The sequence below is a fragment of the Cricetulus griseus genome, chromosome X (assembly GCF_003668045.3).
Source record: "Cricetulus griseus strain 17A/GY chromosome X, alternate assembly CriGri-PICRH-1.0, whole genome shotgun sequence".
Lineage (NCBI taxonomy): Eukaryota > Metazoa > Chordata > Mammalia > Rodentia > Cricetidae > Cricetulus > Cricetulus griseus.
Window position 1 is genome coordinate 45,583,399 of NC_048604.1, and position 144,179 is coordinate 45,727,577.

The following is a 144,179-nucleotide window of genomic DNA, read 5'->3' on the forward strand; positions in this document are numbered from 1 at the left end:
CAGTTGTACTAAGTTCTCCGGGCATACTAAAATTTAGGGCCCTGTTACATTCCTCACTAGTAATTTTTTGGGGGGGCTGGGTTCTAGACAGGGTTTCCCTGTGTACCAGTCCTGGCTGTCCTGGAATTCTCTTTGTAGACCAGCCTGGCCTTGAACTCATAGAGATACAACTGCCTCTGCCTTCCCAGTGCTGGGATTAAAGGTGTGCACTACCACCTGGCATTCCCCACTAGTCTTAGTGAATAAGTCAAATCATGGACTCATCCTGCTCTAAAGAGGTGTAGTTGGTCCTACGGACCATTAATTTACTGGACTGAAACATAATTGGCCATGGAATTTAAGATGCAGGGCCCCACAATTAATCCAATCAGAATGAGAATTAAAGGCCCAGTTGGTGCTGATAGCAGAGTAGTTAGTCCGGGGGGACCAAGTCAACAGAGACTGCTACCAATTATTTGATTTATGTCTTTCTTTCTTTCTCTTTTTGAGGTTTTCCACAATTATACCAAGACTTTTTTCTTATTATTCCTGATGAAGTAACATTTATACAACAGGTTTTTCTGAAAGCCATACATAGTCCCCTTATTCTACGAGAAGTAAGTCTAAGCCTCTTAGATTTTGTAGGACCATTTCTGTTGTTTTCCCTACTCTTTACTCGTTGGGGGCCTGCCACCCAGCTCCCAAATAAGCACACAGAGACTTACTCTTTCTTATGAATGCCCAGCCTTAGCCTGGCTTATTTCTAGCCAGCTTTTCTTAAATTATCTCATACATGTTTGCCTTTGGGTTTTTACCCCTCTCTATTTCTGTGAATCTTTTCTTTCCTTCTTATTCCATATCTGGCTGTGTGGCTGGCCCTTAGCATCTTCCTCTCCTTTTCTCACTCCTTTCCCTTCTCTTTTTTTCTCCTTGTATTTATTCTTTCTGTCTGTCAGCCCCCGTATCCTTTCTCCGGCCTAGCTCTTGGCCATCCAGCTCTTTATTAGACCAGTCAGGTGTTTCAGACAGGCACAGTAACACAGAGTCAAATGCAACATAAAAGAATGCAACACATCTTTGCATCATTAAACAAATGTTTCACAGCATAAACAAATATAACATGTCTTCAGCTAATATTCCACAACAGAATCTAGCTGTTGTTTTAACTTAGAAATGGAAACTCAATACCTCTAGTCCTGATGAACCTGCGTACTTAGTTTCTTAAAATTTTATTTCTCATGTTAAAGGATGTGTTGAGCTGGCTATGCCTGTTCCAATCAGGAGTGTGATGAGGACAGCTGTAGCTCTCTCTTTTTTTCTTTGTAGTCCAGGGTCCATATTTAATTTTATTTTCTCTTCTTTCCCATTATATAGGTTTGGTAGTTTGAATGAAAATGGCCCTCATAGGCGCACAGGGAGTGGTATTATTTGAAAGGATTAGGTCGTGTGGACTTGTTGGAGTAGGTGTGGTCTTGTAGAAGTGTGTCACGGGGGGGGGGGGTTCAAATGCTCAAGCCAGGCCCAGTATTTCTGTCTCTTCCTGCTGCCTGCTGATCTGAATGTAGAACTCTCAGCTCCTTTTTGAACACATGTCTGCCTGCATGCTGCCATGCTCCCCACTATGATGATAATGGACTAAACATTTGAACCTGTAAGCCAGCCCCAATAATATGTTTTCCTTTATAAGAGTTGCCATGGTCATTGTGTCTTCACAGCAATAAAACCCTCACTAAGATAATAGGTATACTAGGGACAAGTGTGCACAAAGATGTATAAAAGGGGTTTCTCAGTTTGGAAGCTATCAGAAGAAGCATATTTAGTAAAACCCTTAGTATATGTCCACCAAGTAATAACAGGGGCTCAGTAATATTGATGTTATCCAGATCAGCTAACCCACAAAGTAGAATAGTAGATGTCAGAATCGGGGGAAGTGCCAAGGTTAACGGTTTTGGATATTAGATAAATTTCAGCCCTACATGAGTCCTCTAATGTTATTTTCAGCTTCCGCTAGTCACATTAAATTTTGTCAGTCAATGGGCTGACAGTCTTGTTAGTTCCAATCCCTATGTAGTATGGGGACCAGGTGTCTAACCATAACCATCAATCCTGGTCAATTTTTGTCTGGAAATGATGAACCCAACTAAGGGGCCCAGCCATAGGGCATGTATGAACGCTGTATTTTTTTTTAACTCAAAGGATAAGTTCCCATGTCTTTTCTTTTTTTCAATATAACCAGACGTTTAAAGTGGGTATCAGTGAACAAAAATGCCAAGATGAGTATGGGTTGCTGGTCTGTAGTCCCACTAGCTAATACTTTCCCTGTATCTGTCTTCCCCAGTTTCCAGATCCAAACCTGAGGATGGTGGGCATTGGACCCTGTATTTATACCAAATATAAGACTCAAGGGGAGTAGAAGGGAAGTCAATGGAAGGGCTCATGGCCTAATGAAACCTTAATTTTAATGGGTTCATAGTCTGTCCTGGAAATAGTCTGTTCAGCATTGTTCTCTGTGGTTTCTGCTTTCTTCCACTTGGGTGTGGTGAGTCCATGGTGAATCCAGCTACCTTTGTGGCCATAGGAATAGAAAGAATCACCATGTAAGGTCATTTCTAAGTTGGTTACAGCACCTTTAGCTACCTGCTTCTCAAACCGTTCCACCAACTTGAGACTAAGTATTCAAATTATAAGAGCCTGTGGGGGGCATTCGAATCAAACCACCATACAAGCTATTAGAGATCAGAAATGAAAGTCAGACTTCTCTAAGTGTACTTTCTAGAGTTCAGATGATGAAGCCATAAAAATGTTTTGCATAATTATAACAAAAATCAAGCCAAGATTAACCATGATTTAAAGTAAAATGAATGTGCTAGCAGTTGTTGGGAAACTAACACAACAAATTTTTCTATTTTATCTTAAAGCACAAGAGTTTGACTAACCTGGTGAGATAGAGCTTCAAAGTCAAAGAGAATCATAAACCTCAAATTACATTTAACATTAATTATTAGTAATAATGCTAAAATTGTCACTTGAAACTGTTAAATATGTGCTTAGGATGAAATACATAAGTGAATATAAATAGCAACTAAGATTTTCTGCATAGGAAGAGAAGCCACAGGCCTACCTACTGCCATTAGGACCAGAGGATGAAGGATACTCACATACCTGCCCACAGTTGCTTGCCCTGGGCAGAGAAGAGAAACTACAGGCCAGCTCGGCACCTTGCGGCACAGAACAGTCAGGCACCATTATGGTGAACCAATATATGGTGGGGCATGGGAGAGAGAGAGAGAGAGAGAGAGAGAGAGAGAGAGAGAGAGAGAGAGAGAGAGAGAGAGAGAGAATGTCTTGTGTCCTGTGGTGAGAGGCACATCCGAAGAGGCGAAGGTGGTGAGGAATAGGCTGATTTGGGTGGTCCACTTGCCACCCAGGGCCATGGTGATGTTTGGGCTTGGGCTGCTGCCAAGGGCCGTGTCTGGGTCTATGGCTCTGCTGAAGTCAAGGTCTGTGTTGATGTCTGTGGCTCCTGTTATCACTGAAGACTTTGAGGATGCCTGGGGTCTGGGCTGCCACATGTGCCACATGGGTGTCCAAGTGCCATGCTACTGCAGAGGCCAGCCCAATCTGAGTGCACTGCCACCCAGGGCCATGAAGGCATCCATGCCCAAACTGTAGCTGAGAGTCATGTCTGGGTCTGTGGCCTTACTGCAGCCAGGGTCTGTGTTAATGTCTATGATAAGCTGTTGCCATTGAGGGCTATACAGATGATGCCTGTGGTCTGAACCACCACTGAGGCAAGTTGGTGTCCAAGGGCCTCCTTGCAGCAGGGGTGATGCCCATCTGAGTAGCCCCAGGGCCATGGAGGCATCTGAGCCTGAGCTACCGCCAAAGGCCATGTCTCAGCCGGTGGCCCTACTGCAGCTGGGGTCTGTGGCTCCTGTTACTACCAAAGGCCATGCAGATGCCAGGGGTCTGGGCCAACACTGGGGGCCATGTTGGTATCCAAGGGTCATGTTGTTGCTGGGGCCATACAGATCTGAGTGCTTTGCGTAGCTACCTGGAGTGATGGCATCACCTGGGCCCAAGCTGCAGTCTAGGACCATGTCTGGGTCCATGGCCCTACTGCAGCCAGGGTCTGTGTTGATGTCCATGGTTCCTGTTACTATTGAAAGCCATGTGACTGCCTAGAGTTTGGGCTGCCACCTGGGGCCATGTTGGAGTCTGGGAACCATACTATTGATGGGCCCACTCTGATCTGAGAGGCCTGCGCTGCCACTGGGGCCATGGTGACAACTGAGCCTAAGCAGCTGCTGCTGCTGGTGGTGGTCATATCTGAGTCCCTGGTCCTGATGCATCTAGGTTCTGTTCTGGTGCCCGTTGCCCATGTTACCACAGGGGCCCATGGGGACCATGTGTTAAACCATGTGTTGAAGTACAAGAGCTGTGCTGAGTTGTTTCTGTCCCACACTGACACAGGGAGAGATGCCCCCACATACACTGAAGAGTTGGCACTCCCAGATGTCCCTGCCCCTCATAGGAGAGCTGTCCCCACCCCTCACCACGGGCTTGAGAGAGCTGGCTCCACCCCTCAGCTGACAGGGGTAGTCCCAGCATCCCAGATGGACCAGCTCAGCTACCACCCAGGTACACATCCAGGTCTTAGAGTTGGCACTTCCAAACTCGCCGCCATCTGTGACCTGCCAGAGAGCACGAAGGGACTGGTCCTGTGGAACCATAGCTGCAGGATCTCCGTGAGTAGCGATATCTTAGAGGAGATTCAGTGAGGGTCCAGTATTGATGGGGTACCAGAGGCCGGAGGCCTTTAACCTGACCAACAACACACTACACAATGAACATTTGCAAGTAAAGCTGTTTGGACAACAGGGTATACTGCATGACACACAATATATTCCAATGCCATTAAGATGAATAAAGAGGGATGGAGAGGGGGGAAAGATGGAGAATCGAAGTTTTTCTTTTCTTTGCTTGTTTGTTTGTTTTTGTATGTTTTAATTAATATTCATATTGGTATTTTTAATTTAATTTAATTTTTATTATTGCTTTTTAAGTTTTCTTTTGGGGAGATTCTACAAGGGTGAAGGGTAAATACGGAGGAACTGGGAAATGAGTGGGATTGGGGTATAGGGTATAAAATTCTGAAAGAATCAATAAATATTAAAATAAAAAAGATTTTTCTTCACAAAAGAAGAGGTACAAATATAATATTAAATAAGTTGGACAGGTTTAACCCCAGCACACAAAAAGTTGAATAAAAATGTATAATTTTAAAACCAAGGATTTTTAGCTTTTTTGTTTTGTTTTGAGACAAGTTTTCTGTGTAGCCTTGGCTGTCCTAGGACTCACTCTGTAGACCAGGCTGGCCTCAAACTCAGAGATTCTCCTATCTCTGTCTCCTGAATGATGGTTGATTGCAGTTTATAATCTGAGAACTTGAGAACTTTCAGGATAAAACCAGGAGGACCTTGAGGCTAGTATGGACTACATAGTATGACCTTGTAAAAATTAAATTTTGTCAGTTTACTTTGCACTACAAATATCATTAGGAACTGGCTTATACCCTCCCATGTCTCTTTTCTATATCCATTTGGTTTTTGAGACAGTCTTGCTATGCAGGCCAGTCTGGCCTTGAACCCACTTTGATTCTCCTGCCTCTTTTTTCTTTTCTTTTTTTAGAGATTTTATTTATTTATTATGTATACAGTGTTCTGCCTGCATTTATGCCTACAGGCCAGAAGAGGGCACCAGTGCTACATTTACAGATGTGCACTACCACACCGGCCTCTTTATTGTCTCTTTCTTTTAATATTTTTATTATTGTGTGTATTTATGTGTGTGCACACTAGTTCAGATGCATGCAGAGCCTAGAGGCTTTGGAGCTCCTGGAACTGGATTTCCAGGTGGTTCTGAGCCACCTGGTGGTGGATACTAGGAAGTGAATTTTGGTCCTTTTACTCTCTGAGCATTTTCTTATTTGCTACTTCTGTAAGTCTAATATTTCTGGGTTTGCAAGTGTCAATAGTTCTTACACAGAAGACTGTTGTTGTATGTCTTGAACCCAAGCTATTTTCTTTTTTTAGAGATTTTATTTATTTATTATGTATACAGTCTTCTGCCTGCATTTATGCCTACAGGCCAGAAGAGGGCACCAGATCTCATTACAGATGGTTGTGAGCCACCATGTGGTTGCTGGGAATTGAACTCAGGACCTCTGGAAGAACAGTCAGTGCTCTTAACCACTGAGCCATCTCTCCAGCCCCCCCAAGCTATTTTCATTAACTACATATGGGCTTCTATGTATACAGATAGACATACACTATCAAAAATGAAACGGGGATTGAGATGGCTTAGTAGTTAAGATCATTTGTTTTTGTAGAGGACCTGGGTTTGGGGCCCAGTATCCAAAATGTGGCTTACATCCTCCAATTCCAGAGGATCTCGAGTTCTTGTTTGGGCACCAAGCATGCATACAATGCGTTTAGATATGTGCAGGAAAACCACTCATGCACATAAAATCAAAATAATTAAATCTTAAATAACACAGAAAGTGATCAAATTGTACAGAATACTCATATTTTAAAAAGAAATAGGCTGGAACTCGATGGTTCCAGTGTCCTGCATTGGCTGAGCAAGGATCCTGAGTGACTATGGCCAGTTGCAGGTTTGGCACCCAGTTTCGCAGAGCATGTGAGGTCCTGCAGCCGAGGCTCGCCACTCCACACAGGCCATGTCCAACCTACCTACTATACTGGTCAAACCAGGACAAGTTACAGTCTTTAGAGTTCTGCATGTCTTTGAATCCAGAACTCCAGATGAATTGTACTTTGAGGAAGGATTTACTATCTAGGGAAGGAGATATTATCTACATCACTGACAGGAATGATACCAGATGATGAACAGGGACCTGCAAAGGCAAGACAGGATGGATCCAGAGCAACTATGTGGCTGAGCAGGATGGATTCATTGACAATCCATTGCATGCAGCTGGAAAAAGAGGTAACTTGAGCTGGTTGAGTGCTTTGGAGAATCACGTGGGTGTGGACAGCTTGGACAAAGCCACTGGAAACACTGGCCTGTACTGAGTCTGACATGGGAACCACAGAGCTATAGTGGAGATGCTGTTTACTCAGCCAGATGTTGGGCTGAACCAGCGAAACAAACAAGCCGGGACACAACTCTGCATGCAGATGCCTGAAAGGGTTATGCAGACATTGTCCACTTGCTCCTGGCAAGAATTTCCAGGACAGACGTAAACACTGATAAGAATCTGGCTTCTACATGGCCACCAATGCTGCCTGCAGATCACTTATTAAAAAGAATCAGGGTGCAGATGGGGTCCGAACGTTAAGCAACACTGAGTGCCCCCCAACATAATATTTTTATTAATTATTTGGGGATTTCACACAAGGCATTTGTTTTCCATTCTTCCCAGGTTCACCCTACCACCCTTGCAAGCCCCCGCCCCTGCCAAAACAAAGAAACAGAAGCCAACTCCACCAAGTGCACTTTGTGTTGCCTATATACTCACTGGAGCATGGTCTAACTCCCAGTGGTCAGCCCCTTAACGATAACTGAGGGCCCCCCTCCCCCACAAGGCCATCACCTGTGAAGAGCTATGAAGAGGGCTCAGACTGATTCCATCTGGATCTGCTTTGATCACTAAAGTTCTTTTGCTTCCCCCCTTCCAAAACCTTGCTTGTGTCGCCAAAAGATTCTTGGTAACTTCTTTTGAAAATTTGTACAAACGTGGCTCTATTGCACTGTGATCCGTCATGAGTCTGTGTGTACCTGAGCTTTTCTCACCTGTGTCTTGCCAATAACTGAACAAATAATTTTATGTTTGCCAGAGTAGAACACCAACAACAAAAATGATTATTTCTATTTGTCAAGCTAAAGGAATTGTAAGATTTTTTTTTCTTGTCGGGCAGTGGTGGCACATGACTTTGATGCCAGCACTTGGGAGGCAGACACAGGTGGATCTCTGTGAGTTCGAGACCAGCCTGGTCTACAAGAGCTAGTTCCAGGACAACCTCCAAAGCCACAGAGGAATCCTGTCTCGAGAAACAAAAACAAAAAAAGTTTTTTTCTTTTAAAAATATCATGACTTTTTTTTTTAAAGTTCTTTAACTCAGGGTTGGGATATTCTGAGTGGGGTTTTCAAGGGGGGGATGCTTAGTATAACAATACATCAAAATTTGTAACAGAAAATTGTCAGCTATTCTGACGAAAATAAAAACAAAACAATAATGAAAAGGAACATTTAAAGACACAGAGAAAATAGGCTTCCTGCAGCATCCTGCTGAGAGGGGGGCAGTGGCTCCTGAGCTGCTTCAGGGATTGGCACAGCCAGTGGAGATGACCGGTTCCACACTGCCCTGGAGACTGCCTAGTTCAGAGGAGCACAGTCACCTGAAGCTGTCGTGTAATGGGGTGGTGTCCCTGTCCTTGTGGTCCTTTTCAGACTCACAGCCGAGCTCCTTGATACCCCCAGCCCCATGGCCTTCTCTTACCTTGCCGGCCAGATGGCCACTATGATAAAGACTGAGAAGTCCTGCCAGCAGAACCTGACAGAGTGGAACATTTCATCTACAGCCCCAACAGCAGAATTCCCAACAGCAGAGTTCTGGGGACACATGGCCAAAAGGAGGGGCTGATCTTGCTCTTACACAGAGGTTTGTTACTTTTCTTTTCTTTTCTTTTTTTTCTTAAATAGGTGATTGGCTGCACTCTTCTTGCTCACAATGTGGGCCCATGATACAGACTCTGAATAATGAAATTTCAAAATATCAATGACATATTGATAACAGATTCCTAGTCCAAGACTTTGGATTTTTCTAAAACCACTGACCACCTTGGAATATACATACAGCATTTCTGAAGCACTTACGTCTTTGAAGACATTCAGGAGTTCCTAAAGCCACATCCTTTAGAAGAACAGATGCATCTCACAGCCTGCCCTGAAGAAGTATTTTTTGTAAAGAAGAGTCTAGTTTATGTTGCGTGTCAACTTCCTGTTTCTGTCAAGAATGTAGTGGTGTGTGTGATACTGTTTTGGGCTTCCCCAAAGGACAATCTTGTGAAAATGAACAGAATAATCGGATTAAAACCAGGAGATTCACAGATAGGATTTACAGTACAGGTGAAGTAATGACAGCCCTTAGTTGCCTTCCAGGTCATCTTTGGATCTAAAGTTACCAAGAAAGAAGTAACAGTTGCATGCAAAATTGATGGGTCTTGCTACCTAAAACCAAGGGCGAGTGTGACAAGTTTTGAAGATGAGTTGTGTTCAAAGTCACAGTTCATATTTAGCAGGAGGGCAACACAATAAATGTTGTGCTATCTGTCTCCATTTTGTATCAATTGGACCTGCCATTCCAGGATTTTGAGGCCACCTTGAGAGAGTTGGTGTGGGCACCATAATGTGCTTCTAGATCTTAGCATTCAGTGTCCTCTAAAGTAATTTCCTGCAGCCTCTGCTGCCTTTTGAAACAGCATACAGCCACCAGATAGGGACCAGTGAGCTCCCAATTCCAAACATGTGCATGTGCGTGTGTGTATGTGTGTGTGTTGTCTTCTTTTTTTAATTTTTGCAGATTTTTTATTTGAATTAGAAACAAGATTGTTTTACATGACAATCCCAGTTCCCTTGTCCCTCCTGTCCTCCCCTACACCCCAACTAAAACCCTACCTATCACATATCCTTTCTATTCCCCCTGGATGGTGAGACTTTCGTGTATTGTCTTCTTACATAGTGTAATTGCCAAATGTGTAAAGCTTAATGTGCTGTTCTGTGTAAATATTTCATGCATTTAACACTGTTAACTGTTACATTTCAATACCAACAAAGTTTTAGAGATAAGATGGTTTCTTGTCAACATCAAGTGACTTTATAGCTTGAAGAAATGTGTGTGGGAAAGTTCTGTATGTGATGAGGAAAAAGAAAATAAAAGTGTATCTCAAAGAAAAGAAATAGATAATTAAATCTCATTTCTCACTCTTTATGCAGATTTTATTATCTGCCTTCTCAAGAACATCAATGCCCTACAGAATTTTCTGTTGTAACAGAATGTTCTATTGCTCTGCTGTGTCCTAAAGTGGCCACTAGACACATAACACTATCTCAGATGCCTATCTTAGTAAGGATTTCTATTCATGTGATAAAGCACCATGACCAATATGAGCCCTGGGAGGAAAGGGTTTATTTCATCTTGCAGCTTATAGCCCATCATCTAGAGAAGTAAAGGCTGGAACTCAAGGTAGGAACCTTGAGGCAGAAACTGATGCAGAGGCCATGGAAGAGTGCTGTTTATTGGCTTGTATTAGCCTGTTTTCATATACCATCCAGGACCTCCAGCCAAAGGGTGGCATGGCCCCCAGTGAACTGGCCTACAGAGTGAATTCTGGAACAGCCAGAGCTATACAATGAGATGTAGTCTTTTTTTTTTTTTTGGTTTTTCGAGACAGGCCTTCTCTGTGTAGCTTTGGAGCCTATCCTGGCACTCACTCTGGAGACCAGGCTGGCCTCGAACTCACAGAGATCCACCTGCCTCTGCCTCCCAAGTGCTGGGATTAAAGGCATGCACCACCAATGCCCGGCGAGATGTAGTCTTAACAACAACAACAACAACGTATCTCTAAGGCACTGAAGACAAGGTATGGAAGGTCAGTGACCTAATCCAGTCCTTGAATTTGACTGTTTGTCTCTTAGGCATTTTTCATGGCTTGGTGGTACTCTATACTAAGAGCCTTGTCTATAGTCTCCCTCCAACAGTCAGTCATCCAGGTCTCATGATTCTTACCACTTCGTTCTTGAACTGATTTCTGCACTGTCTCCACTTGAACCAAGAAGGCCCTGCCCTGAGGCCAGATTTCCACAACCTGACTAACCTGTCTAAGACACAGTTGTCTCCTCAAGGAGGTGTGCATTCAGTTCTGCAAGCTATTAGTACCACACAGGTTATGGCAAGAAGACAATCCAGCCTCTGAGGATACTCTTTATAGAACGGAATTAAGGTTACTAATCAGATGAATTTGAAATGAGATGCTGGGTTATCAGAGTAGGCCCCATCTTCAAAAAATTTCTTAACTGGAAAAAGGCAGCAGAAGAGTTGGTGTGGAAGACACTTGACAGACAATGAGGAACCATATGGAAAGGAAAAGGTCACAAGCCAAGGAACACAGGCAGCCTCCAGAAGCTGTGTAACACTTCCACCAGAGCATCCCAAAAGGAGCTTAGTCTTGCTGACACCTTGAACTAGCCCAAAGGGATTAGTGCAAGTCTCGGCCAAAACTTGTCAGGTAGTAAAACCACATGAAGTCACTATGCTTGGGATTTGTTACAGTAGCAAGAAGAACCAGGAACTGGGGATATGGAAACGTTCCACATTTTTCATTTCCTGAAACAGTTTGTCTTCATCATATGTCCATAGTAGACACAGATGTCATCCTACAGAGAGTGTGTTTCACAGACCAGCCTGTCATTAACAAGCAAGGGAAAGAACTCCAGTCCACGCTTCTGCCCAGGTTGACAACATGAATAAAATGTCCTGTGGTTTGTGAGGCTAAGATGAGGTTAACATAGGAGCACTTGGAATTTTCTGGACCAAGGTTAGAAGAAGACACCAGAATGACTTACAAAATATCATTTATGAATTTATCAGTGTTTTTTTTATAGAAGTAGCATCACAGTGGAAGTAACATATAAAATAACTTTCGTGGAAACAATTTTGTGAAATAAAGGCTACTTGGGTGTATTTGAACACAGAAAGAAAGAAAAGAAAAAAAATACACTACAGACATTTTATAATTCAGAGTTCCTCTTCCTTAATGACTGTAGCTTGTGTCAAGCTGACATAAAACTAGCCAGCACAATGGCAGAATATGGGTACCAAGGACTCACCTCTTCCACAAAATTGAACTAGTGGAACAGCAGCATGCAGAGGCTAGTGGCAGTTGAATTCAGCAACAGAGACATGTAGACCTAGTGAAATCCAAAGTCCTGGGACACAACACAGCAAGAGAAACAGAGTGCTCCAGGACTTGTCATCTGGTTCCCTGGTTAGGAAGGGGAAATCTTTCCCAACTGGCAAAAGTAAAAGTCTAAGAGAACAGGGTCTCAGCCAGCTTTGCTAGTGCAGTAGCTGGCATCACATAGTTATACAACTTTAATAGCTAAGAGACTTGGGACACACAGCTGGTGACCTTTAGAGAAAGAATATGGTACATTTCCCAGAGAAATTTATGAGAATTGATGCTGGGAACCACCTTGAGAAGGGTATTACCTGTACTGCTCCGAGGGTCTAAACCTCTGCATATTCCCATCTCCAGAACACTATAGTATGGCATCAGTGGTTGGCTGACTGCCCCTTGAGACAGTCTTGGCTCAGGGAAATATAACTTGTACAAACTGGCTGAGAATCCTGTGCTGTGAGCTGTGATGTACAGGGCAGTAGAGTCATTCAATCTGGGAACCTGCTGTCTGAGTCTAGGGACTTAACTAACGGTTTCCAGGTGTACCAGTGTGCAGGAAACCAGGATCAAGAGTGGCAGATCCTAAGCTTCAAATGGCCCCAGTCCCAACACAGAAGGCTACAGTTCCGTGTCCCATGAAAGCCACAAAAGTATCTGGGGGCACTCCGCAACTCTGTTTTGTACTCTGTCCTTGGTTTGTACAGCCTAATTATCTCCCAAGAGAATCTCTGCCTGGTGCAACCCAGCTGAAAAGAATCTTAACTCTCACCACCCTCCTTTCTGCTGGATACTTGGCAGGTTCTGAGACAGAATATGAATCTCCATGGCAAACCCTAAAAAGACCCACAGGGAAAGCATTGCTCAGCACACACCATGGTCATCTGCCTTCCTTTGCTTATCTAGCAACCTTGGCTGGGAAGAATAGTTTTTTCTTTTTAAAAACATTTCTCTCTTTTTTTTCTTTGGTGTTTTTTTAAAATCCCTTTCTGTCATTCTCCTGGATGTTGAAGATGTTTTGTATTTAAATCTTCTCTGTGGTCCTATGGATCAAGCCTAGGGCCTTCAGTGCATTGGGTGGGCTCTCTGCTAATGAGGTACACTACTAGTTGAGTTGAGAGTAAGTATAGCAAACTCCAGTCTCAGCCCATTCTTGTTCAAACACTGGTAGATACGTCTTAAAGAACAAGAAGACAAAAATCCCTGAGTCATGGATCCTTCCACAGGCAGGGTCAACTATACCTACAAGATATGCTGGGGTAAAGGTGGCACAGAAATTCAGGGAGTGACCATCTAATTACTGGTCCAGTTTGAGACCCATACCACGAAAAGGAGCCCACCACTGACACTGCCTGAAGGGAAAGGACCCAGAGGCTGGACCACCCAGAATCCTAGGATAGAACTAAACATGACTGGCAAAAAAGTCAATGAAATGATTCCTAATGATATTCTGTGTATGCATAGATCATTGCCTAGCCCAACTGTCACCAGAAAGGCTTCGTCCAGCTACTGTTGGAAACAGACGCAGAGACCCACAGACAAACGCTAGGCAGACCTTGGGAAATCCTGTGTAAAGGGGAGGAAAGATTATGGGAGCCAGATGAGCCAAGGACACCACAAGAAAACACATAGAATTAACTAACTTGGGCTCATAAGGGCTCACAGAGACTGAACTCCAGGGAGCTTGTATATGACTGACTTAGGCCTTCTGCACATATGTTACAGTTGTGTAGCTTGGTCTTCTTGTGAGACTCCTCCTCCTACTGGATCACCTAATCCAGCCTTAATAGGAGAGGAGGTATCTTACTGCAACTTGGTATGCCATGGCTGGCTGAAATACATGGGAGACCTGCTGTTTTCTGAAGAGAAAGAAGGAGAAGTAAATGTGGGGGGGGGAGTTGGGGGAAGACTGGGAGGAGAGGAGGGAGGGGAAACTATGGTTGGGCTAGGAATTAATAAAAGAGAAGGAAACATCACAAATGAATACTCCTCTGGACACCTAGAAGAAGTGGAAAAATTGCTGGACAAACAATAGCCATCGTTTATGTAAAAGCTGCTAGAACTCGGGCTGGAGAGATGGCTCAAGGGTTAAGAGCACTGACTGTTCTTCCAGAGGTCCTGAGTTCAATTCCAGCAACCATATGGTGGCTCACAGCCATCTGTAATGAGATCTGGTGCCCTCTGCTATCATGCAGGCAGAAGACTGTATACATAATAAATAAATAAAATCTTTAAAAAAAGAGTGGTTTTGATAAAAAATCAGCACACAAACAAAACCGAATATTTATATAAAAAAGCTGCTAGAACTCAACCAAGAGATTATATTTAAAAACAAAACCTAAATAAATCAGTAACAAGCAACAGGGTTAAATCAGTAACAAAGTTTTCCAAAAAAGAAAAATCCAGGACCATATCTTTAAAAAAAACTCCACATTTTATGCACGTGTATGTTTGTGTGTCTCTCTGAGCAAATGCACACACACACACACACACACACACACACACACACACACACGCACACACACACATGCATACACACATACACACACACACACACACACACACACACACACACACACACACACACACACACACACACACACGTCTATGTGGATACCTACAGAGACCAGAACAGTACATCAACTGTTCCTCTGGAAGAGCAGCAAGTACTCTTAATCACTAACCCATCTCTCCGGCTCCTTTTCCATGTGTTAAAGACAGAATTATGACAGGTGCTTTTCAACCTAGTTGGTAGAATTGAGAGAGAACCCTTCCAAATCCATTCTATGAAGTCAGTATACTATTAGCAGCCTATCAAAATCTGACAAGGAGCAATAATGGAAACTATGGACCAGTACATTGGTTGAATATAGATGCAAAAATTCTCAGTAAAATATTTGCAAACAGAATTCAATGGCGCATTTAAAACATCACACCATGAACTTGAGCATGGTGGTGCACACCCATAAATCTATATAGGCTGAACCATGAGGATTGCCACAAATTTAAGGGCAGTTTGGTCTACACAGTATGTTTGATACTCTGTGTCCAAAAATATGCAACATGATCAAGTGGGTTTCATTCCAGGCATGAAAGGATGATTTGACATACAGAATCAATGAACATATCACATAAAAAGAATCAAGGATAAAAATAACATGATCATCACAGGTACAGAAAAATAATTTGATAAAATGTCACATCCCTTCATGATAAAGACTCTGAACAAATTAGATTTAGAAATATTACAGCTCATAATAATAAAGTATACATCTAAAAATGCATAGCCAATATTATGCTGAATGGGGGAAAACATTTCCTTTTAATCAGGAACAAAGTAATCTTATCTACTCTTATTCAAATATAGTAGTAGAAACTGTAGACAGGTAAATTAGAAAAGTAGAATTAAATAAAAGGCATCAAAATACAAAGAAGTAAGTAAAACTACTCCTGTTTTCAGAGGATATGATTCTATAAATAAAGAACCCAGAAGACTACACTAAGAGATTTTTAGAACCGATAAATTTTACACAATGCAAAATCAGTCAGCCAGTAAGCAGTAGCTTCTCTATTCACTAGAATGAGTTCACTGAGGATGAAATCAGGAAAGCAATTCCATTCACAATAAACATGCATGCACGCCCCCACACACACACACACACACACACACACACACACACACACACACACACACACATGTTTAGGATGTAAAAGATATCTATGGTGAAAATTTATTAAAAATCTGAAAAACAAAATTGAAGAAGACATTTAAATGGTAGAAAAGCTTCTGGTGTTAACGGTTGGAAAATTTAATACTGTACCTCAAAAGCACATATTATTTCATACATGGGCTATAGAAAATAATGAATGAGTGAGGAAGTAAATGAATAAACAATGAAATAAATAAAATTTAAAACACCAAGTAGTGCTGAGATTATTGGGGAAGAAGGGAGTCAAGAAGAGTGGCTAAGAGGGTAAAAGAGTATAATGCAGGTGCTGAATATGATCAAGTTATATTTTAACTCAAAGCTTATTACTTTAAATGATCAAAGTGTATTTCTAAGAGCAAAGGAAAGGATGTAGGAAAGAAGAGAGGGGCTTCTGCCTGAATGGTAAGCCCAAATAGCAGAACACTATTGAAATATTCACATCTTCCCAGTTTCTAGAATCTGATACCAACTTCATCCTTATCTCTTTTCTTTTATTTGTTTTCATTATTCCCCTTAAGTACAGAATGTCTTTAAGAACATTGCTTCCATACAGGACATGCATTGAGTAGCAAATCTCAACTTCAGTTCTTGACAAAGCTACAGCCTATGAAATTAAATTTTTTTAATTTAGCCTAATATATATGTGTATGATCATAGTCATTATTTTGGTCTGAGTGTAGTGGCACATGTCTTTATCCCAGTTCTAGGGAGGCCAAGGCAAGCAGATCTCTGTGTGTTGGAGGCCAGGCTGTTCTACACACTGAGTTCCAGGTTAGGTGGGGAATACATAGCAAGAACTTGTCTCAACAAAACAAAAATCTTATAGCAGGGATTCAGACTAAAGGCGATAACAAAGAAGAGAATGTTCTAAGGAGAGAAATATTGGCATCAAGAAAGAGGTGATCACACCTCTTAATGAAACAGAAGGCTGCTCCAGGCGGGAAAATTAGGGAACCCTTTAAAACTCGAAGCCCAGCTGGAGGTGACAGGTTTACTAACAGTGACTTTTACTGTACTCGAGGCCAGTCTGGGGAAGAAAGCCATTACATCATCCCCAATACTTTGGAGTGCTTGATAACTTGTGCCATTTTGAGAGGGAATCATATATGAGCAACTCAGAGTACCCAAAAGCAAGGGTGGATAACAAGTCCTGGAGCCTGGGGACACCCTTCTATTGGATGTGAGATGGCCACAAGAGGGAGTCACGAGGGGGAGGAGATCCAGATGTGGCTGTGGGAGGCACAATCGGCTTATCAGTGGTAGTAAAGAGTCGAACTGCCTGCCAGTGACTGAGGAGACTGAAGGTGTAAATCTGTGCCTGGTATATTACTCTCTCTGCAGAGCTACTTCCCTGTCATAAGTGGTTTGTTGCCAGGAAGCACTGAGAATAATGAAACCAGATCAGACCCATTGCTTGATTCTGTATCCTTCTGTCTCTTGGAGGCTGGTTCAATGTTGAACCTGAAGGCATGAACACCCATGGACGGAGTTCTCAGTCATCTGGATTCTCTGCCTCGGCTGCAGGGCGTAGTGGCTGGTTTCTTCCTTGGCTCTCCTATACAACACAGCTTTGACATTTGCCACTCCGGTAGCACAAACTGGAGGATTTTTGGAGTAGGTGGGGAAAAGTTTGTGTGTGTGTGTGGAGGGGTGTGCTTGTCATCAGAAATGGCTCTAATTTCCCATAAAAGCAAAGCTTCTAAACTGAATATAGGCCTGGCACTGAGAACACATTATGAGTGCTAGAACGCTCAGCCTATAAATATTACCAACATGTGAAGTGGGAACAGGAAATACAAAGGACTCCAGCTACCAACCACTACTCAGCTAATGGATTCCACTATTAGAAGACTCAAAAAGATCATTCTTCAATGCCTTGTTGGAATTTTCTACATTATTATTATTATTTTCATTTTCTTAAAAAAAAACCTTCTCCTTTTCTTGTGCCCTTTTAAGGTTGTCGCAGTACTTTAAGAGGCTAATCCAGAAGGATAAAAGAACTCTCCATGGGCTTTAACCCATGGAGGGGACTGTACATCTCCTCCTTGGATCCTGTCTGGAGTCACAGATGAAAAAGAGAAAAAAAGAAGGAAAAAAAACTTTTGTGGCCAGGTAGTGGTTATGCATCCCTTTAATCCCAGCATTCCAGAGGCAGAGGCAGAAGGATCTCCATGAGTTCGAGGCCAGCCTGATCTGCAGAGTAAGTTCCAGGACAGTCAAGGCTTTGTAGAGAAACCCTGTCTTTAAAAACAAAACAGAAAGAGAAAGAGAGAGAGAGAGAGAGAGAGAGAGAGAGAGAGAGAGAGAGAGAGAGAAACCTTTTGCATTTCTCTTTTCTTAGCCTGCAGAGTACCTTCCCATACCAAAGACACTAGAACATTAGGTGAAGGTTCTATGTAGGCACCAGATAGACCTCCCCATGTTCAATGAGTTGTGTGGGTTTTGTCTTTAGCAATGGGGCCTGAACAAAACTTTGATCTATAATCTGTGCTGCCTGAAAAATATGCTAGGGCAATGATGGCACAAAGCCTGTGGGAGTAACCAACTAAATGTCTGACTTGACTTAAGGCCCACTCCATGAGATGGAACCCATACCTGACACTGTTTGGGTGGCCAAGAACCAGAGACTTGATAACCCAGAGATCCAGAGTAAAACCTAATGTTACTGGTCTAAAATAAAAAGTAGCCATAAAATGACTCCTAATGATATTCTGCTATACTCATTAGGGCCTAATTCAGGCATCAACAGTGAAGCTTTCTCTTGCAGTAGATGAGAACAAATACGGAGACTCACAGCTACACATTGTGCAGAGAGAGAGACCTTGGAACACACAGCTGTAAATGGGATGTCTCCATCAAATGCCTTTCCTCCCAGCTCAGGGAACCCCACAGAAGAGGAGAAGGATAGAATGTAAGATTCAGAGGACAAGGAGGACACCAGGAGAACAGGCCCTCTAAATTAACAGAGCAAAGCTCATATGGACCCAAAGACTGAAGCAGCAAACACAAGGCCTCTACAGGTCTGCACCAGGTCCCCTGTGTCTGTATTACAGCTTTCCTGAGTATGTGAATGAGTGAGTCTCTGATTCCTGTGCCTTTTCTTGGGCTCTTTTCCTTCTGTTGGTTTGCCTTTTCCAGCTTTGATGTGGTGGTTTTTGTTTTATCTTATTGTATTTTATTTTGTTATGTTTGGTTATCTCTTAGAATCCTGTTCTTTTCTATGAAGAGACAGAAAAGGAGTGATCCAGTTAGGAGGAGAGGTGTGGGAAGGGTCAGGAGGGGAAACTTTGATCAGGATATAGTGCATGAGAAAAGAATCTATTTTTGATTAAAGGGGAACATTTTTGTTTTTATTTTTTCTTACTACCTTTATCTAATTTTCCTTATGTATTTATTTTGTAAGCAGATTTTAAAATCCTTCTTTTTCTTACTTTCCTCTTTTTCTTTTTACTTTAAGCTTGCCTTCATCTTTCTGTGTTTTTCTATGTATCCCGCCATCAGCTCACTCTTTAATTATCAATACTTCATGTTTGTTGATTTTCACTTCCTAGTTTATTCCACAGAATTACTGTTCCTTACTTTTTTTTGATGGCTAATAGTGAGGTAGTAGTAATTCTTAACAGATTTTTATTGTGTTTCTGCATGTTTTTTTTTTGTGTTTGTGGTGGTGTTATAGAAGTATCTTTTTATACTTGGAACAGTACTGGGGATTGAATAGTAAAAAGAAGGCTGACCATGAAGGAGATCCACATACAAAACCAAGGAAATAGTCATTCCAACAGATACACAAACTGCGACACAAAATAAGACATATGAAAGAGCCAGACACCATGATTCATCCCAGATTTCAAAACTCTTTGAGAGATGGATCCAAAGATAGTGAAGTAGTTGAAACTAAGATAAGATCTGAAAAGCCAGGTTTAAAAATGACCAGTGTCAGACTGGAGATCTGGCTCAGTGGCTGGTTAAAGGCAATTGCTACTCTTACTGAAGGCCAGGGTTTAGTTACCAGCACTCAACATGGAGGCTCTCAATCATCTGTACTTTCAATTTCAGGGGATCTAATGCCTCTTCTAGCCTTCATGGGTACTGCACGTGTGTGGTGCATTTATATACATTCAGGCAAAGCACTCCTACACAAAATAAATATTTTATAAAAAATAAACAGTGGCTTCAAACAGGATTCATACAAATAGAAGAATGTAGTAAAGTTATCAGTTGAAGACTTAGATGAGAAATTGGTCAAGAAATCCAGTAAGGAGAAACACTCTGGTAAAACAGAAGATATGAGAATGAAATCTTAATATATCAAATAAAAACTTAATGGAAATCACTACCAATAGGACAAACCAGAGAGGAGGATAAAATACCAGGAACTGAAAAGAAAGTTGAATTATTTTATTAATACAGCAGCATTATATGGCAGACTGTTGGGCCCTTCCCACATAGGGTCTGCTGACCAGCTTGTGAGTAGGAGCTTACCTAGCAGGTAAATCCTGTTTTCTTCCTTGAAGGCCTGAGTGCAAGTTCCTGTTATCCTGTTATTCACCCATTCAGGATTGCCTGATGGGCCTGGGAACCTGAACTTGTTATCTGGGTAGTTTTCCCCCATCCCTGCTGACTGGTATATAAGCCCCCACTCTTGTTGGAATAGAGAGCATTCTCTCCCTGCAAGAAAGACCTGCTGTCTTGTCTTTATTTAAATCCTCAAGCCCCTCGCCCTATACTGTGGAAGTGTTGTAGTGCAGGCACTACAAGTGGAGGTTCCACTGAGATAGGGAAAGAAGGGAAGACGCTGAAGGCTGGCCAGCATTTTCAATAAGGTAAGGAGTGGGTGTATTGAACATGGGTGCTGCTAGTTGTTACTCTCTTATGGGGGACCAACTGGTCCAATTGTTAAAAAAGCAGGGCACCAGTATCAAACATAAGACAGCAAAAGACTTCTTGAAAACTGTACATGAGGTCAGCCCTTGGTTTTTGGTCTCTGGTGACCTTAATATCCCTGACTGGGAGCAGGTGAAGGGAGACCTACTAAGGACATTACAAAAAGAAGGAGCAAATGCCATATCAATTGTTACTTTTTCTCTGTGGCGTCAAGTCAAGGAAGCACTTCTTAGTGATAATGTGGAGGTGAAAGAGCAGGTTGATGAAAAGAAGCTGCTTTTGCAGAGGCTCAGGACAAAGAGTCTGTTATGTCACTCCAAGCTTCTGATGTTTCTTCCTCTGAGTCCTCTCCTCTTCAGGGGATGAGACTGAGGAAGGTGAAGCACTTCAATTCGAGAAGGACATCCTCAAATTAAAGCCTAAGCTTAGGAGATGCTCCCTTGAGCTATGTCCCCCTGCTGGGACTCCCGAGCATTCTAGCTCTCTGTCTTCCTTCAGCCCCTCCTGAAGAGCAGAGGGGTGGAGTGATATTCCCAGTTATAGAGACAATTAATCCCCAAGGCCAGAGTCAGAGAGAGCATTCCCCTCTTAACTTTAAGGATATAAAACAACTAAAGGAGGCAGTTGTGGCATACGGGCCTCATGCCCCTTTTACTCTGGCTATTTTTGAATCATTTGCAGCCTTGAATTGCACCCCCAGTGATTGGCAGCAATTATGTCCAGCTACGCTGTCAGGGGGAGATTATTTGATCTGGAGGGGTGAATACCAAGAACTTTGTAATCAAACAGTGCAGTGCAACACAGCTGCTGGTTTCCCTGGAAGGAACTTAGAAATGCTTACTGGCACGGGAGCCTATGCAGGTCTAGGCCAGCAGACTCTCTATGACCCTGCTGTATATGCTCAGATATCAGTGGCTGCTGGCCGAGCATGGAAAGCCTTACCTAATAAGGCTACAGGAGACCAACTTTCTAAGGTCCATCAGGGACCATCTGAACCCTATTCTGAGTTTGTGGGTCGGCTCCTGCAACTTGCAGGGCACATGTTTGGGGATGCCGATAATGCCATGCCTATAGTAAAACAATTAGCTTTTGAAGGTGCCAATAAGTACTGCAAGGAGGCTTTAAGGCCTCATAAGACCAGAAGCATCAATGATTATATTCGAATTTGTAGAGATATAGATGGACACCACATTATGGGACAAGTTATCGCCTCTGCCATGCAGGGTAATAAGAGGATCGGTAGGGGAGCCATATTTAAGACATGTTTTGACTGTGGGCAAGGGGGTCACTTTAAGAAAAATTGTCCTGTTAAAGACTCTTTTGCACCTCCTCGCCCAGGGTCAGGTCTTTGTCCCCGATGTAAAAAGGGACATCATTGGGGCAATAAGTGTAGACCAAAGACTGATGTACAGGGTAATCCTCTGCCACTTCCGGGAAACGGGAGTCAGGGTCCACTCCGGGCCCCTTATTCTCAGGTGTACAGAACCCTAGATACACCTGTTTCCCACCCTATTCAGGTCATACCCCGGAGGAACCCCTTTGTATCTAGGACCTTGTCAGAGGTACCCCAGGAAGCACAGGACTGGACCTCTGCTCCTCCTCCAGAGCAGTATTGACCCCTCAGATGGGACCCCAAGCTTTGGGCATGGGAGTTAAAGGCCCTTTACCACTGGGCTCAATTGGGTTGATTTTAGGAAGGAGTAGTGCTCTACTTCAGAGAGTTAGGGTCATTCCAGGAGTGATTGATGAAGATACTGAAGGAGAGATCAAAATAATGTTGGAAGCTGACAAGGAAGTCACTGTTATACCCCAAGGAGCTAGAATTTCTCAGTTAGTTCTGTCCCCTAAATTTACCACTAATAACCCCTTCCTTAAGCCTGTAAGAGGAGAAGGGGGTTTTGGATCTACGGGACCTATGGCATGTTGGGTGTCCACTCTGGAGTCCAGACCCTTGATGACCCTGACTATTGAAGGACGGGCCTTTCAGGGGCTTTTGGACACGGGTGCAGACACGTCTGTCATTTCCCTCAACCATTGGCCCAAAACATGGCCCCTGTAAGAATCAGATAGTAGCTTACAGGGTATAGGCCTAGTGAAGTCACCTAGTAAAAGTTCCCGTCTACTAACTTGGAAAGACAATGAGGGACATTCTGGAATATTTCAGCCCTTCATTTTGCCTCACATCCGGATCAATCTGTGGGGCAGAGATATCCTAGAAGCCATGGGGGCCGTACTGACCACACCTCCTGTGCAGCACATGCTTAGAGAGCAAGGCTATTGCCCAGGAAGAGGTATTGGAAAGAATTTACAGGGCGATCCCCTGCCTGAATCTGATAAACCCCCAGTGCAGAGATTGCCTGGAGACCGGAGAGGATTGGGGCATTTTTCATACCTCCAATTCCTATCACCTGGAAAAATGATGAACCTGTTTGGGTAGAACAATGGCCTCTATCTAAAGTAAAGTTGGAGGCTGCTCATGCCCTGGTCCAGGAGCAACTCAATGTCGGTCATATTGTCCCTTCTACCTCCCCCTGGAATACTCTCATATTTGTTACTAAGAAAAAATCAGATAAATGGAGGCTGTTACAAGACCTGAGACAGGTGAATAAGACAATGATGCTCATGGGTACCAATCAGCCAGGGTTGCTAGCCCCAGTAGCCATCCCAAAAAATTGGCACTTGCTTGTGATAGATTTAAAGGATTGTTTTTTCACTATTTCTCTACACCCTGCTGATTGTTAGCGCTTTGCTTTCAGTGTTCCATCTTTAAATTTAAGAGAGCCTTATAAGAGATATCAGTGGTTAGTTTTGCCTCAAGGCATGGCTAATAGCCCTACCATGTGTCAAGTTTACGTTTCTCAGGCTATAGAGCCAGTCAGACAAAAATATCCTCAATTGCATATAATTCATTATATGGATGATATATTGTTGGCTGCGACAAAAGAAAAGCTATTGTTATCTGCCTTTGGGGATCTTCAGACCACCTTAGGATTGGATGACTTACAAATAGCACCAGAGAAGGTACAAAAGGAGTTTCCATATCATTATCTAGGACATCACTTGCTTCATAATGGGGTACGCCCTCAAAAGATTAATTTTCGACTGGACACCCTTCAAACCTTAAATGATTTCCAAAAGTTTCTGGGAGATATCAATTGGATCAGACCTAGTTTAAAAATTACTACAGGACAACTCAAACCTCTTTTTGATATTTTACAAGGTGATTCAGATCCCAACTCTCCTCGAGTCCTTACTACAGCAGGACGGGTGTGTATCCATTTAATTGAAAAGGCCTTAGAAGAGGCTCATTTGGATTATATAGATTATGCCCAGCCTTTAAAATTCTTAGTATTTTGCTCTGCTCATGCCCCTAGGGGAGTTTTTTGGCAAGAGAATCCTATTCTTTGGGTTCATTCTCAAGCCTCCCCATCTAAATCAGTGGTATCCTATCCCCAAGCTATAGTTACACCCCTATTTAAAGCACAAAAGGTTGCCTTACAAACTTTCGGTAGGTAGCCAGATCAAATTGTTACATCTTTGTCCCATCAACAATTAGAGTGGCTACAAAATAATAGCTGTGATTGGGCCATTTTTCTCTCTGCTATCCAGAGTGATTTTGACAACCATTACCCATCCAATAATTTGGTTTCCTTTTTTAAGATACACCCTTTTATTTTTCCAAAGATTGTAGTTTCTCAGCCTATTTCCAAGGGGCCTGTGGTTTTCACCGATGGTTTTCAAAGGGTACAGCTGTAGTTGTATCTGTTTCCATCATTAAGACAGCCCAGAATCACTGCAGCTTCTGCCCATATGGCCGAACTCTTGGCCTTGGCCATGGCTCTACAGCTCTTCCCCGTGTGGGCACTAAACGTCTATACCGAGAGTCAATACTTTGCTCATATTGTCCAACCTCTGGAGACTGCTGCCTATATTGCCCCCATCTCCAGAGTACAAGAGAGTGTTGCAGATACAGGGTCTGCTATGGCAACGGAGTGAACCTGTATTTGTGGGACATCTTAGGGCCCATACCTCTTGACCAGGACCCCTCAGCGAAGGAAATCGCATGGCTGACAGGTATACTCAAATCATTGCAGTTTCTCAAGAGCTCACTAGCGCACAATCCTTACATAAGCGCTTTCATCTCAGCGCAGGGTCCTTATGCTTTCATACTGGGATAACTAAGGAACAAGCTGTTGAAATAGTTAAGGATTGCTCTCTTTGTGTAGAATTTCTTCCTGTGCCTCACTTGGGAGTTAATCCTTGAGGACTTTTGCCCAATCACATGTGGCAGATGGATGTAACGCATGTGCCATCTTTTGGTAAATTACAATTTGTCCATGTTTCTGTAGATACTTTTTCCCCGTCTGATATTTGCCTCTGCCCATTCTGGTGAAAAGGTGAAAGATGTTAAGAGCCACTGTCTACAGGCTTTTGCTTACATGGAGGTCCCAAAACAAATTAAGACTGATAATGGCCCTGCTTATGTCAGCAGAGGTTTCAATCATTTTTGTCAAGACTTTGAGATTACTCTAAAGACTGGTATTCCTTACAACCCCCAAGGATAGGCTATTGTGGAGCACACCCATAGCACTTTGAAAACCTATTTGGCTAAAATAAAGAAGGGAGACCTTGAGGGTCACCTAGGCTCCCCTCACTCTATCACTTATCCTTTATATCTTAAATTTTTAAATTATGGATGCTTCTGGTAACTCTTCAGCAGACCGTCACTGGCGGTCCTCTGCACAGCAAAAACCTCTGGATAAACGGAGAGATCTTCCCTCGGGCCTTTGGAAAGGGCCAGATCCAGTTTTGGTTGGGACTGAGGGTCTGTTTGCATCTTCCCACACGATAGTGAGTCCCCAATTTGGGTCCCAGAGCGTTGTGTACGCCTTCTTCCTGCTGATACATTTCAGTCATCAAAAGACCCATTGTGCTTTTGTGAGGAACCAGCCTGTCCTGGTGCTGGTGGGTCTTTGGAGTCAGGTGTGGACAGTGATAGTCAGCTCCAACCTTAGCCTGGGAAAGGCAGCTGTCAGAGAATTTTCAATGTGTGTTCTTCTATCATATGACAACACTCCCGTGGGAGAAGTGCTTATTTGTTCCCTCCAGGAATGCCGTTTGAGAAGCTGTTGGAGTGGTGAGAATCCAGCCTTGGTGGTTTGAGTCCTGGTACTATGCCTACACCAGTGGAACACTTGGGAGAGAACCGCCTCGCCCTCACATCACAGCAGCCACTGTCACTATCAATTCTTCAGTACGATTGGGCACTTTAAATCTTCACACAACTGAATTGGGTACTCTAATTATTAAGACCAGGGTGCCTCCCCTTTCGGGAGACTCCCTCTTAAAGGGACTGCAGCTAACAGGCCAATTAACTAAGGAATGGATTAGGCTGCTGGCCCTCAGACTTATAGCCATGGGCAGCGCCGATTTAGCCCTACTCTGCCTTTGCCACATAGGATGGTGGCAAACCCAGCGCCATTTTTAAACCAAGCAAATCATGCTTTCCTTGGCAGCAGATAACCCCTCAGCTCAGGTCTGGCTGGGCCTGCAGGACAAGTGAGCAGTCAATGACGGGTAAGACTTAGGAGATGTCTGCTAACCTAAGACAGAGGGTCTGGGGGGCCTGGGCAGGCTTTTCAATGACGGGTAAAGCAGATGTTGATGTCCTGGGCGACCTAAGACACACACACACACACACACACACACACACACACACACACACACACACACACACACACACACATGTATATTTTGTTGGGCCCTTCTCCCATAGGGTCTGCTGACCAGCTTGTGACTAGGAGCTTACTTAGCAGGTACATCCTGTTTTCTTCCTTCCTTGAAGGCCTGAGTGCAAGTTCCTGTTATCCTGTTGTTCACCCATTCAGGATTGCCTGATGAGCCTGGGAACCTGAACTTGTGATCTGGGTAGTTTTCCACCATCCCTGCTGACTGGTATATAAGCCCCCACTCTTGCTGGAATAGAGAGCATTCTCTCCTTGCAAGAAAGACCTGCTGTCTTGTCTTTATTCAAATCCTCAAGCCCCTCGCCCTATGCTGTGGAAGTGTTGTAGTGCAGGTGCTAAAACAGACTTTTCTGGAGAAGACACAACACATGTGCACAACACACACACAGACACACAGACACACAGACACACAGACACACAGACACACAGACACAGACACACACACACACACACACACACACACACACACACACACACACACACACCTACTCAGCTCAGAAAGGGAGTCCTACCATAGACAAAAGTAATGATTGTAACAATGTCCAGTTTGGTGAGCCAATTTTTTTTAAGTGGGGTTACTAACAGGAGTATGGGTAAGGGCTTAATTACAGGGAACAGAGATAACTCAAAAGCAGCTGCATCACTGGAAAGCCCATCCCGACATGGGTGACATCTTGGGGGAATACTGCAAACCTCCAGCTCTCTCCACAGCCTGCACACCATCTCCACAGTCTAATTGTCTTATTTTTCTTTCTGCAATTTGGCTTCTCAGAGTCTCCATCCCTAGTAACTGTCTACTCTTTTTCTATTGTTGGTAGGGGTCCTGAAGAACCTTCCAAGTTATTGTTCACTTACACTTGTGACCTTTGGTTTACTTCTTGTTTTCCCATGGAGATTTTGGAGGGAATGTTTCAATCCCTTGCAGAATGCTATACGAAAGCAGAAAAACAACCAACTAAAGAAGAGTTAATTCACTATCTCAACATTCAATGCCTCTCAGGGCATACGACTCTATGGTGCGCAAGAGTGTGCCAAGGTACAGACTAAGGGCATAGAAAATTGATTCAATAAAATTATAGAAGAAAATTTCCCAGATCTAGGACAGGAAAGTATAGCAGGCAGTTAGAACTCCAAATGGCACGACAGAAGAGAAGATCTCTGCATCATATGATAGTGAAAACTGTTAAGAATCTCCTACGAAAAAGAATACTGAATGGTACAAGAGAAAAGTGGTAATTTCCTTACAAAGGAACTACAACAGACTTCAAGGCCAAAAGTTTTAAAGGCAGTAAATCATCAAATGATGTATCTCAATCTCTGACAGAAAATAAATGACAATCAATATTCCTATAACCAGGAAAGTGATCCTTTAAAGTGGATGGAGAAGTAAGGACTTTCTATAATAAGCACAAAGTAAAGCAGTGCATGACTAGTAGCCTAGCACTACAGGGTTATCTTGAAGGAACACCTCACAGAGAATGGGAGGAAATGAACACAGGCACACAAGCACCCGAGAATGAAGACATCTTACTAGAAGAGCAAACAAATGAGAGTATAAGAATCAAGCTTTATTTTTTAAAACTGATATATAGCCAATTTACTGATGTTTCTTAGAATGGTTTCCTCCCAGATGATGACTGAGAAGCTAATTAAAAAAAATGGTGCCAAGTACTACAAGAGTAACAGAACTGTGCTGTTTTCTGGGATTTTGTTTTTTACTTTGTTGTTGTTGTTTGTTTGTTTGTTTGTTTTTGTTCTTTTTTTTAATGGAGTGTGCTGGATGTCTCTACAATTTTGTTCAAATGACTGCAGAACCTGGAAAAGCTGTTGCTGCTATTGATGCATAACATATTGCCATTATTGCTCTCTCTCTCTCTCTCTCTCTCTATATATATATATATATATATATATATATATATGCTAATTGAAACTCAAATATGTGATGAATCCGAGGTGTTTCAGTGAGTGCTCACCTGTGCATGCAAATTTGATTTCATCTTTAGTAAGTAGTAAAGTTACATGCTTGCCAAAATAAGTGACACACTGGAAGACAAATGTCACACAATTTCAATTTTATGTGTAACCTAGAAATGATGAACTTATGGGAACAGAGAGCAGAATTGTGGCCATTAAGCTTCAACGTGGGTCTTTTAACAATGGGGAAACGATTGGTTTAAGGATATAAAACTGCAGTTGGACAAGAGGCATGGACTCTGTGAAGTCTTGAGGTCTACTGAGAGCATGATAAATATGGTTGATAACAATATGCTACATTTTAAAAGTTGTGAGATAGTATACTTTAAATGTTCTCAAAATAAAAATGATGAATATGTGTGATATACCATGTTAATTGGTTTAATTTAGCCATGCATTGTGAACATACTGTATTATGTATCATAATTGTGCATGACTTTGTTTATGAGCTAAATAAATGAATGGAAAAAAAGAATAAAGTTTTATTAACCTAGCAAACCAACAAATCACTAATATTGAATGGAGATTAGTTCATAATGTTTAATTAAATAAATTGCAAGAAGTCTTAACTCTCGAATTAAAATTAAAAGCTTCAGACTTGAGTCTGGAGATATGGCTCAGTAGTTAAGAGCACGGACTATTCTTCTAGAGCACCCAGGTTCAAATCCCAGCACCCACATGGTGGCTCACAAACATCTTTAACTCTAATTTGAGGGAATCCTACACCATCTTCTGACCTCCACTGACATCAGGCATGCATGCACGCATGCACATACAAACACATGCAATGTACAGGCATACATGGAGGAAAACTACTTAAACAGATGAAATATTAAAAATAAATGAATCCTTATAATACATTGTGAGAAATTATCAAAGAGTTGGTAAAAAAATAAAAATAGTTGGCCTCCCAGCACTCGGGAGGCAGAGGCAAGCAGATCTCTGTGAGTTCGAGGCCAGCCTAGTCTTCAGATCGAGTGCCAGAATAGGCTCCAAAGCTACACAGAGAAACCCTGACTCTAAAAACCAAAAAAAAAAAAAAAATCAAAAGAACAGCAGCAACAATAACAAAAACCCAAATCAGGAAATGGCAAATGAAACAAACAGAAACTTTTTCAAATAAAGACATAGAAATGGCCAATAAACCATGAAAAAATGCATCGTCTTTAGCTGCTAGGGGAATGCACATCAAAACTATATTGAGATTCCACTTCATCCCAGTGAGAAAGCCTGTCAACAAAGAAAACACAAAGTGGCCTATTCAGGAGGCTGAGCCAGTAAGACTGCAAGTTCAAAGCTTGATTGAACTACAGGGTGAGTTCAATTCAGGCTTGGCAGCTTAGTAAGACCATGTTTCAAAGCAGAAAGTAAAAAGAGGACTGGACAAGCAGTTACATGTATGATGAGCAAAGTTCAATTCCCCTGCCCTGCAATAACAAGACAGTGCAACATAAAAGCTCAGCTCCATGCCAGAAGTGATGGTGCACACCTTTATCCAGCATTCAGGAAGCAGAGACAGGCACATCTCTGTGAGTTCAGAGTCCAGCCTGGTTTCCAGAGCGAGTGCCAGGACAGCCAAGACGATGCAGAGAAACCCTGTCTTGAAAAAAAAAAAAAACAGAAAAAGATGCCGAGCAGAAGTAGGACTGAATTCAAAGCCAGCCTGGGCTTCATAGCCTGTCTGAAGTCCATCTGAAATATATAGTTAGTGGGATCATGTCTCAAAAGTTAAAGAGAACAAAAAGCAACAAATGGTGGAAAGGATGTAGGGGAAAACGAATGGAAACCCTTATATTAATATTAATTAGTTAAGCCACCATAGAAAGAAATATGTAGATTCATTAAAATTCAGGTCACTTTAGTATAGATTTAGCTGTATGTTCATGTTTACTGCTTTTCACAATAGCTAAGTGACAGAATTAGCCCCAAACAGATGATTGCTCAAAGAATGTGTAATACAATATAGAATATTATTTGTTCTTAAAAAGAGCAAAACTATCTATTTCATATAAAAATGTGTGGAAATGAAGACATCGTGTTGCACAAGAAAACTTAGCCTAACAGGCAAGTATCTTGGGTTTAAGGGTTCATTTGCGTATGTGGAATTTAAGGGGGAAGAAAGGTAGTAGCTCAGTGTTTGGAATTTGTCTGGCATGTAAAAAGCCCTGGTTCACTCCCCAGCACTGCACACAAAAAAAGTGTTATTAGAAAATATCTAGGACAGGGCTAGCAAGAGGGCTCAGCGGGTATAAGTGCTTGCTGCCAAGCCTGCTGACTTGATTTTGATCTCAGAACCCACGTGGTGGAGCAAGAACAGGAATTCTCACCAGACGCCATCTGACTGTAAGAGCACCATGGCACACATATCCACACATGGGCACACACAGCCATTAAGTAAATGTAAAATTGAAAAAAATTAAAACAGTATCTTGGATATACAAAGAACTGAAAAAATTAAACGTCGAAAATGAAATCAAGCAATGAATAGGCAGTTCTCAAAAAAAAAAATAACCCAAATACGAATAGTCAATAAATATTTGAAAAAGTGTTCAACATCTTTAGCCATCAGGAAAACACAAATTAAGACTGCTTTGAGATCCCATCTCACTTCAGTCAGAATGACTGCCATCCAGAAAACAAATGTTTCAGAGAAACCTTTTTATTCACTGCTGGTAGGAATATAAACTAGTACAGTTTCTGTGGAAACCAGTAAGGATGTTTCTCAAAACACCAAATATAGAAATGCCATATCATTCAAATATACCTCTCTTGGATATATACCTGAAAGACTAAATCAACATGATACTTACATATGCATATTTATTGTTGCAATATTGAAAAGAGCCAGGAAATGAAATCAGTCTAGATTTCCATCAATAAATGAGTGGATAAAAATGGGGTATATATACATAATGGAATTTTATTCACTCCTTATAAAATGAAATGCATTTTTAATAAAAATGAAATCATGACATTTACAGGCAAATGAATGCAAGTGGAGATCATAATGTTAAATAAAATCATCCAGACTCAAACAAATATCAAATATCACATGTTTCCTCTTATATGCAGAACCCAGATTTAAATTTGCGTATGGGGCTGGGAAGATGGCTCACTCAACAGTTAAAAGCACTTGCAGAGGACCTGGGTTCAGTTTCCAGAACTCACATGGTGACTTACAACTGTCTGTAACTTCAGTTCCAGGGAAGCTGGTGAGCATCAGGCATGCATATGGTGTGCATACATGCAAGCAAAACACTCATACACATAAAATAAGTAAATCTAAAAAATTAAAATTGTATACATGTATTGTGTGTTTACATATATTTTGGGAGTCATTAAAGTGGAAAGGCGATCATGAGAGGGAAGAAGAGGTCTTAAGGGAGGGGAGCAAAGTAGTAATGAGCTTAAGAAAGGAGGGACTATGTGGGAAAATGAAGGAAACCAATGGGTCGGGGGGTTATAGAGGGCATAGGGGAAGTCAGAGGAAGAAGTGAACAAATGATTCAATGTACAATAACACGAAGGCATAAAAATTTCACTATGCTAATGACATTTATTTAAAGAAACAGTTAATAAGAATTATATTCTGCTGTAAAACAAAGTAAAAGGGGCAAAGTAAGAATGGTGGGTCAGCTAAGTAAACCAATAATGTTGTAGACAAATTCACTTTTAACATCTATGATGTTATTACTAATTTTAATGATGTTTATTTAAAATTATATGTATAGGATTTTAAATACTTGAAAATAAATTATGCTTTCACAAAAAAAGAAGGGTGAGATGGATGATAAAGGATGAAAATGATCAATGCATGTAAATGCATGTTCAAAAGTTGTAATGCAACCCACTACAATATATACAATTACTATGTTATTAAAATAAATAATCACTTAATGGTTTCAAGACTATTAAATTTATTTATTTATTTATTTAAAGGGTTACTTCAGTGTTTTTATTTTATTTATTTTTTCCTTTTTTATTAAAAAGAAAATTATTTTACATGTCAATCCCAGGTTCCTCTCCCTCCCCTCCTCCCCTGCCCCCCCCAAGTAAAACCCTACCTATCCCATACCATTTCTGCTCCCCAGGGAGAGTGAGGCCTTCCATGGGGGGGGGGGTCTTCAGAGTCTGTCATATCCTTTGGGGTAGGACCTACTCCCAATGCCTTGTGTCTAGGCTCAGGGAGTATCCCTTTATTTTATTTTATTTTATTTTATTTAAATAACATTTTCACTTATTTTACATAGCAACCACAGTTTCCCCTGCCTCCTCTCCTCCCTGTCCTCCTCACTCAGAAAAAAGAAAAAAAGGGACTATTAAATTTATTGACGCCAAAATATCACCATGAGTCAGAGGCCAAGTTACCCAGCAAGATTCTATCACTGAAAAATGTCAAAGAAGTAAAAGCCAAAGAAAAATGGGAACTTGTTACAGACTGAAGTGAACACCACACAAAAATTATATATATATATATATATATATATATATATATGTCTAGAGAGATGGCTCAGCCATTAAAGGCTAAGCTCACAAGCAAAAATATAAATTTATAAGGAAATTGTTACTACAGTCCTCTTTTTCAATATCAACAATAATTCATCAGACCTTTTTGCTGTAGCACTATTTATCTAACATTTATAGCTTATTCCTTTTTCTAAAAAGTTTTGAGCAGTTTTCACTGTTATTTACCGTATATGAAAATAGTCAAGGAAAGTAAAGAGGATGGTCGACACATCCCAATAAGGTTCAGTATTTTTAGACTTCCTTTTTTAGCTGTGCATTTCTTATTGAGTGTGTGTGCACATGAATGCACATACCCTGGAGGTCAGAGGCATCAGATCCACCCATGGTGCTGGAGTTGTAGATAGTTTCTCAAAATGTGCTGTGGGTGCTGGTATGGTCCTCTGCAAGAGCAAAATTTGCTCTTAAGTGGCGAGCCATCTCTCCTGCCCCAGGTTCAGTATTTTAGAGGTAGCCTTGCAAATTTTGTTTCGAGCATTGTAGCAGCCGTCATAAAGTATACTGGTGGTTACCAAAACGCACCAAAACTTTTTTTTTGAAAGTTTCAAGGTCTGATAATGTAGCTTTATTGAACATAAAAACTATGTGCCTGGAAAAAAAAATGATTGTATAAGTCTTTCCAAAAAGCACCCCTTAAAATAAAGCTTTTGTTTGGTGTTACGCAGTGGAGAGCTTATAAAAATCTTTGACAAACAACGTCTTATTAGTGTTACTGTCTCTTTAAGGGGCATACAGTTTCATGAACATTCTGGAAACTGCCACACCACGTGACAAAATCTAGCGCCATTTTAGGCGCCCCCCCCGCCCCCCCCGCCCCCGACTGCCCGCAGTCAGTGTGGGTCATGGAGCGAGAGGAGGCAGCACGCGCTGAGGGCCCTCCCGCTGAGGGCCCTCCCGCTGAGGGCCCTCCCACTGAGGTGGGGCATCCCGACGTTGCCAAAGCACCTCCTGTAGCTGTTTCAACATCGCCAGAGATGGCCTCCCAACAGCCCCACGCTGCTGGAAGCCTTGCTACCGAAGGCGCTGGGGACACGTCTGACGGCGGCCATGGCGGAGGTCCTCAAGGCCCAGAGGTTGGCGGCCCAAAGGCCCGAGGCGCAAAGTCCCGACGCGCAAGGGCTCGAGGCTCAAGGGCCCGTCGCGCAAGGGCCCGAGGTGCAAAGGCTAGAAGCGTAGAAGCCCGAGGGGGAGAGGCCCCAGGGATACAGGCCCCAGGAGGCGGAGAGGCCCCAGGGATAGAGGTCCCAGGCGATGTAGAGGCCCCGGTCGTAGAAGCCCCAGGCGTAGAGGCCCCAGGCGTAGAGGCCCCAGGCGTAGAGGTCCCAGGGGTAGTAGAGGCCCCAGGTGGCGTAGAGGCCCCAGGTGGCGTAGAGGCACCAGGGGTAGGAGAGGCCCCAGGCGGCGGAGCAGCCCCAGGCGTTGGAGATGCCCCAGGGGTAGTAGAGGCCCCAGGCGTTGGAGAGGCCCCAGGGGTAGTAGAGGCCCCAGGCGTTGGAGAGGCCCCAGGCATAGTAGAGGTCCGAGGGGTAGTAGAGGCCCCAAGTGGCGGAGAGGCCCCAGGCAGCCTGCAGGCCCCAGGCGGCATACAGGCCCCGGGGATACAGGCCCCGGGGATACAGACCCCAGGGATACAGGCCCCAGGCGCCATAAAGGCCCCAGGGATAGAGGCCTCAGGCGGCGTACAGGCCCCAGGGATACAGGCCCCAGGGATAGAAGCCCCAGGAATACAGGCCCCAGGGATACAGGCCCCAGGGATACAGGCTCCAGGGATACAGGCTCCAGGGATACAGGCCCCAGGGATACAGGCTCCAGGCGCCATGAAGGCCCCAGGGATACAGGCCCCAGGAGCCATGAAGGCCCCAGGGATACAGGCCCCAGGAGCCATGAAGGCCCCAGGGATACAGGCCCCAGGCGCCATGAAGGCCCCAGGGATACAGGCCCCAGGCGCCATGAAGGCTCCAGGGATACAGGCCCCAGGCCGCATACAGGCCCCAGGCGCCATAAAGGCCCCAGGGATACAGGCCCCAGGCCGCATACAGGCCCCAGGCCGCATACAGGCACCAGGGATACAGGCCCCAGGCGGGATACAGGCCCCAGGCAGCGTACGGGCCCCAGGAGGCGTAAGGGTCCCAGGGATACAGGCCCCAGGTGGCATACGGGCCCCAGGCGCCGTAAAGGCCCCAGGGATACAGGCCCCAGGCGGCGTACGGGCCCCAGGCGCCGTAAGGGCCCAGGCGGCGTAAAGGCCCAGGGGCGCAAAGGGCCCAGGGGGTGCAAAGGGCTCAGGGGGGCGAAGGGGGGCGCGAAGGGCCAGGGGCGCGAAGGGCCCAGGAGGCGCGAAGGGCCCAGGGGGCGCGAAGGCCCCAGGCGGCGTAAAGGCCCCAGGCGCGGAAGCCCGAGGTGCACAGGCCCGAGGCGCACAGGCTCCTGGCGTCAAACAGGCCAGGGCTCGCGGAAGCCGCCGCAAGACGAAGCCCGCTGCCGGTAGAAGTATTGAAAAGTCTATGAAAGGTGAGTGGCTTTTGAATGTAGTTTTTAAAAAACCGGGGCGGGGGGTGGGTGTGGAGGACGGGGGCGGGAGACTTGGGAGCCTCAAAGGTTCTCTGAGGTGAGACAGCTTTCTCAGGAAGATACTGGAAGCTGACAGACGGGCGTCTCTGACAGAAACTAGCGGCCAGCCGGCCTCTCTGAGGAGTGCCCAGATGTGGTTGGGCATTTTGGGGACTGGTGGGACTCCCACAGCTTTCCTGGTGCCGTTTGGGGGCCTTGGCAGGGTGGCATCTTTGTTATCCACAAACGGGGGACTGATGAGCCTCGAAAGGTCATCCTAGGTGTGGCAGCAGAGACCTGTCACAGAAAGTTATGGCACGCCACGTCTGGACAGTTAGTGTTGGGCCCGAGGGGTTGCATGTGTGGAGGAGACGGAGGCCCCGAGGGGTTACTTGTGGAGGAGACTTAGGGCCTCAAAGGGTTGCGTGTGTGGAGGAGACAGGGGCCTCGAGGGGTTGCCTGTGTGGAGGAGACAGAGGGCCGAGGGTTTGCGTGTGTGGGGGAGACGGAGGGCCGAGGGATTGCGTGTGTGTGGGGAGACGGAGGCCCCAAGGGGTTGCATATGTGGAGGAGACGGGCCCCAAGAGGTTGCGTGTGTGGTGGAGACGGAGCCCCCAAGGTTGCATGTGTGGAGGAGATGGGGGCCGAGGGGTTGTGTGGGGGGAGACGGGGACCCCGAGGGGTTGCGTGTGTGGAGGAGATGGGGGCCGAGGGGTTGTGTGGGGGGAGACGGGGACCCCGAGGGGTTGCGTGTGTGGAGGAGATGGGGGCCGAGGGGTTGCGTGTGGGGGGAGACGGGGACCCCGAGGGGTTGCGTGTGTGGAGGAGATGGGGGCCGAGGGGTTGCGTGTGTGGTGGAGACGGAGCCCCCAAGGTTGTATGTGTGGAGGAGATGGGGGCCGAGGGGTTGTGTGCGTGCAGGAGGCGGAGGCCCTGAGGGGTTGCGTGTGTGGAGGAGACGGAGGGCCCAAGGGGTTGCATGTGTGGAGGAGACGGGGCCCCAAGGGGTTGCATGTGTGGTGGAGACGGAGCCCCCAAGGTTGTATGTGTGGAGGAGATGGGGGGCCGAGGGGTTTCGTGTGTGTGGGAGACGGAGGGCCTAGTGGTTGCATGTGTGGGGGAGACGGAGGGCCGAGGGGTTGTGTGTGTGGGGGAGACAGAGGCCCTGAGGGGTTGTGTGTGGGGGGGAGATGGAGGGCTGAGGGGTTGTGTGTGGGGGGGAGACCGAGGCCCAGAGGGGTTGCGTGTGTGGAGGAGATGGGGGCCGAGGGGTTTCGTGTGTGTGGAGGAGACGGAGGGCCGAGGGGTTGTGTGTGTGTGGGAGACCGAGGCCCAGAGGGGTTGCGTGTGTGGAGGAGACAGGGGCCCCGAGGGGTTGTGTGAGGGGAGACGGGGACCCTGAGGGGTTGCATGTGTGGAGGAGACGGGGCCCCAAGGGGTTGCATGTGTGGTGGAGACGGAGCCCCCAAGGTTGTATGTGTGGAGGAGATGGGGGCCGAGGGGTTTCGTGTGTGTGGGAGACGGAGGGCCTAGTGGTTGCATGTGTGGGGGAGACGGAGGGCCGAGGGGTTGTGTGTGTGTGGGAGACAGAGGCCCTGAGGGGTTGCGTGTGTGGGGGAGAAGGAGGGTCTAGGGGTTGCGTGTGTGGTGGAGATGGGGGCCGAGGGGTTGCGTGTGTGCAAGAGACGGAGGCCCCGAGGGGTTTCGCGTGTGGGGGAGACGGAGGCCCCAAGGTTTCGTGTGTGGAGGAGATGGGGGCCCAAGGGGTTGTGTGGGGGGAGACGGGGACCCCGAGGGGTTGCGTGTGTGGAGGAGATGGGGGCCGAGGGGTTGCGTGCGTGCAGGAGGCGGAGGCCCTGAGGGGTTGCGTGTGTGGTGGAGACGGAGGCCCCGAGGGGTTGCATGTGTGGAGGAGACGGAGGGCCGAGGGGTTTCGTGTGTGGTGGAGACGGAGGCCCCAAGGTTGTGTGTGTGGAGGAGATGGCGGCCGAGGGGTTTCGTGTGTGCAGGAGACGGAGGGCCGAGGGGTTTCGTGTGTGTGGGAGACAGAGGGCCGAGGGGTTGCGTGTGTGGAGGAGACGGAGGGCCGAGGGTTTGCTTGTGTTGGGGAGACAGAGGCCCCGAGGGGTTGCATGTTTGGGGGAGACGGGGGCCCTGAGGGGTTGCGTGTGTGGAGGAGATGGGGGGCCGAGGGGTTGCGTGTGGTGGAGACAGAGGCCCGGAGGGGTTGCATGTGGGGGGGGGAGACGGGGGCTCCGAGGGGTTGAGTGTGTGTGGGGAGATGGATGACCCCGAGGGGTTGCCTGTGGAGGAGACGGAGGGCCTAGGGGTTGTGTGTGTGGAGGAGACGGGGCCCCGAGGGGTTGCGTGTGTGGAGGAGACATAGGCCCCGAGGGGTTGCCTGTAGCGGGGGGGGGACGGAGGGGCCTGAGGCGTTGTGGGTGGGAGCGGGGACCGCAGCACCACTGGTGGCAGTTTGGAGCCTCAACAGGGTGGCATGTTTGTTACCTCACAGAGGAGGAACATATGAGCCTCGAAAGCTCTTCTGAGGTGTAGCACCTGTCGGGGGAGGTTACTGGAGGCTCTGGGGCCTGACAGAAAGTAATGGTGGACCACGCTGGGGAGGTTCTGGACATGGCCAATCAGTTTTCGGCCGGGCGTGGCAGGGGGCACAGCTCTGCTGGTGGCCGTTTGGGGCCTTGGCAGGGTGGTGTATTTGTTCCCCACTAACGGGGGACTAATGAGCCTGGAAAGGTCCTCCTGTAGGGGAAGGTACATCACAGTCTGGGCTCTCTCACACAACCATAATGGCCGACCTCATCGAGGATGGTCTGAACAGGGCCACTCAATTTTGGGTACGCGTGTAGCGTGGGGGCGGCTGGAGGCGTGGTGCGCCACAGAGGAGGAACGTATGAACCTCGAAAGGTCTTCTGAAGTGCGACACCTGTCCGGGAAGGTGCAGGCAGGAGGCAGTCAGACCTCTGACAGAAAGTAATGGCCAGCCACTCTGAGGAGGGACCAGACATGGCCAGTCGGTTTTGGGCTTAAGCAGGGTGATATATTTGATACCCAGAGGTACCCTGGCCAAGTGACAGGTTCTCAGGTTGGAGGATTATTAAGCACGTGTGCGCTACTATTTCTCGTGTGTGTGTGTGTGTGTGTGTGTGTGTGTGTGTGTGTGTGTGTTGGCACCCCCAACTCCCGGCCCCTCAGGTGCCTTCATTTTGTGCCCCCTGCCAGTGTGTGCATCAGCGGTTGAGATTAGAGGTGGTCCCTGGCAGGTTCAGCAGAGGAGTGCTCCCACTGACTGCACAGGCATAGTGGCAAGCACGCCCATGGCCTGGGGCTTCGAGGCCTGGAGCCCTCTGCTGGCGGCCTGAGGGGCTCGGCCTGGGTTGACCTCTGCTCTACCTGTGAGCCAGGGCTCTCTATGCGCGATGCGCATCACCCTCAGTTTCAGAAGCTACTATGAGGGCTGTGGATCCCAGGCAGCAGGGGAGCGTGTCTGAATGTCCTGGCCAGCAGGTGAGTCGGAGGACCACCGGCTCTGGGAAGGTGGGAACGTGTCTCTGTAACATCACGCCTCAGCCCCGGCCGGGTGTGAGGTGTGAAGGCTTATGTGGCTTTGCAGGGTATTTTTCAGCACAAATGAGCAGAAGCCCCAGGAGCAGAACTTTTTTGTTGGGTTTCCCCAGGAAAAAGATGGAATCGGGGCAGTTACCGTCTCCAAAAGGCAGCTCATGGTTGTAAGCCTTTCTAAAAAAAAAAAAAAAAAAAAAAAGTCGGACCAAGTTTGTACTGGAGTGTGCTGCCTGGAGCATGGGCTTTCGCTCTGGCTGCTTCATTCCTTCCAATTGTTCTGTTGAAGAGAGATAAGCCAGATGTGAATAGGTAGACAGTGATCATGTTCCTTTAATTAGACTCCAGTAGCGCCTCGTGGAATTAAAAAAGACAAATTAAGAAAAATTACTATTTCTCGGGGGAAAAATGGATTCATTTTCATCAATACACAGTTCTTTCAGATTTTTTTAAGCTATTAAAATTCTTTTTTTTCCTTCGGAGACAGGGTTTCTCTTTGGCTTTGGAGCCTATCCTGGAACTCGCTCTTGCAGACCAGGCTGGCCTCGAACTCACAGAGATCTGCCTGCCTCTGCCTCCCGAGTGCTGGGACTAAAGCCGTGTGCCACCAACGCCCGGCTTAAAACTCTTTTCAGTTAGGTTTTTCACTTTTTCTCCCCTCAGACCTTTTTACTGGGGCTATTAACAAGGGAATATTTTGAAATAGTTCGAGTTCCTAAAGGTTTTATTCTATAAAAGAGGAGTTACCAAAACTGCCTTAAAATGAACAAAATGGCCCAATCTTAGTTCTACTGAGAGATTTAAAATATACCACTGATCTCATAAAAACTCTTGCTTAGCAATTTTCCTTAAATTCCGTTTGTACTCCCAGTCAAGTATTTTTTGTCTTCTCTCATGGTATGCCTAGCCTCAAGATTATTTCATTTACTTTTTATTTTAAAATTTTGCATTTGTGGGTATTAATTGTGCAAAGGGGTTTCATTGACATTTTACATGTATATGATTATTTTGATCGTATACTTCTATACTAATTTTTCATTAGTTATATACATGTATATATATAAATACGTAAGGATTGCATGAAATGATAGATCTAAAGCACCTAAGAGAGTCCGTCTGAGGGGCAGAAGGCATAACAATAAGTGATAATAATTAATAAATGGAATCAGATTTTAGGTTCCATTCATACCACCCTTACAAGGAATTTATTCCATGAAGCTAGTGTATATGGTCTAGATATATAAACATGGGACTCTTTTCTCCCAAGGAAATGCTGAGCCATTGCAGTAGATCCATAAAAAGCTTCTTGCTATCCCATGGTCTGCCTACTAGTGGTCTATTTAGGTAAATGAAATACTGAAAATTAAGTATTTGTTCACTTCAAATTAGTTTGTCTGTATATGGGTTCTGGGTTAACTTCATTCTTTGGTTTGCATTCAACCCCACAGAGGCCATTTAGTTGAAGTTTACTCTTTTATTTGACAGTCCAAGAATATTAATAAAAATATTAAATCATGTTTTCACAACAACTTAACTAATTTGTTCATCACATTACATCATGTAATTTGGACTGACTTTGGAAGTGATGACGTTTAGAAATCAAGACGTTAAATAAAGTATTTCGAAAATATATGCACCCCTTTTCAATGAGAATTATGAGTAAGATATAATATAACCAGTATAAAATAATATAACCATATAATGTGATATAATATAGCCAAAAATGGTCAGCAGAGTGAGCAAGAGTTTACAGTGACTTTGTTTTCTTTTTTATGAACTCAAAAACAAGCCATGAGTTTAAAGCATGATGAATCCCAAGAAATCGAGGAACAGTTTATATTGCGTCTGCCTCCGGTAAGTAACTTTTATTATCTCAGAATAAAAGTGTAGTTCCGCTAAGGTGACATTTACATTTCAGGTTATAAAAACTCAGAACATTTGCTTCCCAGAAATCATGTTCTATTAAGAAGTCCTATAGTAGTACGTATTCCTCTCACAATATTTCTTTGTTCCTGTATATACCATCAATCATGTGGCTTAATTCCCTGTCAAAACAGCTATGACAATGACAATTACGGATCATCCAGTCATTTATCACAAACATTAACAGACAATTTTCTGGACAGCCAAGGTAAGACTGTTCTAAAATTTTTTCTGTCATCTCAGAAGAGGTGGTTGGAGGGACTACCGCTATATCATCTGCAAATTCATCACCAAGCAAGGTTGTCAAACTCATTTTAACATTAGGCTTGACTCTTTTGCTCCATCGATAACCATGTTCGAGATTATTTCATTTAGGAGGCTATGATAGAGGTGGTTGGAAAGCTATTATCTATTATAGTCAACTAATATATGTAGTGAACTGTAGCTAAAGTTTTTCCTTAGCTCCTGCAACGGTAGGATAAACAGTAAGAAGTAGAACTAAAAAGCTGGGAGGAGGCACCAAATGTAGTTCCTGAAAGATAATGATGAAATTTGAGTTGAGTTCATTTAACTTGATTTATACAATTCATGGGCTCTAATAGTACAAAGCATAGTTAACATTTGGGAAATGTAAGTTTTATTTAAGGAGGACTCTTAATTAGACAATCTTACTGATTTTTAATTTACTTCCTTTTTAGGAACATGCTTATGCTGTTAGGAAGATTATACATTCTAGAGGTGTTTCCATGAAGGATAAACTAAAAATTGACTTTTCTTGTAAGTAGTTAATATCAATTCACAATATATTATACAATAATTTGCTATGTGTACCAGTCATTATAGTATGCATTAAAGGTGTGAAAAAGAATAGAGTGTGTTATCATTCCAACCTTTATAAAACATACATATACAATGCTACAATCAAATGCTTTCTTTTTTTAAGGAATGTGTTTAAATGAATGAAATTTGCTTTTAGTGATAACAGGAAAACAGTTGCTGCCTTTGTCACCTTTGCTACCATTAGAAAGAAACTTAGTTTTGAACTAATAACATACAATATGTGAAAACAATTTTACATATATATATTTATTTATTTCTGGAAGTTACTGATTGAGTATTGATTTCTAGCTTTTCAAAAATAGTAAGCTTTATCGAAGAACTTGTCTATTGAACATAAGTCTTCATTATTCAAATTCCTGGAGACTGAACATTCCATTGGAATGTCAATATTAATTTTCTCTGCTTTTCTTTAGCTGATGGACATCATGCAGTTGTTCAGATAGAAGATGTCTCACTGCCTGCTAAACTGGTTAATTTGCCTTGTGTTATCGGAAGCCTGAAAACTGTTGATAGAAAAACATTTTATAAAACAGCAGATATTTCTCAGGTATGAAATTTTTTGAGACATGGTCTCCTCATATATCCTGGGATAGCCTCAAACTGAGAATGTAGCCGAGGAGGATTTTAAACTTCTAATCTTTCTTTTTTCAACTACCAAGTGCTGGGCTTTCAGACATGCCTTTCTGCACTCTTAAGTTGTGCTGACGATCAAACCTAGGGCTTTGTGCATATTAGACAAGCACTCTAGCAACTGAGTGACATCCCCAGATGTACAAAATCTTGTTTTGTTTTTTAGTGCTGAGGACCAGGTCCAAGGCCTCATTCATGCTATGCAAAGTGTTCTATCCACTACTGAGCTCTATCACCACCACTGGGTTGATTTTCTTAATCCTCTAGTTCTCATACCCTTTGTGGAATCTTCAGCCTTTCTGCCAGTATTCTGTTCTATTTGCCAAATGGCTATATAACATTTATAATCACCAGCCCAATTGCATGGGAACAGAATGTCATGCTCTGGTTTGGTATATGATACTTAAATTTTTATTTCTTTACTTTTTCAAACTCCTGCTCCTTGTTTGCCATTTTGAGTGACTTTAATTAATTAAAAAATACAAATGGCTAAGGTTTTTTTCTTCATTTTCTACTAGAGCAGTGCGTTAACTCTGAAGAAAATTACTTACTTGTCATCCCTATTGGTGCTTTCTGATTTCCTCTCTAAATCAAAATGCTAAAATGTATGTGTTTAATGGTATTGCTTCTGCAGTGGTAAACACCAGGTAAAGGTCAAATCTCTATATCATGCTTCAGGGAGAGAGAAGGGGGAGAAGGAAGTAGGAGAGGATGGGAAAGTGATATAGTCTGGAATCTGAATGTATATTACATAGTACTTAGTTTTGGGAAATGCCAAGAATCATTTGTGCTCCAGATTTCTTGTGGTCTGTTCATGTTTTATTACTAACCAGTATTTGGGGCAATAGCAAACTTCTCTTTCTTTTCTAAATATAGATGCTTGTATGCAGTGCTGATGGTGAGTCTCAGTCTTCCCCAGAACAATCAGCTGCCTCTCCTGATCCTACTGTAGCTGCAGGTGGTGAAGAGAAGACAGATAAAAAGAAATATAATTGGAAACATGGCAGTAAGTCATCAATCCCTTGCTCATTCTGGCTCACTACACTTATCTCTTGAATTGCAAATCTATGAATCAGGGACCTCTTACCTGGTTTATTAACCTTATTTTTATTTTCATTTAAAACATTTTTTATGTCATTTTACATTCCAACCACAGTTCTTCCTTCCACCGTTCCTACAAACTCCCCTCGCTTCTTCCCTGTCTTCCCCCATCTCCGCTCACCTCCCCACTAGCCCAACCCCAGTCCTCTGCTCCTCACAGGTAAGGGCTCCCATGAGGAGTCAACATAGTCTGGCACAATAGGTTGGGGCCGGGACAGACCCCTCTCCCTGGCATTAAGACTGACCATGGCAGCCCACCATGGGGAGGGGGCTCCAGAAAGCTAGCTCATGTACTGGGATATCATGGTCCTACTGCCACTCAGCATGGCATCTTACCCTAGGGAATGGACTCCAACAAGCTAGCTCATGTACCAGGTTTGTATTGTGGTCCTACTGCCAGGAGCCCCTTAGCTAGTCCAAGCTTCACAACTGTCTCCTACATACTGAGGGCCTAGTTTTGTCCCCCAGAGTCTCCACAGTTGTAGGTCTAGAGTTCATGAGCTTGGTTCAGCTGTCTCTGCAGATTTCTCCATCATGATCTTGACCTCCCTTGCTCAGGTGTTCCCTCCTCCCTCTCTTAGACTGGATTCCTGGAGTTCGGCCTGGTTCTTGGTTGTGGATCTCTGCATCTGGTTCCATCAATTACTGGATGAGGGCTAACCTCTTATTTTTAAAGAAAAAAGTCATGCCATGACATATTTCTTAGTAAAATTCATGTAGATGCAGGACAGTCATCAGTCATATGGCCTATCTCATCATGTGTTTATTTTAGTTACTCCACCACTTAAGAATGTCAGAAAAAAACGATTCCGGAAAACAACAAAGAAGGTTAGTTTCCCGCTGTTTGTGTTTCTGCTGGGTGAATTAGGAGAGGACTATGTGAGGGAAAGAAAGGTAGAAAGTCAATTGGGAAATTCATTGATTCATTTATATGTTCAATAAACAATACCTACCAGTTGTGATGGTATGTAGCAACCTGTAATCTCAGCTCTTGGGGGCTAAAACAGAAGGATCATGAGTTTAAGAAAATCCCTGACTATAAAATGAGACCTTGCTTCAAAAATGTAAAAGAATTAAAAATATGCACAATCCACAGATTTATGAGCTAGCAGTTGGGACTACATCAGCGAATAAAAATACACCCAGTTCTTTAAGTTATAGGCTCATTGTTAGGGATTTAGAAGAATCATGAATTTGACATTTTGGCTCATGCTTTTAATTTTCAACTGCTATAGATTTAAAACCAGGCATGTTGGTTACCTGTGAACTCAGCATTTGGGAAGCTGAAGCAAGAGGATTGCCTTCAGTTTGGAGACATCTTGGGTTACATTGCCAGTATTAGGCTAGCTAGGGATACATAGTGAGATTTTTTTTTCTAAAAAGGAGAGAAAGTTTTAAATTGAACTCATCCAGGACTGGATAAAGTAGTTCTGCTGAAATCCATAATCCTACTTCAGGTGAGCTACAGAAGAGTGTGATTCCTTGGACTTATTTAAAAATTTAGTAAAAATCGTTGAAACAATCAAATATTCATATGCAGTTGGAAGAAATAGACGTTTACCATGTACTCTTTTTCTACTTTTCCCCTTTGTAGCATTTTACAAAACTATAGAACAATATCACAAATGAAATTATCATTATTGCAATTCACTAATCTTAATGAAATTTCTCATCAACCTATACTTATGTATTTGTATATGTGTTTAATTCTATGCAGTTTTGCTATATGGCAAGATTCGTGATCCACCTACATTGTCAAGATGTTAAACAGTTATATCACCACAAAATATTACTCATAATTGTCCCTTTGTGATTATTTATACTTTCTTCTTGCCTTACATCCCTGGTCTTCAGGGTCTAGCAATTCAAAATCTTTTCTTCCAGGATGGCCTGGAACTTGGGTTAAGGATGGTTGTGAGCCGCCATAAATGGTTTATTGGAATTGAACCCAGGTTCTTTGTAAGAGCAACAAGTTCTTGTAACCACTGATCCATCTTTATAGCTCCCCCCAGAGGCAGGCTTAAAAATATTTTTGGGATAGGGTCTTTCTCATGTAGTCCAGGTTAGCATTGAACTTGCCATGTGGTCACAGATGATTTTTGATCTTCTTGTCACCACCTCTCAAGTGATGAGATTACAGGCACATATCACACCTTGTTTTATATGTTGCTAAGGATTAATCCCAGAGCTTCATGCATGTTAAGCAAGCCCTTTACCAACTGAGGCATGTCACTTGCTAAACATTAGCTTTTCAAGTTTATTTACATTCATTTAGTATGTGTGCAACAAATAGAGCTCACAGGAAAATTTGAGAATTAATTCTAAGCATTGAACTCAGGTCATAAGGATTGATAGCAAGCATATTAATGTTGAGCCACTTCATTAGCCACAAACATTTTTAGTCTTATAAGAAACTGCCATAATGTTTTCAGAGGAAGTATCATTATATTAATGCCAATAGTATCTGAATGCATTCTTCACCTCCTTACTTAAATTAAGTCTTGTCATTTTTATTTTATTTTAGCCATTTTTATAAGTGTGTAGTTATTTTAATGTGGCATTAATTTGTATCTTTTGGATAGATAATTGCCTTGAATTCACAGCAATGCTCCTGCCTCATTGTCTAAATTCTGAGATTGCAAATATGCACCATGACACCTAGCTTCTTTTGCCCATTTTCTAAAATGACTTGTTAAGTTCCAAGAGTTCATTTTCTATTCTGTACACTAACTAATCTTCCATCATATATGCATAGTTAATTAATAACTTCTCATAGTTAATAGTTTGAGTTTTTAGTTTTCTTCACAAGAACTTGTAGACAGTAAGATTTTTAGTTTTGATGAGGCTTAATTTATTCATGTTTTTATTTTAAGGATTTTGGTTTTTTGTTATTAAATCTAAGGAGTGTTTTGCTTAGCCCAGATACTGAAGATTTTATATTTATGCCTAGAATCCATATTTCAGTTTTTTAAAAGCACAAGCTTTAAGATTCCCTTTCTCCTTTTCCTCTTCTTCTACTGCCTCTCCTCCTCTACCTCTTCCTTGGGAATATTAGTATGGAACTGTTTATGGGTTGTCATTCTGTTACACTAATCCATGTGTTGATCTCTTCACAGATACTGTAATGTGGTAAGTCTTGATATCAGAGATTGACTGCTACCACTTCATTTTGCTTCTCCAATATTGCTTTAAAATTTTAGAATCAGTGACCTTCCTATGAATTTTAGAATAAGCTTGTATATGTGTACAGGAAACCTTGTCAGAATTTTGAAACTGTGGTAAAATTGTAAATCAGCTTTCCTAATTTATGCGTTAATTTGTCTACTAAATATAAAAGAAGTTAAATATAGTTGTAGAGCTCTTTAAGATTGCTTTAAGTAGAAAAATGAAACTATAATATTATTCTTTGTTGTGCTTTACTTCATAGCTTCCTGATGTCAAACAAATGGATGAAATCAGCTTCAGTGAGGTACAGCAGTGGTCATAATCTTCATTGTGTTCTTCAATATGCTTTATATAAACATGTATACATGCATATGCATATGCACATATACTGGACTTTATTCACTGGGAAATAATTATTTAATGTTCAATAACAACTTCTGGGGTAAAAGATGACCAGTTTTGCTAGTGTTGCCATGCATTGCAAACTGCTTTCCCCCTTTATTTTCATTTCGAAAGCCATTCCTTGGAGTTTGGGGTTCAATTTACCAAACAATTGCTTGAGCTAATGATATTTCTCATCAAAAGTCTTGATTTATAATTGTGTCATGAGTAATTAATTGCTGTGGAGTAATCGTTTGAAATTGTGTTCAAGTAAGAACATGCAGATAGGATCTGATTTTTGTAGGAACATTTTAATAATAAAGATGGGAAAATGAAGTCTGGGAATTTGAATTTTAAACCAAATTATTCATAAGTAACATGGAATTACTGTTCTTTGCCAATGAGTCAAAGCAAATAAATAATAAAACATAAATGTTGAAAATCTTTTCCATAGTAGCCAGGCATTGGTGGTGCACGCCTTTAATCCCAGCACTCGGGAGGCAGAGGCAGGTGGATCTCTGTGAGTTCCAGGCCAGCCTGGTCTCCACAGCGAGTGCCAGGATAGGCTCCAAAGCTGCATAGAGAAACCTTGTCACGAAAAACCAAAAAAAAAAATCTTTTCCATAGAGTCATAGACAGATAAGGTTAAACATTTCAAGTGATTTAATTGTGAAAAATGAGCTTGCTATACAAAAATACAGATTTTGGATAGATTCCTTCATAAATAGCACTATTTAAGTTGGATGAGCATCTAACAAGGCCCAATAATTTCAGCCTGTTAACATATAGGAAAAAGGTATTTACATAAAACTGAATGATAACTGACATTACTGGTATTTCCTTCCGTACTTTGCTTCAGTATGCTGAATCTCCAAATGTGGAAAAAGAAGTGAAGAGACTGCTGTGCTCAGATGCTGAAGCAATCAGTGTCCGTATCCTTTACATCAAAGACTTGCCCTATAGTCTGTTTCATCTCATGTGCATGTTCTGACAAATCTCACCTCTGCTTGGTGGCTTTGCTTTTGTTTGAGATGTTGAAGATCAAATTCAGAGCCTTACTGTGCTAGGTAAACCCTGCAGCACTAAGCATCATGCTTAGTCCTCACATCAGGTTTGATGTGTATAGCTTACTATTTTTGAAATGTCATTTTTCTAGCTAAAAGTGGTAAATACAGACAATAGAAGTGTATTTATGTTCCATGCTGGTTTTCCAGTGATCAGTCTGGGGGCCAAGAGCTCCCCGTTGTTCAGGTCAGCTGTTTCTGTGGGTTTCACCAGCCTGGTCTTGACCCTTTTGCTCATCACTCCTCCCTCTATGCAACTGGATTCCAGTTCAGTTCAGTGTTTAGCTGTGGGTCTGCTTCTACTTCCATCAGCTGCTGGATGAAGGCTCTAGGATGGCATATAAGTTAGTTATTAATCTCATTATCAGGGGAGGGTGTTTAAGGTAGTCTCTCCACTGTTGTTTAGATGATTAGTTGGTGTCATCCTTGTAGATCTTTGGACATTTTTCTCCATTTTTAAATTTAAATTAGAAAAAAGATTGTTTTACATGTCAATCCCAGTTTCCTCTCCCTTCCCTCTCCCTGCCCCCCCCACTAATACCCTACCTATTCCATACCATTTCTGCTCCCCAGGGAGAGTGCGGTCTTCCATGGGGGGGTCTCCAGAGCCCATGAATGTGGGTGTCAGTGAGGAGGCCTCGGAAATCTATGGGGCCTCTTGTAGTAAATCACTACTTATTCCTAGCATAGGAATGGACTTTGGGAGTCCATTTCACATAGAGGGATACTCCCTCAGCCTAGAAACATAGGGGAGGGCCTAAGTCCTATCCCAAAGGATATGACAGACTCTGAAGACCCCCCCCATGGAAGGCCTCACTCTTCCTGGGGAGCAGAAATGGTATGGGATAGGTAGCATGTTAGTGGGGGCAGGGGAGGAGGGGAGGGAGAGGGAACTCAGACTGACACGTAAAACCATCTTGTTTCTAATTTAAATACAAAAGTGAAGAAAAATAAAATTGGAGAAAAGAAAAATAGAAGTGTATTTATGTGTGTAACTTAAGGCAGTTCTCCACACTAAGAATGCAGATACAATTATCTAAATTTGACCTAAATTAAATATTAAGAGCACTTTTAGTTAAAGAGCCACTTCCCTTTCAACTGTGTATTCTCTTTACCTTCTGCTTTTTCCTTGACAACTATACTTTCAGGCTGGGAAGTCATTGCTGATGATGAAACCAAGGAAATAGAAAGTCAAGGGTTCGTCTCAGGCATTCCAGGAACCTCACAAATGAGTAGTCGTAGCTTATCAGGTACTTTATTGAAAATAGAGAAAGAGCTTCAGATAAGAGCAAGTGTTCTGTGTGATAGGTCCATAGACTCACAGACCAATCACAGAAAAAGGATACCTTTGTCCTTATTCCTCATTGGTCCTTGTTATTCTTTTGTTTAAGCTGCAGCTGCTAATATAGAAAGGAACAACGGATAAGCAATCCACGTGGAGTTTATTTATCAGAGAGGGGGGAAGGAGGGATGGGCAGTCAGCCAACCCTAGGGGAGCCGAGAGAAAGAGAGAGCGAGGGGTGTGGGGCAGGACCTTTTAAAGGGAAGGTTGCATATGCGCAGTAGTCGAAAGGCATGGTGGGTGAGTAAGTGCCTGGGTTGTTAGGGGGCGGGGTTAGGGTCATCCAGGTGTTTTGTTCTTACAATCCCGGCTGTTGTTTATTATAAAAGTTAGAGAATTGGGCGTGGCAGGTTAGGGAAGTAGGAGGCGAAGATGTCTTAAGGCTGCTTCCTGCTGGCCTGGGGCGTTGACCGTCTTTGGGGGGTTGGGGGTGCTGCCACGTCCTGGAGTTGATTGTTGTTTCATTGTAGTCCGGGCCACTCTGGTGCCTTTTGGTCCTGGCAAGATGTTTGTAGAATAGAGGACAAGGTTAAGTTTAGAAAAAAAAAATTTCTTAGGTCCTGTCATTTGAGGGGAAGATTGTAAGATGAGGGAGGGGTTCCCGAGGAGTCCCAAGATGAGGGAAGGGAAATTGGGACTGGGGAAGGGTTGAATATTATCTGGAGTGAATCTGACCTGTTTGGATCTGATTCGGCTCCCTGGAACTTACAAGAGTCCTTAAAGTTTGGGAAAACAAAGATTAGACATATTAAATCATATCTAGGTGGTATGAAATCTTTCTGGTTACCTTTAACCAGAAGGCACAAACACTTGGTGGTCCTTGTATCTTTAGATCCATGGCTTTTAGGCTGGCATTCCTGTAACAATAGCTAAGTAAATTATTGTGAGATACTTTGGAAATTAATGAGCAGAGTGTAATTAGAAGCAGGAAAGTTTAAATCAGCCTTGTAAAAAATGAGCCTTATTCTTCTGAAATAGGAGGTAAAGTGGATGATTTCAGTGTCCTCTGAAACCTAAGGGAACAGGGTCCTGTTGTAGAAACTGTGTATGAAGGGTGAGTCTTAGGTGGGGAAGTAAAGGGCTTGAGGTGGGATAAGTGAATCCAGTGGGGAAGGCCCTCAAGCTTGGCTGCTGTTGGAGTGACAAGAATTACTTTGAAAGGGCCCTTCCACTTAGGAGACAGGGGGGAGGGGATCTGGTCTGGAGGAGAAAGAAGTACTTGATCCCCTATGTTAATTGGAGAGGTACAGGGGGTGGCACATGGCCGAGGTAGAGAGTGGTCAGCAAATTCCCAAAGGAGGGAACGGAGATGATGAAGTAAAGGTGTAAGCAAGCGGTCAGGGAGAGGCGAGAGTTTAGGTGAGAGGCCAGGTGTTAGAGCCGGCCGCCCGTACATGAGTTCAAAGGGTGAGATGAAAAGTGGTTGTTTAGGGAGAGCCCTAAGCCTGAAAAGGGCCAGAGGCAGAAGCTTTACCCAGTCAAGGTGAAGTTCCTGTGACATTTTAACCAGAACAGTCTTTAAAGAACGGTTAGTTCTCTCCACCTTCCCTGAGGACTGGGGGTGGTATGGAATATGAAAATGCCAAGGAATATTGAGAGCTTTAGACAGGGTTTGAGAGATCTGAGAGGTAAACTCAGGACCATTGTCTGACTGAAGAGAGGCTGGAATCCCAAACCGGGGGATAATTTCCCTGAGAAGGATGTTAGAGACAGTCTGAGCTTTCTTGTTAGTAGTAGGAAACGCTTCTACCCACCTGAGAAAGTATCCACTAGTACCAGGAGGTATTTAACTCGCCTGACTGTGGGCATGTGGGTGAAGTCAAGTTGCCAGTCAGTCCCTGGGAGAGAGCCCCTAGCCTGGTGGGTGGGAAAAGGGGAGTTACGATACTTGGAGTTAGGGTTTGACATCTGACAGGTTTTACAGGAGGCAGTGATAGTTTTTAAGAAATTTAAGTCCTCAGAAGTAGGTTTGAGGTGAGCCTTGACAAACAGAGAAAGAGCCTTACTGTTAGGGTGGAAAAGCTGGTGTAAGTAAGACAGAATTTGTCTCATGTCAGGAGGTGGCTGTGAGGATGTGGGTTGTAGTGTATGAACTCCCTGTGGTGGGTGAGGTAGATCTGGGCCTCGGAGGGCTGCAGCCCTAGCTGTTCTATCAGCCCGATTGTTGCCCCTAGAGATAACGGAGCTGTCAGTCTGGTGTGACCGACAGTGAATAATTCCTATAGCTTTGGGGAGGTGAGAGGCCCTTAGCATAGCCATAATATAATCTGAGTTAGTTATGGATCCTCCTCTTGTAGTAAGTAGCCCACGTTCCTTCCAAATAGCTGCGTGGGACAGGAGGATATGAAAAGCATATTTAGAGTCTGTGTAAACATTTAGAGAATGTCCCTGTGCCAATTGGAAGGCACGGGTGAGGGCTATTAATTCAGCCTGTTGGTTAGTAGTGTGGGCAGGAAGTGCCCGTGCTTCTACTACCCTGGTGTCTGACACTATGCCATAGCCCGCTTTACGGGTCCCCTCATGTAAAAAGGAGCTGCCATCTGTGTACCAGGTATAGGTGGCCTGAGGTAGTGTGCCCTCCTGTATGTGTGAAGGGTGGGGCAATAGTTCCTCTAAGGTTTCAATGCAGGAATGAGTTGGAGAATAGTTAGCATTAGGTTGAGGTAGAAGATTTGAGATATTAAGGGGTGGGCAAGATTGGAAAGTAAGGGTGGCATCTTCTACTAATGCCACCTGGAGGGAAAGAACTCGGGAAGGAGGTAGAGTTTGTAAGCCTCTGTAGGTTAGGAGATGGGACAGGTTGTGATGAGAGAAGACAGTGATGGGTGACCCAAAGGTTAGTTTTTTTGACTCACGGATAAGAAGCTCAGCAGCTGCTAAAGCACGTGTGCAGGATGCCCATCCTTGGGTGGTTAGGTCTAGCTTCTTCGACAGATAAGCTACAGGTGCAAAGGAATGTCCTAGCTGGTGACCTAGAACTCCAAGGGCAAATCCTTCTTTTTCTGTTACATAGAGGGAGAAAGGACGAGTTAAATCTGGTAGATGAAGAGCAGGGGCTTTTAGGAGAGCCTGTTTAAGTCTCTGAAAGGGCTTAGTAACAGGGTTAAGGAGGGGTTCATGGGGAGGTCCGAGAGCTGCCTCATAAAGGGGGCGGGCAAGGAGGGAGTAAGAGGGGATCCAGGTACGTAAGAAGCCAGCTATTCCCAGAAATGATAAAATCTCCTCTTTAGTAGAAGGAACTGCAAGAGACCCGATTAAGTTTTTCCTGTCTACAGTAATAGCTTTGTGGGTTGGGGTAATGGTTAGTCCCAAATAGGTGACCTGAGTAGTAGACAATTGAACCTTAGAAGGTGAGACTCTGTAACCCCTGCTAGACAGGAAATTTAGGAGGGTGGAAGTGTCAGTCCGGCTAACTTCCAAGGAGGGGCTACAAAGTAAAATATCATCTACATACTGTATGAACTTGGATTTAGGGAAAGACAGAGAGAGCAGGTCAGAAGCCAGGGCCTGACCAAAAAGGTGTGGGCTGTCCCGGAAACCCTGAGGTAGGACAGTCCAGGTGAGCTGAGTGGAGACATGAGTATCTGGATCAGTCCAGGTGAAAGCAAAGATATTTTGAGACCGGGTGTGGAGGGGTATAGAGAAAAAGGCATCCTTAAGGTCTAAAACTGAGAAGTGAGATGTCCCCGGGGGGATAGTAGAGAGGAGTGTGTAAGGGTTAGGAACCACAGGATGGAGGGGCACGACCGCAGAGTTAATGAGCCGGAGGTCCTGAACCAGACGAAAAGTCCCATTAGGTTTTTTTACTGCCAGTATAGGGGTGTTAAAGGGGGAGGAGGTAGGACGAAGTAGCTTTTTCCTTAGGAGGTCAGAGATAATAGGTTTAAGTCCCTTAAGGCTTTGGAGTGGGAGTGGGTACTGAACTTGAGCAACGTACTTAGAGGGATCCTGTAACTGAATGACAATGGGGGGATGGTGTCTAGCCACAGAAGGGTTCTGGGTGTCCCAGACCTTGGGGTCTACCTGAGAGGCTGGTAAAGGAAATGACGTACTGGACCCCGAAGGTTGAGTAGCTAGAAGGAGGAGGAGGGGAGCAGCAGGCGAGTCTGTGTCCCGCGCAATCACCTCGCCAGCAAGAACGACACAGGACATTCCGATCCTTCTGCAGTAAAGCTTTAATGCGTCTTGAGAGGAGAGCATAAGCTTACCAGAGCGGAGACCCCGAGCCAAGAATCCCGTCCCCTAATAAAGGCTGGCAGCCGCCGCCTGGGACGTGTCACCCTATGATTGGCTGTAGCTCATCAGGCCATATGACGCCACGGAATAGGCAGAGATCAAGGAATGGAAAATTACCCAGCGCCTGCGCAATAATCTTGTTTACATTCAGTGCCTGCAGGCGCCATCATTGTAATGGAGAATGCAGGGACGGCTCCCTACAAGTCTGGAGTTAGGCGAATGTGGGGAGCAAAGGAAATAGCCGCTCCCACTTAGCTAGGAGGTCCCTCCCTAGTAAAGGTACTGGACAAGTCGGTATAACCAAAAACGGATGAGTAAGGGGAATCCCCCTAAAAATACAGCTAAGCGGTGGAGTCTGCTGAGGTAAGTAAGGCTGTCCTCCTACCCCGACAATAGGAAGACGAGAAGGAGAGGTAGGTCCCCAAAACTCCTTTAGGACTGAGTATGTGGCACCGGTGTCCAAAAGGAAAGAGATAGACCGCCCTGATACTTTAATGTCCACCCGGGGCTCCCTTTCAGAGATGATGGTGGTCGGGTCAAGGGAGCCAGTGTCCCGTCATTCATAGTCCTCATCTATAGCCAGAGCTAAGAGATCGACTGGAAGGCCGCCTGTGTTTGATGTCCTCTTGTCACCTGGGACACGGGGACAGTCCACTGACCAATGGCCTACTTCCTGGCATCTAGGACATGGCTTTCGTGGTGCGCAGGGGTTCGGGCAACCCCGGGCCCAGTGCCCTTTTTGACCACACTTGAAGCATGGACGCTGCGGTACTCTGGCCCCAGAGGGCAAAGGATCCCGGGCGGATGCTGAGGCCGGTCGGACGGCTTCAGCTAGCATCTGGTATCTGTTCTTAAGGGTCTGGCCATCTCTCCCATGGTACACCTTAAACGCCACTCTTAGGGCCTCATCCTGTGGAGTTAGGGGTCCTTTCTCCAAATTTTTAAGTTTAGCCCTAATGTCGGGGCAGCTCTGAGCGAAAAAGTATGTCATGAGAAGTTGTCTTCCCTCTAGCGTCTCAGGGTCTAAGTTAGTATACTGTAAAAAGGCCTGTTTAAGACGCTGTAGGAATTGGGAAGGATTCTCTGATTTGTCCTGAACTATATCTAGGAGTTTATCATAATTTATGGGCTTTAGGGCAGCCGTACGGAGACCAGACATTAAGCAGGTTACGAATTGGTCTCTAGCCAGGATACCACCCGGGGTGTTATAATCCCAGTGGGGTTCCTTCTCCGGGACAGCATCATTCCCAGTAGGGTGAGTTGGCTGAGTCTGATGTATCTCATCTGCACATGCCCTCGCATAATTCCAAACTCGCTCGCGCTCCTCATGTAGTAAGTTATTACTTAAAATCATGAAGACATCATGAAAAGTAAGGCTATAAGACTGTGCAATATACTGAAATTCCTTTATAAAGGCAGTGGGGTTAGAAGTATAAGATCCTAATCTGTGCTGAATCTGAGAGAGCTCTGATAGTGGGAAGGGAACGTGAACTCTAACCACGCCGTCCACACCAGCTACCTCACGCAAGGGGAGGATGGTGGCCGGATCAGCTTTAGTAGCCCTGGATCCGGTCCTAGAACGGGTAATAGGTGGGGTGAAGGTAGGAGCCAAGAGTGGTTGTTTAGAAGCAGCTGAGTCAGAGGAAGCCGGAGCGGGGACGGTTGAGACAGAAGAGAGAGAAGGTTCAAGGATCTTAGTAGAAGCTTTAGAAGGCGCAGCTGAAGGGTGAAGGCGAACCGGTGGAGGTTCATCAGCTGGATCCAAGTCTATAAGATTTAATTCAGGCTTAGATTCCATAGCCAGAAGAATTGGGGATGAGGAGGGAGAGAGAGAGTGTTTAGCAGATAGATAGAAAAAAGCCTGTACATAAGGTAACTCCTTCCATTTTCCGGTTTGCTGACAGAAGTTAGATAAATCCCGCAAAACCTCGGGGTCTAATGTCCCGTTTGGGGGCCAGTGAGACTGGTTCTCTAAGGAATACCTAGGCCATTTTTTAGTACTGAGATATGTGAGTCTAGATGCCTTAATTAACGGCATTAGGTTGAAGGGTTTTAAGTTCTCTAAAAGACATCCCAGCGGTGTGGATGGGCTTATTTCCTTAGTTGGCTTATTCCCCATGGGTGAATAAGTTAAAAAACCGGTAAAAGCCCCTCTCCGGATGCTTGTCAGCCCGGGGGGTGGGTACCGATGGGCCTTAGCCCGATAGACCCTGGGTCTGAACAGGGACTCAGCTGTCCCGAAGAAGAAAAAAGAAAACAGAAAATCCCACAGTCCCGCAGCGCAGCGACTAACCGCCAAGGGAGCATGTAGCTACTGATGGGACCACCCTTAGGAAGTAAGCCAAGAGGGATTGTCGGCGAAGGGGGTCGACCGTAACCGTGAAGGTCATGGCCGGGTGCTCCCCCGCCTCCAAGAACACCAGAGGGGTGCCGGACGATCAACGGTCAGTCCCTCGGGTTCAGGGAGACATTTACGCTGACTGAAAGGGGTAGCCTTACCGAATTGGGTCCGGTGTTGTATGCAGAATCCCAGCAAACCGGTGATCTGGAATGTGGATTGTTTATCCGAGTGATAAGGATGCCCTTGACCCAACATGTACCCGCCAGCGGGATGTGGAGGGGGTATCAAGGGCAGAGCCTTCCCACGTCCAGGGCGCCAAATGTTATTCTTTTGTTTAAGCTGCAGCTGCTAATATAGAAAGGAACAACGGATAAGCAATCCATGTGGAGTTTATTTATCAGAGAGGGGGGAAAGGAGGGATGGGCAGTCAGCCAACCCTAGGGGAGCCGAGAGAAAGAGCTAGGGGTGTGGGGCAGGACCTTTTAAAGGGAAGGTTGCATATGCGCAGTAGGGCAAAGGTCGAAAGGCATGGTGGGTGAGTGAGTGCCTGGGTTGTTAGGGGGCGGGGTTAGGGTCATCCAGGTGTTTTGTTCTTACAGTCCTCCCATGATTTTAGGGTTTTTAGATTGGAATTCTTTTATTTTCTTTTTAAAACCATCTTATTTTACATAGCAATCCCATTTCCCTCTCCTTCTTATCCTCCACTCCTCCACCTTCTCCCCACCCCACCCCCTCATCCACTGCCCAGAGAGGGTGCGGCTTCCCATGGGGGAATCGTCTGTCTCATCATTTTTAGATTGGAATTCTAATCTCCTATATGCCCTGGTATTCAACTTCCTATGGGCCCTCAAATTCTCCATATATCTTGATAATTGAATACACAGATGAATGTTAGTGTTTCACATTCCTTGTCATTATTTTACAAAGGGAATATTCTTCCCATAGGAAAATAATTTATAAAATTAACTGGTTGCCCAGTGAATTTCATCGTAAGGCATGTACTTCTATTTGGGGGTAAGATCACTTCCAAAACTTTAGATTGGTTCATTTTATCTTTGCTTACATCAATAGGATATGATATGCTTCGAGAGATGTTTGTTGATTCTGGCAGTAACAGTAATGAGGTGGAAGAAAAGGATGATAAAATTGAAGATGAGGATGATCAAGAAGCGAGTGATGATGAGGATGAGGATGATGAAGAGGATGAAGAGGATGAAGAAGAAAAGGAGATAGACTATTTTGAAGCTGTCTTAGAAAGGGAGCTGCAAGCCAAATTTATTCAACCTGACTTCTATGAAACACAAAAAGATTACAGTTCAATAAGTAAGTCGGGGGAAAGACAAAGGAATTGGGTGGCAGTATAAAAGGCTAACTCTGAACATTCAGTATGTGCAATTGTCGTGGTCCAGCATGTCTCAGCCTTAGACCATGAGGTTCTACCTGAGTGGGGGTGTGTGGACCTGGAAGCTTCGAGGAACCCAATGGTGATAAAGACCAAACGCAGGCATCTTGTCATCTTCAGAGAACTCTCAGTTCCATGTTGTGGAACTAGAGCCATTTCTTTATTAGCCATCTTTTCTGGTGTCCCTTAACCATCCTGCTAATACTAAGAGGCAACCATTTCTCTCTTTGTTCTCCTCTCTCCTCTTGCCACTGGCCCACTTCACTTCGCTCCTAACCTTCTGTCCTCATACTCTCTCATACTCACATACCTCTCATCTCCCTGCCCAGGTGCAGGCCTACCTATTCAGATGCTTAGGTGCATAGATATGCAAATTAGGAGGCATATTATCCCGAGGCCATGGTAAACAAAAGTATCCCTGCTGACATTGACAATACAATAGTGGGCCAGAGTTTCCTGGCGCCACCACTGTTTATGGTGGCCAGAACCTGGGACCCGAAATATTCCATAACAGGGATATTTGGTCCCCCACATGCAATGCTTAGTTTTCAGAAGTTTTTTTGTCCTTCGAGTTTTACTTGATTTGTGACTTGGTCCATTATTTAAAGCTATATTTATATACAAAAATTCTCTCTACTTCTTTTAGTCACAGGAATTAAGAGATTGATTGATTACAAAGAAAAAAAGCTCCAACATATTTATAAAAAAGCACAACGTCAGAAAGAGCTCCTTAGGAATGTGGAAAACTTGACCCTTAAGGTAAGTTCTTTTTAGCTGTTAAACAGCCTGGTCCCTTACTTTCAAAATTTCATCTGTGTTTCCACTTGTGCCATCACTATGTAGTTCATTCATAAACCTAAATAACTTCTTAGAAACTTATACTAAAAATAGCCCTGTTTTATTATGTTTGAGTAATTTTTATAATATAAGCATTTTTATGGAGAATGGGACTAGGTGACCTGAGATAATGACTGAGTATTTACTATGCAGACAGTGCATAAAAGTATTATGCATTATTATTTAATCCTCAGCTCCCTGCAACATAGATAATGTCACCATCCCCACTTTCTAACACATTACAACTAGGTGAGTATCATGGTACATGCTTTTATCCCCAGTACTGGGGAGGTAGACGTGGATCTCTGTGAATTTGAGAACACCTGGCCACACGTAACAGGTCCCAGATCAGCCAGGGCTACACAGTAAGACCTTGTAACAACAAAAAGAAAAAACTTGTAACAACAAAAAGAATTAAAACTCCAAGAGGAACCATAGTAATTGGCAATATATAGAATAAGCCTGTTGTTTATACATTCATACATACATATATTATTTGTTTCAGTAAAAAATGACCAAATTAATTTAAAATTCTTATCATGTATGCTGAAACATGATTGAATTATTTTTATGGATACATTTTTCAGAGTTTTAGTGAAAGGAAAATATATTGCTATGTCACATTTAATCCCATCTTGGTAGTAAGGTGATTCTAAAGCACTGAGCTAATCCTTTGCTAGATTTAATTCTTTTTTCTTTTTTTGTGAAGCAGTAGTTGTCAAAGGCAAGCAGTTTGGCATAGAGCTATACCCACTTCAGCTGTAGTCCTTTGGAATAGCCAAAGGTAATAGATATAGATATATCTTGAAAGATTCAGATATCTGACACTATTGTGATTTACATATATGTGGTATTGTATGTAGTGTTAGGAGTAGTAATATTCTGTTCTAGTGAGAAGAAATGGAGGACTTATATAACCCTAGGAAAAATGTAGCATGTAGACATTTCACCCATTTACTTGAGGACAAGAAAAATGCTGTAGAGAGTACATAAAATAAGATTGGATTGTCAGGTAGTAGTTTTGTGCTCCAGTTTTTCTAAAATGACCCTTCTTCCTATAATTGACAGCTTTCTTATCAAATATGTGACAAACTGTGTTCTGTGGTTCTCTCTTCCTTTAAGATACATCTTTCATCACTGATACAATTTATTTTTTTCAGAGGCATTTCCAGTATGTTTTGGGGCAGCTTAACATATTGGAAAGACAAAAGTGTGAGGAGGTAAGAAGCGTGTTTTAAAATAAATAAATTGCTATGAAGAACTCACCCACCTCTAATCTAATTTCAGGCTGTTTGTCTTATAAGAATAGTGGTAAACATATATTCTGAGTGAAAATAGCAGGGTGGATCAAGATCTTTTTGAAAATCTGTTCATTCAGCAGTTATTGAATACCTCTGGAGTGAAAAACACTAGATAGAGTGTTGAATAACCCAGATAAAATACTTGTCCTCCAGCTGACCTGAGCTAGTGGAAGCTCACTGACTCTGGGCTGACAGCGGGGGAGCCTGCATGGAACTGAACTAGGCTCTCTGAATGTGGGTGACAGTTTTGTGACTTGGGCAGTCTGTGAGGCCACTGGCAGTGAGACTAGGATTTATCCCTAGTGTTTGAACTGGCTTTTTATAGCCCATTCTCTTTGGAGGGATACTTTGCTCAGCCTAGACATGGGGGGGAGGGCCTTTGTCCTACCTCAAAGTGATGTGCCAGACTTTGTTGACTCGCATGGGAGGGTTCACCCTTTCTGAGTAATAGATGGGAGTTGGGGTGGGAGGAAATTGGGGAGAGCAGGAGGGAATGGGAACTGGGATTGGTATCAATTCTTTGATATGGTAAAAAAAAAAAAAAAACCACAGGATTTTTGTCATACTTTTGAAATTGTAATGAAGGAAGTTTTTAAAATAAAGTTTGGAATACCAGAAAAAAATTCAGATAACTTTTGTAATGTTCCTCTGCCTCTCTCTCTCTTTACAGATTTATCACCTACAGGAACAACTGAAATGTTTTCTGAAGGAGTAAGGAAACCCTCGGTGTGGCATATAAAGTGGATTCACCTTCCAGATGAAGACCGGGTGGAACCACTAGATACTCTATCTTGACCAACTGTATTTGCTTATTTGAATATTTTTCATTAGTTATAGTAAATTTAAAGATCATAATCATATAGAAGGGGGCATTATAAAATGCATCGTAGGTTTAGAGACCTCCTCAGTCAACATGAGGTTTTGTTTTTCTTTGTCAATCTAAGATTAAATAAGTATGTATGTATATCTTTGACTTTTGTTCTATGTTACCATGAGCTCATTCAGCCATTCTTGTCAAAGGCAGATGGTGTAGCCTAGAAGGATGTACAACTGCTTTACATATGTTAACTTCTCAAAGCCTCTTTTAAATATTCCCTACAATATAGAAAATAATCAACTTGTCAGGTTATAGTCCCAGCATTCAAAAGACAGAAGCAGAAGGGTCACAGTTGAAGGTCAGCCTTCGATATATACGAACCCTGTCTCAAAAAGCAAAACAAAACAAAAGATAAAATCATGAAAACACCCCTAATTTCTACCAAGGGTTGGATCCTGTTACAATTACTTAAATGCTCACCTCTCAGCAATAGATACAAGGTTGTGCCCTTCCTTTCTCAGGTTAAAGACTGCTTTCCTGCTCACTGATGATTTCGTACTACTTATCTTTGCTCTATGATTATGTATTGAGAGTGGTAGCTGGTTATTCTTCAGCTAAGAGAAGGATTAGAGCAAAGATGTTACCCTTATTCTAGTCTTCCCACTATAACTCCCATAAGAAAAGATTAGTAAAAATTAAATTCCTGTAATACCTATGTGGATTTAATAACCCTGGATTTCTTCTTTTTTTTCCTTTTTATTGATTCTTTGGATTTCACATCATGCATCCCAGTCCCACTCATCTCCCTGTCCCCTCAAAAACAAAATTTAAAAGTGAAAACAAAAAACAAAACAAAGTTAAAAAAAACTTAGCCTGAAAGCTAAGTGTGGTCCAGTGAGTTACACTGTATAACCTTTAGTCCATAATCTTGTAAATGTTCATTGCAAAGAGTCGTTGGTCTGACTGGGTCCTCACTGAGACTCCTCTTGGATATCCAGTTGTTGTCCTGTGTGTGGAGATCCTGCAACTTTGGATCTATAGGACCAGCCTCTTCACATGCTGCAGCGGTTCATAGATGAGGTAGATGTTGGGGTGGGTTACGTTGGAGTCCTGGTTCTGGGCCTGAGTGGTAGCTGGGTTGATCAGCCTGCCAGCTTTCTCATTGTCACTACCCAGGGAAGCTCTCCAGCACTGCCGGGGGGGGGGCGCCCCCACCTCACACAATGTAACAGAAAGGAGTGGGGCCAATTCTGCTCTCACACCATCAGGTCCAACTCACCCATACTCATACCACGAGGGCCAGTTCTACTGTTTTGCCTAGTCGAGATGCAGGGCCTGCTCTCCAGATTGCTGCATTTGGCAAGGGGCAAGGCCAGCTCTTCCACTGTCATTCTCATGCATCTGAGGCCAGCTCTTCCACCTGTCACAGGTGGCGGGGAGGTGGGAGGAGGAAGGCATATTTCCCTTACCCTTGTCACCACATGGCATATGAGGGAAAGGGTGGGGGCTACTCTCCTGCTCTCACACCCACAGATCTGCTCACCTGTGCCCCCACCAACAGGATCAGCTCTGTTGTGCTGCCTGGGTGAGGTGCAGGAACTGCTCTCCTGAGTGCTGCTGGCAGTGGGGGGGCAGTTCTTCCACTGTCATGACCTCAGGGCCAGCTCTACTACCCACCACAGGCGGTGAGGGGTGGGGGAGGAGAGAGGTCATCTCTCCCTTTCCCACTCCACCATATAGCAGATTAGGGGTGGGGCCAGATCTCCCATGTGAGTTCAAGGTACCAGATTACCTGTGCCCCATCAATTGGGGTCAGCTCTATTGTGCTGCCTGGGCTAGGTACAGGGCCTACTTTCTTGTGTGCTGCAGCTGGTGAAGGGTAAGATCAGCTCTCCCATTCTCTTGACCTGGGAGCTGTAGGTGACCCATCTGCAGTAGGTGGCAAAGGGCGAGGGGCAAGAGGGTTATCTTTCACTTGCCCACCACACCCCGTGACAGACCTTGAGGCTAGGTCTCCCACTCTTGTGTCTTCAGGGCCAGCTCATCAGCACACATGCTAGCAGGAACAGTCCTACCATGATGCCCTGAGGAGGTGTGGGGCCTGCTCTTCCAAGTGCTGCAGTTGGTGAGGGATAGGGTCAGTTCTCCCTAGTGCTGCAGTTGGTGAGGGGTAGGACCATTTCTCCCTAGTACTGCAGCCAGTCAGGGGCATGGCCTACTCTGTGCAGCCCTATCCTTACTGCTTTCAGTGGCAACAGGAGCCATGGACAATAATACGGACTGTGTCTGTGGCAAGGCCAAGGACCTAGACATGGCCCCTGGCATCAGCCCAGGCCTGGATGACACCTTGACCCTGGGTGACAGCATAAGCTACTCAGATCTGCATGGCTCTGGCAGAGGTTCAACCCTCAGGTTTTCTTCCTGGCTCTAGGTAGGGTAGCTGCCTGAGCCCCCGACGTTTGTGTGGCCCTAACTGGCAATAGGGCATGGATGTCAATACAGACCCCAGCTATGGGTGGGCCATGGACCCAGACATGGTTCTTAGGAACAGCCTGGGCCCATATGTCACCATAGTCCTGTTTGACAGTGTAAGTTACTTCGATGGGTGTGGGTCCAACAGCCCTGTGGTCCTTGAACCCCCTCATGGCTCCAGGTGTGGGCCCAGATCCTTGGCATCCACATTGCCTTTGATGGCAACAGGAGCCTCAGACATTAGTGATGATCCTGACTGTGGCAGGGCCCTGGACCCAGACATGGCCCTGGCTATAGCTCAGGCCTGTGCAACACCCTGGTCCTGTGTGGTAGCACATGTCACCCAGCATGTAGTGGGTTCAGCAGTAGTAGAGCCCTCAGGCACCAAGAAGGCCACAGGTAGAGGCCCAGATCATGGGTATCAGTGTGGTTTTTGGTAGCAACACGGGATCTGGACATCAGCACAGACTCAGGCTGCAGTAGGACCAAGGGCCCAGACATAGTCCTTGGTGTTGGACCCTTCACCCATAGGGGTCTGCTGACCAGCTTGTGACTAGGAGCTTACCTAGCAGGTACATCCTGTTTTCTTCCTTCCTTGAAGGCCTGAGTGCAAGTTCCTGTTATCCTGTTGTTTGCCCATTCAGGATTGCCTGATGGGCCTGGAAACCTGAACTTGTGATCTGGGTAGTTTTCCACCATCCCTGCTGATTGGTATATAAGCCCCCACTCTTGTTGGAATAAAGGGCATTCTCTCCCTGCAAGAAAGACCTGCTGTCTTGTCTTTATTTGAATCCTCAAGCCCCTTGCCCTGTACTGTGGAAGTGTTGTAGTGCAGGCGCTACACCTTGGCAGCAGCCTGGGACTGGATGTCATTGTGGCTCTAGCTGGCATTGTAGATCACCTAGATCATCATGGCCCCGATGGTGGTGTGACCCCCCAAATGTCAGCATGTCCCCAGGTGGCAGCCCAGACTCCCAGCATCTGCTCAGCCTTCAATGGTAAAAGGAGCCACAGATTCTATCTGAGGTAGTGTCATGGAACCAGACATGACACACACCTGCAATTTGTGACCAGACAACACTGTGACCCAGGGCGGCAGCATGGGCCTCCCAGGTCTCTATGACCCCAGCAGTGGCAGCTTGACTCTACTAGAGCAACATGGTCTCGGGTGTCTACCTGGTCTGCGGGCCTCTGCACAGCCCTCAGTGGCAACAGGAGTATGGATATCAACTAAGAGCCTGGCCAAAGCAGGGCCATGGACCCAGACATGACCCTGGTAACAATCTGAACTGGATGTCACCATGGTCCTGAGTTGCGGTGTAGGAATCCTGACTTGGCATAGCTCCTGTAGGGGAGCATCCCTTGGACATCAGCATGGTCACAGGTAGTGGCTCAGACTCTGGGCATCCACAAGGCCCTCAGTGGTAACAGGTAAGAGAGACATGCAACCAACAGTTGCATCAGGGTCACAGACCAAGTCATGACCCTTGGTTTCAGCCCAGGCTGACATCACCATGGCCCTGGGTAGCAAGCAGAGCAGCCCTAGAACACCTCAGCCCGTTCTTTACCACCCTTGCCTCTTTAGATCTGCCTCTCTCCCCGGCACACTAATTGTTCCACTCCTTCCCAGTCTCCCATTTCACCACCCTGCCCTCACTCTGACAGCCCAGATGGGCTTGTGGGTGAATTTTGTGTTTGTCTTCCAGACCCTGCCAGGCCTAGAAACACCGAGCAGTCTGTAGACCTGGACTTCTTAAGGCCTTTAAAAAGCTATATCATTACGGTATTCTGGTGTGTGTGCTTTAAGAAAACAATGATTATTTTAAACAAATGGCTGTCGATTTTTTTGTGTGTGCATGGTGCTTGGGATCAAACTCAAGGCCCTACGCAAGCTAGGCAAGTACTGCTCCACTAAGCTAAACCTCCTACCCTCATTACTCTACAAGAATAAGGTTCATATTAAAACACAACAGTAAACTCTGCCTTGGTCCATTTAGGCTACCATAACAAAAGTACCATAGTTTCTTGAATTTATAAGCAGTATAAATTTATTGCTCAGACTCCTAGAGGATAAGAAATATACTATTAAGGCCTCCACAGATGTGGTCTGACCCCAGATGTCATACAACCTGACTTACAGTTAGAGACTTCTTGAACCTTTTTACATGGAAGAAATAGCAAAAACAAACCAAACAAACAAACAAACAATCCTCCAGGCGTCTTTTAAAAGAGTATTACCTAGGCCACTTTGACCTAATCACCACTCAAAGCCCCATATGCTAAAAACACTGCATTGTAGGCAATCTTTTAACCTAAAAATTTGGGGTGAACACATTAATACTGTAGTATTTTCTGATGGGAAATGACACAAGATGCCATCAATACTAGAGAGTCCTTCAAAAAGAGTTCTTGATGTGACAGACTTTGATGATCCCCCATGAGAGGCCTCACCCTCCCTGAGGAGTGGATCGGGGGTGGGATGGGGAGGTTGGTGGGGGGAACGGGAGGATGGGAGGGAGAGGAAACTGGAATTGGTATATAAAATAAAATTGTTTTAATTTAAATAAAAATAATAAAAAAAGAATTCTTGGGTTACAAAACATCCTATGACCCTTTGAAAGAAGCAAGCCATCACATCATAACTATATATTATTGGAATTTGGAGAAAAGGTAAAGAGAAGGAATACAAATTAACAGTTCCAATGTTTGAATTAAATATCCATGTAGTAGAATGAATACATGGTTGCAGTTCTACCATAAGTGTTTAGGGTAGGCCACCTCTCTGAGACTTCATCTAGTTATCAAAGGTGAGAAGTTTATCACTAAGGGTCCTTGTAGGGTTTTTTACTGCCCAGCTAGACCCAGGTCTGGTTCCAATAGAAAAAGAAAGTGCAGCACTAAGAAATATACACTTAGGTTCTCTGTACCATGTTTAACTCTCTATCCCAAAAGAATATTCTCGGGAGGCAGAGGTAGGCGGATCTCTGTGAGTTCGAGGCCAGTCTGGTCTCCAGAGTGAGTGCCAGGACAGGCTCCAAAGCTACACAGAGAAACCCTGTCTCGAAAAACCAAAAAAAAAAAAAAAAGATGTGCATACACGCTGACACCTTATGAAGTTTTCCTTTGCCACAGCTCACTGATTGCTTGACATGTTATAGTCCTGGGATCTCTAATAGGGTATCTGTACCATGAAAAATAAAAGACCCAGAGACTGATATTGGGGTTCAAGCTTCAAGCTGAAGATCAGAAAAGCAAAGCAGCCCAGCCACTAACCTCTACCTCAGCTCAGACCAAAGAGGCGATCCTCAAACTGCTCCTCAGATTCACTCAGACTGCTAGGCTCTCCTCAACATGTCTAGAGAGTAATCTCAGACTGAATGTCTCTACCTTTTATACCTCTCAAATCCCAGGATTAAAGTCATGAGCTCTGATTCACTCACTCTCTGGTAGCCCAGGCTGGTCTTGTACTCAGAGATCTGTCTACCTCTTAATCCTGAGTCCTGGGGTTAAAGTGTGTGCCTGGTTTCTATGGCTAACTAGTACGGCTGCTTTGTTATTTTGATCTCCAGTGGCTTGAATAAATCACAAACAATATATCAGGTATCTGCCAGCCATGGCTAATATGTAGCTACCCATAACTGAGATGTGTGTAAGTAAACATTACATACTGGTTTTCCATAGGGGAAATGACTGGTGCTGGTATCCTGAAATCTTGCTCCATCCACATGGGCCATGAAGGTAAAGCTCATCAGCAAGCTGACTAGGGTCTTAGTGGAACACCTTATGACTTTCCCAGAACACATGAAGTGACTTCTTTACTTCCCTCCCTATCTTGATGGAGGCTCCCATAATGCAGTGTCTCATCTGCCTTCCTTATTCTTGTAGGGTGGGGGACTTTCTGCTTCTGTAGGTCAGCTATAGGCAACAGGCATGCTCACCTACAATATAGCACTGGCAACTCAACAACAGGGGTTCCACCATCTTTCATGTCATCTGAACCCTTTAATTTCATCATTTGGAGTTTATAGCACTACGTAAGTCATAAACTGGGTATTTTGTCTTATCCTGAGCTGACACCTTGACAACTCTGAAGATGTAGAAAACCAGGTAAATATTAAAATAATTGTTTGAATTAATAATATTAATCATAAATCTATAGTTAGAAGGATAGTATTTGTTGAGTGAGATAAAATATTAAAATGAATTCCCCCTATTTACCTCTACTTTTTGGATGTGTTGTAAAATTTTAAATTTTAAATGTGACCTGCATTTGTACTGTTCAGTATTGCTATGGAAAGGCTGAAAGGTTCAGGCATTATGCTGGCCTGCCCCTGTTACCTGGTGGAATCCACTCAGGCAGTACCCTGGTCAGCCCAGGGTTCCATGGGAACTAAGTCTGCATGCAGGTGTAAAGGACCCCTTTAAAAGACAGACCCCTGCCCACTTAGGGGTTCTCTTACTCTTATGGTCTCTTATCTTCCTCTCACTTCCTCTTTGCTCTCTGCTCCTCACTCTGACCCTCTCTCTGTCTCTCCCTCTCTCGCTCTCCTCCTCCCACCCTGTAATAAACTCTATGGTTAATGTACTCTCTATGGTTCGTGTTCCATTACACCCGTTCCATCTTGTGCCTTCTAATTTTTGAACTCAAACAAAAGAACAACACAGGCCAGGAAAGAAAAATTGGTGCAGATGAAGGACTAACAGCTTTCTTTTGCTATGAAATGGTATTAAATAAATGACCATCATCAGTTCATGGGGATACTTCAGCACACACACACACACACACACACACACACACACACACACACACACACACACAAATACAGCCACAATCTCAGAATAAAGGATAGAATGGAACTGAATAAATATGCTTTCATGGAAACCCACAGCAGTGGCCCTGACTTTTCTCATATTGTTTCACCTGCTAGAAAAGCTCCGACCAAGGGGAAAATTTAGGAACCATTACCTACCCTGTGAGGCAAGCTGTCTTTTGGAAGGGAACGCTTGAAGGGGCCACAAACAGGTCACTGTGGCCTGTTTGGCAGTGTACTTGTGGCTTCTTCACCTATGCTTTTCTTTTTCCATTCCCCAAATACTGGAAGAGGGTAGAGTGTCATAATTGGAGAGAATAACCAGAGGAACCGAAGTAAACAAATACAAATTTATTCTTTTTAAAGCAGAATTCAAGGCTAAAATGGGAAAAGCACCACAGCGAGTGGCAATTGAAGTTAACCCATTTGCTCCTAGCCCCAACTCTTCACCCCAGACTTTTATACAATTGCAGGCCACCCTTGACACCTCCCCCACAATCCTGCCTCTAATTTTCATCCTTTTGATCCTTTCTTGCAGCCAGTAAACAGCACAGCAGACTTCCCAAGGCCACTGGGAGAGGAGCCCTGGCCTTGAGTCTTCTCCTCTTCCACAGTCACAAGTGTTAAAACAGTGAGAGGTCTTTCTGGGTTCCAAGTACCAGGTTTCTGCAGGGAGGCCCACAGATTGGGCTACCCAGCTGAGGAGCTAAGCTTCCACAGCCTTAGGGTAATGTCTCCAGGCTTTCTCCCAGGACTGTTCATAATAAGGCAGCAATGTTGCTGGTTATCTGTCCACAGTACCAAGGGAAACTGGATGGATTTACTGACAGAAAATGGTCCCAACTCTGCCACCGAAAATATGAGTTCAAAGAATGCTCTAGCCTGAAGCTGGACATGGAACCCCCAAACCCTTTTAAAACGCATACCCCAGGAAGCAAGGATAGTCCTTAAAACTAATCTGGTAGTAAAGATCTCCCAGGAGTGGCCTCTGCCTTTCCTGAGTTTGTTGTTAATGATAGTGGTCTGCCAGACTGGTTCACAGAACACATGAAATCTCAATCAGGTTTCTCCATAGGGAAGACTGCCTCACTCTGGGTCTTGGGAGAGACATTGAGAGCCTTTATTCCAACCTTTGCATTCTGAACAGGGGTACATTTCCTCCTGGGTGGAAAATTCTCTAGGGAACTATGTACTGCAGCCTTATGTGTTCTAGCCAGTCAGCCTTCCCTAACAGCTGCCAACCAATGTGAATCTACTTTACTCTAGCTGAAAACACATCTACCTTCCCAATGGGTTATTGTTCTCCATCGAATTCTGTCCAGAATAAATTGCCTACACTATTTGATGACAAGTCCAGTAAACACATCCCTCATCACCGATACTAATCTCGTAAGTCAGAAGGTTTTTCCTTAGGCTACTAACCCAGCCACTCACACACTACCTTCCAGTCTAGGGTCATACATTACATAAGACTCCTTTAGGAGCTACAACACACAACTTACCCCAAAACATAGAACACAGTTTTGCTAAATTCAACCCCAGTGTGGATTGACACTGTCCAAGGAAACATTTTCATCACTGCATGCAAACTGCCTACGTATGCAGCAGTTACTGCTACCAGCCCTTGAACAATATACTCACCTCAGCCATTGCGGGTAAACACAAGATGGCAAAGTGCCAGTGACTCCCTTAGTGAGGCTTCAACCATGACCTGCTGCTTCGGTCTACCTCCAGCACAAATCCTACGTAACAAAATCAACATCTTTTCTACCAAGTCCAGCCCAATGTATTTGCCACAGACCCTCAGCAGCCTAAGAGCTCTTGAGTGGGGTGGAGGCCAACAAAAAATCTCTCCTCATAAAAAAAAAAAAACTGTTCTATAGCATTTGTCTTCCTAAGAAGTAGGGAGGCACATACTTCACAGTTTCTGAGATACTGCCCACAATCTAGGCCTCTACAGAGATGCCTCATTGTGACACTGACCTGGCTCCGTGTGTGATGCTTGCTTCCCAAATGCTCACCATATAATCAGAAACCATGAACCTGTGGCTTGGCTGGGGAGAATGCAATCTTGGCTTCTCGAACCAAGCGACTGCTCTTCCTCCCCAGAAGAGATCAGTCTAGGTTCCTAGCATTTCTGGATGTTGGTCACGGTTTGGTTTATAACACAGACCTCCAATCGTCTCACTCCCCCCTGACCTTGGTGACAGCCATTTTGTTCTGTAAGGCCATGATCCAGACCTTAGGACTTAGGGGACCACAGGAAGTACTCTGTATCTTAGCATGGCAAAGTACAAAATTTTGTGCCTTCTTTTCTGTGTGGAGTGGGAAGAGGTTGGATGCCCTCTATTTTGGTTCCTGAATCACTGTTTAGGGGTGGCCAGAAAAAAAAATTCCCCAAGGCCCAAGTCTCAGTGGAACAAAGCTTGGAATTAACGAAGAGAACACAATGTCTCTTCCTGTTCGATTACTCTGTGGCCACAGACTTCCATTGCTTTGGTCTTAAGGTCAGCTCACCTCAAATATCAATGAAGAGAAACATCGTAGGGGCACAGCCAGGGTTTATCTATCTTCCCAACCAGAGACTGAGGCTAGCAAAGAGCAAGGCAGGGCACTAATTCTTCAAGAAATAATAGAATTTAATGTGTGAGTGAGGCCGGGAGAGCACTGGTGTACAGTAGATATGTAGAATAGGTATGTATGTATGGATAAACCCCAAATTTAGTCAATTGCAAGACTCTGGGGCAGAAGTTCTCTCTGTAGAAAGTAGCCCAAGTGGGCTTTGTCTCTGTTCCAAGTTCCCCAGCCAACTCTTCCCACCTCCACACTCAATTTTGAACAGTTGCTGGACAAAGGAATCACGGTATATACAGCCTAGGAAGAGTTAGTTCATTTTGAGGACTGGGTTCACATTTCAGAGTTAGCAACAGTTTTATGCACAGGAAGACCTTGCTGCTATCTGGGTGAAATGTGGCCAGTTTTCTGATTCAAGTCTAGCGGCATTTAGGTAGGGACCACTATTCAGGCTGGTTAATTGTAACTTTCCAGTGAATAGCTGGAGGCAATTAGCCACCTCATGTAATCCAGCCTATACTAGCCAATGGTTACAGCCTGGAGAGTGGCAGGCTCACATTCTCCTAGGATACAGGGTTGCTTTCTCACCCAAGGGAGAGAGAGAGAGAGAGAGAGAGAGAGAGAGAGAGAGAGAGAGAGAGAGAGAGAGAGAGAGAGAGAGAGAGCATCCTTGTTGAAAAGGCTGCCACTCCTGCCCCAGATCTGTGAGGACAGACTCAGAAAACCAAGGAGTGGCTTCAGATGCGTTCCAAAGCAAGGTTTTCAGGAAACAGGAGCATCAGGAGGAAATATAAACCCACAAGTATTTCTTTAGTGTTTCCAATTACAGGGTGGAAGCATGCCCACAGTGAATTGTTCCCTCATCAGAGAAGGTCTGGTAGGTGCTGAGGCAGGAGAAACTGAAGATACTTGAGTAAGAGCCATGTAGGCAGAATACTGAAGGTGAGAACTATGCTCTGTAGCTGAAGTAATAGAACATACACTGCCCAGACTTTTCTCAGGGGCACTTTGGAGAGGTGTCTCATGGATACCCATTTGCCTCTATCAATTGGGCCAGAGAGCAGGACCAACCCCTTCCGGGGATCTATACTGCAGACATCTTGGGGGCCATTAGGCTTTCCCCTCCATGATTCTATGGAGAAGGGAAATGGGCTGGAGGGCACTTCTTAGCTCTGCAAAGTAATCCTCTGCTCCTCATCTGTATGACAAGCGTGATTGACCTTTGCCTGGGCTGCAACAGCAGGATAACACAAGGGACAGGCTCAATCTTAAGGATTAATGGGAACATTTCTAGAGGAAGCACCCTTCACTTGTCCTCCCCCACCCCCACCCCCGCCACATCTCACATACCATCAGATCCCTGCTGCTGCCCCAGGTCCACATAGCTCTGCTTGAGGAATGTGGGGCCAGTGGGTACTGGGAAGGTTGGACAAAGGGTGAGGGAAAGCATTGACAAAAATTAGGAAAGGAAATGGACTACAGGATGGGGATGTGAGTCCATCAAGAGGCCAGCAGGGTGTTCGCAGTCACATCAGAGCTTCGCACACTGGGGAAGGCATGGCGGAGCTTCTCCATGATGTCTTCTAAGCATAGGCTGACATCCTGACTCTTTGACCCCACATCATCTAAGTTGGAAGACAGAGATAGGGAAAGATTACTTGTGATCTCCTTTATAAGAAGGAAGCCAAGAGGCTGAAGTAGGCTGCTGTTAGCTGGATAGTGGGTCCAGAGTACTCTCACCTTCCCATTCGAAAGACTAATATGTAGAAGGCAGGCACTAGACATTTTTAGAAGACACATATGAGAGAAACAGTTAAGAAATCAATTATACACAACCCCAGTCCCAGCTCTAGTAAAACTTTGGGCAGGCAATGTAAGCTAGGACAAATTGCTGGAGGAAGGTGCTAGACGGGGGAACTTACCAGCTGCCTCTGTGTCTGGAGTAGTCTGGCCCTTGTCCCGGGGATGACTGCCTTCAGACTGGTGTGGAGAGGACGCTAGGGATGAGCTTGCAGAGCCATTGCAATCTGATTCAGTAGGAGGCTAGCAAGAGGTGAGACATGATTAAGTGGCTTTGCTTTCCTGACCTCATTCTTAGACTCCCGAGCCTCAAAAGGGACCTTAGAGACCTCATGTCCATCCTCATGCCCTGGGTCATTAGGAAGCTTTTCTTTCTTTCTTTCTTTCTTTCTTTCTTTCTTTCTTTCTTTCTTTCTTTCTTTCTTTCTGTCTGTCTGTCTGTCCGTCCGTCCGTCCGTCCGTCCGTCCGTCCTTCCTTCCTTCCTTCCTTCCTTCCTTCCTTCCTTCCTTCCTTCCTTCCTTCTTTCTTTCTTTCTTTCTTTCTTTCTTTTTTTTTCTTTTTCTTTCTGGTTTTTCAAGACAGGGTTTCTCTGTGGCTTTGGAGACTGTCCTGGAACTAGCTCTTGTAGACCAGGCTGGTCTCGAACTCACAGAGATCCGCCTGCCTCTGCCTCCCAAGTTCTGGGATTAAAGGCGTGCACCACCAACACCCGGCCTAGGAAGCTTTCCATAGTGCCATAAACTGTGATTTTTCCCCTTTAGGAAACCTATTAGAAAGTTCTTATCAATTAGATTCTTCCTTTAACAACAGGAGGCAAAGGCTCCTTGTTCTTATAAGAATGGAACTGCACCTAAAGGTCTCTTGTTTCCATTTCAACTTAATTAAACTATTCAGAGCCCAATTTTCTCTGAAGTTTCATTGCTGCACACGTGATTCTCAATTCATGACATAACAGCATATGTTAGAAAACTCTAGGAATTCACTAAACACTGTCTCTTGAACTAGAGAGGACAATGAAATACTTGCCATAAAAAAGCAGAATGGGGGCCTGATTGGGGGAGAGAAGGAAGGGAACTAGCCAGAGGGGGAGAGGGGGCACAGGGAGAGCAACGGGGGGAGGACAATAGATGAGAACAAAGTATGATGACACAAATGTCCAGAGGCCAGAATGAAAATATTACTTCAAATGTGAACTGAAAAATTGATCAAGAAAAAAAGAGGCTGTTCCTTGAATAATATGGAGAAGGGGTACCATTGTTTTTTGCGTATGATGACAATGACAGTTAGCATATATGATTACTGAATTATATTCCTGGTATCTTGCTGAATTCTGCAACATGCACTTTTACACTTTTTGTTTGTTTATTGAGACAGGGTTTCTCTGTATTGCTTTGGAGGCTGTCTTGGAACTCACCCTGTAAACCAAACTGGCCTTGAACTCACAGAAACCCACCTGCCTCCACCTCCCAAGTGCTGGACTTAAAACTGTGTGCCACCATGACCATCACATTATTTGCTTTTTTAGGATAATTACACAATCCTATGTTATATTGATATGACTTTAATTTTTTAAAAATTTTTTCTCTCTCTCTCTCTTCTCTCTGTGTGCGTGCGTGCGTGGCGTGCGTGCCGTGCGTGCGTGCGTGTGTGTGTGTGTGTGTGTGTGTGTGTGGTGTGTGTGTGTATAGACTCATATATGTTATGAAGCATATGTGTAAGTCACAGGACAACTTTGCAGAGGTACTTCTCTCTTAACACCTTTATTTGAGTTCCAGATATTGAACTTGGGTTGCCAGGCCTGTGTGACAAAGACTTTAACAGATGAGCCATCTTGCTGGTCCTTTTTATAAAAGATTTGTTTTTATTTGTGTGTAAGCATCAGTGAGTGTGTGCCACATGTGTGTGGGCATTTCCAGAGGTCAGAAGCAGGTGTCTGAACCCTTGGACCTGGAGTTACTCATGGTTCTGAGCTGTACTACATGGGTGCTGGGAACTGAACTCAGGTCCTCTGGAAGAGCAGCAAGCATTCTTAACTGCTGAGCTATCTCTTCAGCTCCATTATTTTGTTTCACTGAAAAAAATTTTTTTAGCTGGTATTATCATTACCTCTGTATTACATATAAGAGAACTGGGGCCAGATAAGGTTAAAGAACTTTCCCAGCACCCCGAAGTCACTAAGTGAGCACTGTATTCAAACCCAGGCTGTCTGACCCCAGAGCCACCTGACCGCCCATAGACAAAAAGGGCAAAATGCAACAAAAGAGCCCTTTATTGTAAGATATCTCTTGCCAAACATGTCCAAACCTGAAGATGCCACATTTTGGATGGTGTGCTGGTGTGTATGCATGCGTGAGTGAGCACACATTTGAGTGGACATGTATGGGCATGCATGTGGAGGCCAGAGACCAACTTTGGGTGTCAGTCCTCAGGTGTGGTTCACCTTTGTCTTCTGTTTTCTTTTCTTTGTTTTAAAAGACAGGATCTTTCACGGGCCTGGAACTCATCAAGTAGGCTAGGCTGGCCAGCAAGCACCAGCAATCCATGTCCCTAGCACAAGGATTCCAAGTGTGTGTTATCATATCTGGCTTTTTTTTTTCTTAAAACAAAAACAAAAACAAAACAAAAGAACATGGTCTCTGCAGGTCAAACCCTAGGTCCTTGTGCTTGGTGCTTTAATAACTGAGCTCCTTTGTTTCGGATGGTTTTTGAAGTTTGTTCTTTTAATCCCAAATTCCAATGGGCTGTGAATTAAAAAGTCCTTCCTCTGCCTCCAGGCCGGAAGGTGGTTTGGAGCGAATGGGAAGAGGACTGGTTAGGGATGTAGCCATACTGCACATTTTCTTCTTCATCCCAATTGCCAGTCAGCTCTTCTCAAGAAGTCACCTGATGGCCATAGCCAAGGGGCACTTTCTTTTTTCTCTGCTGCACCCCCAGCTCTCTATGCCCTTGTCCTGAGTCAGGGGCTGCCCTGCTTCAGTGTCTCCAGCCTCACCTGCAGGAGCAGCTCCCTTAGGCGTTGCAGCTGAGACTCTAATTGCTTGTTGTGGTCTTCAAGGATCTGCATTCGGGTCTCCAGGCGGCTCTTGTGCTGTCGCAGGATCCTGGCTTCAGCCAGAAGCTCTTCATTGCGGTGGTCCGGAGTGGCTTCAGCAGAGCCCTCAGCCAGGGTGGGTGCCTCAGCTGCTTCCTCGTGCTGCCACTTCAGGCGTCTTAGCTCTCCCTGGAGAATCCTGCCACGGACACAGAAGCCAAGCCCTAGGGTTTTAACAGGGGTCAGCCAGCTATCCAGATTCCACAGGTCCCCTCTTTCTCTGATGTGAGGGGTCACTGTGCTCTCCCAAGCCAACCCCTGGCAATGCTCTGCCACTTCCTCTTCAGCCTAGTTGACATTTACTCTGCCATCCGGAGGCCTTAGAGCAGTGAGCTGACATTTCACATTAGGGCTTTATGCTTTGGGGATTAATTTTGACCTTCAAAAGCAGGTAAGAACATGTTCTGCAAATAAAAGAGGCATTAGTGCCAATGGCTTACCTCTTCTCCTTATGGATTTTTACATTCTAGGGGAAGGCATAGCATAAATAAAGAGATCACCCATCCTGCTTCTTCTCTCTATAGCCCTCCAGTTTGACTTGCTTTGAAAGCTTGTCATCAAGGAGACACTCCAAAGAGCCTGCTTTCAAGCACATTATTTTTTGTTGTTTGGGCAAACAGAATCACTTTTCCTAGCAGTGCCTGCAGCCTACTGCTGTAATGCAGCAGTTCTCAAATCAACCCTAGTGAGAAGCCACGCTTTCGATCTTAATTCACTCCATAGCATAGTGATAGTTTGTCCTAATGGTCACAACTAATCCATAGTTCACACCACTGCCATCCCCTGCCTCTCACGTTCAAAAACCCTCAAACTGATCTCTAGCTTGTTCAGCGAGATGGACCACTAATTATGTGCTTGATCCTGACAATATCAAATTTACTAGAAAAGTGGCCAAATGTGCTTACTCTCTCTCTCTCTCTCTCTCTCTCTGTGTGTGTGTGTGTGTGTGTGTGTGTGTGTGTGTGTGTGTGTGTGTGTGTGTGTGTGTGTGTGTGTGTGTGTGTGTGTGTGTTTTCTGGACTGGCAACACACACTTTGCAAACTAGTTCTCACCTTCATTCCACCACTCGAGGAGCACTCTTCTAAGCTTTGTCATTCCAAGGGAGGCACGTGGACCAGTGACACTAATATTCCCTAACAGCTGGTTAGAAACAGAAACTCAGGCCCCTCACACCCTGGAGTCAGGACTTGCATTTTCCCAAGCTTTGCAGTCCACTCCTGTGCACGCTAAGGCTCAAAGCACTGCTCCAAGAGGCTCTGCTGATGTTTCTGCCCTCCCCACAAGAGCCTTCAACCTTCCTCAGGCCCATGCAGCCACTTCTTCTTTTGTGGAGATTAATGCCATCCCTGGTACTTTGTTTCTTCTGGTTTAGAAATGTGATAGGTAATGTCATAATCCCCTGGGATACTTTCGCTCAGTATCAAGTACTAGTTTTAGTACAGAAGGTTCTTTCAGAGCAAGGACAGGTTATAGTCTCTTCTGCATTCTTCTAGGGTTCTCTCTACCTGGATCTAGTGGGTACTTGGAAAAGTCAGGGTTATATTACATCTGATCTTCAAAGTAACCCTCGATTATACGGCTGAGAAAATGGAAGATCATAGGATACAAGTGACTTGATCCAGGTTGTATAACAATCAAAATATCAAGATTGAAACTCAAACCATCAGCCTCTGGCACCGGCACACATTTATGGGATGACCACACCTACCGGTTCTCATCTTCTAAATGGGCCAGGATCTTCTCTAGCTCCCCCTTGCTTTCTGTCCCCATGCTGCATGGAGCCTGCTGTCCAAAGGCTGGCTCCCTGTCTGTGATGGGGCTGGAGTGCCGCAACAGGTATTGGTCCTCATCTCTACATGGGAGTAGGGAGAGGAAAAGAGAGGAGTAGGTGCTGAACACAGACACCAGTCAGGGAGCCAGTTCTCAGATCCCAGTTCAACCCCTAGGAAATGTATGCTGGCAGATCCACTTTGAAGTCACATAAAGAAAGCCAGGCCTCAAGTTCAGGCTTTGGGAAGTTGAAAGAGGCAGTGTCTGAGAGAGGATTGGGAGTTATTTCCAGGATGCTGAGGTTTCTGAGGTCTTCTCAGGTATAATGAGAAAATCCCTTATCTTTCTGTGCTGTTTCCCCCTCTAGGTCCCTTTTCTTTCTCACCTCTCAGAAAGATCTGATTCCCAGCCAGGAACAGATTGTCCCATGTAGCCAGCTGTTCGTGGGTCTTCTTTACAGGCAAGGGACCTCCCTTAGATATGCAAGGGACCTCCCTTAGAGATGCATGGGCTCTCTCTCTATGCATAACACCAGGGCTCCCTTAGGCCACTCTTAATCAAGTCTCTTCCTTCTCCTAGGGTTGGTGTGGCATTAGATGGATTTTTGCATCTTGAGCACAAGATAACAGCTCTTTTCTGTAACTTTAAAAACGGGCTTTCCTGCCTCAAAGTTGGGCATGGATGGATGGGATCTTGTGATATAAGAGACCCAGGTAGATGGCTTCTCTTACTTAACAGTGTAGTCAGGAAAGCAGCCTTCCTTCCCTAGAGAATAAAGGACCCTAGCCACCAGCCTCCCATTCCCAAACCGTAGCAGAAGGATCCCAAGGACAGCTATTTCTGGAAAATTAGCAGCTGTGGAAACTCACATGCTGTCATCCGGGGACAGGCTGTCATTAAAAAAGGAACAATTTTGACTTTCCATCTCAGCAAGCCTAGAAAGAAAGAGCCACAGTAGGAGAGAAAGTAGAATGCGGGGCCTGCTTCCACCTCCAGCACTGTAATGGAGCAATAGGATAACTGGCTTAGGGAGCTGACCCCCACCTACCACACTAAAGGCTGGGCCCTGCTGGCCATGGCACATTCTACTCTGAATCTTCCCTAGTTCATTCTAATTCTCCTTGGACTTCCTACAGTCCCCACCTCCATCCCCACCGAAAAGAAGTGGTACCTGCTGGCAAAATGCTCAATTCGAGAGTGTGTGTCAGCGTGTGGCAACATCGGGGAAGAAGAAGGTCTGAAAGAAAACAGCAAAGACTCAGAGGACCAAAGGTAACTGAAAACCTGTCTCCTCACCACTCCCACCTTTGCACTGCCCAGATGGTAGTAAGATACAAAGAGTGGATCCTACTCTATTTCTCAGAGTCTCTAAGTCAGACTCTAGCTGAACTGCCTTGCTGCTAGGGTTTTCACTTGGGAACATTTTTCAGCTCATCAGGGGACTCAGCCCCTTCCCAGCACATAAGTGAGCTGGATGAGGTCACCACAGCCTCTGCTCAGCTGCTCATACTCACGTCTCACTGCAGTCAGCCTCCAGCACTGATTGCACAGGCAGATAACCCCGCTGAGGGTGTTTGCTGAAATACTGCTTTGAGCGGAATTTATTCTTTAAGGTTGTGGCAAAGTCTCTCATGTTTTCACTGGATGTGGTCTGCAGGAAGACAGGACAGAGGGACTCAGCCGAGTGGCTTCCAGATACTATGAGGTGTTGTGACTCTTCCACTGGAGCACAGAATAAGACTGGCATCCCAGTGTTGTTTGTGCCTACCATAACCCACCCAAAAAATGTCTCAAAGAATATACCCTAAACTTTGAACTCTGGGAAGGTAGATTGAAGAAGTGAGGTCCAGGGTGGGGAGAAAGGAAGATTTTCATCTGAGATTTTTAAACACCTCTATCTGCATAGTTTGCATCTTTTACAGTACATGTTAAGATATCATTTTTTGTCATTATGCTGGGTTTGTTCGGGTAACCATACTGTTAAAAGTTCATGGGTTGTTTGTTGTCAAACACAGAAGGTACTGTCTCATAGCAGGTGTCCTGGGCTTCTGTCTCTTACAACCTTCCCAAGTCCCTTTCTGTGACTGTCCCTAATCTTTGGTACAGGGTTTGTGTTGAAGATCAGTCAGTTGGAATTGGGCAGCTGACAGTCACTTATTATCTACATTTTGGCTAGTTGTGGATTTCTGTAATGGTATCCATAGTGACAACACCAGCAGACATGCCAACACAGATAGGAAATTCCACATGGTCCCACCCCTAGATGAAGAGCTACAAGGGGTAAATGGCTGCTGAGAGATAAAGAAGCATTCTTCTCCAGGGACAAGCTCCTACACAGATTGTCCAATACCAAGTGGTCCATCCCTGGACACATGTTCATACTAGAAAAGCTAAATGGACTCACTAGGTTCTATATACATGTGTGTACATATGTGTATATACATGTATGTATGTACACATGTATATACATGTAGCAATAATTAAAGAAGAGATCATGCATCTGGGAGGAGACACAGGAAATATTGGAGGGGTACAATATGCCGATGCACTCCTCATTCATGAAGTTCTCAAAAACTAAAATTACTATATAAAAATCCTTTTAATTGAACACATTTTTATAAAATTTGAAATTTTATTTACTTTGTGTATGTGTGTGTGTTTGTATGCATGCACACACTATGATGTGTAAGTGGAGGTCAGAGGACAACTCGCAGGAGTTGGTTCTCTTCTTCTGCCATGTATGTTCTAGGAATCAAATTCCAGTCATCAGGCTTGGCAGAGAGCGCCTTTACCTGTTGTGCCATCTTGCTGCCCTTTTCTATAAATTCTGGGAATGCAGAAGATGAACAGGAGGCAGAGGATTATCAGTTTACTTCTTCTGTTTGCCCTTTATAACACTTTATGTAAATGATAATAAAGGGAAATTAAAGGGCACGTCCTGTATTCCCACTGGCTCACACATTCCTCTGCTAAAACAATTTGAAGATAACACCTTAGAAAAGTGGATTATAAAGAAACAGGTTGAACTGCTGTGTGAACAGTGCTCTGTGAAGTGTAAGTTATTTTGTCCTATCAGTTACACTAGTTGTCGTGTGGTTATTGTCTGGGTAAGTCTTTTGATTTTGTTTTCCCTAAAAAATATATCCATGACTGTACCAATCTTCTGTATTCACAATATTATAATACTGCGGCCATTTCTATAGATCGACTATTTGCAAGTTTGTGTCTTGGAAATATCTTCTCTTTGTGTGTCCATGTGAGCTCTGAGATCAGATATGTTATGGAAGGAAGAGTCCTCGGGTGTACCTGCGCATGACTGTCCAGGCTATCCGGTAGGTCCTAGGGAATTCTGCTCTTAGACAGGCAGCTGAAAACCTGAGGTACCTGAGCTCCCCTCACCATGTATGTGCCACATCTGGCCTCCACCACTGAGTTTCTTGTGGTTGTGCTGTTAATGGTCAAGTCAAGTGCCTTCAATGCTAAAGGCTCAGAAATCTTTCTTAAACTGATTTCATGTCCTATGCAAGTGTTTTCTACAACCTGCATAACCAGTACTTTGTAAAACTTGTTTACACTTCAATTGTACATAGCATTTTTTAAGGAAATATATAGTATTTTTATTTAGATACCTCCAAACTTGAACTCGTCTGTGTGAAGCATTGTAAACGATACATTTCTCGTTTGAGTCCATCACAGTTGTACAGAGGTTTTCACTGGTTCTATTTTACTACTGTTACTGATAAGCATGTAACACTGACTTTATCCTACATATAGTTGGTATTTCAAATAAATGGCTTGTATAGAAAAAAAAAAGAAACAGGTTGAAAATGGAGAGGAGAGGTGGGCGAGAAAGCCAGTTGGGGGTATACCTGGGGTTCTGGAGAATCTAAGGGAACGGAAAAGTATAAAGACATTGAGGGCAGAACTGGAGAGATGGCTCTGCAGGTAAAACCACTGCTGTTCCAGAGGACTGGAGTTCAATTCTTAGTACCCACATGGAAGGCTACACTGTTTGCCACTCCATTTCCAAGGGACCTGACATACTCTTCTAGTCTCTTTGGTCACCAGACATGCAAGTGGTCCACAGACATACATGTAGGCAGAGCACCCAGACAATAAAATTTAAAATGAATAAATCTTAAAAGACATTGAGGGAACACGCTCAGGATGCTACAACTCTGTGGCTGAGTTCTTGGATGCTGATCAAGATGGGCACAGGCAGCTGCGAAGGGAAAGCTGCCCATGGAAACCAAGTAGAATTTGTGAGTACAAGTTAAAAACATATCCATTTCCTTTTAATGGACTGAGTAATTTGAGCACAGACTTTGGTACTGGTAAGAAGGGGTAGAAAAAAAAAAAAAGAAACAACAGCTGGGCGGTGGTGAACCAAGATTTTAATCCCAGCACTTGGGAGGCAGAGGCAGGTAGATCTCTGTTAGTTTGAGGTCAGCCTGGTCTACAAAGCAAGTTCTAGGATAGGCTCCAAAGCTACACAGAGAAATCCCGTCTCAAAAAAACAGACAAACAAACAAACAAAAGCCAACAAAACAAAGTAGCAAGAAAAGACCCAATGATTTAGCACCAGAGCCATACAAGAATCTAGCCAGGAAAACACACATGACAAGAGAAAAGGGGTACGTGGAACAACTTGGCTCTTTTTTTTCCCCTTGGGATGTTTTTGGGCAGCAAAACAGCTAATGCTTATGAAAAGCTAAGAGTGCCTTTAGTCAACCGTGGCCACAATGACAGAGAAGCTATGATGGAAAACTAGGGGAGCCCGAATCTCCTAAACCAGTGAGTCCCTACTATTTGGGGAATGTTCCACCAGGAGAGCTGACATGTGCCAATGTTATGCAAAGAGGATCAAAACCTAGTGTCTGAGAGATGGCCACCCTTCCCACCTGGCACAGAGATGCCATACCGGTGTGTAATACTCCATGATGGGATAGTGCAGCTTGTTGCCTTTGCTGGCCCTGCCTGTCAAGAAGCAGGTCTGGCAGATATCCACATTAAACTGTTTCAGACTCCGGTACCTTGGGGAGAGAGGACATGGTCACAAAGACAATGCAGTGTACCAAAGTGACCTTACCATTTCCCCAATCCAAACAGGCACACAGAAGGGAATGGGGCTCAACCTACTATACCTGGCTCTGTGAAGTCCTCAACATGCTAATAGTCTTATTCTACAGACTGAAAATTCCCATGAAACCACAAGTCCCAGATCACAGGAAGTGTGGGAAAGTACACTGCTTCAGCCAGCGTTTAAAGAGGGCCAGGTAGGAGTAAACAAACATCTCACTGTGGTAGCTTTCTGACCGAAGATGGCCCCAAAGGCCCCTCCGTACACCAGAGAAGTTAGACCACCAATATGAAGGCAGTTTATTCACTAGCTCTGATTAAGTTGGCTGAAGGTTGTTTTCAAAGTTTTTTTTTTTTCATAATAACTGTTTATATTATGACGGAATATAGAACAGCCCTTCCCATCTCCTTCTCAAGGCAAGCTAAACTTCCCTAGTCCAAGTAGTATCCAAGAGTGAAATGCTTCGCCTTCCATAATCCAATATTTACCCCTGGATTTACAACTAAATAGCCAGGTTATCTTGGGCAGCCATGTTTCACCTCTGTATCCAGATTGCTCACATTATAGAAAGCAGAGTGTTTGTAGGCACAGTGTATGTTAGTACTCTAAAAAACTAAAAGGTTGAATGGGTTGAGGTTGGCACTCAGGGCTTGCCTAGCATGGCCAAGACCCTGGGTTCTGTCTTCAGCAGCATACTGACAAACTTTAGACATTTTATGAGATCAGTTAGTTTTGTGGAGGAAGGTGTGGATCATAAGCAGGAAGGCTTCAAATGAATTTCAACAATATTTTATCCCTTAAGTTGGCTCTAGTATGCACTACAGTGTGCTGCAGTCAGTTGACATTGTAACATATTGCCATCTATGAAGTTCATAGCTGAGAGGAATGTGCAATTAACTTACAAAAAGCCTCATGAAGTCTATAAGTTTATGATTTTGTGTTGGGCTGCATTGGGTAGCAGTCCTCGGCTGTATAGATAGCTGCAGGTTGTTCTTACCTATGAGGCCATTCACATCTATGGTACTGGTTGGGTTTCTTTTGTGAGAAATGCTGGCCATGTTTGCTCAGGCTTTCCTGGCAGGGCATCTGCTAACCCAAAAATGCATGATGGGGCATTGCCTACAGACCTCAGGTTTTTAAACATTTATTTTTTATGTATTTTACGTGTATGGGTGCTTTGTCTGCATGTTTGCCTGCACACCAAAAGAGGGCATTGGATCCCATTATAGATAGTTGTGAGCCACCATGTGGGTGCTGGGAATTGAACCCAGGACCTCTGGAAGAGCAACCAGTGCTCTTAACCACTGAGCTATCACTCCAGCCCCTCAGACAGAAATGCTATGAACACTGTGCGTGTGAGTGTGTATCTCTTTCCAATTCTGCACTGGGATCTTTTTTGTGTAACCTGCTGTTCATTTGTGACAGGAGTATTTATATCACAAATGGTATTATTCAGGTTTGCTCTTTTTCCTTTCTTTCTGGGCAGCTGATAGTGAAATATTTGCTGTCTCAACGTTTGGTATATAAATTTTTAAAAATAATGTTTACTATATATTTCTAAAAATCCGTAGTACTTTGTATCACAACTAGAACAAAACTGTTTCCTTTCTAATTTTTCAGAAGCTAAACATTTTTCAATAAAAAGGTTACAGTAGTACACCAATAACACATCATAAATAAATTGTAAAACATAATTAAATAATGCCATTTTGCACCCATTGTTTTGCATCCCATGACATTTTCCCCATCCTAGCAGGTATTCAATCCCATACCTGAACCCCTTGATTGGGCACTGCCTACAGATAGAGCACTTGGTCTGATGCTTTACTTGCTCAGCAATGGTGACCCGATGCAGAACGGCCAGCCACACCATAGACTGGGGCTCCAAGTTGACCCACTCTAGGAACTGGGAAGCTTCAATGACTGGCTTGCCAGTGCTCTGCAGAAATAAGAAATCCAATGGATTTGACTTCATCCACGTATCTTGCTGCTTGAGTGCCAGCCAGCTCTTAGTGAAACAGGGGAACCATCACCCCTCCAGAGGTGTTCACCTTCTGTCTTATCTTAATGGACACCCTTCCATGCAGGACTCCAGCTCCACACTCCAGAGAACCATTAGTTCTGTTGTCTCATCGCAAGAAAGCTCCTTTACCTCATAGTACTTTGCACCAAAAGCTGAGACACTGGTTTCCTTCCCTTCCACTCATCATCCCTTCCATCTCACTTCCCTCCCCGCTTGAGTCTACAGCTCCATACTTACAAAACGGAAGCAACTACGGACACTGGGCTCCACATTGCTGCCCCCAAATGCTGCCACTTCACCCAGCTGGCGGGGCACTTGAATGGCTTCATGAAGCAGGGCACCAAGATGGCGCTGGTCACACTGGCTGCCTGAATTGGCCACTTGGCTGAAGAGGTCTGCTGGGCCATCATCAACAATAGTCAGCCCCAATTTAGGAATGGCCAGAGAATGGTGTGAGGAGGAAGAGGCAGAAAAGAATGACAGAGAAAGAGCATATCGCTGAACTAATGACTTTGGAAACAGGACAATCCAGAAATTCATCCCCAATTTCATCTCCCAAGGGTTCTAAAAAGAGCAATCCTGAGTTTGGGGTAGGGGAATTAGACAGACACAAATAAGACATCATCAATGGGAGAGGAAGGAAACAGAAGGGGAGAGAAGAGAGTGATGAAGAGATAGAACAGAGAAGAGAAAGAGATTAACAGATATTGATGCGGAGGCAGGGGAGACAGAGAAAGACAGAGGGGAGAAGAGAAAGAAAGTGGAGAGGAAAGGAGAGGTGGGGAGGTGTGTGTGTGTGTGTGTGTGTGTGTGTGTGTGTGTGTGTGAGAGAGAGAGAGAGAGAGAGAGAGAGAGAGAGAGAGAAAGAGACAGAGACAGAGAGACAGAGATAGAGATAGTGCACCAAGTAACCGTACCAGGCACAGATGTTACAGTACTGGAAAAGGAGATCCCTCCTGAATATGGGAACACACACTAGGCAGCTTTCCCTACCCTCAAGAGCAGGCAGCTCTTCTGGGACCTCCTCAAGCCCAGGCCAACAACCTTAGCAACCCCCTCTGGACATATCCATTGCTTCAAACCTCACCTAAGACCAAGCAAACACACAGGGGGGACTGGAAAACATCACCAGGTGTTGCAAGTACTCCTCTGCTGAGTCAAAAGATCTAAATTCTACTTTTGTACGGTCTCCCTCCTTCCTCCCCCTGCAACACACCTTTCCCGCCCAACATCACTGAAGATGCTGGAGTTTTACTCACACTGGAGTTTTTCTTTCACCTCGGTGCCACACAGGCATGCGATGCCAGTCTTAAAGGACAATGCTCGCATCTTTCCACTGCGACCACTAGGTTTAAAGGAAGAGACAGAGAATATGAATATATGTAAAGGGCTAATATCTTGGGCTAATATCACTGATTGGACCCAGCAGCCAACCGTGCCCTAAGCTGAACTGATCCACGTAGACCATGGGAACAAACTCTTCCTACCATGGCCAGTAGAGATGCCCCATTGGATTGAGCCGTGTGGTTTCCAGGACTGAAAGCTTTACCTATCAAAAACATTGAGGAGCCAGTTGAGGCTCATGTCTACACACAGCGGCACATTGACCAGGATGCCTCTTTCCTCCTCCAGTCGTTCATACAAGGCAGTCAGGCAGTGAATGACCTCCACCACATCCATCACATGTTCACTGGCCTGCAGATCATGCTCATTGAAGATCTCCAGAGCTGTAGTCAAAGTTACCAGATCCACTGGGAAGGAAAGAAGAAAGGGAAAATACAGCCCAGGGAACTGATGCTGGTACCCAGGGTCTGGTACCAACTCCAGACCAACCATTTGCAAATATGCCATAAATTTATCCTTTCCCCTGACCCCCATCCTATGGAAGAGAAAGGCAGTAAGAGGTCACCCAAGTTGATGTAGCACGTCTCTGTACACATAAGTTCTTTCACAGAAGTTTTGAGACAATGGTGAGATGTGAATGAACACACTTCCTACTCCCAGGGGATCATATCCCAGTTTAAGTTTCTCTGTTTGCAAAGTTTCTTTTGCTTTTAAACTAATTCCGGAGGCACAGAGGACTGAGCCCTGTTCTAGGAAGCTTAGTCCTGTTTGGAAAGGGCTGTGCGTGGCTAGGTGAATGTGACGTACACCAGAAAGATATTTTAATTACTTGCGATACAGAGTCAGCCTAGTCAGACACCTGGGACAGGAAGTTTAAATGAATAGTACCTCTGAGCAAGGCCAGAAGGGACAATACATATGCAGTATGCTGATGACCAACTATAGGCACTTGTCTTAACAATTCTGTTGCTGCATCTAATAACCCCAAGGTGGCAAACCATGAATCAGGCACTGCCTGCTGCAAAGCAGTTTCTTGGTTATCTAAGCTGGCTCAGGAAAAGTGACTAGGAATCAGATAGCTGTGGAGTTACTTTGAAAACAAAGCTTGGGGTGAGTGGAAAGATCAAGTTTTCACAGCCAATATGTCCCAGTATTTGTACAGTTCTCATCAAAACATCAATGACTCTGGCCAGGGTTGGATGAAAATGGGAAGAAGTAGACAGGCGAGGAAGAGGAGGGTAAGGATGAAAGCCATGGGAAGAATAACTGAGGACATACGGCGCAGGGCCTTCTGGACTCTGCGGAGCTTCATGGCAGTCCGGTAAGCTGAGAACTTAATGTTGTTCAAATCAGCTGCAAAGAACAGAAAGTGACTCACTTAGACCAGAGAAGTGTAAAGAAGAACAAATATCAACAAGGATATGTATGAATGAGGGCTGTTAGTGGAAACGAGCTCTGATGTGACCACCAGGAAAACAACTTGGTATTACCCTATAAAGTGGAACCTATACATCCTTCCACCAAAGCAGCTATATTCTGCAGCAGTCATATGCAAACGCTTCTTTACTAAGACTCACAGTAAGCAATGTATTTTATATCGTGACCCACTATACGCACATTTGAGAAAGCAATTATTTATTAGATTTAAGAAAAATAAAAACACGAAATTAATATCAAATCTGACCCTTGCTAAGGATCTGCTGCCTGTTGATAGTTCCTACTATATTTCAGCTTTTGAAGAAGATTGTTGTAACATGCTAAAATAATGTTATGATCTACATTCTAAAAACATGCCTTGCACAAATGTATCAGAAGCCACATACAAGAACTCCTCAGGAGCATCGCACATAGTCACTCTAAAGTAGGGACCCATGTGCCTGTCAGCAATAGAATGGGTAAAGAAAGGCTATATCCAGTAGAGTCCCATACAGCAGAATCCACATGGAAAAACTTGACACATGTGATATATTTCTCCTGGTTGGCAAAGATAAGGCATGAAAGAGTCTCCCTCATTGCAGCCTGGAGACTGCCTTTCAAATTAGATTAAAACTCATGTCTTCAAGACTAACTCCCTAATGATGCCAAAATGGTCCAGGGGGGAATAGAGACTATGCTGCTGAGGAAGATGCAAAGGAGCTGTTCTACCCTTTTAAAAATTACCTTATTGAAGTATAATGGACATACAAAAAGCTATATGTGAAGTGACAGGAAGCACTGTCACTTTAATGTATATACCTTGGTAATTTTGGTGATAAGTATACACCATGAAGCTATCACCACAATCTGTGTCATAAACCTATCCATTGCTAACAAAGTTTCCTCCCATCTTATTTAGCAATATTACTACTAGTAGTGTGTGTATGTTGCTGCTAAGAACACCCAATTTAAGATTATTCTTTCAGTAGACTGACACATGAAAATAATACTGTTAACTATATTCCCTGTGTCATATAGCAAATCACTAGGACCTATTTTTGTGGCATAATTGAAACTGGCCTATGACCATTAATTCCTTGTTTTCTCCTCCCCTAGCCTCTGACAGTCACCATTCTACTTTCTGATTCCATGAGTCTGACTATCTCCAATTACTTATATAAGTGGGATCATGCAGTGTTTGATCTTCTTTTCAAGCCTTATTTCAGTTAGCCTGATATTCTTTGGGTTTATCTATATCATCCAAAGGGTATTGTCTTAAGACTAAAGAGTATTATTCCATTTTGTGCATATGGTACATGTTCTTTATCCATTCATACACTGATGGAGTATAGGACAAAGATAACTTGTAGGGGAAATGCTGACCACGACCTCTTGGGGGCTGGCACAGGTGATGCTGACCATGCACACTTGGGCGTGGTCAGAGTGATGTAGCAAGGCTTTAAATATTAGAGACACACACATGTGGCTCTCTTTTCCCTCCCCCTCCTGGCTGAACAGGACTGGCTCCGTTGCATGAGTACTTTCCTAATAAACCATTGTTTTCAAAGTAATTCTAACTCCTTGTGTTCCACTTTAACAACTGCACACATTCCCACCACATATAGGAACCTTGCATTCTCACCTAGGGTTTGGTATAACTCAGTCATCTTGGGATGGTCCCAGCATGTGGTCTGAGCCTGGTGGCTACAAACAAAAGCATCAATAGCACCAACATCACATTCCCAACACCCTTTGCAGGCACAAGCCCATTAGTCAGTGAAAGGTGGGCTGCAAGAAGCTGCACAATGCAAAGATGAATTCTGCAGATACTAATACACTAGAGTTTATCATCACCCAGGCAGAACCTTAAGCACTTCTGACAAGTTGGAGGAAGCATTAGACTAAGCAGGGGAATCTCAATGCGCAGAAGTGACCGAGTTAGGAAGCTGAAAGGCAGGTGATGGAGGGGATAGGTAGGTGACTGACCGGCTCCTGATTCTGATGATCACTCACTTGATGTAGTAGGGAACTTTATTGGGAGAAATTGCTCTTTCCCAGGGAACCTGGACAGAAGCTGGTAAAAGAGAAGAGAAAGAAATCTGGTCACTTGTATTCTTCAAGCATCCTGGCCTTTCTCAAATTTCTTAATTTGATTAATTCATTTTATTTTATGTGACTGTTTTTGCTTGCATGTATAAAGGAGTGTGCATCACATGTGTGCTTGGTGCTTGCAGAGGTCAGAAGAGGGCATTAGGTCCCCTGGAACTAGACTTAGAGATGGCTGGGTGTTGCCATGTGGGGACTAGTAATTGAACCTCTGTCCTCAGCAAGAGCAACAAGAGCTATTAACCAATGAGCCACCTCTCCAGCCCATCTTGGCCTTTTGGAGGGTAGGTTCAAGACAGGGTTTCTCTGTGTGGCCCTGGCTGTCCTGGATCTCCTTCTGGAGACCAGGCTGGCCTCAAACTCACAGAGATCCACCTGCCTCTGCCTTCTGAGCACTGGGATTAAAGGCGTGCACCACCACCCTGGCCATTCTTACACTGTATCCTTCCTCAAAGGTAATTAGATACAAAAGGAAATAGCATTCCATTCCAACTATGAACAGCTCCCAGGGAGGAACACTTGCAATAAACACACTTTACTCCTTGATGTTAGAGCAAGAGAAGGGGGAGAGGTTGTCATTGATGCCCTGTTGAACCAGACACAGGACTGGAACATTAACAGGAATATTTCATAACTCTAATATTTGCCTTAAGCAGTCCTTTTTTTAAAACCTATTCAGTGCAAGTAACTGGCCTGCTCCTGCAGCTATGAAATACAATTCTCTCATGAGGCTCAAAGTCTTTCCCCTAGAAAGGCCAACCTCAGATCTGTGGGGGAGAGGGATGATAATGCCCATTTTTCTTTTACAAGGGCCTCTCTCAAGCCTCTGTCTATATCATTGAGATCTTAAAAGGGGAGGCTCAGCTTTCCTGGATCACCTGCTCACTCACTGCAACTTTTATGAATATAAGAATTCTCTGTAGCTACAGCTCTGTAGACCTGGCTATGTTTAGTGAGCTCCTCCTATATGCCAGATACTATGTTCATGCCTTGTATGCACATCTAACTTTCCTTTTTGTGTGTTTTTGCCATCTCCACTGCTGCCTCCTTGGTCTAGGCTGGTATCACCCTTCACATGGATTATTGTGCAGGAAATTTTGAGAGCTCACCCTGTTCCCACTCTGGTCTCTAACAACGTATTCTGAAATCATGCTGAAGTGTATAAGTCAGATCATTCAGCCCAATCCCCAAACCTTATCAAAAATCCTCTATTCCATTTGGAATAAAATCTCAAGTTCTTACTGTTACCTACAAGGCTCCAATTTCTCTGCTCTCCCCTTTGTGTTTTATCCAGAGGTCTCCTGGCTGTTCCTCACCACACCTCCCTGACCCCTCTGCTTTAAGGGCCCAGAATTTCTGTCTCATGTGTTCCCTCAGCTACGCATGTGGTTATTCTTTCACTGCCTTTAGAACTCTGTAAAATTGCCACCTTGTCAATGAGGGCTCTTCAATGTCTCTTCCCTCTAGCCACAGGGTTCATTCTTTCATAACCATTAAAGCTGTAAACTGTCACCCTCTCAGTGAGACCTCTTCAATTTCTCTTTCCTTTAAGCCTAGTCCTCCCTAGGCATGCCTTCTTAGCTTCGAGGCATATTTTCCTTAAATTTTCCATATCACTTGCCACAGATTTCTCTTCTACTTGCTCACTTATTTGATTATGCTCTGTTTCCTCCACTAGAATGCAAGCTATCCAAATCTAAGCGCCCTTTCTGTCTTTTTTTCTCCTGTCAGCATGTCCCCAGCACCCAGAAAAGTACCTGGCTCACAGTAAAACTATTGCACAAATAAACTGATTTAATATTTAAAACATTAAGAGATAGGAAATCTTCCCTTTTCAGATGGGAAAGATGAGGCTCAAAGAGATTACACCAGTTTTTCAAATTTGCAGAGCTCTTAGGTCAAGACCCAATTCTCTCAGACTGGGGAGGCTGCTCTAACCACCACACTACACAGCCTTTTCCTTATTGCTTCTTGGATGCCAAGATATACTGAGCTCCCACCAGACCCCCCACTGGACAACAGTAGATTCTCTTGTAAATTGGCTAAGGTTCTGCTACATGCAGTCTAGGTTGGCTCACGTACTGGAGAGGAAGTGCTGTGACCCAGGCCCAAAGTCCCGGTGGGCATCCTGAAGCTGCTTAAGCCTCTCACCAACTGACATCTACGGAAAGAACAGTGGGTTACTACTAGCCATTTGGTATGGAATCTGCAGTTGCCTCCAAGTATCCTTATGAGCTCCTTCACAGGCTGGCCTTTCTCCTGTTCCATTCCCATCTACAGTCACTCAATTCCCACACCCCTTTCACACTGACAAGGATGGGGAACAGCCTCCTAAGTTCTGAGCCATGGTAATTCTCCCCAGTCTAACCAGTGTGCTTAAATCTAGACAAGCTGGCACCCACACTCAGAGGGCTTGGTTTGGTCCAATGTTGTTTCCCCAGCTTTATGACTAGGGTCTCCATGCTATGAGTAGGTCAAGTCCACTGTTTCTGCTGGTCTCTCCATCCCCGTTTTGGCTCCTTTGCTCATCCTTCCTCCATCTCCTCAACTGGATTCCAGTAGTATGGTTCAGTGCTTAGCTGAGGAGGCCAAGACAGTCTATGGGACCTCTAACAGTGGAGCCAGTCTTTAATGCTAGAGCACAAATGGACTTTGGGAACCCATTCCCTATGGAGGGATAATATTGCAGCCCAGATACAGCAAGGAGGGCCTAGGCCCTTCCCCAAATGATATGACAGACTTTGAAGGTCCCTGGTGGAGGACCTCACTATCCCTGAGGAGGAGTTGGGGTTGGTTGTGGGGATTGGTAGGGAACATGGGAGTATGGGAGGGCAAGGGAATGGGGGGATGGATATATAAATATGAGTAGTAATTAAAGAATAAAAAATAAAATAAAAAATCTAGAAAAGCCCCTCGCATTCTTCCAGTTCAGGAACTTCCTGCAGCTTAGAGGTTGAGAAGTTTCTTTTCTGGCCCCTCATTCTCTCCTTTTCTTTTCCTGGGTACGTTTAATTTCAAAACTCATGATATCCTTTGGGACTGCATTCACATCCCCCCAAAGCCTGACCATACCCAGATGCCCCCCAAGCTCATTTCATGGTGCTCCTCTACCTGGAGCTGTTTCCACCGGATGTTGATCTGTTCCAGAGCCCTTGAATTCTCCATTGACAAGTGTACATCAGAAATGGCCAGTTGGTGGGCCAGATCATTCACTAACTTCACACCATCTTTCACAGGAGAGAATTCTTCTTTGAATAGCTAGAAAACCAGAACCCAAGTGCCACAGTAGACAGAGAGAAGAGAGGACACATTACTCATTCACTTTCCCTTCCCATGTAGAGGTTAGCCTCAGCAACACCACCTAGCTACTTCACCATTTGTGCAACAGACTAACATTTGAGTAGTCACGGGTCTTATCATTTTCTTGAATTCATTTCGGAAAAACAGGGAAAGAAAACAGTAGGACAGAGATGGCAACAGAAAAACTAGCCCCCAATCTAGCCCATAACTAAAAGAGGCTCGGCTGAGGCCCAGACCAACAATTAAGTCTCAGCAGAAGAGAGATTGGCAGTGTGAAAGGACATCAGGAAAGGAGGCCTACATACCTTGACGGCTTGGATATGCTCTGGGAGAGAATCAATGAAGAGATCCCCAATGGGCTCCCAAGTGGCTCGGACTCCCTCGGCTTGGGTCAGAGTACTACTCAGTTCCTCCATTGTGCCTTGGATCTCCAATAGATGTTCGAGCGTATGCTCAATGTGTCGATGCTGATCCACACAGCGGGCTGTCAGCTTTTCCCACAGCTCACTGGCCACTGTTGCTTGCTTCCACACAAAGCGACTAAGATTCTGAATTCGCTGTCTGGGGGAGGTATCTGTGAGTGCAGTCAGGAAGCCAAGTCAAGCTACGTTGGCAGAGGCAATCCAGAGAAAGACTGAGGCAAAGTGATCCCTTTATAAAATGTACATGCTTGCCTGTAAATGCAGGGTTTAGGATGCAAATGCAGGGTTTAGGATGTACCTGTTTGTATGCAAATATTCATATTTACATATGGCTGAGCTCCTTTTGCACATTCAGGGCTTCAACGTTTTATTACATTTATTTATGTATTTATGCATATGCATATTTATTTTGTGTTCATGTCCGTGTGTGTGTGTGTGAGAGAGAGAGAGACTATGTGTTTTCTACACTGCCTGTGTGGAGGTCAGAAGACAGTGTGCTGGAGTTGGCTTTCTCTTTCTACAAAGTGGGTCCCAGGGATCAAACTCAGGTTGTCAGGCTCTGGGGCAATCACTTTTATGAAACTGAGCCATCTCACTGGCCCACATTCCAAGATTGTTTTAAAAATTAAACTGCTCATCTTGAGATTATTATAGATTAGTTTTTGGTTGTAAGGAATAATATTGATTCCTCTACCCTTTACCAAAATGGTAATAAGTTGTAAACTGACAATACCATATAACACCCAGGAATTTGTCATTAATAATCTGTCAATTTTGTTTAGAGTTCCCTGGTTTTATCTGTATTCATTTTTGTGCAAGTGCACACACACACACACACACACACACACACACACACACACACACACACTTAGTTCTATGCAATTTTATCACGTGTTGCTTCATGAATCTACTACCACATGAGGCCATTTTAGTTTCCTCCCTCCTTTACATTAAGGGTTTCTTATTGTTAAATGGTAAGGTAAATAATGAATAAAGTATTTTAAGAGGTATGGTGAGGTAAATCATCTATTCATATGCCCTCAGGAAATGATTTAGTCACTAGTGTCTGTTGTTCACTAAAATCCAAGGAAAGGAAACCCCAGCCCAGGAATCCAGTACAACGTGCCAAGCTTTTCTACTTGAACTCCTTATTTATAGGTTTCCTCCTTGTCCCTCAGACTTCCTGCTGAAAGGGGATTCAATGTCTATAGTCCCAGGCCTTACTCACTCTGGAGCCTACCCTCCTAAAGGCCCATTGAGCAGCAAGTTATGTACTAACTGAAATCAACCAAGTCTAGGAACAGGATGTAAAAAGGACTCCACTATAATGAAGGCTTCTTTCTAGTCTATTCATTTGGTGTGTCAGGGCTCAGGGTTCTTTCTGGAGGGCTTTGCTAGACTGCCAGTCAGACTTAATTCCCATGGATGCTACATTAGCAGTTTGTTCGAATCTAGACAGAAAATGGCCCTCCCTATGAAGTTAGTTCCAGAACTTACCAGAGTCAGAATTGGCAAGGCACAATCAATTTTCATCTCAAAGGTCATTACCTAACTTCGTCTATTTTAAGATTGTTTTGAAGTTTGTTGGAGACCGTGAGAGTTACAGCAGATGACAACTAGTGTTCAACAGGCTGACCTGCCAGATGACTGATTCTCTGTTGGGGACCCCCACTTGGCATGGCCATGGGGTCTATGGATAACTGTTTGTCTCTGCCTGTAAATTCTCTCATGAGTCACTTCATGTCTTCTCCAAGAATAGCTTTGGGTGTGTTCCCACTACTTGTGTGTTTATCTCTTAAAAATATTCCATCTACTGGGCACATATATTTGTGGATGATCAGGAAGATGAGTTCTCTATACACTATGTTCTCCACATTATGGTGAGAAACTTAGAAGCCTGTTCTCTATAATTAACTCCCTGACAGTATGATTTAGACAGACAGAAGTCCTTGTGGAGGGATCACAGGAGGAACATTCACAGAGCAGAACTGCATGTTTCTGGCCTTGCTAGATCTAAGTCCTTCAAAGATTTATGGCAAATTAGGGAGGTATTGCAGGTGTCTGTCCTTGTTCTAGAGATCAGTAGCACCTAACTGACTAACCATGTCCAGATACTATTAATGTAAAATAATACAGGTATTCTTTGTCTTTTCCTTAGATCTCTCACTGGTTTAGTTTTTTCCCCTTGTAACCTATAGCAGGAACCTCCCTACAGCTGTACCTGCAGTTAGCTACAAACTAGATGATAAGTTTCACTACATATCTTCAAAGAATGCCTGTGCCTCTGAGAATTTTCCTTGTAGTTTTTTTTTAATTACTAACAAGTTGCTAATGAATGGAGGTATATATGCTTGGGATTTTGTGACATCAGGTAGAATAAGAATATAGACAGAAGAAATAAGATTGGAAGAATGTAGAATGTACAAGGAATAAGAATGATAAAATTGGGACAGAAAATTAGAGCTAAGAAATTATAGATAATTGGGACAAGAGAATTTGAACTAAAGAAGAAATAAAGAAAATCACCCTCAGATACTATGTATAGTTACTATAGAAATCTTTTACTCCCCTTCTTCGCTCTTGAGAAGCATTTCACCTTTGGAACCCTGGGTAGGGGCTGAAGTAGGTCTCTTAGGCCTGATACCAGCATTGTCAATGTCCCTCTATGTTGGAATAAATCAGATTTTTTTCTAATTTTTAAAATTTATGATTCATTTATTCATTAGTATCTTCTCATGCAAATGTGAAAACGAAGGTTCAGATGCACATGGGTAATAAGTTCAGCTTCTCACCTCCCTCTCCTTTCCTTCCTTCCTTCCTTCCTTCCTTCCTTCCTTCCTTCCTTCCTAATATCTCCTTATAAGGCCACACATGCTGCTCTGAAGAGCCACATACCTCTTTAAGCCACACACTGGAAAGACCTGCTTCAGACTCTTTGCTTTTTGTTTTTTTTATCACTGTGACTCTTGCCCCTTTCTGACTTTGGGCTCACTGGAGAAAACTACCTTCCTAATTAACAGCTGAGAAAAGGAGCTTGTGAAAGGCACAGAGATATTTGTTTAGTGGTCCAGATAGCTCAAGAAGTGGGGGAAGACAGGAAGTCCACCTACCTTTGCTCTCAGAATGAGTCTCCTCTAATTCCTCAAATGGGTGCTGGGACAGGAATGCCTGAGCAGATTCCAGGATGGAGTAGATGTAGGGACCCTTAGACTTGACTTCTTCCATAAAGGCCTGGGAAGGTTTGCAGTCAATAGGAAAAGAAAGTCTTTCAATCACTTCAGTTTTTTCCCCATGATCAAAAACCTTTCTTCTCAAAGTAACTTGGTCCTGTGGCACTACTAGGTATTTTAGGGTTACCCAGGGGTAAAAAGATCAGTCCTCCCTATAGGCAGAAAATAACTCTAATGCTAGGAAGTCTGTTTTGTGTGCAATGAGTCTGGCTATGCCACAGAATAGAAAAAACATAGATAGACCTTAGCTTTATGGAAGAGTCAGTGTGAGAGGCAAGCCTGGGTTTTATAATTAGCTTGAGTCCAATCTGAGCTATGTAGTAAATTGGAGGCTAGCCAAGTCTATGTAGTAAAAACTTGTCTCAAAAACAAAACAAGGGCATCAAGTGGACCCGCCCAGACAGGGAGGATCTCCCTGAGTCGGAAGCAACTCACTCCTGTTTCCCCCTCAGCCCTGACCTCTGCTGAGGTGAGTGTCCCGTCTGCTCCCGCCCAACTCCCACCATCACCCCTTCCTTCGAACTTTCTGGGCCTGCTCCTGGCATAGAGTAGATTCCCACAGACAGGGAGGACCTCCCTGAGACCGGAAACACCTCAAGCTTGGTTCCCCTTCCGCCCTGACCTCTGTTGAGCAAGGAGAATACCAGGAGAGGCAAGACCATCCAGAGCTGCAGACACTGAAGTCTTGGCACACATATACCACCGGGTGACAAGAGGAGATAGAGAGACCCACTGCATCCACTGGAAGAAGAGATGGGAAGAAGACAGAATAAGATCACACTCAACAACAGAAAGACCAATATGATACCCTAAGAATCTAGAGACTCCACATCAGCAAGATCTGAAAAGCCCAACACAGAAAAAGAGCCAGACCTTAAAAAATACTTTATGAAGATGATAGAGTCCCTTAAAGAGGAAACGAGAAAATCTCTTAAAGAAATAGAAGAAAAAACAAACACAAAATTCAAGAAATAAATAATTCTCTTAAAGAATCTAAAGAAGCCAAGGAAAAAACAACCAAACAAGAGAAGGAAACAATCGAAACAGTTAAAGGCATAAAAGCTGAAATAGAAACAATAAAGAAAACACAGAATGAGGGGATGATTGAAATAGAAAAGCTGGATAAACTATCAGGAACTTAGGATGTAAGTATAAACAATAGAATACAAAAGATGGAAGAGAGAATCTCAGTTGTTGAAGACTCGCTAGAGGATACACAGTCATCAGCCAAAGAAAATCTCAAGTCCAACAAATCCCTAACACAAAATATCCAGGAAATATGGGACACTGCGAAAAGAATAATAGGTATAAAAGAAGGTGAAGAAATACAGATCAAAGGTACAGAAACATACTCAACAAAATCATAGAAGAAAACTTCCCCAACCTACAGAAAGATATGCCTATGAAAGTACAAGAAGCTTACAGAACACCAAATAGACTTGACCACAAAAAGAAATCCCCTCGCCACAAAATAATCAAAACACCAAACTTACAGAATAAAGAGAAAATATTAAGAACAGCAAAGGAAAAAGGCCAAGAAACATATAAAGGCAGACCTATCAGAATCACACCCAACTTCTCAATGGAAACTTTGAAAGCCAGAAGGTCCTGGATAGATGTCCTACAAACACTAAGGGAACATGGATGCCATCCCAGACTACTGTACCCAGCAAAGCTTTCAATCACTATAGATGGAGAAAACAATATATTCCATGACAAAACCAGATTTAAACAATACATATCCAACAATCCAGCCCTACCTTAAGTTCTGGAAGGAAAACTCCAACCCAATGAAGATAACTACACTCACAAAAACTTAGGCAACAGATAATTCCACTTTACCAAACATGAAAAGAAAAAAGTGAGTGAAATCCACACACAATGATACTTCCAACAATAAACCCAAAACAAAAAAGAATCAACAACCAATAGACATTAATATCCCTCAATGTCAATGGTCTTAACCTGCCTATAAAAAGATACAGGCTAACAGAATGGATACAAAGACAGAATCCATCCTTCTGCTGTATACAAGAAACACACCTCAACTTCAAAGACAGGCATTACCTCAGAGTAAAGGGTTGGGAAAAGATTTTCCAATCAAATGGACCCAAGAAACAAGTTGGTGTACCAATCCTAATATCTAACAAATTAGACTTCAAGCTAAAATCAATCAAAAGAGATGAAGAAGGGCATTTGATACTCATCACAGGAAAAGTCCATTAAGATGAAGTCTCAATCCTGAACATCCATGTCCCAAATACAAAGGCACCACATTTGTAGAAGAAACATTACTAAAGCTCAAACCACACATAAAACCTCACACACTTATAGTAGGAGACTTCAACACCCCACTCTCACCACTAGACAGGACCACCAGACAGAAACTTAACAAAGAAACAAAGGATCTAACAGAAGTTATGACCCAACTGGGTTTAACAGATATCTATAGAACATTCCATCAAAACACACACAAAAAAAATATACCTTCTTCTCAGTGCCAAATGGAACCTTCTCTAAAATTGACCACATACTTGGCAACATAGCAAACCTCCACAGATACAAAAAATGGAAATACCCCCTGTATCTTATCAGATGACCAATCTTTAAAGTTAGAATTCAAGAACAACACAAATTGCAGAAAACCTACATACTCGTGGAAATTGAATAAAACACAATTGCACCATTCCTGGGTTGAGGAAGAAATAAAAAAAAGAAATCAAAGACTTCCTAGAATTTAATGAGAATGAAGACACAACATACCCAAACTTATGGGACACTTGGAAAGCAGTGCTAAGAGGAAAGTTCATAGCACAAAGTGCCCACATGAAGAAACTGGAGAGTAGTCACACTAGAGAATTGACAGAACATCTGAAAACTTTAGAACAAAAAGAAGCAAATTCACCAAGGTGGAACAGACACTAGGAAATAATCAAACTGAGGGCTGACATCAATAAAGTAGAAACTAGGAAAACATTACAAAGAATCAATGAAACAAAGAGTTGGTTCTTTGAGAAAAATCAACAAAATAGACAAACCTCTATTCAAACTAACGAAAAGGCAGAGATAGAGAGAGCATGATAATTAATAAAATCAGAAATGAAAAGGGGGATATAACAACAGACACTGAGGAAATCCAGAGAATCATCAGGTCATACTTTGAAAACCTGTCCTCCACAAAATTTGGAAATCTAAAGGAAATGGACAATTTTCTGGATAGATATCACTTACCAAAATTAAGTCAAGAACAGATAAGCAATTTAAATCGACCCATAACCCCCAATGAAATAGAAGCAGTTATCAAAAGTTTCCCAACCAAAAAAAAGACCAGGGCCAGATGGCTTCACTGCAGAATTCTACCAGAAATTCAAACAACAGCTAATACCAGTACTCCTGAAACTGTCCCGCACAATAGAAGCAGAAGGGACATTGCCAAACTCTTTTTATGAGGCTACAATTACCTTGATACCCAAGCCACACAAAGACACAACTAAAAAAGAGAACTACCAGTATCCCTCATGAACATCAATGCAAAAATACTCAACAAAATAATGGCGAATCGAATCCAAGAACACGTAGAAAAATCATCCACCATAATCAAGTAGGTTTCATCCCATGGATGCAAGGATGGTTCAACATAGGAAAATCCATCAATGTAATCCACCATAAAAACAACCTGAAAAAGGAAAACCACATGATCATCTCACTAGATGCTGAAACAGCCTTTGACAAAATCCAACATTCCTTCATGATAAAGATCTTGGAGAGAACAGGTATAACAGGAACATATCTAAACATGTTAAAAGCAGTATACACCAAACCAACAGCCAACATCAAACTTAATGGAAAGAAATTCAAAGTGATTCCTATAAAATCAGGAACAAGACAAGGCTGTCCACTCTCTCCATATCTCTTCAATATTGTCCTTGAAGTTCTAGCTAGAGCAGCAAGAAAACAAGATGAGATCAAGGGGATACAAATTGGAAAGGAAGAAGTCAAACTTTCACTATTTGCAGATGATATGATAGTCTACATGAGTGACCCGAAAAACTCTATCAGGGAACTCCTACAGCTGATAAACACCTTCAGGAAAGTATCAGGATATAAAATTAATTAAAAAAACAGTAGCCGTACAATATACAGATGATAAACGCAATGAGAAAGAAATCAGAGAAACATCACCCTTCACAATATCCACAAACAACATAAAATATCTTGGGGAAATGCTAACCAAAAAAGTGAAAGACCTGTACGGTAAGAACTTTGAGTCTTTAAAGAAAGAAATTAAAGAAGATACCAGAAAATGGAAAGATTTCCCATGCTCTTGGGTAGGTAGGATCCACATAGTAAAAATGGCAATCTTGCCAAAAGCAATCTACAGATTCAACTTGATCCTCATCAAAATCCCAATACAGTTCTTCACAGACCTTGAAAGAACAATACTCAACATTATATGGAAAAACAAAAGACCTAGGATAGCCAAAACAACCCTGTACAATAAAGGAACATCTGGAGGCATCACCATCCCTGACTTCAAGCTCTATTATAGAGCCATAGTCCTGAAAACAGCTTGGTATTGGCACAAAAGTAGACAGATAGACCAATGGAATCGAATTGAAAACCCTGGTATTAACCTACACACCTAAGAACACCTGATTTTTGACAAAGAAGCTAAATTTATACAATGGAAAAAAGAAAGCATCTTCAACAATGGTGCTGGCACAACTGGATTCGGGCAAGCAGACAATTGCAAATGGTTCCATATCTATCACCATGCACAAAACTTAAGTCTAAATGGATCAAAGACCTCAACATTAATCTAGCCACACTGAACCTCCTAGAAGAGAAAATGGGAGAAGCCCTTGAATGAATTGATACAGGAGACCACTTCCTGAACATAATACCAGTAGCACAGACATTGAGATCTACAACTAATAAATGGGACCTCCTGAAACTGAGAAGTTTCTGTAAGGCAAAGGACACAATCAGTAAGACATAAACGACAGCCCACAGAATGGGAAAAGATCTTCACCAACCCCACACCTGACAGAGGGCTGATCTCCAAAATATACAATGAACTCAAGAAGCTAGCCATCAAAACACCAAACAATGAAATTAAAAAGTGGGGCGCAGAACTAAATAGAGAATTCTCAACAGAGGAATCTGAAATGGCTGAAAGCCACTTAAGAAAGTGCTCAAAATCTTGGACATCAGAGAAATGCAACTCAAAACAACTCTGAGATACCACCTCACACCTGTCAGAATGGCTAAAATAAAAAACACCAATGACAATCTATGCTGGAGAGGATGTGGAGAAAAAGGAACACTTCTCTATTGCTGGTGGGAGAGCAAACTTGTAAGACCACTTTGGAAATCAGTATGGTGGTTTCTCAGGAAAATGGGAATCCTTCTACCTCAAGATCCAGCAATTCCTCTCTTGGGCATATACCCAGAGAATGCACATTCATACAACAAGGACATATGTTCAACTATGTTCATAGCAGCATTGTTTGTAATAGCTAGAACCTGGAAGCAACTTAGATGCCCCTCAACTGAAGAATGCATCGAGAAAATGTGGTACATTTACACAATGGAGTACTACTCAGTGGAAAAAAGTAATGGAATCTTGAAATTCACAGGTAAATGGATGCAACTAGAAGAAACCATCCTGAGTGAGGTAACCCAGTCACAAAAAGACAAACATGGTATGTACTCATTCATATATGAATTTTAGACATAAAGCAAAGGATTACCAGCCTACAATCCTCATCACTAAAGGAACTAGGAAACAAGAAAGGACTCTAAGAGAAGAATGCATGGATCCCGGAGAAGGGGAAGAGGCAGGATCTCCTGAGCTAATTGGGAGCATGAGGGTAGGGGAGAGGGAGCTGGGAGAATGAGAGGAGGAGAAGAGGATGGGAGAGGAGGAAATGGAGGAGCAGGAATGTTGAATTGGGGGAAGAATAAAGGAGAGCAGGATGAAAGATACCATGACAGAGGGAGCCATTATAGGTTTGAGGAGAGATCTGGCACTAGGGAGATTTCCAGAGATCTATAAGGATGACATGAACTGACAATCTAGGCAATGGTGGAGAGGATGCCCTAAATGCCCTTCCCCTATAATGAGACTGATGACTACTTTATATGCCATCCTAGAGCCCTCATCCAGTGGCTGATGGAAGCAGAAGCAGACACCCACAGCTAAATACTGAACTGAACTCTGGAACCCAGTTGCAGAGAGGGAGGAGTGAACAGCAAAGAGGCTGGTACCAGGCTGATGGAACCCACAGAAATAGCTGACCTGAACAAGGGGGAGCACATGGACCCCAGACTGATGTCTGGGAGGCCAGCATGGGACTGATCCAGACCCCTGAATATGGATGTCAATGAGGATGCCTCTGCAATCTATGGGGCCCCTGGTAGTGGATCAGTATTTACCCCTGGTATAAGAAGGGACTTTGGGAGTCCATCCCACATGAAGTGATGCTCTCTCAGCCTGGACACATGGGGGAGGGTCTAGGCCCTGCCCATGATGATATGACTGCCTTAGGGGAACCCCCATAGAGGACTTTACCTTCCCTGGGGAGCAGAGTGGTGATGAGGTGGGGGGGTGCTGGGAGGGTTGTGGGGAGGTGAGGGAGAGGAAGAAGGGATTGACATGTGAAGCAGGCTTGTTTCTAATTTGAACTAATAAAAATAATCTCTTGTTAAAAAAACTTCACTCCCCCCCAAAAAAACCAAAACAGACCAAAACAATAAGACATCGATCATTTTCTGATTATGGAGGTGATGTCACAGAAATATTGAAAAGTTCAGAAAACTATACATTAAAAAATTAAAACTATAAATTAAAGCTAAATAAAAATTATAGAGAATTAATACAGAGAATTGTAGTCTTAAAACCTAAGGTAAACACTGTGAACATTTTGGTGTATTTCCCCCACCCCATACTATTTCTGAATATACACACATATCTATATACATTTTTATGTAACTGAGATCTGCAGTTTTATTCTTAGCATTTTAAACATCATATTATCTTCATTTGTCCATGTCCTCCTTATAAATCATGGCAGGGTTTTAAATTGTATGACAAGACTTGGCTCACTCTGTGGAGTGCAAGCCCCAGACTAAGACCTTATACCATCACCTACTGCTTCAGGTGTCTGAGCAGAACTGGGGATCTGCGTGTCAGGGTACTGTGAAAGAGTATTTCCTGCTGAGAGGCTCCTCACCAAACCTCCAGGAGTCTAACCTACCGCATGTGTCTCCTTCTCCTGTTGTACCAGGGCCACATCCCCTTGCAGGGGCAGCTGAGCTGACAACTCCTCATCCTTTTGGCTGAGCCAGTCAATAATCTCTTGGAGTGGGAGCTGAAGTTTTCCACTGTGGTCTGAGAAGGCCTCTAGGCGAGCGCTGTGTGTAACAGTAAGACCAGTGAGTCAATCACTTTTTAAGTAACAAAAACTAGTCTTCTTTTACTATACAAATACTTTAACATACAAAATGCACTCAAAGGAACTGCTGTAACTAAAGTGGAAGGAGGCCCAGGAGCCCCCCCCCCCCTCGTATCTACTGATTAATGTTCCTAAGGTCCCACCACAGCTGTGCAGTGTTTAAAACAGTATTTGGGAGCTATCCTATACTAAAATGGTTTAAAACATTACTTCGTGGATCCTGATCACCTCAGCTGCACGTCCTGCAGCGTGCATGCCAGGAAGGGTAAGAAACCAAGCAAGGGCATTAGGGTGACAGCAATCTGGCTCCCCTCTTGCCTTGTCAGAATGCAAAGCACATCCATCTGCTCAGCTACATAGGATGCTCTGCACAGGAGAGAATGCAGTTGGTGGGAAGGGCAGGGTGGATGGTTGAATATGGGCACAAATATGAGCAAGGATGCACACAAACCCCACCAGCCCAAAGGAACTCAATAGATGACAAAAACATTGGCTATGGGTTGGAAATGCAGAAGCAAAACATTATTATAGAATCGTGTGTGTCTTTGCCCCCAACTCCCAAATGAAGTATGAGCTAAGGTCTAATGGTGGGAAGTGGGAGGCTGGTCGAAGCCCTGATGCAGCTATTAATCTCATTCCTCTTAGTTGGCACTAACTATGTTGTCCTCTGCTTCCCTATACCTGGAAAAAAAAACCTTCTTCTAAATTATGGTGTAAACTAGTTCTTCCAGCAGTCTCATAGAGTGGGCATCATTACTTCCAAAGATTAGTTTGTTCATAATTACAGACTTAAATGACTGACCCAGATCTGTGATTTGAAACCACTTTTATCTGGTGCTAAAGCCTGCTTTCTTTCAGTTTTTCTACACTGCCTCACCTCATGATAAACCCCCAGAAGGCACAAGTTCGGGCTTTGGTGGTAGGAAATGAAGATTTGAAAAGAAATAGACATACACAGGCAGAAAGAAAAAAAATATAGAAATTGCTTTTAGGCTCTTAACTGAGTTGCACCTACCCAAGCTGATAACCCATGGATGGGAGCAGAGGACATAAAAAGAAGCAAGTGGGCTGGAGATGCAGCTCAGTTGGTAGAGTACTTGCCTAGCAGGCATAAAATTTGAGTTTCATGACCAGATAAACTGGACATGGCAGTTTCTGCCTGGAATCCAAGGATACAGAAGGATCAGAAGTTCTAGGTCCTCAGCTACATAGTGACTTTTAGGATAGTCTGGGATACATGGACCCTGTGTCTAAATACATAAATAAAACAAAATACAAGAAAGGGATGGGAGTATTCAGATGAGACCCCCCAAGGCTGGATAGTCATGAGAAGAGGAGGAGGGAACAATCACTTCACTTTTATTTACATACCAATACTTTTAAGTTTAGAAATCATTTTTCCATGTTATTTGGATGCTCACGACAACACTAGGAGGTAGGGAGGACAGATATTATTTATTCCTCCACTGATTTCTTTTTCTTAAAAAAACAAAATAGCAAAGCCAGGTTTTCACCTATAAGCCTAGCCCTGGAGAGATAAAGGAAAGGTTATTGCACGGTTCAAGGCCAGGCTGCACTACACAGAGAATGCCGAGCCAGCCTGAGCTGCAATCTCAGGACAAAGCCAAACCAAGTGGAACGTGAAATTCAGAGGACCCCAGCAACTTATTCAAGATGACACAATTACTTAAAACAGGTTAAGATAGAAATCTCCTTACTTCTAACCCACGATTCTTCCTCTGGTGCCAGAGAAAGATGGAGAGACGTTGATAGTGAAGTTGATGTGTGTGGGGTGGGGTGGGGGAGGGCTGTAGCAACAAAAGGAGCCCAATACTGTCCCAGTCAATCTCTACAGTAACTGTTTCTAGTAGTTAGTCCTTACCGGAGGTTGTGAGACTTCTTTTTTATTTCATTCCAACACAGATTCATGGCTGATGGCTCCAGGGGGCCAATGGCTCCAACGGACCCGTTCAGGAACTTTGGACTTAGGCAGGGATCCCTGGCACCATCCCAAGGGGGTGCAGGGATGGTGACCGCAGCTCTAACCTGGACAGAAACACAAAAAGTCTGTGGTCCCTTAACTTCTCCATACCCATTCTATGCTAAGCTAAGTGTGGAACATAAGTGAAGAAGATGAGAGAAAGGCTGGTCCCAGGGTCCAGAAATCCTATCCCACTTTGTGTGGGTGTGTGTTCAAGGGGTGAGCTGCAGAAGGACTCTAGAGTCCCACTCACTGGAAGGTTTTCTCTTGGGACCGACATAGAAGTTCAGAGTACTGCTTCCTTCGCTATCCCCTCTCCCCCATCAGAAATTTTGCCAGGATGAGTGTGCAAATGGGCTTCTGCATCCAATTAGAAGCTGGTGGGATTTGTCGAAACATGAACAATCATAGCATTCAAACAGAGCTATAGACTCAATCTGCAGGGGCTCACACTTTACCCAACCTTCTAGAAAATACAGCTGAGGGACTGCCCCACAAAGACTCAGAGAAAAGGCAGATAAAGCAAAGGAAGCAACCCATTCCCCATATCCTACTTTCCAATGGATCTAGGTCTTTGAGATCCCTGTCCCCCAATTCTAACCCACACTTCAAAACACAGTTAAGAAGCCTGGAGATCTTTGTAAAGGGCACTGGTCATGAAGGTGAACATGGACTGAGAAGATAAAAAGGAACATTCTGAATTGTTCACTAAAAAGGGCTCTGACTAATGTCGGCAGCCATTTGTTTTTTTTGTTTTTGTTTTTTTCAAGACAGGGTTTCTCTGTGGCTTTGGAGGCTGTCCTGGAACTAGCTCCTATAGACCAGACTGGTCTCCAACTCACAGAGATCCTCCTGCCTCTGCCTCCCGAGGGCTGGGATTAAAGGTGTGCACCACCAACACCCGGCTGAGGCCCAGTCTTGAAGCTCCCCAAACAGTAGTTTTGGTTGTCGGTCCCATACTCTACTTTTGTTGCCTGGGCACTGGTAAGACCCAGTGAGAATACTGTTGGGTCTAGGTTATAGTTGGCAGAATCACCCATTATGAGCATAGTGCGGGAAATACCCAGCCAGGGGGCAGTAGAGAGTGGACGGAGGGAGGGAAGTTGCTGGAAGGAATCTGTATCTGAGCTGATCCACCCTACCCAGGGAGATTCTCATGCTTGCTGGCAGGTCTACCTGCATCTTGCCTATGCAGCTGGCCCTCCTAGAGCCTGGGACTCCTAAACTCTTCTGTCTTAAAATCATACTTCATACAAGACTCTTCAGGCAATTGAAGATACCAACCATCCCAGTAAAACCACAGCTCACAACCACAGCATGAAAGCAAAGTGATGGGGGACAAGTTCTGGGGGACAAGCTGAACCTACCTGTGCCGCCCGAGGAGTCGATGACAGGACCAGGGAGTTCCATGATTTTCCCTCAGCAAGAATCTGGACCCCGTGTCTGGTGAGTGTGGACAGGCAGAACCCTGAGGAGCTCTGAGAAAACCCACTCTGGGAGACAAGCAGAACTGAGCCAGGCCAGGAGGCGGGGTAGGGGGAGTGCTACCCTGTTTGTTTACTGACCCCCCAGGAATCTGGAGGGGGCGGCCATGTCAGAGCCTACCCAGTGAATCAGAGCTTTGTTGTGGGGAATTCCGGCTAGCTCCCAGGCTGGCAAGGATGGCGGGAGTGGGACTGGGCATTCCATGGTGCTGAGGAGGGGTGTGGAGAGGGTAGCCCCTGTTGACTAACTTTCACCTTCTTATGGAAGATACAAAGCACTTGCTGCCTCCAGGCCCAGCCCTGCTCTGAAGTGGAAAAAAAAGATAAGCCAACCTCAGCAATAGAAATTTTAAAGGCAATTTCTCCAAGGACTGATGGAGAATGATCTTGGGACATAAGTCTTGCTTTCAACTAAGTGAGCCACCTCAGAAGCAGTGAGGAATGTGTTCCGAACACCTGGGGCAGGGTCGTGGAATGTCTGCATTGGGAAGCTGAGGTAGCAGAATCCCTCTGCATCTGATTATCTTCCATGAGTGCAGAGGCCAGAAGATTCACTGGAGGCCACTGTGAAAACAAGGGAGTGGTTTGTCCTGCCTTTGAGGAGTAGAGGGAGAGCCATGGCCAGTAGACCTCTGTACCCTGAGGACAGAGTCAAGGGCTCTGAGCATCCCGTTGTGCCTTTATAATGGAGGAAGAGAGGGCAATGAAATGTAGCAGCTCCATGAAGACAGCCAGGGATGGAGACACCCCCGCCAGCCTGTGTTATGCTGGGTGGGATTGAGGAAAGCTCTTTCCATTAAGCCACTGACTGAGGGACAGAGCCTCTACTGGAAATGACCACTAGTTTCCCTCTTTAGTAGACTTGCCTGGAAAAAGGTTAACATTCCTGAGTTCAGCCCCCACCCCTGGGCACTTTCAGAAAACACTATGTTTATACCAAAAAGGGTTCTGTTCCCATCCTTATTTATCTCCCACAGTCTTCTAGGCTTTCCACAGTTCCACATTGTTCCCATGCTGAGGTCCACCTACAGGAATAGCTGCAACAGCTGCCTGACCCTTTCTAGAGGCCTGAGTGGAGCCAACTGGGATGGCTGGAGGATGGCAGGGGATGACAAGCCAAGAGTGGGGAGTGGCTACTAGTTACAGGCATTACTTGTGTTAGGATAATTGGGCTAAAGCCAGTGTCACAAAGTCCTTTGGACTGGGAATGCCCCAGAATTGGAAACAGCCCCTTGTGACCCAGCCGTGACCAAGCTGTCCTGGCTGTGCTCTGGGGAAGAACACACAATGAGCTGGGCGCCATCGGTGTTAGCCTTTCATCCCCCTCAACGCTTTCTTCTTAGTTTCCTAATCCCCATCCAGTGTTCTCTGGAGCCCTGTTCTCTTGTTTCCCCTCTGAAGAGGACTGAGGACGTTTTACAGGCAAATCATGAAGAGGAATTGTTTTCTTCCTATTTTCATATCAGTTGCTTTCCCTTCCTGGTTTTTATGGATGTTTGCTGCTTCCACCCCATCCATAGAATTCTCTCCCCATACCTTGAATCCTTGAGACAATAATAGCGCAGGCAGGAAGAAAAACTACATCAAAGCAGGAAAGAAATACTGCTATGCCATTCACAATCCCACACTGAAGCCCCCATGTGCTCTGCTCATGTAGGGCAGCTTGCTGGTTGTGGGGAGGCAATGGGCAAAGGAAGTCTTTTGGAAAGACTCAGGCTTCTCAATACCTCAACACAATGAGAGACACACTTCAAAGGAAGAGGCAGATTACTGGGCTATTCTTAATTGACCCTGCTTTTGAGAATGTATTAGAGGCAAAACTTCTACTCTGACTAAATGCAAAAAGAGAAAAATGACTAACAAAGAGCTGATCCTCATTCCCATCTGGATCTTGACTTTTCCTTATATAGCTTTCCCCAAATGATTTGCCTAACACCTGTATTCTCTCTATTAGTTTTCCCCTCTCTCCCATCTCCCTACAGACTGACCTGCTGTCTGTGCCCCTAGAAATGACTCAGCACTGCAATTTGTCCATGACTCTCCAAGATACATTGCACTTCCTCATGCCGGGAAACCGGAAGTGTACCTATGTCTCCCTCTTTTCCAGACAGCTTCCCCTGGACCTCTTTCTCATTGTCAGGAAAGGCAGGTTCTCTCTCTAGATTACTACCTCTTATCCACCTACCAATATAGACAGGCAGAGAGACAGACAGACAGACAGACAGACAGGCAGACAGACACACACACACACACACACACACACACACACACACACACACACACACACACCAACACTACCACTATCATCATCATCATACTCCTAGGGGAGGAGAGAAAATTCTAAGCAGGGCTGAGCCAGGAGCTGCAAGGAAGACTAGGGACTTGAGACCATGAGCCAATGGAGAGAGAAAAAAACAGAAGAATACAAAGTACATTACCCAGAAACCAAGGCCTGGGAAGGATCTCACTCTGCCCTGCTGTGAAGAACCATGCTCTTTTGGGACCTCCACAGACCTATTTCCCTCAGAAGGTTAACATGGCATAGGTCCCCATTAGTCACAATGGGCCGTTGGATCGCCTAACCTGGCAACTTTCTTTGCTGTATGTCCCCATTAACTACCTCACGGCTGATGAGGGATGGGCTGCAGAAGGCTCTGTGCTATCTAAGGGTTTTAATTTACATGTGAGTTTTCTTTGCACCTTAGAAGTACAGGTATTACATGTGTTCACCCAGATCCCACATCCAGGTTTTTACACAGGCCTTTCTTTTACTGATGGACACTTACCTGAGGCTGGGGACAGGTGTTTCTGAGGCTGCGGCTGTGATGAAACCTGTCAGCAGCATGCCACTCATGACATCGTGGGAGGGTGTAAGGGCATCCCTGCATGACCAAAGGTTGCATCAGAACCAAGGCTCATGGAGGGTGAGGATTGGCAGTAGACCAACTGTTGAGCATCAAGTGCCTGTAAGAGTAATGACAGAGTTAGAGGCAAGACTAGAAAAAGCCAATGAAGTCAGCACATCCTAACAGGTATATGAACCAGCTAGCTATGCAGACAAGTATCCACAGCTAACTGACCTATACAATAGTTCTTCCCAGGCTACTGTATGCCATTTAAGATTAATTGCTAGTCAAGGAAGGATTATTGCTAACTTAGTATGCTTTGTGCTAGAGACACAAAGATGAATTATTGTGAGACAGATTGGAGATGTAGCTAGGTAAGCTAGTAATTGTAATAAAATACGCATGTGTCAAATACTATACAAATACTAGACTAGGTTAGGGGAGCACAAAGCAGATCCAAGACCACCCAGATTCAGAGAAACTGAATTTAGGCTCTAGGGAGATGGCACAGTCCATTAAGTGCTTGCTACCAAAACATGAGGACTTTAATTTGATCCCCAGAACACACACTTTAAAAAGAGCTGGGCATGGTAGCATGTGCTCATAATCCCAACACTGGGGAGGGGAAATAGGCAGATCCCTGGAGCACTATGGCTAGCCAGCCTAGCATACTTAATTGAGCTCTGGGCTAATGAGAGACTCTGTCTCAAATAAAGAAGGAAAGAAAGGAAGAAAGAAAGAAAAGCTGCTCCTGAGGTTGACCTCTGATTTCCCTAGAAATGTGTGCACACATGCATATGCTCCTACACATACACATGCATCCACCTTCAAACACACACACACACACACACACACACACACACACACACACACACGTACTACAAAGAAAATGTTTGCAATAAGCACTGGAGGCAGAGTTTGCCGACACAGAAAAGGGGAGAAAGGGAGAAGGGCACTAATTGTTGACCCACCTATTTAAAGGCTGATGTCACAAAAAGGCAAAGCATACTCAGGTAATAGTGATTTCAGCATAGCCAGAGTTTAGAAGACAGGGAGGGAACAGACTTAGCGCCTGCTCCAAGGAGTTCACATACAGAGAAAACAAACGGGGAGAACAGAGACCATCAATTATGTGCATTAATGTTAGAAATAGTAATGGAGTAAAGAAACAGATGAGGACAAGGGGAATTCTTCCTGGCCATGTTAAGCAAATTTCCCTAGAGAAAATGTGCTTTAGATGAACCATGAAAAAGATGTGGGATTGCATTAAGTCAAAAACATAAAACCAAAAAGAATTTTCCAAACTGCACATAAGAATGTGTAGTGTAAGCAAAAAAACAAGATAGGTGCCTGACTGGGCCATGTCCTGAATGACAAACAAAAGATTGTTGCTTTTATCTTGTAGACAAGAAGGAAGCACTGAAGATTTTAAGCAGGAGAGTGACATGGCCAGATTGTTCTCTGCTTGCCTTGTGTGGTGATTCTCCCAGGGGAAAAACACGCTGAAAAGCTAGTATATAATAAATAGGCAGGCAGAATGCATGACCAGACAGCAAGCTTTGAGGTACCCTGGAGAGATAAAAAAAAACGTTTGGGACTTAGTGGCCAATTGGATGTGAAAGGTGAGGGAGCTGAAGGAGTCAAAATTTCTAATCTGGGAGCTAGATGGGCAACTTTGCCAACAGCAAGAGTAGGAATACAGGAAAAAGAACACATTTTGTGTGGTAAGAGGTGAGGGTAATGTATAATCAGCTATGCTGGAGACATTTAGCTTTACATATCAGGATGGATGAACTTTGAAAGGGAGACATATGAGCAAAAATTAGATGTACAAATCAAATGATGGCTTCATAAATGTATACAGCATGAGGAAAAGCAACAAGGATGATGCTTGCTAATGATAAAGGTGACCTCTTTTAATGTGTGGCCAAAACAAACCCTTCTCCAAAGGGAAGAAGCAATGATCTTTGATTCCCTGGGTGGTGATGATTACATAGTGACCATTTTAGGCTCTATTTCACCAGTTTCCAACATTTTACATGTAAGAGTCCCTTCCTAAGATGAAGAAACAAAGTCTCACTTCACCCACTCACACCCACAATAGTAGCTGTACTTTTAGAATGTACAGAATGAGAGAAACACTTAACACATTTAGACAACTGTAGACTTCATGCATCAAGTATGCTCTTCTTCAAGGGTCCATGCTCCCAAGATGGAGGGCTATTACAGATTCTGGTGCTTGTAGTGTGAAGGATACTGTTACAGCTAAAAATTTGTGGCAATTACACAGCTACACAGTTTTCTACCCACAGAAATTACCCAAAGGATGGCTGAAAATACGATTCTCCCAATCAAATACCAAAAGAAAAAGATCAGTTACTCAGATAAACCATAATGTATTGAAGTGGGTGTGGTAGTGTAGCCTTTAATCCCAGAACTCAGGAGGCAGAGACGGACAGATCTCAAAGGGACAGATCTCAAAGGAGTGCAAGGGCAGCCTGATCGACATAGTGAGTTCCAGTCCAAATGCTTTTATTTTTGTTGAATTCACAAGTAATTCTTGTTCTTAAAATTAAAAAAAAAATCCTATGGTGCTAGCAGTTGAATCTGGGGACTTGTTAATACTAGGAAATCTCTTTATTGATGAACCATATTTTTCTAGCCCTTAAACCTTTTTCATATAAAAGAAAAAACCTTTTTCACTTGAAATCTATCTATCTATCTATCTATCTATCTATCTATCTATCTATCTATCTATGTGTAGTGCTGGGGGCAGGGCCCAGGGACTTTCAAATGCTAGACAAGAGCTTTAGCACTGAGCTGTATCTTCAACTTTCATGTACACTCTTTAAAATGTGAAATCAGTCATAGGATGGAACTGAAAATAACCGCCATGCTACCAAAGATAACCATCACTAACAGATGTAAAGATGCAGTCCTTTGTCTCTGAAAAATAAAACCTGGGTAATGTGGAGGGCAGGAAACTGGTTGCATGTGAGCAGGAGAAGGAGAAGAGTCAGAATAATTAAAAATAGACTATTTCAAAGAGAGAAGGCGAGGAAGAGCTTTGGAAATTCAGGAAGGTGGCATCAGTAAAGCAGGGAAACTACAGAGTACTCTAAAGGGAACACGCTTCAGCCATGTGGTTCTCTGACAAGGGAAGGGAGCAGAAGTCCCATCCAAAAGCACTTTGTTTTCTCCTTTCTGCATTGTCCTAGGGAACTGAGCACTCCAAAGAAGGCTGTTCAATCAAAATATCACCAAGTAAAACTGAAGAGCTATGCAGACAATGGATGTGTAAATTTAATCACAGAAACCCAAAAGAGCACAGCTCCTCAGTTATTGAATTAAAAGATAAAGGAACTGGGTAAATGTTAGGCAAAGATTTCAAAAATTTGCAACTAAAGATGATCAATGAGCCCAAAGAGGCTACAAATAAGCACAAGACCCTCATCCAAGACTAGGCAAGAAAGCCAGTAACATGGAGGAAAAATTCAGTCAGGAAGTTGAGATTTTGAAAACAGGAGAACATAAAATAGAGACATTAGAAACAGGGCCAATGAGATAGTTCAGTGAGTTAAGGTGCTTGCCACCACTCACGACCTGTGGTTGATCAATGGGAAATACTCGGGAGAGGGACAAAACCAACTCTCAAAAATTGCTCCCACAGACCGGGCGTTGGTGATGCACACCTTTAATCCCAGCACTTGGGAGGCAGAGGAGGGCAGATCTCTGTGAGTTCGAGACCAACCTGGTCTACAAGAGCTAGTTCCAGGACAGCCTCCAAAGCCACAGAGAAACCCTTTCTCGAAAAAACAAAAACAAAAAATTAATAAAATGTTAGAAATGAAAAGTCAATAAATCAAAACTGTAAAAATAGTAAAAAACACCAGCAGTAGACTCAACATAGCAGAACAAAGAATATCAGGGATGGAGGACAAGGTCAACAAAAGACTATATTTACAAACAAGGGAAAATAAGAAAAAAAGGCCAGGTGTCACAGTCCACAGCACTTGGGAGGCAGAGAAGGGCAGATCCCTGTGAATTCAAGGACAGCCTGGTCTACATAACAATTTCCAGGACAGCCAGGGCTACACAGAGAAACCGTTTCAAAAAACCAAAAAAAGACAGACAGAAAAATGTCTATAACTTCCACAAATTATGGATCAAAAGACCAAACCTACGAATCCATAGGATAGGAGTTGAGATAAAAACAGAACGAACACACCAAGGAATCTAGTCAATAAAATAGCAGCACAGTAACCTCCAAATCTAGAGAAATAAATGAAAATTCCAGAGACATTTGGAACCCAAAATAGGTGTGACAAAAATCCTCTACATGGCATACTACAGTCAAGAAGTAAAAAATACAAAACAAAGAAACAATTTTAAAAGCCTTAAGAAAACTACCACTTACTTACAAATGCAAACACATCACAAAAACATCAGGTCTCTTATCAGCATCCCTAAAACTAACCAAAGAAGGAGGAAGAGGAGGAGGGGGAGGAAGAGGAGGAGATATTTCAATCTCTGAACATAAGTAACTACCAACCAAGACTGTTCTGTCAAACACAAATTTATATTTTAAAATTGATGGAGAAATAAGGACAGCCAGCTCCAGCACAAGCTAACCACTGAGAATAAGATATTTTCAATTTTTTTCTCTGTGTCTTTCACATCATGCATCTCTAGCCCATTCATTTCCCCATCCCTTCGTATCCACCCTCTGCCCTTGCAAACTCCCCACCCCACCATCAAGTGAAATAAAATTTAAGAGAAAAAAGAAAAAAACACAGAAGGAAAAAAATCAATCTTATCATGGAAGCTGTAGTGTGACCCAATGAGTCACACAGTAAACCCTTTTAACCATATAGCTTTACTTGCAAGTGTACATTTCTTTCTCCCCCACCCCCCCTTTTTTTTTCGAGACAGGGTTTCTCTGTGTAGCTTTGGAGCTTATCCTGGCACACGCTCTGTAGACCAGGCTGGCCTCGAACTCACAAAGATCTGCATGCCTCTGCCTTCTGAGTACTGGGATTAAAAGCGTGCACCCCCAAGTGCTCATTTCAAAGAGACGGTTTGAGGCCACTGGTTTCCGCTAAACTGTGGATGCTGAGTCTTCACTGGAACGCCTCCTGGATATCCTGCTGTTACCCTGCGTTGTGGAGATCCTGCAGCTTTGGGTCTGCAGGACCAGCCCCTTCACATGCTCCAGCAGTTCACAGATGGGGTGGAGGTTGGGATGAGCTAACCCATAACCCTAGTTCTGGGCCTGGGTAGTTGCAGGTTGGTCAGTCTGCCAGCTCTCCCCTGTCTTCACCACCAGGGGGAGCACTACTGCATTGTCCTGGTCAGTTCACTCCTTGCAGCAATGAGCAAGAGGCAGGGCCAGTTCTCCTGCTTTCATGTCCTAAGCATCAGATCCCCCCACACCTACACCCTCAGGGCCTGCTCTAGTGTGTTGTGCAGGCATGGCTGGCACTCTCTTGAGTGCTGAAGCTGATAAGGGGCAGGGCCAGCTCTCTCACATGCCTGTGTGTTAATGGGGGGGGGATTCTTTCCTCTGCCCATGCCACCACATGCAGATGAGTAATGGAGATGGCTCTCCCATGCTCACAGTTTCAGGGCTGGCTCACCCCCACCTCTGCCAATGGGATTGGCTCTATAGTGCTTAATTGTACTATTGTGCTCTATTGTGTGTTGGGCCTAACTAAAGATATTTAAAGGAATAGTACACACAAAGGAGAAAGAAAAACAGGAAGTCTCAATCATGAGAGCACAGGAGTGAAAAATTTCGTGAGAGAAATAGATGAACAAAGGAACATTAAAGAATCAATTGTGACCAACACAGTAAAGCAACAAACCTCATACTAATAAAAGATAAAGAAAAGAGCACATGATAATCAAGTTTACCAAAAAAATGACAGGAATTAATTTTTTAAAAATCTCTCAATAATAACCAGAACTGTAAGTGACTTCAGCTCATCAACAAAGGGATGCAGAATAGCTGGCTGGATTAAAATACTACATCTAACTCTAACTCTGAGTTATCAAGAAACAAACCGGTAAACACACACACCCTAAACCTCAAAGGATGAAGGTCAACCTATTAAGTGAGCAGAAGCTGAAAATACACTGGCATAGCTAGCCTAGCACCTGACGATGCAGATTTTAAATTAAGTTAGAAGAAACAAAGACATACATAAAAATAGAGAGGCTATCACAATCATAAATACACATGCAAGAATATTGAGGCTCCCAACTTCAAAAAAACAAACACTAATGGCTATAGAAGGTCACATGGGTCTTGATATGATAATAATAGATGACTTCAGTACTCTGCTGTCCCCAAGATATGACTTCAAGACTCCACTCTCCCCAAGATATGAGTTCTAACAAACAAACAAACAAAAATAATAAATATTTGAAAAAAATGAAAACTGCTTTGTGAATCCATCTCAACCCTTATCAGAGAAGGGACCAGAGAATGGAGGCAACGAGGGAGGGATATAAATTAGAATAAAATATAGTGACATAGAAAAATGCCATAATGAGTAGAAACAGATACCCACAGCCAAACACTGAACTGAACTGGACTCCAGTTGCAGAAAGGGAGGAGTGGTGGGCAAAGTGGACAAGACCAGGCTGGTGAAACCAACAGAAACAGCTGACCTGAACAAGGGGGAACTCTTGCTCCCCAGACTGATCACTGGGAAACCAGCATGGAACTGATCCAGACCCCATGAATGTGGGTGTCAGTGAGGAGATCTTGGAAATCTATGGGACCTCCTGTAGTAGATCAGTACTTATCCCTAGCATAGTAATGGACTTTGGGAGCCCATTCCACATAGAGGGATACTTCCTCAGCCTAGACACACGGGGTAGGGCCTAGGTCCTATCCCAAAGGATGTGACAGATTCTGAGGACCCCCCATGGAAGACCTCACTCTCCCTGGGGAGCAGAAATGGTATGGGATTGATAGGGTGTTACTGGGTGGCAGGGGAAGAGGGGAGGGAGAGGGAACTGGGATTGACATGTAAAACCATCTTGTTTCTAATTTAAATTTAAAAATAGAGAAATAAAGAAAAATGCCATAATGAAACTCATTACTTTGCATGCTAACTTTAAAATTTAATAAAAATGTTATTGTTGCTTGTTTTTGAGATAGGACTTTTATATGTAGTCCAAGCTAATTTAGACCTCATATTTCTCCTCCCTTTACCTCCAGTGTGCTGGGATTACTGGTATATGCCATCATGCCTGGCTTTCAATTAAAATGAAGTCAGCATATGCTATCTATCATTTGTATCCTGCTTTCTTCACTTACCACATCATGGCCATCGTATAATGACATTATTCCTCTGAAACATGGTTTCTATTTCTCCCCCCCAATCTCTGTGTGTAGAATGTGGAATTGAACCAGGGTCTCACACATACTATACAAACAAGAACTGTACCTCTAAGGTGTAGTCCCAACCGAAACACGATTTCTAATAACTGTTAAGAGTTCTATGGTTGAGGTTTTTAGCTCTGGCATCAGACCAGACCCAGAATTCTGTACTCTTTAAACTACCAACAGTGTGGCCTGAAATACCGTTACCTTTCAGAGCATCAGTGCTCTGGTCTGTAAAATGGGGATAAGAATTATACTGACCCTATGGAATTGTTCTAATTATTAAAGTCCATCATGGATTTACAAAACTTAGCATACTTCCTGGCAATAAGGCATGGCTGAGTTAGCTATCATCATTGTTGCACACTATTTGTCTGAATCGATTTTAACAGTTGGTCATATATTTATAGTTCTTCTGCTTTTGAAGTCAAATGACAATGAACAACCTTGTGCATAATTTCGATTCTCAGTATAATGTCCTGAAAGGGGGAACTCCTGGAATAAAGATTGTGAAGTTCCACACTTATGACACTTATATTTAAAGCATCCTAGAAAAAAGTTACACTGGTTTAATACTACCACCAACAATGTATGAGAGTGCCAATTTGGTCAACTGTGAGCAAAATGGGGTCTTACTGATTACTTTGCATTTCTTCAATTACTAGAAATGTGGACCATCCATATACAGTTTAGCAATCATTTGCATTTCTTTTTTGTGAACTATTATGAGAGTGACTTCCTATAAAACATAGTAGCACTTGTCTGTAATCCCAGCATTCAGGAGGCAGAGGCAGGAAGGTTGCCACAAGTTCAAGGCCAGCCTTTTCTACGTGGCAAGTTCCCAGACTACCAGGTCTATAGTGTTTGAAATCCTGGATCCCCAAACCAAAACAACAAAATAGAATTCTTTACAGACTAATGCTTCCCTTCTTATTGTTCTGCTAACCTGTTACCAGACAATACTAAGATAAATCAAGGAATAAAAAATCCATACCTTTCAGATCATGGTGGCACAGGCCTTTAATCTGTGCACTCAAAAGACAGAGGCAGGTGGATCTCTGTGAGTTCAAGGCCAGTTTGGTCTACAGAGCAAGTTCCAGAACAGCCAGAGAGAGACCTTAACTTTGTTCCTCCCCAAAAGAATTCATAGCTTCTAACCACAACATAGACATAAAAGTATTAATCCCTTCTGACTGGGTGGCAGTGGCACATGCTTTTAGTCCCAGCAATCAAGAGACAGAGGCAGGAGGATCTCTGTGAGTTCAAGGCCAGCCTGGTATACAGAGTGAGTTACAGGACAACACAAAGAAACCCTGTCTTGATAAAAAACAAAACAAAAAACCAATAATCTTAACCCCTTCTGGTCCCAGTATTAGGATCTTCTGTTGTCATCTTCTGTTCTATGGGGCCAATATTATTTTGATCATATTCATTCCCCCATTACCCTACCACCTCTCCCTCCAGCTCATCCTCTTCTTCCCAACAAATTCTCCTCCTTTTGTGTCTTTTGTTTTGTTGTGTTGTTTGGAGGACCTCACTGAGTTTAATTAGGGTATCTGCATAAACAGATGGGACTGGGACATTATTTACTGGAGCATGGGCAACTAACCAGCGACAACACCACTAAAAACAATGACTCCTTCTCCCCCAAGCAACCATTAACTGCCAATAAAAACTCCTCAAGGATGGATGGGGCCTCATGATCCCCTCCTCCACTTATGATTGCATATTGAAGGGCCCCATTATTTGTAGGCCTTGTGTAGGTAGGCACAGCTGCTAGGAGTTCATGAGCACAATGGTTCAGGACTTACTTTGCTAGTCTGTCAAATACAAGTAGTTAAGATTGGCAGGCATCAAAACACCATTATTCCCACTCTTTGTACAGCAAGAACTTGAAGCCTGATAAACTGTCTTTCAAGATCATCTACTCATAAGGCAGGCACTGTGGTCCATGCCTATAATCCCAGCAATTAGGAGGTGGAGAGAGAAGAATGGAGATTTTAAAGTCATTCTTGAGTACACAGCAGTTAGAGACTCTGCCTCTCAAGCAAAGAAATAAACAAAAGCAAGAAAACAAAAAGTTTTTTTAAAGAATAATCTGGAAAGGTTGTTTCAGCCAGAATTACAATTTCGTTTTGAGGTTAACACACTGAAACATAACTGAACCTATTCTGGGCCCTTGATTTCTGGGCCAGAGCTTTGCTCTAAGGTGTGTGTGTAACTGGGGATTCAGTTTCATGCATGCTAGGCTAGTGCTTCACCATTGAGCTACATCCCTAGCCATTTTCATTTTGAGACAGAGTCGTACTGTTTATCAACCTGGCCTTAAAATTGAGAACTTTCTGCCTCATCCTCCTAGGTGGCTGAAATTATAGGCATGCATGCAGCTAAAATGTATTTTCCAACGGTAAAAAAGAAGAAATAAACCAAAGCTAACCATCTTGGTTTATTTAACTTCATTTGCTCACAAAAAATGAAAATATGCCCTTATTTTTGCAATAAAATATCTTCTGGACGTATATAAGATAATTTGTTGCCATTTGGAGGAGGGAAATGAATGGCTATTATAAAGAAATTCTCCCCCACTCCTTTGGGACTTTCTTCCTTTAAAAAAGCCGTGTACTTATTTAAGAAAGTGCATTGAGCATGGATGTAAAATATGTTGAATTATTATAAGTACAGCCCTACATAATCACAGGCCAGCCTGAAAAATAAAATTATAATCCACACCATAAAATCTCATGTCATCAATAGGAAATATGGGATATATTTATTCTTGTGTATATGAATGTCCACTTGCATCTATGCATGTGTACCATGTGTATACCATGGAGGTCAGAAGAGGGTGTCAGATCCCCTAGAACTGGAGTTACAGACTGTTGTAAACTCCATATGGTCTGGGCAGTGGTGGCATGTTCCTTTAATCCCAGTACTCGGGAGGCAGAGGCAGACAGATTTCTTTGAGTTTCAGGACAGCCAGGTCTTTTTGTTTGAGTGGGTTTTTTTTTTTTTTTGAGACAGGGTTTCACTGTGGCTTTCGAGCCTATCCTGGCACTTGCTCTATAGACCAGGCTGGCCTCGAATTTACAGAGGCCTGCCTCTGCCTCCCAAGTGCTGGGATTAAAGGCGTGCGCCACCAACGAATTATCTAGATTAAGACTGGGCAGCAAACACCTTTAATCCTAGCACTCAGGAGTCAGAGGCAGATGGATGTCTGAGTTTGGGTCCAACCTGATCTACATAGTGAATTCCGGGACAAGTAGGGCTATGTAGAGAAACCCTGTCTTAAAAAGTAAAAACAGAAAACAAAATCACCATTTCAAACAAGTTTAAATTTTATTCAGCTCACAGTTTTAGAAGCTATGAATTCAAACAAACAGCACGACACTGGTTCAGGCTGTGTCACATCCAGGTGGGGCCTTTGCATCTCTATGTGTGTATGCTCTCTTCTCCCTCCTCATTCTCTCCTATCCTAATAATGCCAGTAGCATTCAGGTATTACAGCTCCACCCTGATGATCTAAACTAATCACTTCCCAAAGTGCTGGTGGGTTTTTTAATGTCTTATTAGCATACATTTATTTTGCATAATGTATGTATGTATATGCACAAATATATAAATATGACCTGCTGAGTCTGTTTTTGTTGTTAGTGTGTATATGGTTGAGGGACTGAGCACTCTGTGTTGGATAACTAAGGGGCTCATCCCCAGGAGAGGTTAATTTTCCTTCAAGCAGCCATCAGTTGCCTGTAGTACTTTGTCTAGGGGTGGTATCTACACTTATTTGTGGGCATACGGATAGTTTTAGAATGTAGTAAGGGATTATGCTGGTCTAGCAAAGTGGCAGTGGCAGATTCTTTTCCAAGGTCCATGACCTCACTAGCCCCCAAAAGCTGGCTAGCTTTCCAGTACCCAGCAGGATTTCCCTCCTGTTGAGTGGGCCTCATCTAAGAAGCCTCTCTTTACAGCAAATGGAAATGATCACAGATCACAGAAAAACACCACTGGCCACAATCCAGACAAATGAACTTTACACACACACACACACACACACACACACACACACACACACACACGCACACACACACACACACTCATGCACACACACTCACTCATGCACGCACACAAAGGCAGATGCAGTTAATCTGTCTAGGGTATCAGGCTAACAAACTCTGCAAAGCACTTAACTGCCCTTTGCAGGACATCTTAGAAATACATTTCTGGACTGACAAGCTTCTCAGTTTGAGTTCAGAGCTTCCTCAATATCTAGAACGCGATCAATACTTTAAAATGAACAAATACACTCTTTCCACCTAAAAGCTGATGGTTAGAAACTTACACTACCGACAGAGTTATAGAAGTAGACAAGGATGACTACTGCAGTGTAATGTGAGAGACTGAAAATGTGCAATCGACTCAAATGTCCATCAACAGGGGACTGGTCAGTAGACTATGCCTGAGGAAGCTCAGCATGATGGTTAAGGGTATAGGCCCAGAGCCAGAATGTTCGCCTTTGCATCTGGCTCTGCCATTTACTAGCGAAAATCTGCACAAGCTCTCTAACCTTATTGTACTTCAGCTGCTATATCTACAAAACAGGGCAACAAAAAGACCTAGAATGCATGCCTCCTCTTTTACTGCCACACTGTCTAGTAGAAACGCCACATTGTGAGAGAGGAAAGGTGGTCGGTCATGCAATGTCATCTTGGACTGAGGGAAAGAAGTCTGGAGAGAGACAGATCTGTGTCTCATTGCCTTGTTGCAAACAGTTAATGCATGTGTTCTGGTACTTAGCAAGTACTCAAACGTTTTCCATTGGAGCCATGCACACAGGACTGCTATGTAGTTGCTAAAAAGACACAGCTCTCTATGCACTCACTCATCAGGTGCTATCTTAATTGCTTTCTATTGCTGCAATAAACACCATAACCAAAGCAGCTTGCAGAGGAAAGGGTTTCTTTCACCTCACAGCTTCTCAGGATGGTATCAAGGCAGGGACCCAAGGCAGAAACCCGGACGCAGAAACTGATGCACAGGCCAGGAGGGATGGTGCTTTCTGGCTTACTCCTCATAGCTTCCTCACCCCGCTTTCTTACACAGGACTCTCTGCGCAGGGGTGTATTGCCCACAGTGGGCCGGGCCCTCCCACATCAATCATTAATCAGGAAAATGCACCAAGGGCTTGCTCACCCACCAGTTTTACGGAGGCACTTCCTCAGTGGAGGCTCCTTCCTCCAAGGTAACTCTAGCTTGTGTCAAACTGACAACACTAACCACCACAGATTCCAAACATATATTTTAGGTCAAAGAAAACAACTGTCAGAATGCTGTGCTTGATAAAAGTCCAATTTTGCAAATGCATTTATAACTCTATGTGCAAATTTGTGCAGAAAGCCTAGAGAAACATACACCAAACTGTTTATTGACGCTTCTGGGGAGCTGCATAAATGGAATTCTCTCGTTTTTTTCTTTGTCCCCCATTTTTCACAAACCATTTATTATTCTCAGAAAAAAAAAGCTTCGAGTTTTAAGGTGGACAAATGTAGGGACAAACATAATGAGAAGTCTTCCTGCAGCTACAGACTCCTCGCCTCGGTCCCAGGTGACACAGCATGACCACCTTCCCTCTCACAATGTCACTTCCATACCAGACAACATGCCAGTAACAGAGGGGGCACACATTAGGTATGTGTCCCTAAAATCATTTCCTGAAGCATAGCCAAAGCCAAGCTTCTACTTCAGATGTGGCTGACTCAATGAATAAACCTGAGAAAGTCCAACTGTCAAACAGGACGAGACCTGCGGGATCGTCTAAGCAACCCCTTAACTGACAGCTTGAAACAAGAAAAGATGTTCCTGAGATAAGACCTATCAAGCACTTTTGAGGAATAAAATTTATTTCCCGTTCAGAAGCCAAAAGATACATCCTCAAGGATGAGAATTTTATTCTAAGAGCCAATTAACTCAATAAAGCCTGGGCTTTCCTACATTGCTAAATGAGAATGTAAGTTAGTAAGCGATTTTGGAGAGGGAACTGACATTGTCCCTTAAAGATGCTGGCGTTCATATTTTGTCAGTGGATAATTCCACTCCAGATAATCTTCTGGACTGAAGCATTCACTTCAACTTAACTACCTAAGAATAAACACAGAAGCCCTGGTGGTCACAGCTCCAAGCTGGAGGGACAAATAAATTCTGCTTATGTTTATGAGTACATAATTGAAAAATGAATGTTTTGAATTAGAGCCACATATTAAAACATGGATGGATTTTACAAGTATAATATTGACTATGAAAACAAGTTGTAGGATAATATATACATTGAATACTATTAATAGAAACTTTAACAATAGAAACAGGAGCATATGTTCTTTAAACACATATGCACACATATATGAATATATACATATATATACACACAGAGAGAAAGAAAGGATTAAAGAATGAATAAAGGCAAGAGAAAAACAAACACTACATCCAGGATAGTGTTTACTGTGGAGGGAGCTTTAATTATGAAAGAATAGACTCTATTGGTAATGTCTTTCTTAACCTGGTCATCATATTATTCTTTATGCTGTTTAGAATGTACAAAACATTTTATAGCACAGTGCTTTTAAAAATGCAACAAATCTCATGCTAAATGAGGAGCTGATCATTTTTGGATATAATAAGACACTAAACGCAATGTAATAAATATAGATGTTGCATTCAAAATTAGAAGATTATTCCTTAAAGCTTCCTCATTTTCCCGGGACTAGTTCCTCAGAAGGGAACCCACTAGAGACCTAGCAGTTGGACGTAGTCAGCTGGAAATCAGGAGGTAATCTCTCAGCCACTCATTAGCTATGGGAAGGAGAGCAATTTTGTTAAACTCTGGGGTTTGCATGTTTAAAAATACAATGCTGGAGCAGATTGTCTTGCAGATTTTTGTTTTCAGATGACTGCTTCCTTCAAGTTCTTTTGTTGTTGTTGTTTGTCTGGTTGGTTAATTGGTTAGTTAGCAGCAACTGCTAAACCCATCCCTGTAAAATGCTCAAGTGTCTCCTATGCCAAAAAAAAAAAAATCAGATTTATTCATAGCAGTACTCCTCAGAGCCTTTAATATGGTTTTTGTGTATTGTCACTCTCCAAGAGGAAAATTCAGTTAAAAAGCATTTCCAAAATATTGCTGTACCCCCCCACATACACACACTTTAAAACAGAATCTATTAATATTCTCCGAAAACTGTTGCCCTAGGAAGATTTTCTTACTACTTTAGCTGCCAGTGTTTGGGATCCTTTGGAAGGACTAGTAAGATGGCTCAGTGGGTCAGGACACCTGCTGCCAAGCCTAAGGACCTGAGTTTGAACCCTGGGCCCAATGGAAGGAGCAGAAGTGACTTTTGCAAGTTGTCCTCTGACCTCCACACGAGAGTCACGTCACATGTCCTCTCTTTCACATGCACATGAAATAAATTAAAATCTACTAAAAAGATACAAAAGATTAGGTTCCCTTTGAAGGGCAGACTATGATTGTATACTGTGACATCCACTGAGTGGGCTTTCTCTTTGTGAATGCCCTTGATCAGTGTTGAGATCTAGCCTCATAGGTAAGATGGCAGATGGAACACCAGAAACTTCTGAGTATCTGCGATGGGAAAGGCTGTGTCCTAGATGTGTTCTTTCCATCTGGGTTTTGGGCCTGTCCTAAGTGTGCTGCTTCAAGCCTAGCTCCTCTCCTTTAGGTGACAGCAGAGCTGAAAGGTGTTCCTAGTGGGAGCTCAAAGCCCCCTCAGCTAGGGCCTAATCCAGAAGGTACGAGTGTGTCTCTCCCTATGTGCCTTCACTCCACACCAAGAGTTGGCAGGGATCAGCATTTCAAGGCAGAGACACCTGGTCACCCAGGGAAGGATCGGCTCCATCTTCCTTCAGGGACAGGACATTACCTTCAATGTCCAGCACTGAGATTCCTTGGACCCATCTCTCACCCAAACCTCAGAAGAAGAATCTGCTGAGATTTGTGGCTTCCACCAGACTTTCTTGGAGGTGACTTACTTGGGGGCCTTTAAGTTAGAAATGAAGGCTCCTTTGTAAAAGTATACACAGAGATTTTTAATGCCTTTGTTCTTCAGAACAATTGAAAGGAAAGCACAAAAAGTGTGTTCTCTTCCTGAAGGCAAACTCCATGTTGTCAATAGCAGCTACCAGGAGATGCTCCCAAGATCACTTTTCCCCAGCCCCAGCCACCCCACCTGCTGGGAGCCCATGAGGTCTGTCCCTATCTACCTATCAAGAGAAGGATAAATCCCATTTACCCATCCAGTCCCAGGCCCATGAACCAGGTTGGGGCACTCAGCCTGGGGCTAAGAGAGGCAGAGGGTGTAGAAGGAAATGGGGTGTTGGACTCTGGAGAAGTCAGCTCTGTTTCAAATCACTTGAACTATGCTCTGGAGAGGTAAAGGCTGCCTCACCTTTCCGGAAGGCAGAGAGGGAGTCAGAAAACACAACAGACAATGGGGGAAACTGCACCAGGGAAATGAAGGTGGTCAGGAAGTCAGTGCAGAGATGCCACGATCCCTTGACCCGGGGCTCTGAGGCCTGAGCCCAGTTTACTTCAGGGAAGAACTCCTGTGTCCTGTCTCCTGGCCAGAATACTCATTTGCTCAGAAAATTGAAGGTCTGGTATTGCCTCTCTTCTCTTTCCAGCAAAGGCTTTCCACACATACCCCTTCCCTCTCCCCAGTAAATCTGCCCTTAGACAAAAAAAGCATGTCATTGAAAAAAATCCAACATAAATAAATAAACACCCCCATTCCTATCAAGAAACAAACCATGAACATTCCTCTTAATCATCATTTAGATCACAATTGCTCAAACTGGCTTGAGTTACTAGTCTTCTGTCTCTTCTTTCCCCTTTATGAATCCAATCAGTGACTACTTCATTAGAAGCATTTATTTAATGCAAGTTTCCTCCCAAAGACACATGCAGGCAGACCAGAACAGGCGTCCAGACACCCCCTTAGTGCTATCCCTGAAGCTTCCCTTCTTTCAGTCTGCTGAATGAGGGCGAGGCTTGGAAATAATTTCTCTATGGCCTACCTTCTGATTCCGTGAGGTCTGCGAAGCAGGCGGTAGCTGGAGGCTGGGAGGCCCGGGCTAAGCTGCCTCTGTGAATCAGCGAAGAAGTCCCTGAGACAGGGATGCCGACAGCTGCTGTGTGCACACTCTCCCTCCGTCTCTCCCACCTCCCCGTCCTCCTCCTTCTCCTCCTCCTCCTCCTCCTCCTCCTCCTCCTCCTCCTCCTCCTCCTCCTCCTCCCCTCTCCGTGCTGCTCTGTGTTGCTATGCAATCATCACCAGGACTAACAGCACCATTCTGACCTCAGGCAAAGATACCCTTGACTGGACAAATGCAGAGAGAGCAAGGACAGTTTTATGAAAGTAGCAGAGCCGTGGCAGCACTCGGAGATTTCAATTCATTAGAAGCAGAAGAGCAAAGCGGAAGAGCCTGAAAAGCAGAGGGAGAGAGGGGGAGAAAGAGGAGAGGCTTCCACTGGGAGGAGGAGACAAAAGAGCCCCGGAGATCAATAGGAGCTGCTGAGCTGAGCAAAGTGTCTGGCCCCCAACTTCCACATCTCTAGCCCAGAGCCAAATCCAACTCCGGAGCCAGCAGCTGGCAGGGGCCCCTCAGTAGTCAGTCCAAGATTCAGTTTCTGTTCCGGGAGCTGAAACACTCTGCGCTAACAATTGTCATTGATACCCAAGGTACAGTCTGGGGCACAGCGCAGTCTGCCAGTGACCTCTGAGCTCTTGGAGTCACTCCCTCTTAGACCTTCAGTGTGTGAAACTCAACAAGTAAAGGCAAGAAAGGGGACTTTGAATGAGCCGAGGAACACAACTCCTTCCTGGCTCACCTCACTGACTGACTACCCCACTCCCTGTTACTGAATTCGTCTACACCAGCTCTCACTCATAATTCTTAGAGGTTTCAGTCCCAAACACCCCAACAGATCTGGATGCAGGATATGGCATTCCTTTATGGAGGGCTCAGCATACAGCAGGTCACTTCATGAGAGAATGAACAATGAACGGATGGCTGGGTAAAAGCAGTCAAAAGCCCTCACCACCATCCTCCTACCCCAAAGAGACCAAGGATTGAAGACCTTGCCTCTCCAGGCCTTGGTAGAGACTCAGTCTTTCCTCTCTCTGCTTCTGAGAACCATACCGGAGAAAGGGGCTGCTTTGGGGTGTGCCTAAGGGCTGCTTTGGGGTGTGCCTAAGCTCCAAGGAGGACAGAAATTTCATATGCTCTGATGGTACTGGAACTTAAGGCAGAACGTACTTCCCCCAGATTTGTGGCATCTGGGACTGCTGTTGACATGTCCAAAGGACTGAGATTCTTATGTTGCCTGTTATCACTTTTATTATTATTATTTCAGATTTGCACTTCCTTCATTTTGTGATTTTTTGGGGTTTCAAGGCGGGGTTTCTTTGTAGCTTTGGAGCCTGTCCTGGAACTCCCTCTGTTAGATCAGGCTGGCCTCGAACTCACAGAGATCCGTCTGTCTCTCCTTCCTGAGTGCTCGGATTAAAGTTGTGTGCCACCAGTGTCCAGCTAAATTGTGATTTTTTTTGAATGACAAAAGTGTTTTTTATTTGTTTGTTTTGAAACAGGATATTATGTATCCCAGGCTGACCTCAAACTTGCTATGCAGTTAAGGGCGACCTTGAATTTCTGATCCTTCACCTCCTGATGTTGCTATTATAGGCATGCAGTACTGTGCTAGTTTGTGTTGAGGTAGGGGACAAATTCAGGGCTCCATGTATGCTAGTCAACCATATCACCAACTGAACTCTATCCCAAGCCCTAGTAAAAATATTTTAGAATAGCCTAAATTGAAAAATAGTAATTGTGCATATTCAATGGGGTGTGATTTGATGTTTTAATCTATATTTACCTTGTACAGCCACTCCAGCTAATTAATATAGCAACATCTCACCAACTTAGCATCTTTTCTTGGTAAAAATGCTATATAGCCTTTTAGCAATTTGGGAAGAAGCTCATTATTACCAGTGGTCATATGGTACAATATTATCATTATGAATATTTTAAATAGGATCGTTACTCAAGAGCCTCTGTTAGGAAAAAGCATCTCTCTCTCTCTCTCTCTCTCTCTCTCTCTCTCTCTCTCTCTCTGTGTGTGTGTGTGTGTGTGTGTGTGTGTGTGTGTGTGTTAGTGTGTTTCAGGATGAGATTTGAAAAACTGAAGTTGCTGGCTTCAGCAAATGTCTAGAAATAAAGCCTGATCTCTTCAACACAAACAAAATGGAAACTAACCACCCTTCCCAGAAGCTTTTAAAAATATTTATTTGTTTTTTAAAATGTATATTTTGTGTCTGTGAGTGGTTTGCTTACATATATGAATGTGCAACATGTGCATGCCTAGTGCCCATGGAGGTCCGGGGCCGGTGTCAAACTCCCTGGAACTGGCGTTGCTAGGGACAGTTCTGAACCACCATGTAAGATCTGGGAACTGAATCTGGACCCTCTGCAAGAGCAGTAAGTGCCAGAGACACCAGGCCCCAGCCAGACACAAGAAAGGTCACTGTTTTCTGGGCTGGGAAAATGACTTGATTGGTAGAGTGCTTGCCTCACAAATGTGAGGACCAGAGTTTGATTCCCCCAAAATATGTACAAAGGGCACAGGGGGCAAATCCAGTGTTGACAAGATGGGCAGCACAGGCAATGGGAATCCCAGAGCTTCCTGGCCAGCTAACCTGCCCCCTTGGTAAAGTTCCAAGACAACAAAACACCCTGTCTGAAATGAAAGTAAGAATGACCCTTGAAGTTGTTCTTTAACTTCCACACCAAGACCCATCTCCTACTCCCAAACACAAACATGCATGGGTACACCCACATAAACACTGTGCTGGTTAGGTTTTCTCATTGTTTGTTTTCATAAACTTAGCACAAGCCAGAGTGATCTGGGAATGGGGAACATCAGTCAATTAAGGAATTGCTTCCATCACATTGGCCTGTAGGTGAGTCTGTGGGACATTTTCTTAACCAATGATTGATGTAGGAGGACCAAGCCCACTGTGGGCAATGCCATCTCTAGGAATGTACCTGATACACATACATACATACATACATACATACATACATACATACATCTAAAAAAGCAAGTTGAGTGAGCTATGGAGACCAAACCAAACGGGTTAGCCACATTTCATCTATAGTCTCTGCTTCAGGTTCCTGCTTTGGCTTCTCTGATGAAGGACTGTAACCCTCTAAGTCACATAAACCCTTCCCTTCCCAAGTTGCTTTTTTTCTTGATCTTTTACCACTACAATAGAAAGCAAACGAAGACAAAAACTACCACCACCACCACCACCAAAAAGAGTGGCTGGTCTCTTGTGGAGCTTTGGAGAATATGTCCAATTTCTCAACAGAACATTAACCAACTAGTCAGTCTCACCCAGGCCTGATTGTGCGCTGCGTCCTGGATTTACCACTACATCCTGACCCGGGGCCCCAGTAGTCCTTTACAATGGACTGGGAATGACTCTGAAGAGGTGATAAGTAGAAAGAAGACCAGAGGGAACGTTCTTATATTTTTGGTTGTGAGCCTAGCCTTTGATGGCTGAGCCATCTCTCCAGCCCCAGAGGGAACGTTCTAAGAATGGGTTTGAGCTGGCATGGACATAGAGTAAAAATACAGATACACAGGAAACACAGGGAGCCTGACTCACTGCTGACCCATGGCACCACCTCATTAGCACACCCCACAAACCACAACCAAGGTCTTGAAGGAGGAAGATGAGGGAGCCTGATGGGGGTATATGCTCTTCACTTTGATAGTACTTGGATTTGCCCAAGACACAAGAAGCACTTGTAATGATCCTTTACATTTCTCTTTCCTGTTTCTAGAGCAAAATTTAGGCTGCAGCTACAAAAACACAGTGCTTTTGTCAGTAAAAATAAGCCCACAGAGTTTATCTTGAGGGGTGTAACAAAATGCTTCTCAAAATTTCTTTCTCACAGACTAGGATAGCAGAAAGGATCTTTCTTCCCTGTTCTTTAGAGTAAGGCTTCTGAGGGTCACTATGAGACAGAAATCATTAAGCCTCCAACAGTTTGTGTCTTGCTTTTCTCACTGCAGTGACAGAATTCTTGACAAAAGCAACTTAAGGAAGGAAGGCAGCTGGGGACATAGCTCAGCAGGGAAAGGTGCCTGCACTCAAGTTCAACAAGCTGAATTCTATTTGGAGACCCTGTTATATAACAGCTTCTTCCAATGGAAACATTTCAGCCTTCAGGGAAACTCTTTAAAGGTAAACAACTCAAAATAGCTCCAGGAAGTCCCTGAAATTGAACAGATTGACTAGACCCCTCCCTGCCAGAGTATTCAGAACCAAGCTGCATAGAAGACTGGCAGACCAGCTGAGCTGTCAAGAAGAGGTTTAGACCAACTGAGATGATACTATTTAACTTATTGAGCTGCCTGCACGCAGTGTGCTCCCAGGTTCCCAGCTTTGTGAACCATCACCCATTCTTGGGTGGGCTTTGGTGCTGCATCTGTCTTTGAATCATTTCTGCTCCTGTAAGTGACCCCAGTAAAACACGTTGGTTCAAGTTGGACTTTGGGGGTATCTAGACTTTGGTCTGTCCTAGAGTCCCTATCTAGGGTGAGTAGATGTGCATGTTGGATCTCCTCAGGGAAAGTTTTGCCACAACAGACTCACATGGTGGAAAGGGAGAACTGACTCCCTCAAATTGTCTCCTGACTTCCACACATGTGCTGTAGCTTGTGTGTACCCACTTACACAAAATAAATAAATAAATGTAATAAAGGAAGGAAGAGTTTGTTTTGGCCCATAGTTTATGGATGTAGTCCACATGGCAGGGGATGTGATGCAATTGGTCCTAGTGTAAGCACTATCCGGATACAGAGCAATGAATGCTACTGTTCAATTCACTTTCTCCTTTATATTCAGTCCTGGATTCCAGTCCATGAAAGGGCACCGTCTACATTTAAGATTGATCTTCCCACTTCACTTAACCCCATTTAGAAACTCCCTCACAGACACAGCCTAATTTTTGTCTTCTAGGTGACTCTCAATCTTGTTGACAATATTACCATCACAGCTGGGAACACCTAAGATGTTAATTACCTAATAGTAAGTATTATTATTATAAGTATTATTAAGCCTTTACTATGAGCTTGGTATAGCTCATAGTATTGTTTTGTTCAGTTAATCTTCACAGCAAATAGCTTATATTAATACTTCAATTTTACAGTACAAGTATTATGACACAGTAACATTAAGCAATAACTCAAGCAAGCCCAAGGTCACATGACTAATAAATTATGAATGTAAGGCTTAACCTAGACCCCATTGGCCAATGCTTACATGATTAGCCATGATGCTTATATGCTTTTATTTCCTTAGCCAAGGCTTAATCCACTGTCAGGCCTAGTAAGTCATTGAGACAGTGTGGCAAGGACACATAAATTTCCAGGATAGCTTCTGTGTCTTTCTTGCTTTCCCTAAAGTAAAATATCTTTATCAAGATGTCTTTCTTTCTTTTGTAGGTTAGAGATACAAAGAATCTTAGAAATCATTCTTGGCACTGAGGAGTGCCAAGTTGAGATGACCCTCCAAACACCTGGTTTATACTGTGATTGGAGTATAAAGGGGGAAATACTTTAAGTGACTTTTATATGAGGTAGAGCTTCCCAGACGGCCATGGTCCCCACCCTGCCCTCTGCTCTCATCTGGTCCCCACCCTGCCCTCTGCTCTCATCTTCTCACTGTACTGTCTCCTAAGGCAGCAAGGCTTATTTCTTGCTGCTGTTGTTTTTGGGGGATGTTTTAAGGAGGGTTATTGGGTTTGGGTTTTTCCAGGGGAGTTGGAATGAATAGAGCTTCTAGTTATGTTTCTGGAGAGAGAGCTTACCATCACAACACATCACATCACAATTGAACAGTCAGTTTATTTTGTCACCTGAATGGCAAGAAAACTTACTTTACTCAATAACAATTTGGAGCAAGCAGAACAAGCATACAGTTTAGTCAACTGTATCTCTTGAGGCAAACAGACAAAGAAGGACATGTCTGGCCACAAGCTTTGACTTAACCCACTATCAGTAGCTACAAGAGAATGTGTGATGTCCACTCTAGTATCACCAAGCCACACTTTACAGGGTGGACTAGGACACGTAGGGCATTTCAGGTAGAGAAAAAGAATGTATGAGAACACAAATGCCAGAGAGCATGATTTGCTAAGGGACTGCAAGTGCTTGTTAAGTGTATAAGCTTAAGATATATCTGCAGGTGTGAAAGGGGAGAAGGTTCCAGCAGGGGCTGAAACTACGGAGGCACACAGATCAGGCCATAGAAGGAATGGAAGCCTATGTTAGAAAGGGAATTAAGAATTTTAAGCGAGAAGGTGATGTGATCAGATTATTGTTTTTAGCAATATCATTTCCAGTGGCTTTTATTCCCAAAACTGTTAGCGAGGTCCTCCCATACACTGAGTTCTGTGCTATACCACAGGGCTGTGCAAAAAAAAAAATTCTGGAATGACTTTCAGGCTGTTCACTGTCAAATAATTGAGGCAGATACTGAGACATAAACACAACGGAGTGGTGAACATTATGAAGCCTGCACCAAAAGAGAGAAATGCCAAAAGCCTGGGGTGCTGTTGTAGCATCCGTCTGTTGAGCACATGAGCTGAGGTTGGAAATTTGGACACTTAGCATCATCATGGAAAAATGTGTCTTATTCCCCCTAATTGATCTTATTCATACTACTTTTTCCTCTTAACATTTCTTCCTAGCCTGGTTATTTGCTAAGTGTCTGCAGGAGAAATGAACTTGGAGTATAGCCTTTTAGTTTTTTGTTTTTTCCGGGTTTTAGTTTTTTGTTTTTTCGGTTTTTTTTTTTTTTTTTTTTTTTGTCCTTTGGGTCTGGGAGAGTTGGTGTGGTTAATTCTCATTCCCTTCTGCCATCCCACGGCCTTGTTCATTGGTTCCATGACAAACTTTACCAAAAGTGCTACTTCACATCATCTCTATCCTTCCTAATAGATCAATTAGCCAATACCAGGCACTTGCATCAGCAAATAACTGCTTTACTTTACTGGATAGGTCTATGGTCCCTCTGCAAACTTCTCTTCCTCCTATTTTCCTAGTTTTCCTTTTCCTCAATCTCCAGGCAAACCAAAATTCATTTTTCCTTGAGATCAATGCCCATGATCTCACAATATTTTATTGTCAATGACATGACCTCATGCATTCTTTCTGCATTACCTCTACATATTGCTCCCCGGCTCCCCCATTCCCTCTCCTGGTTCCCTTCTCTGTCTCCCTATCTTTTTATTATCTTCAATACCTTCATGGCCTCTCACTCTCCCTTGTTGCCTGAAAAGATGAGAGGGTGAGAAGTTTGCTGACTGCTGTGATCTGGGAAGTGGAAACCATAAGCTCCCCACTAGAGATCGTCCCCTGGCACATCCCACGCACATCACACACACAGCTAGGTTAAGACTGTGTCACTGACAAGCTAGAAAATGTTTGGTGGGAAGAAACATCAGCAGAGAAGCAAACTCTCGGGTTTCAGGTAAGCCAGAAAAGTGAAAAGTAGGACTAAAACTATAGCGGACAAAAATAATTGCAAATCATAATTGATTATCTGCAAAATGTCTCTTGGCATAGTTTCTTCATACGGAAGCAATGCTTTCCAAGGAATGGAAATTCTATGCAGTAAAAATCAAATTGGCTAGCAGAGAAACAAATGGAAAACCTCTTGGGACAGTCAAGATTAATAGGGATTGAAATGGAACAAGGAGTGAGACCCGCAGGAAGGGAGCATTTTCATCAAGTGTGCGTAGCATAGATGAAGAAAGCAACAAGTTGGGAGATAGATTGTATTTTAGGAAGATAGTGTCACAAGGCTGAGAAGGCTGGCTTTTGTCACCAGAGTTGATAAAGTATAATGCAAAGCCATAATACACTAAAGAGTGAAGAAGTAATGTTCTAGTCAATCCCCCGAGCACTGTTGGGGTTTGCTGAACATCTCAAGATGCCAAACTCATTTTACGCACTTGGCTACCTCCCACCCACTTCTCCTGTTCTTTAAGCTTCTGTTAAACCAGACCCAGCAGCTGGGCTGTTACATAACCCAATAGTATGTTCTATTTATGTTCTCAAATATATTCTGTTTAGACCCAAACCACTCAATCTGCAGTTAAAGTGGTAGAAAGAACACTGAATTAGGAGTCAAAGGACAACAGTTCTAACCCCAATTTTATTATAAAATTACAGTTAATCTTTCTGAGCCTGGGGATTTTTTTTTATCATTCACTAAAAACTAGGTAATAGCTTCCCTGTTTTCAGTTCATTGGGTGGACAATCCAATAGAAGAGTAGGTGTAAATATGCTATCCGTATATTGAAATCGTAAAGTGTTCTTCAAATGTAAAATGTTATTATTTCCATTGTTTCAAGGTCCTGGTGCTTTCCCTCTCAACACAGATATCCAGAGTAGATTACAGCAGCTGAGAAAACATGCCAGGAATGTATTTAGCTCTGCTTCTATCATGGATCAGATACTATAATCCTTCAACTATACTGTTAACTATTCAGTTTCAGGCCATCCTTCATAGTATCCACCTTCCGGTCCAGACTGTTAGACATATGCACATCCCCCAACCACCTTTTCCCATGTGAGCTTCTAGGATAAGGTGTGCAGCTCCTTAAGAGCCACAGGCTCTCTGGACTAGAGAGAAGTGCTATTGATTTGTACTTCCAGAGTGCTCAGGTTGATGAGGCAAGGCAGGCACCTGCATTGAGAGAGGAAGGGGATTAATATTTTAGAGGATTACATCTTGTGCCAAACACAGCACAGAGCACTTGATATCTGTTACCTTTCATAATGCTTACAGCACTCTAGTGAGGTAAGGATTATTAGCCCCAATTTTACACAGAAGGTAACGGCAATTCCAAGAGGTTATATGAAATGCAAGCTTGGATTTCAGCCCAAATTCACCTAACTTCAAGTTCACGTTCTTTCTCACTTCTCTCCCATTCCCAGGCAGGCCTATAGTGTTAAAAAAGGACATGTCCTAAGATTTACCACACTTGATTGCATGCATTGCCATGACATCTGGCAAATACGTTGGCTACCAACTGGTAAAGTACCCTTTCCAGGATGCCTTTAAAACTTGACATTGCCTTGAAATATAAAGTAAGCCTGGGCCTAAAAGACAAGAGCTGTCTGTCTTTTACATGAAGTAGCAAACTCTAGATATGGAGACAAAGTGACAGTTTCCACCTGAAAAACTGTCAGTAATGGAAGGAGGCTCCACATAGCCCTGCCTTGCCAGTAACCAACCAAACTCAGAGCTGCCATATTGACCCCTTCTTAGATTCGACCTTAGATTCATGTTACAGGAGTGGGCTGTCAGTAGTCTGTAAATAGTTACCTCCTTAGTATAATTTGAGGAAGGCTGACTCATCAAAATCACTTCCCCCACTGGCCCTGCCACAGTGTCTGCAGTTCCCTATTAATCACTTCCTTCCAGTTAAGGCATCTGTCAAAATTAAGTGTCACCTTCAGTCGATAACACTACACATTTTACTTTCTCACTTTCCTTATAATCACCAGACTTGAGACACAGAGCAAATGATTTCAAAAGGGCACGAGCTGGTGTGATATCCACTGCACAGACACATAGCAGGTTCGCGTCAAAATATTTAGGAATCCCAAGCACCAGTGAGATAACGGTGCAAAGCCTAACCACCTATGTAGTGTTCAAATTAAAATAATACTAACCCGTAAAACAAACTGAAGGAGCTTAACAAAGCCTGATGGTTTCTGTAATTAACGCTTCAATCCTTTCTTGTCACCATACCATAGTTCAATGGCTTTCAGTATGTTTTTAAATGAAACTTTCAATCCAATGGACACACAAAGTACAAATCAATAGCACTTCTCTCTAGTCCAGAGAGCCTGTGGCTCTTAAGGAGCTGCACACCTTATCCTAGAAGCTCACATGGGAAAAGGTGGTTGGGGGATGTGCATCACTACAATCAAACTTTTTGTTAGGAATTTTTAAATGAAACTTTCAATCCAATGGACACACAAACCAAACTGTGTGGATAAAAACGCCTTTATAAATTAATAACTGTTAGTAAGTGGGAAAGAGGTCCAGGTCACAAAAAATGGAGATTCGTCTTCATCAGTCTCCCTCCTCCCTCCTTCTTCCTCCTTCTTCTCTCCCTCTTGCCTATCTTGCTCACTTTTGTGAGACAGGGTCTCACTCTATACTCCACAGCAGCCTGGAATGTGAATCAAGCTGTCTGTAAACTTGCAGCAGTCCCCCTGGATGAGCCTACAGAGTGCATCTATCTGGCTGGGCAGTCTTTCTGTAAGGGGTCATGTGACACTTAACACCGAAGAAACAGGATCAAAACTATAATGAAGTATACTTCATACAGATGAGTAATGGTACTGGGTCTGAGTATAAAATAAGATTTTCTTTAAAAATACATTTGGTACATTTTTTAAAAAGCATGTGTTAGGACAATTTTATTTTAAGTCAGTACTGTGTTTTTATATATTACACTAAACTCTGCATATCCCACTGAGAAACACCTCTTTTGCTCTAGTTTGCACAATTTTTGAATATTTCATCCAAAGCCTCTCCAAAATCTCTAAACCTATTATCAGTCATTTCTCCATTTTCTCCACACTCCTTGGAGCTCTGGGAAACCATTCATTCAATTTATGTCTCAATAGAGTATCCCATTCCATACATTTTTACATATATGGAATCATACATATTGTGACCATTTGTGTCTGGACTCTTTCACATAGCATAATGTTGCCAACATTCTTCCATGTTGTACCAGGTACTGGTATTTCATTCTTTTATGACTGAATAACGTTCCTGTGTATAGACATACCACATTTTTTCTTTATTTTAATTCTTTGACAGTTTCATACATAAATGCAATGAACTTTAATCCTTTTCACACTCAATTCCTTTGTATTATTTCCTCTCCTTATCTCACTGAAGCTTTTCTTCTTTGCAACAATTCCTCTTCCTCCTTTCATGTCTTTTTTTCTGTGTGACCCACTGTGTTTAAATGGGGTTGCCTGCTTGAGCATGAGTGGGAGGTTACTGACAGGAGCATAGGCAACTTACCAGTGGCTACAACACTAAAGAAAGCGACACCCATTTCCCACGCCACCATTAACTACCAATAATCCTAATGTGCTCTTCCTCATTCCTTGATGAATGCTGACTATCCCAACCTTGCTCATGTAGCAACAGCTGTAGTACTTTCTTGTCCATGTCTTGTCCAGAAGACACTGTTTGGTAGCAATCCTCCCCATCTTCTGGTTCTTGCATCCTTCCTGCCCCTTCTTCCTTAATATTCTCCAAACCTTGGGGTTCAGAGAATGATTTAAATACAAAGATAAGTATGTGTCTGGCAGGGGTCTGACAAGATGACTCATCAGGTAAAGGCACTTACTGCCAAGCCTGATGACCTGAGTTTGAGCCCCAGAATCCACATGCTGGAAGGAGAGAACTGCCTGCCCCAAGTTGTCCTCTGATCTCTAACACTCACGCTGTGGCATGCTGCCTGTCCTCCAACCAAGTAAGAAGAGTAAAAATTTAAAAATTTTAAAAAGATAAGTAATTAGAAGGCAATTTGACATAGTGTCTAATTAGCAGAACAATAGTAGTAAGTTCTCACCTAGGGCCTAAGATTTTCCACCATGAGTTATTGGCTAGATTTATAGTATCAAGCATAAGTTCTCTACTGTGGAGCAAGCCTTAAATACAATCAGAAAGCTGATGGTTGCCCATACATTTGTGCCACTGTTGCATCCATGGGTATATCTTGCCAAGGGATAAGACTTTTGGTTACTTTTCTCCCCTCTGCATCCTACAGAACCTTATAGTACTATGAAAACTAGCCAGCAGGGAGGAAACCTCCAAGTCATTACAGCTTGATCTCTCTGTGTCCTGTAATCAAACTGAGCACTGTTTTCAGCAACCAACATCAATAGAAATAGCCTGACTTGACCACATTTTATTTATCCATTTATCAGCTATAGACATGAGGTTTACTTCCAGTTTTTCATTACAATGAATATGACAAACATCCATGTACAAGTTTTTGTGTGGGCACTTTTTCACTTTTTTTGTTAACAGGGTTTTTCTATGTAAATTAAATTTGCCTTGAACTCACCATCTTCCTACTTCAACATCCTAAATGCTGAAAACATAAATTTGGGTCTTTAAATTCACCTTGTTTTCATATTTTTTCAAGTATATACATTGGAAAAGAATTTCAGGGGCTGGAGAGATGGCTCAGAGTTTAAAAGTGCCGACTGCTCTTCCAGAGATCCTGAGTTCAATCCCCAGCAACCACATGGTGGCTCACAACCATCCATTATGAGATCTGGCGCCCTCTTCTGGTGTGCAGATATACATGGAAGCAGAATGTTGTATACATAATAAATAAAATCTTTTAAAAAAAGAATTTCAGAATGATCAGTTAGCTGAGCATGGTGGTGGTGCATACTGTTAACCTCAGCAGAACAGGCAAATGGATCTCTGTAAGTTCAAGGCCAGTCTGGTTTACACAGCCAGTTCCAAACCAGCCAGAGCTACATAGTGAGACCCTGCTTTAAAAACAATAAAACAAAAAGGCAAGATGAGGGCTAGAGATGTAGCTCAGTGGTAGAGCAATTGTCTAGCATGTGTGAGGCCCTGGGTTCCATCACTAGTCCTTAAGCAGGAAATGAAGAAAAACGAAGGAAAAGAATTTCTAAATTCGATGTTCAACATGTTGAGAACTAGGCTATTTCACAGTGTTTTTACCATTTTATAATCTCACCAGCAAGTACAAGGATTCTGGTTTTTCTATATTCAATATACAGTGTCTGTCTTTATAGTACAGCTAAGCCTTCCCTTTTTGAGATAACAAATAGCAATTTTTTGAGGGAGTAACCATTAGTGACAGTACATAGATGGATTCCTGGACATGTGACTGATCTGCCTATTAGGCCATCCAAGATATGGACCAGCTGAGTTGATTAGTTTAGTGGGGCTGGACAGCACGTCAGGAAGGATCTGATTTGTGAAAAACATTTCTAATACTGAGCCAAAATTCATTTTCTTTTGTTTCATTTTATTATTTTTATGGGTATGGGTGTTTTTCCTGAATGTATGTCTGTGCAGCATATGTGCATGTGGTGCTGGTAGAAACCAGAACAGGACATCAGAGCCTCTAGAACTGGAATTACAGACAGTTGTGGGTGCTGGGAATCCAACCTATGTCCTCTATAAGCTTCACTGATAAGCCATCCATACAGCCCAACCAAACCAAAATTCAAAGATGGCTAATACGCCGGGCAGTAGTGGCGCACGCCTTTAATCCCAGCACCCAGAAGGCAGAGGCAGGTGGATCTCTGTGAGTTTGAGGCCAGCCTAGTCTATAGAGTCCTGAGCTCCAGGACATCCAAAGCTACACAGAGAAACCCTGTCTTGAAAAAAGCAAAACAAAACAAAAAGATGGCTAATATAGTCCCTGACTAACAGGAAAAGAAGAACCCTATTCAAACAACTATAGCACAAAGGGGAATGCAAAATGTATTATAGTAAGGTCATGGCAGAACCGAGGAGTGTTGGGGTAAAGCTAACACAGCTCAGCAGTGCACTTCAAAGCAGCTCCCAAATGCCATAAAAGAGCTCAGATTTTCATGATCAGCTCCCCTAGGAAGCCAAGGTCTTCTGGAAAATAGCTAGAAGAGCAGGAAATGAGGCACTTAGAAAAATACTGTACTGGGCTACAAGGTTTATTTGTCATTTTCTCATTTAAGTGACTATCTATACTTTCTGCCCACTGGCTGGCTTTTTCTAGCCTGGCCTCGTTACTTTTAAGTTCATGTCAATTTGTACAGCTGCACTGAAAATTGGCTACAAAGTGCCTTGTAATTTTAAAGTACATTACAACTAATAAACCTGCAATGCAACCCTTTTACCAAAAAAACAAGCAAACCTTACTTTAGCAGATCTCAATGGCCCCTTTCTAATCTATTTTACCTGAATCAGTCCCATTACACCTTTTTGCATCAATATACCCTAATAATGCTGAAAGTGGAGTATGCCTTCAGAGAACCTTTACAGTCTTACAACCACTTTGCTTCAGGATTTTGCTTTGGAAAGAAAAGGTAGATCAGGGAGGTTGCTTCTGTGTTAGTCAGCTTCTCATTACTGTAACAAATTGCTTGAGATTGTTAACTTATAAAGAGAAGTTATCTGGACTCATGGTTTTTAGCGTTTTGATTGGAATACATTAATTATACATAATAACTTGTTTCATCATAACATTTTCATTTATGGGCAGGATGTGTTTCAGTCACATTCACACACCTCTGTTACCCCTTCCAGCCTTGCCCTTCCTTTTCCTCTTTCCATCTTGCTCCCCTTCTACTTACACATGGTTTTTGTGTGTCTATGAGATTCAATGAGTCTCATTAGGGTTGCTCATATTAGCTTTGGGTGAGGGCATATTTACAGAAGCAATGGAGCCTTACCAGTGACTACAAGATGGAAGAAGTATTTTCTATACTTCCATTTAGCCATTGGCTGCACATAAATCATTAGAGATGTGGGGCCCCATGAGTCCCACACTCCACAACAGGGTGATGACCGACCTAATCATGAACAGCTCTTACACAAGTAATCACAGCTACTGTGAGTTCAATAATACAACCGTCATGCCATGACCAGAAATCAGTGATCTTCACTGGTCCCCACCTGCTTCCTCAGGCTCCCACATTCTTTCTGCTCTTTCTTCCATTATGTTCCCTGAGCCTTGGTAAGGGAGGGGAAGTTGATAATAGATGTCACAGTTATACCCGGGTATTCAAAAGTCTGTTATGCTCAGCACTTGGACCAGTTATAAGTCTCTGGTTATTGCTTACCACTTAAACAAAACCCTCTAACAAAAACTGAGAGCAGCACTGTTCTGTAGGCATAAATATAGTTATTTAGAAAGTTACATAATGGGCACAACATTGGACTTGCAGTTTTGGAAGCTTCAGGCCATTATTAATTAGCCCAATTTCTCTGGGCTTGTGGTGAGGTAAGACATCCTGGTGGAAGCATATGTTGGAGCTAACCACCCACTTTAAAGACAGGAAGCAAAAGAAGCAGAATGAGACTAGAGTCTCAGCTGGACGGTGGTGTCTCAGGCCTTTAATCCCAGCACTAGGGAGGCAGAGGCAGGTTGGATCTCTTGTGAGTTTGAGGCCAGCCTGGTCTACAAAGCTACACAGAGAAACCCTGTCTTGAACAACCAAAAAAAAAAAAAACCCAAGACACTAGAGTCTCATAGTCACTTTCAAGGGCATACCTCCAATGAATAACGGCTCCCACCTCCTTCTCAAGGGTTCCACCACCTCCCAGTACACCACGCTAGATGTTTTTAACGTGGGAACCTTTAAGGGATAGTCAGACCTAAACTATAACAGATCCATTCTCTAAACATAGACACCAAGGAGCATCCAGATTAATGATTCAATAATTTAAATAAAGACACACTGCCTGATTCAATTTGTGTCCTTCCATTTTACTCTTACTCCTCAAAGGAGAAAACTGATAGTTTTGTTATTAAGTTGGTGTGGTGGTGCTCATCTATAATCCTCACTCTCAAGAGGCTGAGGCAGGAGAATTACAAATTTGAAGCAAGCCTAAGCCATATAGTGAGATTCTATCTCAACAAAACCACAAACCAAAAGGCTAGGGGTGTCACTGATGGGTAGAGAACTTGCCTGTAATATGGAAGGCCCTGCCTAGGTTTGACCTTCAGCACTGCAAAAAGAAAAAGGAAAGCAAATAGGAATAAATAAAAAAACTATAGGTTTAGGGTACTTATTCCTCAGTCCTAAGCCTTTCTTCTAAGTGTGAGTAGCCTAGCAGAGCACAGCTAACTCGTATTCAACAGGCCGGAGCAGGTAACTTCATATTTGAACTCTAGTTTCATGAAGTGGGGCTCAATTACTCTTGAAAAATGCCAGTTACAACCTAATGGCCCTCAACCATCCTTCAAAAATCTCCTCAAAGCAAATGGGCCTCAAATATGTGCTTCTCCTAGATAGAACCTTGAGGAAGCCTTTGAAAATTAGAGACATCTTGTTCTAGTACTTGTTGAGCTCTTGCTAAGTTTAATATTTCAGAGAGGTATTAGTTTCATGGTTATCAGCACAGGATCTCAAGGATTGCTGTCTACTTAGTGACTTTAGTTCCTTCTTGGGAAAATGAGAAGACTAAAGTTATTCACAGAAGAGTGTAGGTTTGAGGATAAAATGACACCCACGTGTGATGTATCTAGCACACATGGCCACATGATAAACATTCAATAAATGTTCTCCACTAATGTAATTCAGCCTGAATTGGAGCAAATCTGTCATGGATCACTGGGCAATGGACAGCAGTTGGTGAAATAAAATTTTAGCAGCTCTTTATGGAGCCAAATGGACCCATTCGCTACTCAAAGTGCTTAGGGGAAGAAGCATGTGTTGAGAAAATAGTGGTGAAGGTGTCATGAGTGGTGACAATTAAGTAGAAATACCACTGAAATGTCAGAGAATGACTTGTTGAGCTACTTAACTTTCAGAAGAACATCAGCACCACAGAGAATATTAGTGAACACATCCTTCTCTAGGGTAAATGATTCCCGTCAACACAGCCTAGGTCCTAGCATCCTCACTAGCACAGGACAAAAAGTGCAATGCATTTTTCATCTTTCCGTTTTTTTTAGTTTTTGAAATTAAAATATAACCATGTCATTTTCCCTCTTCCCTTTCCTCCCTCCAACCACTCTCACATACCTCCCACCTTGTGCCCTCTCAAATTCGTGGTCTCTTTTTCTTTAACTGTTAATGTTTTACACAGGGGGGGGGGCAGGCAAACAGACAGACAGACACTCAAAACACATAAATATATAAATACAACCTGCTCAGTCCCTTTGGGCTAATTGTATGTATATGATTCCAGGGCAGACCACTTGATATCAGATAAACAAGACTATCATCTTTCAGGGAGACTTTTTTCCTGCTCCTTGCACCTCCTAGTTGTTTTTGTTTAGGGACAGGGCCCATGAGAATTGCCCTTTCCATGTTAGCATGTCTTTTGGTATTGTCATTATTCAGGTTTATTTAGGCAACCACATTGTTGAGACTTCATGGGTAAAGTATCCCTGTCATTTCTAGGAGACACAGTCTCACAACAGATTTCCTGGTCCTATGGCTTTTACAATCATTTGCCTTCTCTTATGAGATGTTCTGTGACTGGTCTTAAGACTCACTCAATAGGAAAAAAAAACATACCTGGCACTGGCATGTATCCAACATCCTGAGGCTGGTGAGGTCCTGGATCTTAGAAAGCCGACTAACAAACAAGTATAATTGCTAACTGCATTCTAAATCCTTCACCTTATACCCACAGGTAAGTATAGCCCTCGTCCTTCATCAAAGAAATTTCTCTTTGCAACAGACGAAGACTGTAACTCTTAACCATTCAAAATGCAGAGAACCACTGATCTTGGAGTAACCAGCCCCAGTGGATACATCTACTGCATAGAGAATTTTAAAGGCAGTGGCTTCTAAATGCAAAGCCCAGAACTTAACACATGAAGTCAGTTTCCCCAAGCAGCATTTTATGTGGAATTAGACTGACACCAAGAAAAGTTAAATGAGTGATAGGGGAAAAAAAACAATTGACCAAGCTTACTTGGGAAGACTAATTTAGGACTACCTCAAGGTTCTATATCCCTTTCACTGGGATATAATGTTCAAAAGAAATATAGGTGGGAGAGGCCAAATTCTGTTTTGATTATACTAATGGCAGTCATGCAGGAATCTTTAACCCCATTTTCTGGCTTTTATGTGTATGAGTGTCTCCTCTGGTCACAGAACTGACAAGTACTGGAATGGACACAAAAGAAGCAACAAATGAGCTTCCCACCTCCCAACTGTGATTAAATTGGAGTGGGAAAAATATTCAGCATTTTGTGCCTATAACTTAATTCCAGATTGGAGAATACAATGGCAACAGCTGCACTAATTGCTTTTATTTTACATACAGTGCTTAGAGTCGGGGCCTCTTGAACTCAATTCACAAACTGACATAAAAGCATGTGTGTGGGTACTTCTGTTTGTTATAGGATTGCAGCCAGAATTGCATAAAATTCTATGTTTATG

General features: G+C 43.5%; 3 protein-coding genes, 1 non-coding gene and 2 pseudogenes across 4 annotated transcripts; 5 read left to right on the plus strand and 1 right to left on the minus strand.

Annotated features, from left to right (window-relative positions):
• Positions 1–6,721: 6,721 nt before the first annotated feature.
• LOC100752406 lies at positions 6,722–8,648 on the plus strand (annotated as a pseudogene).
• Positions 8,649–8,711: 63 nt separating this feature from the next.
• On the plus strand, positions 8,712–9,627 carry LOC113837698 (annotated as a pseudogene).
• Positions 9,628–17,614: 7,987 nt separating this feature from the next.
• LOC113837723 lies at positions 17,615–17,741 on the plus strand. The gene has a single exon (XR_003488446.1). It is a non-coding gene; the product is annotated as a small nucleolar RNA SNORA26 (small nucleolar RNA).
• A 15,901-nt stretch (positions 17,742–33,642) lies between these two features.
• LOC113837697 (spidroin-2-like) lies at positions 33,643–35,043 on the plus strand. The gene has a single exon (XM_027432947.1). The coding sequence runs from the start codon at positions 33,643–33,645 to the stop codon at positions 35,041–35,043; it is 1,401 nt and encodes a 466-aa protein (XP_027288748.1).
• A 5,677-nt stretch (positions 35,044–40,720) lies between these two features.
• Positions 40,721–60,207, plus strand: Taf7l (TATA-box binding protein associated factor 7 like). The gene is made up of 12 exons (XM_027433037.2): positions 40,721–40,783; positions 41,551–41,629; positions 42,106–42,239; positions 43,199–43,328; positions 44,196–44,251; positions 46,851–46,892; positions 47,829–47,901; positions 49,182–49,283; positions 57,024–57,275; positions 58,001–58,113; positions 59,352–59,411; positions 60,163–60,207. The coding sequence occupies exons 1-12, from the start codon at positions 40,721–40,723 to the stop codon at positions 60,205–60,207; spliced, it is 1,149 nt and encodes a 382-aa protein (XP_027288838.1).
• Positions 60,208–71,524: 11,317 nt separating this feature from the next.
• On the minus strand, positions 71,525–109,630 carry Drp2 (dystrophin related protein 2). Its single transcript, XM_035450025.1, has 22 exons — positions 109,459–109,630; positions 105,090–105,253; positions 103,010–103,166; positions 95,631–95,751; positions 92,404–92,672; positions 91,910–92,056; positions 90,881–90,959; positions 88,706–88,766; positions 88,335–88,396; positions 86,555–86,629; positions 85,482–85,683; positions 85,192–85,277; positions 84,170–84,327; positions 83,682–83,848; positions 81,751–81,862; positions 78,344–78,480; positions 78,001–78,066; positions 77,699–77,764; positions 76,768–76,911; positions 74,960–75,197; positions 72,089–72,209; positions 71,525–71,791 (listed from the first exon to the last, which is right to left on the minus strand). Exons 1-22 carry the CDS (start codon positions 109,573–109,575, stop codon positions 71,667–71,669), a joined length of 2,874 nt encoding a protein of 957 aa, XP_035305916.1. The 5' UTR covers positions 109,576–109,630; the 3' UTR covers positions 71,525–71,666.
• Positions 109,631–144,179: the final 34,549 nt, after the last annotated feature.

What these genes read in the sequence shown, in the direction of transcription:
- Drp2 (XM_035450025.1), bottom strand. Translation starts at nt 109,575, where the DNA reads ATGCAACCTTTGGTCATGCAGGGATGCCCTTACACCCTCCCACGATGT. An exon ending in GTCACAGCACTTCCTCTCCA is followed by an intron (nt 88,767 to 90,880) that starts GTACGTGAGCCA and finishes CTCTTTTACCAG; the next exon opens with CTTCTGTCCAGGTTCCCTGG. An exon ending in AAAGTTCCCTACTACATCAA is followed by an intron (nt 88,397 to 88,705) that starts GTGAGTGATCAT and finishes TTTTGTTTGTAG; the next exon opens with CCACCAGGCTCAGACCACAT.
- Taf7l (XM_027433037.2), top strand. Translation starts at nt 40,721, where the DNA reads ATGAGTTTAAAGCATGATGAATCCCAAGAAATCGAGGAACAGTTTATA. An exon ending in TTATATTGCGTCTGCCTCCG is followed by an intron (nt 40,784 to 41,550) that starts GTAAGTAACTTT and finishes CTTCCTTTTTAG; the next exon opens with GAACATGCTTATGCTGTTAG. An exon ending in AAAGACAAAAGTGTGAGGAG is followed by an intron (nt 59,412 to 60,162) that starts GTAAGAAGCGTG and finishes CTCTCTTTACAG; the next exon opens with ATTTATCACCTACAGGAACA.
- LOC113837697 (XM_027432947.1), top strand. Translation starts at nt 33,643, where the DNA reads ATGGAGCGAGAGGAGGCAGCACGCGCTGAGGGCCCTCCCGCTGAGGGC.